The sequence below is a fragment of the Lissotriton vulgaris genome, chromosome 3_1 (genome assembly GCF_964263255.1).
Source record: "Lissotriton vulgaris chromosome 3_1, aLisVul1.2, whole genome shotgun sequence".
NCBI classification, from domain to species: Eukaryota; Metazoa; Chordata; class Amphibia; order Caudata; family Salamandridae; genus Lissotriton; species Lissotriton vulgaris.
The window spans coordinates 185,865,774-186,009,952 of NC_141689.1; the positions used below are offsets into that span (position 1 = coordinate 185,865,774).

General features: G+C 46.3%; 1 protein-coding gene across 1 annotated transcript; it reads left to right on the forward strand.

Annotated features, from left to right (window-relative positions):
- Positions 1-20,628: 20,628 nt before the first annotated feature.
- Positions 20,629-106,938, forward strand: LOC147726186 (sperm microtubule inner protein 6-like). The gene is made up of 3 exons (XM_086962896.1): positions 20,629-20,810; positions 38,036-38,125; positions 106,836-106,938. Exons 1-3 carry the CDS (start codon positions 20,629-20,631, stop codon positions 106,936-106,938), a joined length of 375 nt encoding a protein of 124 aa, XP_086819022.1.
- Positions 106,939-144,179: the final 37,241 nt, after the last annotated feature.

Consider the following 144,179-nt stretch of genomic DNA (forward strand, 5'->3'; position numbering starts at 1 on the left):
TCTTCCTTGTTTCAATCATTTTAGCAGCTTAGAGGGAGTAGATTGACTTCCAACACACACCCTAGGTGATAGGGTCCTAATACAGACTGGTGGAGAAAATAGAGAAGATTCTTTGATCGATATGCCCATTAGAGCGATTGAATCTGAGTGCAGTCCCCTGTCCTCAACTCCGGTAATAGTCACTGACTCTCGGTCCATCCATATTCTCTCTTGGAATATAGCGGGACTAAGGAAAAACCTCGAAATCCCAGAATGGAATGACTTTGTTGATAAGTTCCACATTTGTATGTTTCAGGAAACATGGTGCATGACTCCCCAATATAAAAATGGGTATTCCTCTTACTTTGTGCCAGCGGTGTCTATAGGCAAAGGGCGCCCCTCTGGCGGCCTGCTTATTTGGGTGAAAGTGATTTTGAATTATTCTGTTATGTTACATAATACACTGTCAAGCGATATCCTGCATATTTCTCTGAAAAGTCCCAATGGGAGCTGTGTTCATCTGTTTTGTGTATATGCTAGAGGGACTCCGGGTGGTTCTATTTCCCCAACGATTGAGCTTTTAGATGTTAAATTGTCCGAGCTTCCACCTAAGTCTAGAATCTTGCTGGGGGGAGATTTTAATTGTACATTTGAACCTTTGGATGAGGAGGATGTCATGGGTTCAAATACCGAAGACGTGAGTCAGGCTATTCCACTGTTAACGTTGGTGCCTATCAAAAAGTGGACAGCAAGAGCATTACAGTTGAATGCATTAGCCCTGGACCATAACTTACGGGCATTAAATGGTCGGACAAATTCTGATCGTGAAGGAGCAATGACCTTCAATAGAATTAACTGCCCTTCACGTATTGATTATATCTTCCTAGATGTACCTTCTTGGGCTAGTCTAAAAGATATGGAAGTTAAACAGTCCTCTGACAGTGACCACAACCCACTTTGTATGGAAATTGACTGGGGCATTGGGATTAACAACAAAGGTGGCCCCGAGATGATCACAAAGGATGTTCAACCATCCAATTGCAATCGGAAACTGAGGTGGGAGGTGGTTAAGCTTGAAGAGGGGAAAATCGATAAAATTAGGGAATTGGTCCGAATAGAAACTTCCAACCTTGGCGAAATGGTAAGAAGTAATACTCCCCCTATGGGCCAAAAACTTTTGGACCAATACCAAACTTTCATTGACAAAGTAGGAGCAAATTTTGTTAAAACACCGCAAAGGAAACCCGCAGTGACCAACGGATTGTCTAAAGAGAATCCGTGGTTTACAGCAGAATGCAAAGCCAAGAGGAAAGCTATTGGCACAGCAATAAAATTAAAGGATCCACTGTTAGTTAGATTAGCAAGGAAAGAATACCGTGGTGCCATTGCCTTGGCAAAAAAAAATTGGGAGGAAGAGCACTGGCAGAAGCTTAAAACTGCTGCCAGTGGTAAAAATTCCATTATATTTTGGAAATTGATTAACAAGTTAGACAGGAGGGCTGGTAGCCCAATTGTAAATCATATTACTGATCAGCAATGGTATGCCCATTTTTTAAAACTATACTGTAATCCTGTTATTCAGGCTCCCATCCCGTCTTCGTTGGAGTTTAGTAAAATTGCATCTGGTTCGGAAATGTTGACTAACGGATTACCTTTCTCCGAGTTAGAAGTTAAAGCGGCGATTTTAAAGATGTATCCAGGGAAAGCAGCTGGCCCAGATGGCCTGCCGGGAGATCTTATACTACATGACCCCCCACTCTGGGCTAACTATATAGCTACTTTATTGGCTCTTATCCAGCTAGGCCACCCAATCCCTGCATCATGGAAAGGTGCGGAGGTGATTACAATCTTTAAAAAAGGAGATAGAGAGGACCCGGCTAACTACAGACCCATTAGTCTGATTGACACTATCCAGAAGGTAGTTGGTAGGGTCATCATAAACCGAGTAGAGACCTGGTTAATGGATAATGACATCCTCACGCATTTTCAGGCTGGTTTTAGGCGGAATGTTGGTGCTATGGACCAAGTCTTCCGGTTTTGTGCCGTATACTGGAAGTCAGTATCAATCACCAAGGGTTGCCTGTACTTGGCTTTCATTGATCTAAAAACGGCATTCGATGTTATCCCTCGGGCTAAGTTATGGGAAATTCTTGAAGCTATGGGGTTTCCATGCCCTCTACTCCAATTAGTTATTAAAATGCATGAGAACACCTATGCAAGAATACGTTGGGGAAAGCAGGGCCAACTGACAGAGAGGGTTCCAGTCAGCAGGGGGGTACGGCAGGGATGTGTGATGGCGCCAACACTATTCTCCCTCTTTATAAATGGGGTGGTGGACCATTTGAGGGAGGTTCCGGCAGATGCCCCCATTCTTGCCGGGGAGAAAACCCCGACCCTCCTCTTTGCTGACGACACCCTCTTGATGTCTAAAACCCCCAAAGGTTTACAAACGCTTCTTGATCGTTTCTCTTTATTTTGTGAGGACCGTGGGTTAACTGTCAACACTTTGAAGACTAAACTAATGGTCTTAACCCCCAATAGTAAGTTGAGAAAGGTACATGTTACCCTGTGTGGTTCACCCTTGGAGGTTGTGAGTGAGTTTGACTACCTGGGGGTGAGACTGTCTAACCGTATGACTTGGGACTCCCATATTTCTAAGATGGTACTGAATTTAAAAAGGGTGTCCGGTGCAATAACAAAAAATCAACGACTTTCCATAAGCCGCCCGGTAGCCCCGGCCCTAATAGTCTACGAAGGGAAGGCTTTATCTTCGGCAGTTTATGGCGCCGAACTTTGGGGGGCAGAAAACACTAGGCCACTGGTAATTGCTGAAAATAAGTTTATCAGAGATTTAGTGTCACTTCCGATTTCCTCACCCTTGTTACCCCTATTTTTTGACATGGGTAAAAAGTCAATTGCGGACAAAGTTCGGCTTCGGCCTTTGTTATTTTGGGTCCGCCTTAGAAGAACCGAGGAATTAAGGGGGTACGCTCGAGTGTTGGATGAGCTAATTACTCTCAATGTTTCCAAACAAATAAAATGGCTTAACAACCTCAAAAATCTAGTAGTGTCAGTAGGACTGGGGGAGTTCTGGGCGTCACAGGATCCACCCCCAAAAGAAAGTGTAAAAAAATTGTACTGGGATTGGGTTGAGTCCAAAATTAATAACAGTTCAAACTTGGGAACGCTAACAACGAACTTTCTTGCTCATAAACCACACATGAAGCTAGAACCGTTCCTAGATTTCATCCAAATAACCAGCCATAGAACATTATATTTGAAATTAAGGTATGGCACCCTGCCCCTTAATGGTTTTGTGGGAAAATGGAATTCTAAGGGGGGAACTGAATTAAAATGTCCAGGGTGCCAATGTCCTGAGGAAACCCTTCCCCATTTCCTATTTGCTTGCCCAACGTATAAAGTTGTTAGAACTAAATGGCTGAAACCTGTATGTAGGGAGTTGGGGGTTAAAGATTGTATGTCAGCCTTACGTATTATTACAACCAATACGGTTTCTTTGTACATTGTTTGTGGGGTGGCCAAATATTTGGGGGGTGCGTGGATATTACGCTCTAGATTGGTGAACAATGTGTAAATTTCGGGAAAGGGGAAGTTAATTTCTTAAAATAATTTCTGTTTTTTCCTGTTTTATGAGATGTAATTGCAGTACTATGGATCATTTGTTTTATATGTTTGTACGCTTGTACTTTTATGATGTATGTTCATCGAATAAAGTATTACAATCATATTAGCCTTTAGACCAGCTAGCTCACAGTGCCACCATAACCCCCCTAACCTTACCAATGAGCGAATAGTTTCTGGCAACTATCAAACATGACAACCTTTGATCCTTCAGGGATCGTGGAAACAGTGCAGTACTTTTCGCCTAGTCAATCGTACCTACTTAATCTCAGGGAGATGTACAAAATAAGTATTTATTGAACAAGCATCATATAAAACATGTTTGATGCAACTACCATTAGACATAAACAGATTTATAAGAGGTTAAGCCCCAACAGAGTAAATAAAAGGTAGAATTCTACAATGGTGCTAAAACAGAGATTATATGCAGGCTTATAGATACATGGCGGTAATCAAGCGTACATCTACGATGCAAACCATACCTAAGTGTACCTAGCATGAATGTGGGTGTAAAGGCAAGAATCCCCAAGGAAAAAGCCAAACCCCATTACCTAATGGGATTGAATGAAGGACTCAATCTTGGTCTCGAATTGGACACCCCGCGAGGGATGTCAGACGACTGCGTGTTGTAGCTTCTGCAGGCCAGGACCTCAACGTCTAGGGTCAGCATTGAAGCTTCTCCTCTGCCTGATTAGTGTTGGTATGTGTTAGAAATGGGATTTCTAGTTGGCTAGGGTATGCGCCTAAGCCAGGCAGAAACCCCCACTCTAGTCAAGGCAAGGGGGTTACACACTGAAGATAACCCCTGCTCACCCTCTTGGTAGCTTGGCAGAGCAGAGGCAATGTGTAAAGCGTTTGCTCAATACACTCACACAGCAGCGACACACTAAGTGCACCACAAAGAAGACTCCACACAAGGTTATATAAAAAATAGCCTTTGTATTATCCATAAAAAGCATTAAAACATAATCACATATCTTACACTGTGCCACTGGCACTTGCCATGACTTCAACATTACAGTGAGGAGCTGAAATTACTACGTAATCAGTGTAGACAGGCAGAAAGGAAGTGGCGAAGGCGCTATCTAGAGTCAGATAAGAGACTGCTAAAGATAGCGCAGAATAAATATAGAGGGGCCATCATCAAATCAAAAGCTATTTTTTATGCCACTTCTATACTTCAATCACCGAACAGCACAAAAACTCTCTTTAATATTACAAGGGACCTCTCCAACCCGGACTGCACGAGCAACAGGGTGGTTGCAACACCAAAGCTCTGTGACGAAATCTCTATCTTCTTTGAAGAAAAGATTGCCAAAATCGTGGGGGGACTAGTTCAGGATAAAGCCAGCAGTCAGGACACTCTCCTTTTGACTGTTGAGGAGGAACCATGTTAATGTTAATGTTAATGTTATGGAAATTTGTATAGCGCACGGCTGCCCCAGCCAAGGGGCGTCCCGGCGCTGCGAGTAGACAGAATGCAGAGTGAAGGTAGCACAGATAGATGACAGATTATTGGAAAAGATGGGTTTTGATGGCCTTTCTAAAGGCTAAGAGGTCTTGGGCAGTATCATCTATTGAGAGTTTTCAACCTCTCACAGAAGAGCTTTTTAACAGCCTTGCTCTTAGTGTATCTTCTGGCTCCCCCTTAGACCCCCTTCCTCATAAGATCTGGAAGGAGTATGGGCCAGAGCTATTTCCCTGGATGCGACTGATCTGTTGCCAGTCACTGGAGGAAGGAGTAGTGCCGGAGATATGGAAGCAGGCAACGGTAACTCCCCTACTTAAGAAACCCTCACTGGACCCAACTATCCCAGCTCATTTTAGGCCTATATCCCTCCTGCCCTACCCTATAAAAATCCTGGAAAAGGCTGTTAGTAGATCTTTGTCGAGCTATCTTGAAGATAACCGCCTACTGGATAAGGATCAGTTTGGGTTCCGCCCAGGCCATGGGACAGAGACTGTGTTGGCTACCGTGCTGGACACACAGCGAATGCGAGCCGACAATGGTAATTCATCAATACTAGTGTTGTTGGATATGTCGGCAGCATTCGACACGGTAAGCCACGCAGTCCTGCTAGGCAGACTGGAGAAACTGGGGGTGAAGGGCAAAGCTCTGACATGGCTACAATCATACCTGTCAGTTAGACAGCAGGTAGTGACCATGACTCCGTATGCTTCTCCTAAATCCCTGGTTCACCATGGAGTGCCACAGGGCTCGGCGATCAGCCCTATCCTTTTTAACATATATTTGAGGCCTTTGATCCCCATTATAAAATCTTATGGGATCGACCTGATCAATTACGCTGACGACACCCAATTGGTGTTTTCCCTTGAAGGGAAACATGCAGTGTCTATGGACACATTCAAGGAATGCATGTGTCGGGTTTCTGGTTGGCTCAATGCAAATTCCCCACAATTTAACGAGGGGAAAATGGAGATAGTCTACTGCTCGACTGTGAAATTGAATCAGCAGCCACAGTGTCAGCTTAGGCTCTCCCCGGGGGCTGATTTATGTGTCCCAGGTAAGACAGTGCGTAACCTGGGAGTACTGTTTGATGAAGATCTTCAAATGGTATCGCAAACTAACAAAACTATCAGCGTCTGTTTTGGTCTGCTAAAAGCACTTAGACAGATTCTCCCTCTTCTCTCCGTCGAGGCCGGGCCCCTGGTGGTAAGGAGTATAATATTGAGCAGACTGGATTACTGCAATTCCCTATATTTAGGTGCCCCCTCATATATCTTGCAGGGACTGCACAGAGTCCAGACCTTTGCGGCCAAGCTGGCATTTAATAGACCACGTAGCTCCTCTACCACAGTGGCTATGAGAGACCTCCATTGGCTGCCCGTGAGGGACAGAGTCACATTTAAATCACTGTGTATTGTCTATAGAGCACTGCACAGTACGGGCCCCCTACCAATGCAGGAGAAATTTACATGGTACAAACCCACTAGGCCTCTTGGTTCCTCTAGTCTGAGTCTAGCAACAGCTACCAGATTCAAGAGAGCCAGGATGGGAGGTAGGGCTTTTTGCACAGTAGCGTCCCGGCTGTGGAATGAGCTGCCCCAGAACATCAGGCAAGCCGACTCCCTGATTGGTTTTAGAAGGAGCCTAAAGACCTGGCTATTTGCCAAAATCTGAAATTTCAGTACCCACTATTCAGCCCTGCCATCGGCCGGCTCCATCTGATTAGGTTCTCTCAAAAAGGGCCAGGATACCTGTAGGGTGGCAGTTGCGCTATACAAGAACTACATACAATACAATACTGCCACTTGCCATGACTTTACAGGGATTACATAAATCATTAGGCCAATCGGGCCACTTTCATAACATTATCACAACTTACAGTTAGTGAGGACAACCAGTAACTACTGGTAAGAGTGCACTTGGCACACCACCCTAGGCATAAAATATCATCTGCAGCGCATCATAGTAAACATTAGTATTGTGCACACGTTATAAAATCACCGTTACAGTACATCTCTCCGGGGCAGGCCACAAAGACACCACAACTTCACAGATTAATTAGGGCCTGCACATGCCTGCCCCAAATACCTTCCCTAGAGCCATCTGGCCCTCAACACATGTAGCGCACCGAAGTACCAGCACGCCTACTCCAACTTTGCAGGTGCAGCCAGGACGTGTGTGGCAACTCTGAATCTGGGGCTGGCTCCGTGATGCCACTCCAAAATGACGCCAACACTAACCCTGGGCATAGTGGGGCTTCGCGGAGCTACGTGAAGTGGGGCGAGAAACTACGCCCACCTCCGCACTCCGCGTAGCCCCACTACGCACCGCAGGCCTCCCTCCCGCCCTCCCTAAATACTTTAAATTAGGAGTGTAAAAGAATTAAAAGGCACTTACCTTGCCCGCCGCTGCCCACCGCTGCCCGCCGCGTCCCCGGGGCTCGCTATCTTCATTACTGCCGTCTTGTGTACTAATGCGCATGCGCGGGCGGCCGCGCATGCACATTTTTTCGTGAGAAATGCGCATGCGCGGCCGCCCGCGCATGCGCATTACTACACAAGATGGCAGAATGGAGATAGCGAGCCCCGGGGACGCGGCGGGCAGCGGCGGGCAAGGTAAGTGCCTTTTAATTCTTTTACACTCCTAATTTAAAGTATTTAGGGAGGGCGGGAGGGAGGCGGGTGGCGGCCAGCTACGCTCCGTCTGCGGAGCGTGCGTAGTGCCGGATTCTACGCCTGCTACGCAAAATGCGTAGAAGCCGGCACTAAGCACACTCCGTACACGGAGCGTAGCCGCCCGCCCACCCTTAGCCAGCACCCGGTCAGCGCGGAGCTGCCCACGACCATGTGGCGCAGCTGTAGCGATATCAAAAAGAAAGATGTGGGAATAACGTCAGTGCTACGAAAGCACCTGAGCGAGGTCAAACAATGGCCCCTCGGGCCGGGTAACAACAGTACTGCCTGCTTCCTTGAAACAGAGCTGCTCCACACAGCACGGTTCGGGACAAAGGGCACTCCTGTCCTTACTGCACTCAACCGCTTTCACTGGGGCGGTTTCAAGGGGCCCATGAGGTTCCTTTGTCAGCACCATGCCTCAGGGGGCTGTACTTCAAGCGGAGTCCCCGCCGATCCCACCTTCTCACTGAGGATTCCCTTATGGCGGCCTGGGGAGCCCACAAGGCTCCTGCTCAAACTCACTACCGGTCCTGCCCACAACAGCCTTAGGAAACATGCAGGGCTCTCCTCCACCTTACGGGAGCCCCGCCCACTGTCAGACATCCTCAGCCTGACTTCCGGTGACTCCTCACGCCCGAGAATATGGATCACAGTCTCAGTCAGCCTATGAATCTTTTTGGTCCTCCTCCTGGTGCGATCTCCTCTGCGAAATCAGAAGCCTAACAAAACCCTGCAGCCAGGACAGTGCAACAAGCACTATTGACACCCCAGAGCGCTCTTCGAACGCTGGACAGAGCACTCGCTGGGGACCTACCATAACAAGGGGGCACGAAGTGAACACCACAGTGCTCACTACGTTCTTTCATAACCCCGGTATGGCAAGCTAGAATGTCATGGGGGACCCTAGGGACACACCAGCAAAGTGTACCCCGGGAGGCCAGCATTTGGATTTCTGCAGGCAGAGTGGCAATCTCCCCAGCCCAAAACGGCAGCAGTTGGCTCTTTCTGCAGCCCAGCCCCATGTTGGTTACTCCAGGTCCCACGCAGTCTTCTGTTCCAGTTCCCACGTAAACACATTTCAACCAACATTGGGTCATAGCCCAAAAACTTATACTCCACAAAGTCTTTGCTCTCTCCTGGTACAGGGCGCTGGACCCAGTCCAAACCAGTTTTGGGGACACTTATCCTTACAGTGCACAACACTCCCCATTGTAGGTGTAAGCCCTGTCTCCAGACACATCACACGGGGACGGAGCCATCATTGGGGAAGGCAGGCACAGCCCTATTCAGGTGCAGGTGTTACTCCTCCCACCACTCCAAATGCAGTCCAGGCCTATTCAGCCTAGCGCTGACTCATCCAGACTCTCTGGAGCCACTGCACCTCATGAGCCCCTGTCACTCCAAGACCAGACAGTCAATATACAAGAGGCAGGCATAAAGACACATAGCACACAGAAATGCCTACTTCTAAAAGTGGCATTTCTGAAATAGTGTTAATAAGTCCGCAAACACCAATACGCAGCATTTACCTCCACTATTCCAAACATACCAAACGTGAGCATGCTACCCCTCTCATGTTAGGAAGTACCAGTGAAACACATATCAGGGAATCCCCAATGCATTCCTATGAGAGGGCATTCTCACAGCAGTGAGAAACCAAATAGGCTGTTTGTCACTACCAGGACATGCCACATAGTTAAGGCTACCTTTTACCTATACCACACTATGCTAATAGGGTTAGCTAGAGCCTACCTTAGAGGTGGCTGATATGTAATAAAAGGGGAGTCACAGACGTGGCAACCACTTTATGTGCCACCTCACAGCAACAGCAAACTGTGCATGCAGGCCCTGCAGCGGCAAAGGCCTGAGACAGGTTTTAAAGCTACTTTGGTGTGTGGTGCAAGCAGCACTGCAAGTCCACCAGTAGAATTTAATTTACTGGCCCTGGGTATATGAGATACCACTGTACAAGGGACTGACAGTTAAATAAAATATGCCAAATAGATGTAGATCACTCTTACCAAGTTTACCATAGAGAGCACATGCAGTGTAGCACTGAACAGCAGTGATAAAGTGCCCAGAGTCCTAAAACCACCAACAACAGGTCAGAAAAAACACAGGAGAAAGGCAAAAAGTTCTGGGTTGACCCTGTAAAAAGGGACAAGTCCAACAATATGGTTCTTTTATACCATAAAGATAGCCTCAGGGTTCCTTACACGATCGAAATGTAGTGAGTACGATTATGCAATTGAGCCTAGAACAATACGTGTGATTATGCAAAGCAGTTCTTTCGCCCTAGGAGGAAGTTGACCTTGACTTTTACACAGAGTATGTTCATGCTATTATGCATGTCATGTGCAGGGACTTTTCTAAGAACCCTCATGTATAATAGATGAGAGACATTTGTTCAGCACATAACTGGGTAAAAGGTCAGTGCAGCTACCTAGGCCTAGATTGAGGTACATAATAGGTTAGCTCAGCTCAGTTAACCTAAACTCACGATAAAATATAGATGACAGAAAGAGAATGCAGATGAGCTGCAGAAGTGCAAGTGGAAACAATGAGTGTGGTGTTATTATGATTTAAGGTCGGGTCTGGTGGCTCAGTGGGCTAATGCATCCACTGCAGGGGCCTGTGTTTGACCTCATGGTCACAGGTCCAAATCCCAGCAGGTCCACTCAGCCTTTCATCAATACGAGGTTGATAAAAATGAGATTAATTGAGTTGGGTAACAATAAACATCTGTTATTCAGCGCCAAGATACCTAAGGATGAACGTACGCTTTACGAATACACGTTATGTTTATGTTATTTAGTTGAAGATTGTAGAGCTTGATGTTGACAAGGTAATAAGAACAGCTGGAGTACACTTTCTGACCTCAAAGAAGGACATAGCGGTATTGGCATCAGCTTTTACTGGAGAACAAAAGAAGATTCGTAAGTGACTGGAGGAAAATGGAGGTTGTCCAAATGTGCTAAAGCACAAAGAGTTGGACATTAGTCAACCTGACGTCAGTAGTGGCTAATAATACCCACGTTTTATTAATGAGTATAGCAAAGTCTATTCCAGTAGCCTGTCAGTGGCAAGGCCCATGGAATAATAGTTTCGCCAGCAATCTACTTGCATTTTAACAGGTTCAAGAATCCAGGCAGAAGAGAGTGGAGGATCTGATTAAGTTCAGGTTTTGAGGGAATGGCCCCTGCTCTTCTTATCTAAGGTTCAAGATGGCAGGGCCCACGCTGGGGTCTATAAAAACCTGCTCTGTGAATAATGCCCAGTTATAGTCAATGGATAGCCTGAAAACCTGGCCTGGATCTAGGCTTCTTACATCTGTGTTAAACACCCCTGACTCACTCTGACCCTGTAAATAGGTTCTGATCTGCACAAGAGCAGTAGAACAGCTTGGAAGGAAATATATACATACAGACTTACATGCCCAATGCCTTACCTTGTGCAGAATGTGCAGTAAGCGAGTTTAAGTGCATAAAAACGTGACTTTCAAAATATTTCTGTAACTGAAACTTTGCTTGAAGGCAAACGTAGGATTGTACAAGCAAAAAGAGACATTGGGCGTGTGTCTTGGTGTTGATGGCAGGATTCAAGATTGATACAACTGCTGAACCGTGTACCATTAATAAACACCGCCTTACATGCACCTAAAGCCACAGTCTAGCACGACCTCCAGATATAGCTAGCCTATCATTTGTGATTAATGACTGTTCCCTTGCAGTTAGCTGACCTAGTGCTGGGGAGAAAAGGATGGCTTGGTTCTTCAACTCCTATTGGACTTACAGGCACATGCATCAAAGGATTTTGCGATCGCAAACGGTGCGAATCGCAAAAATCGGCCGTTTGCGATTGCAAAATTTGCTTTTGGAATGCATGATGAGTGAAGGCCCTCACAATTAGAGAATTTGCAAATATTTGCGAATTCTCAAATTGCGATTGCATTTAAGGAATCGCATTTTGCGATTCCTTAAATGCAATGCATGAAACTTTAAAAAATTGCGATTTCGCAATTAGGGGGAGCAAATTACCATGAGGTTGAACCTCATGGTAATTTGCGAAAACTTTGAAAAAAGCACTTTTGTGCATTTTTCAAAGTTTCATATTGTGCACAAAAATGCCCTTAGGCCATGTGTGTGCACAACAAATGTGCACAGCTTGATTTCAGGGGTGCAACAGGGTGTCCTTTGGACACCCCTGCACCCTTGAAATCGCATTCTCAATTTGCGATTCGCTAATTGCTAATCGCAAATTGAGAATGTCTCCCCATTCATTCCTATGGGCCTCTAGGCCCATCGGAATGAATGGGGAGGTATTCCTTAATTGCGACTCGAAATTTGCGAGTCGCAATTAAGAGGTGATTAAAAGGTTGCACCTGCGGTGCACTGCTTTAATTACTGGGGCTGAATATATGAGTATCTACACAGGGGCCGCAGATCCTATTATTCTTACAGGGGCCGCAGATCCTATTATTCTTACAGAGGCTGCAGATCCCAGTATTCTTACAGGGACCGCAGATCCTAGTATTCTTACAGGGGCCGCAGATCCTATTATTCTTACAGAGGCTGCAGATCCCAGTATTCTTACAGGGACCGCAGATCCTAGTATTCTTACAGGGGCCGCAGATCCTATTATTCTTACAGGGTCTGCAGATCCCAGTATTCTTACAGGGACCGCAGATCCCAGTATTCTTACAGGGGCCGGAGATCCTATTATTTGTAAAGAGCCGGCTGATCCTAGAATTCTTACAGGGGCAGCAGATCCTATTATTCTTACAGGGGCTGCAGTCCCAGTATTCCTACAGGGGCCGCTGATCCTATTATTCGTACAGGGGCCGCAGATCCTATTATTCTTACAGGTGCTGCAGATCCAAGTATTCTTACAGGGGCCGCAGATCCTATTGTTCTTACAGGGGTTGCAGATCTCAGTATTCTTACAGGGACCGCAGATCCTATTATTCTTACAGGGGCTGCAGATCCCAGTATTCTTACAGGGACCGCAGATCCCAGTATTCTTACAGGGGCCGGAGATCCTATTATTTGTAAAAAGCCAGCTGATCCTAGAATTCTTACAGGGGCAGCAGATCATACTATTCTTAAAGGGGCTTCAGATCATGCTATTCTTACAGGGGCTTCAGATCTTATTATTTGTAAAAGGGCTGCTGACCCTATATTCATACAGGGACTTCAGGTCCTAGTATTCTTACAGGGGTTGTAGATCAGAGTATCTTTACAGGACTGCATAGTTTAGTGTTCAGGGCTACTTATTAGTATTCTTACAAGGGTTTCAGATCTTACTATTCTTACAGGGGTTGCAGATCTTAGTAGTTTTATAGGTGCAGCATATCCTAATATTCCTACAGCTGCTGCAAATCTTACTATTCTTACAGGAGTTTCAGAATTTAGTGTCCTTAAACAGGGTCTGCAGATCCTTGTATTCTGACAGGGGTTGCAGCCCTTACTATAGTTACAGGGGCTGCAGGACTTAGAATCCTTACTCAGACTGCTGGGGTTGCAGATCGTAGTATTCTTACAGTGGCTACAGATTTCAGTACACTTTCAGGGTCTGCTGGAATTTAGTATTATTACAGTGGCTAACAATCGTAGTATTCTCACAGGGGCTGTAGATCTTTATATCTTTACAGGGGCTGCAGAACTTACTATGCTTACAGGAGCCGCATATCTTAGCATTCTTACAGGGTTTGCAAAATTGACAATGCTTATGGCAACATCAGAGCTCTGTCTTCTGACAGGGACTGCAGATCTTACTATGGTTGAATGAATTAATTTAGCTGAATGAATGAATTTAATTTTGTAAACCGCAACATATGTCTGAAGACGTCTTGGCGCTTCGCATCTGCTGTTCAGACCTCTACACCCACACTAGTCAAGAATTAAAGTGGAAGAATTAGCTCAACTGTTCGGGAATACGTTTCCAGAGCTTGGATGGAGGTGTGGTGCACAAAAAAATACCTCTACTACTCCAGAAGGCCTTGCGAATTCTTGGCACTACCCCCTTTTTAGAGACTGCAGATTGCAAATAACTGTTTGGTAGGTGCCACGAAAGTCTTCTCTCAATATATTCAGGGCCTGACAGATTAAAGGCGTTGTGGGCTATACAAAGCGCCTTAAATGCTACCCTCTTCTTGACAGGGAGCCAAAGTAGTGCCTCCAAGACTTTAGGGACACAGTCGAACCTTCTAATATTTCCGAGGAGGTGAGCTGCTGCTTTCTGCAGCTTTTTTAACATCCCTTGCTGCATGCCCAAAAAAGGGCACTGCAGTAATCCAATCTTGAAAAAAATAGAGTAATGACGACTATTTTCTTAAAATCATAGGGTATAAAAGGCAGAATCTTCTTTAATATTTTTAATACAAACAAACAGGAGCTGGTTAGTCTGGTTCATGAAAGAGAGTTTGGAATCAAACATGATTCCCAAATTACTCACTTACAAAACAGGAGTTGGCAGAGGGCCTAATCTCCGGGGTCACCAAGCATTGTCCTAAAATGAAATGTCATTTCCAAAGAGAAGCACCTCTGTCTTATCAGAATGTAACTTAAAACAGTGGCTTCTCCTCGCCGCTGTGCTGGAGGTGTGGCACTGCGACTGGCGACTTCGTACACATCTGGTGGTCGTGCCCTACCCTAGCTGTCTTCTGGAAGGAGGTCCTTAGTCACATTAAGAAGGTGTTGGGTTTTCCCCTCCCTGAAGAGGTTTGCACGCTCCTGCTGGGCATTCGACCCCCCACACTTAGGGCCCTCACGCGCAGCGACTGGATCCTCACCCTTCACATGTTAGGCGCTGCCAAGCAACTCATTGCTCTGTAGTGGAAGCGGGCTGAGGCACCGCCGATAGCCTCCTGGTTTGTGCGCCTCTGGCAGGTCCTGACTATGGAGCTGCTCACGGCGCGGATACAATCGAGGGGGGTGCGCTTCAAGGCAGTGTGGGAACCCCTTGTGCGCCATCTGTGCTCTATCAGCTATGCCCGCCACATGCCTCCCAGGCTTCGCGCTCTGCAGTTATTCGAGGACGCCCTCATCCCTGCTGACCCAAGCAGACTAGGCTCTTAGTCGCTTCCCCCAGTGCAGGTTTGCGTCTCCTATCCCCGACCGGCGACTACAGTCTCTCCCCCCAGACCCCTCTCCATCTCACTACTGCTCACTCCTCTTCTGACTTTTTCTTCTTTCCTACTTGCCACTCTGGCTTCCGCCCCTCTTTGGGGCAGTTTGGACCCCGTTGGGCCTTTTGAAAATGTGACACCACTGCTTTCTCTCCCATACGCGCCTCCCCCGCACAACGATACATCGCCAGCATAAGGCCACCTCTTGCTATCATTACCCCTAAGCCACGCGGCCGGCCCCCTCCGGGGGTTGTAGGCAGGGCGCTGTGTTAATGCTTCCACCTCCCCTGGTTAAATATGTCTACTGGCTCTTTTCTGCGCGGCCGGCCCCGACACGGGGTTGTAGGCTTATCGCTGTGTTCACAATAAAAACAGATTTGAACCAAAAAAAAAAAAAAAAACAGTGGCTTCTCATCCAGTTTAATATGGCTCTCATACAGTTATTAAATCAACCAGCCACCTCCTCTCTGCTGTTGGTGATAGATGTCATTATTTGGGTATTGTCAGCATATGATATGGTTAACTAACCGAATGTTCTTATATGTTTGGCTAATGGAGCCACGTACAGATTAAATAACGTGTGACTTAACGATGAGCCTTGCTGGGCACAATAAATAATAAGGTGTAAGATTTAGAGATAAAATCTCCTAGGGCAACTGATTGTTCCCTAAAATTAAGGAAGGAGCAGAGGAGAACAAGCACTATTCCCCCAAAACCAATATCTGCCCGCCGATGTTTTAGGACTGGAGGGCTAACAGTGTCTTGGTTGCAGATCGGTCTAAAGGACCACCGTACCCTTCCCACCTGTGTCCATTATATCTCAAATCTTCTCAGTGGCTACCACCAGGGCTGATTCCCTACTGTGGGCTTTTCTAAACCCAAACTGGGCTTCGTCCAGGATTCCATTGTGATCCAAAAATTCCGAGATCAAGATATTTAAATGTCTCTCTACAGTTTTGCTGAGATAGGGAGCTGAGACATTGGGCGATAGCCCTTCTCTTTATTCGGGTTTGAAGAAGTTTTATTTTAAAAACAGCAGAATCAACGCCTCTCTCCATTTTTTTTGGAAAGCCTCCTGCCATAATGATCTTATTCAGCAGTGTGGCGAGAAGGGCGGCAATACAGCCTTCAATCTCATGCAACACTTTCAGGGGTCACGGGTCTGCTTGGAAACCTTATTTAGTGATCCCTCCTAATTCCACTATTCGCTCAGTTGTCAAGAGTGGAAAATAACAAAAACCCAGATTGTTTCCCACCGAGGGAATATTTAGAGGGCTGTAGATCATAGTATTCTTACAGAGACTGCAGAGGCTGCAGACCCATCAAGAACAGCATCCAGAGAAAATCCTCGAAAAAGGTAAGTTGGTACACCCAAGAACTCAGAACAGCGAACCTAGACACCAAACAGTTGGAGAGGAGATGGCGCACAAGCAAGGACACCACCGACAGGGCAGCCTTCAAGCCCTCCCTCAACCTCTACAACTGCCTGCTGAGGACAACAAAAAAGAATGCCCTTGCTGCATGCATTGAAACCAGCCCCAACACCAAGGAACTTTTGAATATTGTTAAGCCTGCCAGCAAAAACAACATCACACACTCACAGGAGCTTTGTGACATCCTCACCCACTTCTTCCACGACAAGATTGCAACCATATACTGAAACTTTGAACCCAAAGTCACACCTATGGGTTTTCCTGACAGATATGCCACCACCATAAATGAACCACACACCGACTACCTGGAACCCAGGACTCCATCTCCACTATGAAATCCATCTACTGGATGGCTCCCACAGGCCCATGCCTTATGACATCTTCAACCTCGGAAACCAAAAGATCAGCCAGGAAATCACTACCGTACCCAACACCTCTAAGTAGTAATTGCAGAGCCTGTGTGTGCAGTTTACTGCCACTTCGATTTGGCATTTAAAACTACTTGCCAAGCCTTAACCTCCCCTATTTTTACACATAAGGCACCACTAAGGTAGGCCCTAGATAGTACGTAGGGCAGGGTACTGTTTAAGGAAAAGTTAGGACGTGTACATTTAAGCTTTTCATGTCCTAGCAGCAACAAACTGCTACATTTGTTTTTCACTACTGTGAGGCCTATTTCTCTCAGAGGCTAGCATTGGGAATTCCTTTTTTTTAAAGCTATAATTCCTGATCAGAAAGGACTAACTGCGTCATGTTTTATATCTTTGGAATCGTAATGATAAATGCTCTTTAATGGTAAAGTTAGATTTAACATTACTGTTTTGTAAATGCCACTCTTAGAAAGTGAACATTTCTCTGCTCTTACTCCAATACATGTCTTGGGTGGCTGATAGCCACACTAAGTGCATTCCCTCTAGTCAGCAACAAACACAGGAAGGGTAGGTGTGACAGAAAACTCATCTGCATTCTGAAATCTCCTCCTGGGCAGGGAGAGGGGGAAGCTGGCATACCTGAATATCCTGTCTCCCACACAAAGGTCTGATTACCTAGCTTGGAGCCTGGGCTGGGAAGAAAGGGTATGTGTGCACTTTAAAGACCCTTCTTTGAAGTCACCCTCCATTCCCTTCAAAGGCATAACTGCAAGACAGCACACTACTGAACCTGTGAAGAACTCTGCCAGGAGTAAAGACTGCTGTGCTACAAGGATTGCCACTATGCTTGACTGCTGCTCTGGAAGAAGTCCTTTTCTGCTTTTCTATGCTGGCCTGTTGCCTACCGATCTCTAACCCTGCTGAGGACAAGGACTGGACCTAGCTCACTAGAACCCAGAGTTACTCCAAGCGCTTGCTGGCTTGTCCCCTGTTCTGAAGTCTCAGGGCCATCAAACACTTCCTTCAAACCTGCAACAGCACCTGGCATTCTGTGAGTCCTATCCTGCCAAGTGGTGTCAATCTGGTCCTGGGCCCTTGAAAGGGGATTTCTGCTGTGCTGATCCATCAAAACGAACACATTGACAATTTTGTGCCGATAGGAACTGATGCCGCTGCTGACAAATTATATAATATATAATTATCCATGATTAAGGACTGCTCGGCTCGATAAAGAAGCATCACCTGCTTTCATTTCGTGGATCAGAACATACGCATCACCTGCATCCACGACAACACCTTGCCTCCTCTGCTCCTCGCATCAAGTCTTCAACATCATTGCTTCCTCCATCCAAGGTCATTTTTCAGCTGGACCTGCTTGAGTAATGCCCTCCATCGCGGTTGGCCTGAACTTTGGATTTACCCCAGTCTAGTGTGACCAGAGGTCTCGGTTGGTCTAGATTCACTCATAAAACTATTGTCCATGTTTCAAATCCGGAGTGGAGTATTTTTGTGGTGTTTTCATTGTGTTACTGTACATGTATGTGCGGCACAAATACTTTATACATTGCCTTTTTAGATAAGCCTAACCGTTCTGTGCCAAGCTACCAGAGGGTGAGCACTGGTTATCTAAAAGTGTATATCTAGCTTACCCTGACTAGAGTGGAGGTTCCTGCCTGTACAGGGTTCAAACTCTGACAACCGGAAACCCCATTTCTAACATGAATTGTAATTTAAAACCCTCCTTACAGGTAATGTCGGATGTTAATGCCATATTTCTGAAAAAAAGCACATTTGGAAATTTGGCATTTCCTTGTCCTAACCATTTGGTACCTGTATCCTGGCTCACATGTCTAGGTGTACTTGGCAGTTAGACTTTGTGGATTCCTCATAGACAGCCACACAATAGTTGGTCTGGGTGTTGGGAGGATGAGCCAACCGGAATTAATGAGGGGATGTTGCTGTCACCTGTCACATTTGCACTTAAAAGACTCTGCCTCAGCTCACACCAACGGGACTTCACACTAGCCTATTTTTCCTGCAGACAGACTGCGCCCAGGACAGGGAGGCAGGACATTCCAGACACCTCTGTAGGGAGAATACTCGAGAAGCTTCTTCCACTCAAAGAGGGCATCAGGTATAAAAAGTAGACCCTCAGACCATTCTTCTGTACACTTAGCACCTGTGGATACTACAGAAGGTCTTCTCAGCTTACCGGCTGCTCTGGAACTGCCTGGAACTGCAACTAGACCTGCTTGAGACCTGTCCTGTTGTCCCACATGGAAGAGTCGACCTCCACCCTTTATCCAAGGGTGAAGTGATTCAAGGGTCAGCTGACTGACCTGCATGCACCTGCTACTGGGACTGCCTGAGTACTGGCCTCTGCTGGAGTGAGTTCCTGATCCCCAAGAGGTGGCTCCCAAGTCCTGGACCCTTGGTGTGGCATTGGTTGAGTTGCTCGTTAAAGAAAAGGAGAACTCCTGAAGATTTAGGATCTTCGGAACTGGGAAGAGGCCTGTTCACGTCAAGATCTTGCTGCGCATGCCGACCGCCCACATGAAGTTCCGGTGAACCCAACCCTTTGCACTACAGTGGCCGCCAGCACCGACTGGCAAAGCGACCAGCAATGTGAGTTCTGCACTTCATGCTACAGCATTAACATCCTGTTGTGACCAATGCGAATCTCAGGCAACTACTGCACATGACGCCTGACAGGATCTTCACCCTACAGCGATGATCATTGTGACACTGGGCTGGGCCTGCTTTTAACTCTACAGGGGCACCAGCTGCGATGCTCACCCCTGTCCTCATGGCTTCCTCCACCAGAAACAGAACTCTTTGCGTTGCACTTTATAGTGTAACTTTTTCAGCGGGCTAACCTGGTCCCTTAATCCGACCCACGCTCCATCCTGGTGGGCCTTAAGTTTTGATTTTAACCCGTAAGTCTAGATAACGGCGACTGGCACTTTTCGATTTTAGGCGCTATACAGACCTTAAATCTTTGAAATTGCTATGTCTCCGGTTTTACTGATTGGATTTTTGTTGTTTTGGTGTCAAATAATTTATTACATGTTACTCTATTTTTCTAAATTGATCTGGTACTTTTCTTGTGTTGTGTTTTCACTTTATTACTGTTAGTGTGCTACATAAAAATGTTACACATTGCCACTAAGTTAAGGCTGAATTGCTTCAGTGCAAAGCTACCAGAGGTTAAGCACAGGCTAATGTAGTGAGTTTTTGTGATTCACCCTCATGAAGATGGTGCTGTTGCTTGAATAGGGTTCCATTCCCCCTCAACCAAAACCACAAATTTTCACAATAACTAAATAAACACCTGACAATAATAATACAGTCGTAATACCACACCTCCCGATTGCAGTCATTTTAGTACCACATTGGGAGCATTAGCCCTGCCAGTAACATAGTAGGAGCATTACTCCTGCCATCGATTGCTACAGAAATAATGTTTTGAGAATATAAATTACCAGACTTTACTGTTTTCCACAAGATGTTTTACAGCAGGACAGAAAGATACCACATGTATTCAGATTTTCCATACCGAAATTTCACATATTTCTCATGTTCTAAACTGTTATAAAACATTTTTCTCATTCATATTTCTCAATGTATTGTCTGGCAAAATGTGCATGGGAAAAATTATATTACAAATTACTACTCTACTCAGCATGCCAAGCGTGGGTAAAAACAACATTTGCATCCTAACCAATGATAATCAGAATGAGGGCCTACGCTGCAGGGATGGTTTCTGGGTAAGTGATGTGGAGGGAAGACATTGCAAACATAGTAGGTTGACCCACCCTCTAGGGTCATCAGCTGTGTAAATGCTTCTCACACTTTGAACCTGAGGCCATATGAAACTAACTTGATTTTTTGTACTATCCTTTCCATCTTCCTTCTCGTTCCAGACAGAGGCACAATGGAGGGAATGCTGAACGACTTAGAGAAACTTCGCTCTGCACTCTTTTCATCCAACTGCAATACAGGTTACTCCAGTGCCTCCTCTGGACGTACCTCCATACTGAATGGGGTGGACCCCCGGCTAGATCCAGCACCAAAAACTGAGAGGAAACTGAAGCTATTCATGAACAAGATTGGCAGGTACTGCAAAGGAATCTAAAGGGCCTGCCTTATTGTAACATATATTTCAAGAGCATTATATCAGAATGACAACAATGCATGTATGAAACTATACAAGCATGGGCCAAAATGTGGTGCTTTGTGTTTAGCGCCTTGGCTGTGTGATGCATGCTCTAAAATCAGTAGCGGCTGCTCCCAGCATAGAGTGGCAGGGCATGGGAATGTGAGGTGGGGGACGGGGGCACAGACGTAAAAAAAAAAGAAAAAAAGACCTTACCTTCTCCTTGCAAATCGGCTCTCTTCTCTTTTCTGCTGAGGCTCCCAGGCTCCCCTTTGGCCAATCATGCATGAGAGAGGCGCTGGGATTGGCCTGAGCAGGCTGGTTTTCCACTTCAAAGGGGACTGGGAGCCAATGCCTGCTATCCTTTCCACCCAGCAATGCACCTCGGGTAGGGGAGATGTCAGTGCACATGACGGTTTTGCAGTCCTGAGACAGCTGGCCAAACCGTCATGCGCACTGAGTGCAGGGTCACCACTCCTCCCATGACTACCGCCCGCAATGGCCCCACCCACAAGATGCGGCAGGAAAGGAGGAATGAAACAATAATAAACACATTTTATTATTGTTTTATTTTTCAAAATTTTAACCCGCTGAGTGTGGAGATGCGCCTCCGCCATAGCGGAGGAGCCACCACTGCCTAATATATCTAAATATATCACAGGATGGTAAATATAACAGAAATGTTGTATGAATAGCTAGAATATATTCCATCTGTTGTGTTTTGTTGAATTATGCTCAGGTCCTAACTTAGGAAAAATTCTCACTGCATGCTCAAGAATGGCTGTTTAATAGTAAAACATGAGCACAAAGATGCAACCATTCAGTACAGACATATTTTTTGCCTTGTTGGGTAATGTTGAGTGTCGTTGCCTTGTTACATTATTAAGGTTTGGAAGCGGGGGGTGATTATGAAGATTCCTAAAGACTTCTCACTGTGTTAACACGCATTGGCAATACCAATAGGTCTCGCCTTTGGCATCTATTCTATTTGCCAGTGCATTGTGGTGAGGCTGTGCAGCATCAGCCAAAAGAGAAAAAAGCATAATAACAGTGTCTACTGACGATCAAGTCATTTTGTATGCGCTAGCATGCTTGATGTGTTAAAAGCATGCATCTCTGTGCAAGCTCGTGCTTAGAAAAGGACTCGGTCACCATTTGTTTTTAATTTGCTGATCCAAGATGGGTCTGTAAAAAAAAGCAAAATGAAATTCCTGGTAGCGCTTAACCAATTTTTAGCAAGTTGAGTGCCCATTGGCTATTGTGGCCATGCTCTCCTAAAATGAATAAAACATCACAGGGGCACAACAGACCACGTTTGCCACAGAGGTGTGTGTGGGTGGCGTAGGAGGAGGAAGTAACAGTAGTGGGTGAGGAGTAATGATCAACTAAAAATAAAACAAGACCTATGGTAGAGGGATCCTTTCTGTAGCCACTGTGTGTGTGGCATGCCATACAGACCCTAAGCAAGGCGTTGTCGCCATATTTAAACAATAAAGAGCGGCGTGCTGCGGTGCAACAACTCTCGGAGGCAGGTGTGACTCTGCTGGGCTCCCATTTAAGGATTCCCGCTCTTGATCAATCGCAGCATGAGCGCACCGAACAAATGCAAGGCACGCCACAAAGGGAGAGGAGGAGGGACGAGGAAGGTTGTGGGAGTAAAGACAACAAGGACAACGTGTAGTGCTCGTGTTTGAACATGATAGCTATCCATAAAGGAAATGAGGGCAGCAGCGGGTAAGCGACAAACGGCGCAAGACCATTAAATGACAAAAGAGTGCGCCATACAAAGGATAAATCAACCTGACAGTAAGGGTATATATAACAGCGGCAGTCCACACTAAAGTGAAAACATTCCTAAAGGTGAGACAAAGAACAGCATTTCATGCATAAAAAGAAACCATTTTTGAAAGGCACACAAAGCAACAAATGGAAAGTGGTAGATGTGGCCTTAGCCCACAGAGGGATTACAGCATGCCTCGCAGAGCAGCGCATGTGCGCTGCCTCTAGGCTCAACCTAAAGTTGACAGGTGGCATGGAGTGTCCCTTGGCCTTCTTCCTCAGGGGCGCACACCTTCTTGTGGGCCCCTCATCAGTGTTAGGAGTCCGCACATCCTTGGAGGCCCTTGATCTCCTTCGGTAGTCTTCACCTCCTTGAGGGCCTCTCACATGTCACTAGGGCCCAGCCCTTGGAAAATTCCTAATTTCTTCACAGTAGCTTGGCTGATTTGCTCTGTGCAAACTCTTACATTAAAATGTCTTCCAATAACAAAACAAACGTTTAAAAAACAAACATTCACAGATTATATGTAACTGACATGTGTAACTAGCACTATATTATCTAACGTGTTAATTGCCCATATTACTACTCTGATGAAGTTTGAAATCGACGGCGGTGCAAATTATACTTATGTCAGTTACGTATAATTGACGAATTTTTAGGTTTTTTATTTTTAAATGGTAGTCCTTTTCAGTGAATGTCTAAGGTTCTTTTTAAAGTAACTTAAAATCCTACTACTTCCCTAACGTATAACTGCTATTTTTTCATTGAATATGCGTGTGCAGAAGTTTTATGTATATATATATATATATATATATATATATATATATATATATATATATATATATATATATATATATATATGTGTGTGTGTGTGTCACATCAGGTTCCCAGAGATACAACCTTCACAGGGAGCGACGCAGTATCGGGAAACAGACTCCGCAGGCAAGACTTGTTTCTTACTGATGTTTATTTAGTGCATCAAATGTCCAAATGACACGTTTCGGCTGCCAGATATGCGGCCTTGATCACATATATATATATATTGGCAAATTCCAACTCCCGCTACTTCCAACCTCCACACGGCAGTGGCGAAGAAGGAGACTCAGACCCTACAGAACTTCTGGCAAGATATTTTTATTTCTTGCAACAACCCACCCACATTGCTTTTCTGTCCACAGGAGCCCTTGCTCACATGCCAATATATATATATATACACACGCATACATATATATTTTTTTTGACTAACAAACCAAAGTTTACAGGGACGTTGTAGTTAGGTTCAGATTTACATGCAAAAAAACATGGACAACCAGCATTTATACATATCTTAAGAAACTATAATTTGTGCCCTAAGGTAACAATAACTCACATAATGCCATGCCCAGTTTTCCCATCAATAATATTATTGCAGATGTTGCAGTGATATTATCAATGATCTCATAGAGGATGTCAGGATTGAGGTCATATGTAGGGTTACTAGCAGCACATTGCAAAGGCACAAGCTATACAGGTCAAGTCAAATCAGCTTTATTCGGTGCAGAGTATACATCCATAAAAGCATTCTAATCATAAGCTATAGTCACCTTAGGGTACAAGTTATAGATCCTTTATAGAAGTATAACTATAGCTGCTGAATTTCTATGGTATTGTGCATGTAAAATCTGAACCCTAACTATGACATCCCTGTAACATTTGTTTATTTAGTGAATTTCTAGGTTTTTTATTTCTATTTCCACTGGTGCAGGCAGAGAAACCCCTGTGTCCTGGGGTGGGCACCCTGGGACATAGCCGGAGTTGGCCCTGGGGGAGGGGGTCCCCAGGGCCATTAATGACTCCACTGGGGGGCCACATGGCCACCTCACAAGGTAAGCACACCAGACCCCAGGAGTTGGGGTTCCTGGGGCCAAAAACGCATGGCCCTCCTCCTTCTCTTATTTATTGGATGGGCCTCAGGGAGTAGCGATCCCCTAGCCAAACCAGCCCAAGAGGGGGGCTGCATGCCCCCCTGCCCTTGTAATTATTGTCTGCCCCTGGGGATATATATATATATATAAATATATAGGTATATATATATGAGCAATAAAGATTAAGTGCCAACATTTCCAGTGGTTTGTCTTTCTCTGTTTGCCTAACTTGAGTGCTATCTCAAAGACCACATGAATTCTCTGCACTTCCGCACTCAAGTTAGGAAAACAGAGAATGACAAACCACTGGATATGTTGGCACTTAATCTTTAGCACGGTGCTATCCCCGCCGAGCTGCACTTTGTAAATCCTATGCTTAAAGACTTTGCTGTACAAATGCCAAAAGACTTTGTCCATTTCTATCTCGGTGTGGATAGCACTGTGCTAATCCTATGCTTAAAAAGTTTGATAGAAAAGCAGACATTTGAGGTGAGCAAATTTAGAGTGTCGCTGGTGTTGAGGGTGCTCTATACAGGAGCTGCCTTCCACCTAAACTTGGGAACTACCCCGAATTCTCTCCTTCATTTTTGCAGAATTTATGTGTCACTCTATGACTGCAAGGGTATTGTTTTGATATATATATATGTTACAACCCACCTTGGTACATTCCGTTCACCCCTTCTCCCTGACCCCTGTTGGGTTCTCCCGTTCTGAAGCTCAGTGTAGAATGTTGAAGTGTTCTCCAGTGAGGAGAGTGGATGACCAATAAAAGAGTAATACTTCCAGCTGTGTCCTGTTTCTTCAGTACATGCTTTCTTCTAACACTGGCGACAGAACTGTGCAGGGGGCAGTAGTGGCCATCTCCCCTTTGTGTGCTCTCTCCACACATAGAATCATACAAGGACCTTGATGAAAGGACCATCTCGAGTCTGGCGTACATGATTTCAGCAAGTGAGAGGATCGCTTTTGGACCTGTCTAAACGTAAGCTGACCTTCATTTAAGCTACGAGCGGTTACTGTGGGAATGCAGTTTAAGCTAAAGGAGAGACTTAAAAGAGCGGATTGGTGTGCCTTTAAAGAAGCCTACCCACCCTGAGTGTGCATCCTGGTGTGGATTTTCCCCTGTAATTCACACGTACCTTGCTGTTGTTGAGGACCGGCGTTGGCAGAGTGTCAGCGTGAAGTCTACCTGTGGTGACCGGTACGGCGTTGTGGGCAGGGGTCCACGCGGAGGCATTCTGCCTTTGACCTGGTCGCTTACTAAGCTTGTACCTCAAGTCCGTGACTATTGAGAGAGGAACTGTTGCCAGAGCGAGCGGTTTTTGGTCAGAGCAGCGCCTCGCAAGCTTATACCGGCATTCCCCGTCAGAGTCCCTGAGGCTGATTTTCGGACGAGGATCGTATCGATGTGAGAGGAGCTTGTGCCTGGGAGAGCAGTGTCTGCGCACGGCGGTGTCTCTGAAGTTTAGCCCGCCCATCTCTGTCAGCGTCTCTGAGGCCGACTTCATCCGGGGCCTGGCGGAGTCTCTGGACGGCGCCTGCGTGTTTTTCCTCAGATCGTGTTCTGGGGAGGCTGTCCGTGTGCCTGGTTTCCGCCGGGGAAAACAGTGCCGGCGCACCAAGTGTAAAGGGCCGGAACCCAGCGTCTGCAACCGGAATCAAGTTACACTGGGAAATTTAAGAGAAGCAGCTTGTCTCTCACTAGAAAAATGTCTTCAAGGATCTCCACATAGTCGGCAGAGAGTGGTGTCACAAAGAAAAGGAACATTAGTAAGAGCTGCACACTGCTTGTGAAGCGTCTGACTGTTGGTGCTCTGCACCGTTTTGCAAAGCGTCTGACTGTTGGGTGCTATAATAGTTGGTGAACTCACCCAAACATTCTATCTTGCCTTTCCTTCGCAGTGGTTTACTGTTCATGTGTGGCCATATTTTGATGAGGGACAGTGAATATTGAGGAAAGAGGAGTGTGCCTGTTTCAGTTGTTTTTGCATGCTGGGGCTATTTCTTTCCTAGGTTACATTTTCCCCCTTGTGGTGCAGACCTTGGTCAAAATTCCTGGTCCACTATGGCAGCAGCAGGCATGAACCAACCCCCGCCCTTTCTAAATGACATAGGGGAACCTGAGATAAGCTGGAAGGAATGGGTGAAGCTTTTTGAGTCCTACCTAATAGCAATTGGGGGACAAAGGTTCAACTCTGTAAGGAAACAACATATCCTACTCCATAATCTGGGTGTTCAAGGGCGTAAAGTATATGAAAACCTACCCGTACCAGAGAGGGATGAGAATGCTGTGGGGGAAGTTGATGTGTTTGTGCAGACCATGGAAAAGTTAGAGAAACATTTTGGGGATAGAATCAACGTGGTCCTGGAGCGTCATAAATTCTTTAAAATATGTCAAGGGAAACAAGAGTCAGTACAGAATTATATCGCAGTTTTGTGGGGACTGACACAGCTATGTGAGTTTGGGGACCTCATGGATTCCCTAATAAGAGATCAATTGGTGAGGTGCACCAATAATCCACGCATCCAGGAGAAACTATTAGCTAAGAATCCAGGGCTAAAAGAAGCTATTGAAATAGCCAAGTCAGTGGAACACACAGCAAGGTGTGTTAAAGAAATGAAACCAGAAGGGGAGTTAGTGGCTACCATAAGTGATACAGAGGAGAGATCAGATGTGTACAAGATGAGGTTTAAAGAAAATACCAGTACCAAGGTAGAGCACAAAGAGAAGGGTCCTAAGTGTTACCGATGTGACAGTAACAACCATTTTGCCACCTATTTCCAATGCCCAGCCAGGTATGTCACTTGTAAGAAATGCAATAGGAGGGGGCATTTTGCCAGAGTGTGCCGTGATGGAGAGTTACACTCAAGAGATAACGAAAGAGGTACAGAGAGGGGTGCCAATAAAGAAGTAAAATGTATTGAACAGAAAATGGAAAAGTTTATTTTGCAGGTAAAGGATGTTGATGACACTGTAAATTCCATTTATCCAAAATGCGATGTACTAGTTAATGATGAACGTATTGAAATGTTTGCAGATTCCTGTTCTCCGTTCACTTTGATTAATAAGGATGACTATGTGTCCATGGGAAAAAATAAGATTAGTGATTTAAAAAATCCTGATGTCTCTCCTTCAGGATACAATAAGGGCAATATACCTTTGCTGGGGATGAAGGATGTGCGGATGCAATTTAAAGATAGGAAAACCTATGGGACAATATATGTAGTCAAGTCTGGTTCAAACCTTTTGGGATGGGTTCACCAAAAGGAGTTGGGAATCATACTGGACCCTAACAGTGCGTAACAAGTCTTGCTTACAGAAAAGTTTCCGGGAAGTGAAAAAATCTGTGAAGAATTCAAACAACTTTTCAAAGAGGAGCTAGGGTGCCTGCACAATTTCCAACATAGAATTAAACTAAAACACAATGCCAAACCTGTGGTGCATGGCCTGCGCACTGTGCCCCTTAGACTAAAAGAGCCTCTAGAAAACGAACTGCGCAAGTTGTGTGACTTGGACATTATTCAACCCATTGGCTGCTCCGAGTGGTTGGCCCCAATTGTTCTCGCAGCCAAATCCAACGGTGAAGGCATCCGCCTCTGTGTAGATTTGCGCAGTTTAAATGACTGCATCTGGGTTGAGAGACACCCTTTGCCAGTCATAAATGAGATGTTAGTCACCATGGGACCTGCAAAATACTTCATTGTAATAGATCTATCCATGGCGTACCACCAGATCGAATTGCATCCGGACTCAAGGCCACTCACAGCGTTTATCATGCCTTTCGGAGCTTTTATGTTTAAAAGGATGCCGTTTGGCCTTGCGTCAGCGGCGGCCATCTTCCAAAGAGTCATGCAGAAGATCCTGGAAGGCGTAGAACACACCATGTGTTTCCAAGATGACATCTTGGTATATGGAAAAGATTCAGAAGAACACGATAAGGTGCTAAGACAAGTCTTTAGAAAACTCATGGATGCAGGTCTAACAGTCAAAAAGGAAAAGTGCAGAATAAAAGTGCAACAAGTCGAATATCTGGGCCATTCCATCACAGAACAAGGGTGCAGACCAAAGGGAAGTTTAATTCATGCAGTGAAGGAGGCTCCAAGTCCACGTAACAAAGAAGAACTCAAATCTTTTTTAGGGCTCATGGAGTATATGTCCAAGTACGTGGACAATTTTGCTACTAAGTGCGAGCCCATGAGAGAGATGTTAAAAAAAGAAAAAGACTTTGTGTGGAGTGAGGAGCAGGAGGCGGTTGCAAATGCTCTAAAGGAGGATCTAATCAACTCCCCAGCCCTGGGTACGTTTGATCCAACTAAAAAAACCATTCTCGCAACAGATGCATCAAACTATGGATTGGGTGCCACCCTAGTCCAGAAAGATGGAGGTGAGGAAAAAGTCATTGCCTATGCGTCCAGTAGCCTTTCTCCACCAGAGAAAAACTACTCTGTAATCGAACGAGAAGCCCTGGCGTGTTTTTGGGCGGTCAGGCATTTCAAATTTTTTCTATGGGGATTGAGGTTCACAATAAGGACGGACCACAAGCCCCTCACGTATATATTTTCGGTAAAAGGTCTGGAAAATTGCAACCCACGCATCAGCAGGTGGATTCTGGGTCTAGAACATTTTAATTTTAAGATCGAACACGTGACGGGCAAATAAAATACTATAGCAGATTTTCTCTCGAGATCACCTTTACCAGAGGAGGAAGAACCTGAGGAGGCTCTGGACAGCCCAATAATGATGGTGGATTTCCCTGCCATTACAGAGAAAGAGTGGGAGGACAGTATGAAGGAAGATAAAGAACTTAAGGTGTTAATGGAGCAAGTCAAGAAAGGATGGCCCAACAAGAAAAGAGACGTTGAAGCAGAACTGGAAGAGTTTTGGGAAGTCCGGAATGAATTGAGTGTTATTGGAGGGAAAGTGTACCGTAATAACAGAGTAATTCCGCCCAGAGAATTAAGGAAGAGAGTTATAGACTTGGCGAACGAAGGTCATCTTGGGCGAAGTGCCACAAAGGCCAGGGTAAGAACAAACTTTTGGTTTCCAAAAATGGACACCATGACGGAGGAAGCTGTGAAAGAGTGTGGGGCATGCGCTAAAAATGACAAGTCAAAAATAATACACAAGTCTCCACTTTCTCCAGTAAGTGTTCCAACCAAGCCATGGAGCAAGTTGGCATTAGACATCATTGGACCTATGAAAAACCTAGGTGTGCAAAAAAGGTTCATGTTGGTTCTGATTGACTATACTTCACACTGGGTAAAACAAAAATTTGTGCACAACATCAACACCAAATCAGTGATCCAATTTCTCAAAGAAGTGTTTTGTGAAGAAGGTATACCCTCCGCATTAGTTACCGACAATGGGGTACAATTCACCTCCGAGGAAATGCAAAGTTTTCTGGAAATTTCAGGAATCAGACATGAAACCACAGCCCTTTATTGCCCCAAAGCCAATGGCATGGTGGAGAGAGCAAATAGGGTCATCAAAGAGAATATCCAGCTGGCTACTGTAAATGGACAAGATGTTGAGAATTGTTTGAGGGAATGTCTGTGGGCTTACCACACTTCGCCAAATAGAATAACTGGGGTCTCTCCTTGTGTGTCTTTACGTGGGAGGGAGCCTAGTACCAAGTTTAACCCCAGTTGGTTAAATGGGGGCGATGTCAGAGATGTAGATTGGAAGGAGGCAGGAGAGAAAGTCAAACAACATCAAACCAAGTACAAACAGTGGTATAATAAGAGACATGGTGTGAAGGTTCAAAAGTGGGAAGTGGGGGACATGGCACAAGCCAGAAAGAACACTAAATTGGGAACTGACATCAGCAAGTTCTACTCCCCCAGCAGAATTGTCAAAGTGTTAAAAAATGTTGTACAGTTTGAAAATGGTCAATGGTGGAGTTTTGACAAAATTGTAAAAGTGCAGTCATAACCTTTTCCTCCCTAGGAACATCTGTCATTCCCCTTGGGAAGCTGACCGTTTTGTTGTGAACCTATACCTGGGATACGTTTTGTGGGTACTCTTTATAAGGAAGGGAGATGTGTTACAACCCACCTTGGTACATTCCGTTCACCCCTTCTCCCTGACCCCTGTTGGGTTCTCCCGTTCTGAAGCTCAGTGTAGAACGTTGAAGTGTTCTCCAGTGAGGAGAGTGGATGACCAATAAAAGAGTAATACTTCCAGCTTTGTCCTGTTTCTTCAGTACATGCTTTCTTCTAACAATATACACATATATATGTGTGTGTGTGTGTGGGTGTGGGGGGGAGGAGAGGAGGAGGAGGAGGGAGAGAGAGAGAGAGAGAGAGAGAGAGAGAGAGAGAGAGAGAGAGAGAGAGAGAGAGAGAGAGAGAGAGAGACAAAGAAAAAAACAATATTATTAGAACAGCATTGTTGAGAACCCATGCCTCGTTTGTAATTGTTGTAAAAAGTGATATATTTTGAAAACTTAATTCCCTAACTGAGATTTGACATACAGGAACACTACTGTTGCTTATTGTTAACATATATTAAAATTTACTCTACTTTCTAGTTTCTAAGTACATTAAAGTAATATTGTTTAGTTATTCCACTTTTTCATTTTAATGTATATTTTGATGTCATTGTACATTAGTTGTCTTCCCTTTCAGGTAAAGGGAGTCTGAAAAGTTGTCCATGTCCTTTGCAATTTGGTAATGTTGCTCATAAATCTTACGGACCAGGGCACTCAGATTAATTTATTTTCACGCTGTGGCACTTGCGAGAGACAGCTTTAGCAGACTTGCAGCGCCTATAGACAATCAGATGGGTCAAAGGTCAGCTCTCCTTAGCAGTTGCCAACTGTAAGCTTCATTCACAAATTAACGACCCAAATTACACCCATCAGTTGTTGTAACTTTTATTGATGACATGTTGTGGAGAAGTGTGGCTCAATGATTAGAGCGGCAGACCCTGATACAGAGGTCTAGCCGGGACCAGGGTTCAATTCCCCGCCTTGGCGTGTCTTGGGCTCAAAATTCCACGGACCTGATAATTCTTGCCTCGGTGCCTATTCCAATCATGGAGTCCCACTCTGCAGCTCTGGGCAATAGCTTGCTTAACCTCCACAACAACATAACAAGAAGATATGCCAAAACTGATATGATAATTTCAAACACTAAATGGCATCCAGAGAAGAAAATCAATTCAAAACTGGGTAATGCTAATTAATAGCTATTTATTCAACTCAATTGAAAAAATGCAACTTATGAGTCATTTCAATCAAAATATTACGGATGCATATAGAAAAAATTGGACACAGCACGATAAAATTACAAACACACCTTCACTAGTCAGACATATCACAGTCATTCAACTCACATACACACATTCATACAAAATACTCCGCACAATCTGGAAGGGCAAGTATACCAGTGTGGGGAGTGAAGGGGACTGCTCTCTATTCAACACCGAATTTACAGAACAAGTTCTAAAAGATAGTACACTCCAATTGATTCATGACAGTAACAGGTATCAAAAATATTTTATAAAGGTTGTGTACTGGAAGTAATTACAAGTGCAGTACAAGTCAACACTTAAATGACAAGGGCAGACCACAGGGCAGAGGCCTACGTGTTTCGAATCCCTGTGAATCAAGAGGGATTCTCCTCAGGGCCAAGAATGTTCTGAAAAACAGAAAAAACAAAACCTATATGTAAACTTTTTAAAGGAAACAAGAATATTAACGAGCACTAAGCCACCAACAATACACCCAGCTTACCCTCATAGGTTGTAGAAAGAAAAGGCATGTGCAGTGTAGAAAAATCCTAAGGGGTTAGGAGAAAGGAAAAATAGGAAAACATCGGGTTGAGTGTGCGTGGAACATAATTGTCTAGGCTAAATCATTCTCAATAAATGAGGATAAATGTACCTATCGATGATGGCACAAAGTCCACAGAAAAAGAACCGGACGATTTCAGGCAAAGGACAGAAAACCTGAAAGCGGAGAATAGCATTCAGTGCTCATACTGTATAGGAGCGCTTGAAAACAATGCAGGTTATACATGGGTTTGCAATAATCTTACCAGAAACTCCCTATATACGCGTCTAACTGGGAAGGCTGGTGAGTTGATTGGAAGGCTAAATAGTTAGCCTTTAGCGACGCTGGAATCAAAGGAGTAGGATGATTAATTACAAGTCAGCTAAGACTTCTCGGTTGTACATTAAGGCAGCGGCATGTTTGGGTGCTTACCGACGGAGTTCCTCGGTGTACCCGGTCAGCATTTGGCAGAGCACTGATCCCTCGGGTATGCGACGTCGGTGTACGCTCCCTGACTGCAGTCAATGAAAGGCAATAGACGGGGTCTTGATCCAAAACTAGAATCAGAAGGATAAGATGTTTAAAGGGCAGCTAGGACTTCTCGGCTGTACATGGAAATATCGGCGATGTTAAATAGCTTACCGAAATGGAACGAAATCTGGCCGTGTAATTAGTCGGCGTTCGAGGAGCACTAGTCCCTTGGGCATGCGCAGTAGGAGTCTGCTGCCAAAGTGAGGAAACCTGCCATTTTTAAACAGTCTAAAGGCAAGGGGAACACGCCCCTAGGAGGAGACGAATTACAAGGTCTGGACCAAAGGCGACTGGGGCGCGAAATGACGTACAAGGCGCCTCAGTCTGCCTCACAATGCGATCCATGTATATATAAAAGACGGGGAATTACAAACATACTGGACCAAAAATCAAAGGCATGAAACTTGATCAACTCCTTGTTTGAATGTAGAAAAATCGAGAGTGCTTGGGGAAATTTTAGAGTTGATAGATTTCAGACAATTCATTAAGACCTGTGACGGCCGTGTCAAACTTAACGATGAGGAGTGCCTCCCTTTTGGATAATTTGGAATCCCAATCTCCTCCGCGTAGATCTCGTTCCACTTTTGAGATGATGGTCCATTTCAAATCTCTGATCTGTCTAGTCCAATGGTTTACCAATGGTGCTGTCTCGACTTTGTTCTTTATTCTAGACTTATGTTGGGAGATTCTCTGGCGGATCTCCTGATTGGTCTTCCCAATATATAGGAGTCCACATGGGGAAAAAATCCCATAGATCACATACTTAGACTTGCAGTTACTGAATGTATCGTGTTTCCACAAGATGCCTTTATGTTGAAACAGTGCGCCTTCTATCGTGGTATCACAACATAGGCACGTACCACATTTGTGGTGTCCAATGATGGGAGTTAAACCCATCAGTTGTCGTAAAGATGGTTGTGTTTCTCTTACAGTTGTCGCTCTCACTACATAGTTAGCGATGCTGTTTTCCTTTTTGAATGCAAAAACGGGAGGCTGATTAACGTGGCTACGTTTCATAGATGACGTTTTTATGGTATGGACAGGAGGAGAAGAAAATCTCAGATTATTCCATGACTGGCTTAATGCAAGAACACCGGACATTAAGTTCAGCATGTCCCTCTCCGAGAAGACAATATCATTCTTGGATGTAGAAGTATTTCCTTCTGAAGGCAAATTAGCTACATCATTATTCATAAAATCAACTGATCGCAATAAGACCCTCCTCTTTTCCAGCAACCACCCGAGGAGCCTAAAAGAAAATTTGCCGTATGGCCAATTTCTACGCGTGCGTAGGAATTGCACATCCAATGAAGATTTTAAATTCCATGACACAAATTTGGTGTCCAAACTATGCGATCGTGGGTACCCAAGAAAACTGGTGCGGAATTCAATGAAACGAGCGAGATGGACCCCAAGAGAAACCCTCCTACAGCGACGGAACAAGCCCCAGTTAAAACGCCAAGTATGTGTGACAACCTATTGTACATATGCCAACAAATTGAAAAAAATTATTGGGCAAAATTGGCATCTGGTGAAAAACTTAGACACAAGTCTGAATCAGCCTCCCCTTTTTGCATTCAAAAAGGAAAACAGCATCGCTAACTATGTAGTGAGAGCGACAACTGTAAGAGAAACACAACCATCGTTACGACAACTGATGGGTTTAACTCCCATCATTGGACACCACAAATGTGGTACGTGCCTATGTTGTGATACCACGATAGAAGGCGCACTGTTTCAACATAAAGGCATCTCGTGGAAACACGATACATTCAGTAACTGCAAGTCTAAGTATGTGATCTATGGGATTTTTTGCCCATGTGAACTCCTATATATTGGGAAGACCAATCAGAAGATCCGCCAGAGAATCTCCCAACATAAGTCTAGAATAAAGAACAAAGTCGAGACAGCACCATTGGTTAACCATTGGACTAGACTTAACCATCAGATCAAAGATTTGAAATGGACCATCATCTCAAAAGTGGAACGAGATCCACGTGGAGGAGATTGGGATTCCAAATTATCCAAAAGGGAGGCACTCCTAATCGTTAAGTTTGACACGGCCGTCACAGGTCTTAATGAATTGTCTGAAATCTATCAACTCTAAAATTTCCCTAAGCACTCTCGATTTTTCTACATTCAAACAAGGAGTTGATCAAGTTTCATACCTTTGATTTTTCCTCCAGTATGTTTGTAATTCCCCCGTCTTTTATATACATGGAACGCATTGTGTGATCTTACACAGACTGAGGCACCTTGTACGTCATTTCGCGCCCCAGTCGCCTTTGGTCCAGACCTTGTAATTCGTCTCCTCCTAGCGGCGTGTTCCCCTTGCCTTTAGACTGTTTAAAAATGGCAGGTTTCCTCACTTTGGCAGCAGACTCCTACTGCGCATGCCCGAGGGACTAGTGCTCCTCGAACGCCGACTGATTACATGGCCAGATTTCGTTCCATTTCGGTAAGCTATTTAACATCGCCGATATTTCCATGTACAGCCGAGAAGTCCTAGCTGCCTTTTAAACATCTTATCCTTCTGATTCTAGTTGTGGATCAAGACCCCGTCTATTGCCTTTCATTGACTGCAGTCAGGGAGCGTACCCCGACTGCGCATACCTGAGAGATCAGTGCTCCGCCAAAACAGAGGGACTCCGTCCGACCTCGGTAAGCACCCAAACATGCCGCTGCCTTAATGTACAACAAGAAGTCTTAGCTGCCGTGTAATTAATCATCCTACTCTTTTGATTCCAGCGCCGCTAAAGGCTAACTGTTTAGCCTTCCAATCAACTCATCAGCCTCCCCAGTTAGACGCGGATATCGGGAGTTTCTGGTAAGAATATTGCAAACCCATGTATAACCTGCATTGTTTTCAAGCGCTCCTATACAGTATGAGCACTGAATGCTATTCTCCGCTTTCAGGTTTTCTGCCCTTTGCCTGAAATCGTCCTGTTCTTTTTCTGTGGACTTTGTGCCATCATCGATAGGTACATTTATCCTCATTTGTTGAGAATGATTTAGCCTAGACAATTATGTTCCACGCACACTGAACCCGATGTTTTCCTGTTATTCCTTTCTCCTAACCCCTTAGGATTTTTCTACACTGCACCAGCCTTTTCTTTCTACAACCTATGAGGGTAAGCTGGGTGTATTGTTGGTGGCTTAGTGCTCGTTAATATTCTTGTTTCCTTTAAAAAGTTTACATATAGGTTTTGTTTTTTCTGTTTTTCAGAGCATTCTTGGCCCTGAGGAGAATCCCTCTTGATTCACAGGGATTCGAAACACGTAGGCCTCTGTCCTGTGGTCTGCCCTTGTCATTTAAGTGTTGACTTGTACTGCACTTGTTATTACTTCCAGTACACATCCTTTATAAAATATTTTTGATAGCTGTTACTGTCATGAATCAATTGGAGTGTACTATCTTTTAGAATTTGTTCTGTAAATTTGGTGTTGAATAGAGAGCAGTCCCCTTCACTCCCCACACTGGTATACTTGCCGTTCCAGATTGTGCGGAGTATTTTGTATGAATGTGTGTATGTGAGTTGAATGACTGTGATATGTCTGACTAGTGAAGGTGTGTTTGTAATTTTATCATGCTGTGTCCAATTTTTTCTATATGCATCTGTAATATTTTGATTGAAATGACTCATAAGTTGCATTTTTTCAATTGAGTTGAATAAATAGCTATTAATTAGCATTAACCAGTTTTGAATTGATTTTCTTCTCTGGATGCCATTTAGTAATTGAAATTATCATATCAGTTTTGGCATATCTTCTTGTTATGTTGCTTCATGTGCTCAGCCTTACTGATTAGAGCCAGCTCATTTTTGTTACTAGTAATCTCCACAACGGCCCCCACAACGCTAAGGATGCCTGGCATCCACCTTGGGGGTGCCCAGGAGCGGACGCCTCACAGGGAAAGCCAGGATGGGTTCCACAGCGGTATTCGTACAAGCGCCTTGAGACCCTTGCGGGTGAATAGTGCGCTATACAAGTATCAATTTACATACAACATATTGCCTGTGCATGGTCTTTTGCCATTTAATTGGTACAGTATGTGCATTACTCCGTATACAAATCAGCGTCCTGTATTTTTTTTATCTTTATGCTCTGCCACTGAGATCATTATATGTCTAGAATTTATCGTTAAAGTTTTTATTTCATAATGAAATCTAATGTCCTTTAAAACACATCTGCTGTCCCATAATTACTGCCAGCACAGCCATAGGCTTAGCTCAGGTACTCCCTACCAATCAAACTGTAGGAACTATTCAATTGCTGGCAGAAATGTTCTTGAGCTTCAATTGGTTGGCAAATGTTTTGTCAGAATTGAGATAACTAAAGCAGTTCTTGTTCCTTATTGGCTATTGGGTCTTAAAGAGACTGCACTGTTGATTTGAATTGGCAAGGGAAATGTGTTACAGTTGTTCACAAGCTGTGGTTTTCTGGAGAATGCAAAATTTCCCAGTACAATGTTAGGCTTCCAAAGTGGGTGACTGTGCCTCTTTTTCAATATCTGGATCCCTGGAGTAGATGGACGAGTCTAGTGGAAGTACAGTTAATGTTACCTGTTACAGTGGCATGAGTTTGACAGGGCAAATGACTTCCACCCTCAACCGCTTCACCTGTGACCTCCCTGGCAGCGTGTCACCCATCATCTAAGTAATGTCAGAAGGCCTGTGTCCTTAAACCACATAAGTGATGGGAACCTATCACCCAGCTTCAGTTACAGGCCTGATATGTAGCTATTTATGGGTTGCTGGCCTGAGCAGTGAAAACATATCCATTCCCATTGAGTTTGCACTGTGTGCCCAACAAATTCCACATCCTCCTTCTGAATCCAGAGGCCTTTGTGGTGTTCATCCTGTTTGATTACTGCAATGGCCGAAATGCTCCATGCATTTTGTGACTGTCCCATGATGTGAATGAGGGACTGTGTGTGCAGGTTAGGCACACTTGTTTAACACAATATGGCTGATCTATGTGTCTTCCCCTGCAACAACTTGGATAATCTAGATATGTATGCATTATTAATGGCTAGTTTTCTAACCATGTCTGAAATGAAAATTAAAACCCATATGCACAGTGTAAAGAAAGAAATTAATTGAGGACACCTTTATCTGTTACAATAACAAAATGCCCAGTGATGATTTTCATACCAATATATTTTAGCATCTAACCAGGTTTTGTATATGTTTTAGGGAAATTTCTCAGTATGACCCCAAGGGTGAACACAGAAATCTTGGACCTCCTTTTCGTGTGCCAAAGTGTAACCCCTTAACCACCGTCCGGTAAGCACATCAGACTTAATAGAACTTAATAAATAGTAGTACAAGTTCTTCCTCATGGTCTGATTTAGAAGCATTGGTGCCGAAAAATCATCCAACGCATGTAAGAAATATGAGTTCTGAACCTTTTGGATAGGTTTGCACTATAGAAATACCATATGCATACATACCTACAAATCAGTGGGTTCTACTTGCTCCACTATATGGTTAAGGAAATAATTTAGCAAGTGGACTCTCTTCCAGATGTAGCATTCCCTCCACAAATGAAAAGAATTTCCACTATATAGTCTAATTATAAAGCAGGCCTCCAGTGTTGAATTATGATAAGAATAGCCTTGAGAGATTAAACTTAGAAGCTAAAAAGGGAGTATTCATTAATAAAAACTTACATGCAACCTTTTGGTGATACAATGATTTTGGGAGAATTTAGGGGGTGAATACGATGGCGGACGGACTTCCGGCCGCCATTGTCACGGGACCTATATGGCGGCAGTCCGCAGGTGAAATTACAATGTGACCGCCACTGTGGCGGTCGCATTGTTAATGTTTACCATTGCAGCAGGGGTCTACAGGCTGCAGCACCCGCCTCAATATTAAAAATGCAAGTTTTGCATTTCCCTGCTCTACGTGGCAGGCACCATGCGGTGCACGTGGAAATGTTGGAGGGTACACAGGCTGGCGGGGATGAATCATCCTAATCTGGTGAACAGTGCCTGCTAAGCACCAACACCATTCTAGGTATGCTGACTGCTCCACCAGGCAATCAGTACGATTGCCTTTGGCGGGACCGTTGCTGCTGGTCTTTGTGACCGCCACGGAACTAGGACGATTCCTCCCACCATCGTAATTTGGCGGGGGGAATTGCTGTCAGATGGCAGAGGGCCCGCGACTGCATGGCTGGCAGTGGCGGGCCTTCTGCCACTGTAATGACCCCCTTATTTACAAAGAAGAAAAGAGAGGGTGTTAGATGATGTGTTGGTGAGACTGAAGTGGAATTGATGGAGTCACATTTTTTGCACTAAAAATGTAATGTTACTTTCTTCATGCTTAGCCTCCAGGGGGCATACTGATCAAGTAGTTGTGTTGCCCTTGCACCACGCAATGGGGTGCACGGGCGATGCAACTACGAAGTGCGATTTATCAAGCCCCGAGAGGCTTGATAAATCTGGAATAAGGCAATGCAGTGCAAAGCATTGTGGTTCATTGCTCTGCCCCAAGGTGGCGTTCCATGGGCTGTTGCGTGGGTGATCTCATACAACACCCATGGCTTTTTGTGCATTCCCAGATTTACTATCACTGGCCAAAGTGGCAAGAAACCTAGGGGTTTTCATTGATACACATCTATCCCTTAAACCCCAGATCTCGGCGGTGGGCAGAAGTGCATGCTGGATTCTGAGGATGCTAAGGAGGTTTCCTAAATTTCTGTCATGAGAAGGCAAGAAAACAGTTGTTCAGGCACTGATCCTATCTAGACATGACTTTGTCAATCTACTGTACATTGGTATCCCAGATTACCTCATGCAGAGACTACAGAAGGTACCAAACATAGCAGTCCGCCTTTTGGTCGACCTCCAAAAACATTCCTCAATCCCCCGGTATTGCAGCCAACTTTACTTGCTCCCTGTTAAGGAAAGAGTTATTTTTAAAGCTACAGTGGCACACACAGCATTCTATAAAAATGGGGCCTAAATATTTACATGATGGGTTGACCCTACACTGTTCTAAAAGACCCTTTTGATCAGTCAGCTGTCTACTGTTCATCCATTGTACCAAACCAAAGGAATGTGGTGTATCTGCCGATCGGTTCTGGAAGCCAAATATCAAATGAATTCCCCTTGCCCCTATTCCAGATAAAACGTTGTTCCACAAACAACTGAAAAAGTATTTATTCCAGGGGTGAAAGTGGTAGGGATCCCTTGGTGGGCTTTTGCCTTGGTGCTGGGGCACGGTCGTAGTAGCTGAGCGCTTTACAAATCCCATCATTCATTCATTCAATCGGCCAAAATGCTACACCTCCCCATGTGAGGTGTAACAAAGAGAAACATCTTTATTATTATTTTTTTAATTAAAAATACATTTATTTCATTCAAAATTTTCCAACATGAAAACAAGATAATAATACCCCAGTCGTTCACAGCATTTACAGTAAATTCTGCACATGTTCACAGCATCATTTTACATGTTATATTGACTGTTAGTTTTACACGTCAATTTCATCCTAGTTGCAGTCGAATTGATTCTTGGACATTTCAAACCTATATGGCGGCATGTAATATATACGCATGATAGCTAAATTCCTACTACACTAATATCCGTATTTGCCAGCATATGCGCCAGAACGGGGCCCCACTAATGTCTTTAGCTTGTCATTGTGTCAGGATTCCCCCATTCATCCTTGTGACCTCATGACCCCGCACCATCCTGTCTGTTTGTAGTGGCCCCTGTATCATCTGATGTGGACAGAACGTAAACTTTTAGGGGATCCCATATATCGCTTGGCCTGGAGGTAGGTGGGAGTAATTCTGCAAACATGAATGATTGCTTCTGCCAAATTATCAGATCTTGCAGCCAGACTTTGAAATTAGGGGCCCAACCCTTACCCCATTTACATGCAACTTTGCGTTTTGCTATCAGAAAACCCACAGCCAAATATTTCTCATGTGCAGTTTCAACTCCATCTGTGTAACCTAGTATGGCGGTAACCGGAGATGGCTGAAGTGATGTGCCCACCATCTATGACAGAGCTTCAAATATATATTGCCAGTATTCACATATATTGGGCACCATGCCAGTTGTAAAAATCCAGCCCCCTCTCTCCTGCACCGCGTGCATTTGTCATTATCATGTACCTGAAATGTATGCAGTTTGACGGGGTGTTGTATAAAAAATGTAAAAACTTATAGTGGATCAGTCTTAGCCTGCTATTGGCTGTGATAGCCTCTATTTGCTGGCAGCAAAATTCCCACTGCTTTTCTGAAACTGTTGTGCCAAAGTCAGCTTCCCATTCTGAGCGTGATAATGATTTATAGGGTTTAGCAGCTTTTTGTGTGGAGTGGTAGATAAGCGAAGTCACATATTGGGGTGGTTCGGTTTACAATATCTCATGTAGTGGTGGGAGAACTTGTGGTTCATGTGGGAATTCTGGTGTGGCAGCCCGGACACTTTGTCTGAGTCTGACAAACATAAAAAATTCCATTGCTGTGGGTATGATGTCACGGAAGAACTGTTCCTTTTCGGGAACCGTCCATCTACATATAGATCTCCCCATGTCATTACTTGGAGTTTTTCTACCAATGTTCTTTCGCAGGTAACCTGTAAGTCCAGCTAGTGCACCAAAGGCAAGCAGGGATAATTTTAAAAAGCATTTTAAAACACTCCCCACCCACGTCTCCTATAAACCCAACATCCAGCTCCTAAACTTTTTTTACAAATTTCTTTATTATGACAAAAATGGAATGATTTTTTTTTAATTCTTAAAACACTGCCCACCCTTATACCCTATACACCCAACATCCCGCTCCTAAAAACATTTTTAAATTTCTTTAATAATACTTACATTTCTTATAAATAAAAAAAAAACTAATTTAAAACACTCCCCACCCTTATCCTCTATAAACTCAACACCCCGCTCCTAAAACATTTTTTCTAGAAAACAAATATTATTATATTGACAAATATATACCATAAAAAAACTACATTTGCAAAATCGATATTATTTTATAACAATATTTTCATAAACGATATTTTTAACAACAATATTTTAGACAACATACTAAATCAATATTATTGACATCGATATTACAAACTCGATGTGAGGGAACAACGATATTTTGAACTCTATGTTATGTCTACTTACCGCTGTCACCATGACAACAGCGTTGTGATTGGTCTGAGCCTAATCAGAAGTTCGTGTGGGGGAAATACACAAGAGTGATTAAAACTGCCCTCACACATAGCAATCTGTGTCATGTTTCATCATAGGGCTTCTAAAACACCTCCGCGCAGACCAACGCTGGACGTGGAGCAATAGGGAGGGCGAAGACAATACAACATAAATTGAGAATAACAGGATCACAAGTGAAAAAATTTGCAGATATAGTGATTTAAAACTGGTCTCAGTGAGTCCCTATTACAATTTTATTGTATTGTATTGTCTTCCCCCTCCCCCTGGCTTTGAATGGCTTACAAAATCTGGCGTAAAGCAACGTGGCACAAATCACCTGTGCGCAAGGGAGGCGCTCCATGGGCACTGCGGTGGGTGTGATTTTTTATGCATTCCCAGATATACCAAGGCTTCTGAACCTAGGAATTCGCCAACATTTTATGCCTCCCCAGTAGCATGGTTCAAGGGTGCCTCAGTTGGTGCTAGGCTGCCAAAATGGTGCCACCGCAGGGGCAAAGGTCAGGAATACGCCGTATTAGATAAATATGGTGCATTCCTTCTGTTTCCCCACAATAGTCATAAATATGGCCCTTTGTATCTAGGCTGTAGTCACGGCAAATAGTGCTTGAGGGGGTTACTTGGAGAAGTGTGGCTCACTGGTTAGAAGCGGCAGACCCTGAAGCAGAGAGCAGGCCCGGGACCAGGGTTCAAGTCCCGACCCGGCAGGGTCTTGGGCACAATGTCCGCGGACTTGATAATTCTCGCCTCGGCGCCTACTCTAATCATGGGTCCCACGCTGCAACTCTGGGCAATAGCTTGCTTAATCTCCACAATGGCCCCAACAACACTGGAATGCCTGGCTTCACCTTGGGGGTGCCCAGGAGGGGCATCTCACAGGGAGAGCCAGGAAGGGTTCCACAGCGTTACACAGCGCCGGGACGCCCCGAGATGGGGCAGCTGTGCGCTTTACAAGTATACTACATTTACATTTACCTTAGATATCTAGCTGGATGTTAAGGTAGAAATAAGTGCACTGTGGTGATATAAGAGCAGGTGAGATTTGATCCTACCTTTTAAAGCAGCATAGGTTTAGCTGCATTGTAGTTTCCTCCTCACCAGGCTGGGCTTTGGTGAGGGGATGCATGCCCCAAACAGGAAGTAGGGGGGTGATGTAGGGATTTCATTGTGGATTGGACCAGGAAGGAGGTTGGTCATGCAGACTCCAAACCCATGTGAGCTTGTTGCTATCTTTTCTATGTGTTGGTTGGCGTGTGTGCTGGTAATTGAGGTGCAAAAACAACAGTTGATGGACAGAATGGAGAACAATGTCATACATTCACAGCAGTACAGAGATCTGGGCCTAAATCCATTGTTTTTTCGCTCACCATGCCATTCCAATTTGAACCCAGCCAAATGCAAATTAGTCTTGACCCTGTGCCCCATAGGAACAGTCCAGTCCAGTCCAAACTGCCAAGCCAGGTCCTCCTTGGACTGGAAACAAGCATCCTAGGACCAGTTTGGGGCTTTCAGCCCTCTTCAGCCAGGATAGCTTGATTCCAGGGGCATGGAGAGCACAGGACTCACCTGTGAGCATACCCGTCCCACTCGGGGTGACAAATGCAAAAACAACAGTTGATGGACAGAATGCAGAACAATGTCATACATTCACCCCAGTACAGAGATCTGGGCCTAAATCCATCGGTTTTTGCTCACCATGCCATTCCAGTTTAAACCCAGCCATATGCAAGTCAGTCTTGGCCCTGTACCCCATGGGAACAGTCCAGTCCGAACTGCCAAGCTAGGTCTTCCCTGGACTGGAAACAAGCATCCTAGGACTGGTTTCGGGCCTTCAGCCCTCATCGGCCAGGATAGCTTGATTCCAGGGGCATGGAGAGCACGGGACTCACGTCTGAGCATACCCGTCCCACTCGGGGTGACAAATGCAAAAACAACAGTTGATGGACAGAATGCAGAACAATGTCATACATTTACCCCAGTACAGAGATCTAGGCCTAAATCTATTGTTTTTTTGCTCACCATGCCATTCCAGATTGAACCCAGCCATATGCAAATCAGTCTTGACCCTGTGCCCCATGGGAACAGTCCAGTCCGAACTGCCAAGCCAGGTCCTCCCAGGACTTTAAACAAGCATCCTAGGACCGGTTTCGGACTTTCAGCCCTCATCAGCCAGGATAGCTTGATTCCAGGGGCATGGAGAGCACAAGACTCATGTCTGAGCATACCCGTCCCACTCGGGGTGACAAACGCAAAAACAACAGTTGATGAACAGAATGCAGAACAATGTCACACATTCACCCCAGTACAGAGATCTGGGCCTAAATCCATGCATAAAAATATGCTCAGACGCCACCCTCTGTTGGGTCTCCGGCTTCAATGACGTAAGCCTCAGCCAGGCATGACTTCTCTGGTTAACCCCATGGCAGTACTCGTGGGCTGCCAGGAGTGAGGAATCCGCTGCTGCGCTGATCAGTTGGTTAGAGACCAGCAGCCCCTCATTCAAGATTTCCATGAAATTCTCCTTCTTCTCCTTGGAACGGAGGTCAGCGAACTGTTGGAGGGACTCTCAGAGTGCTCGATCGTACCTCGCCAACAACGCCGAGGCACTTGCGGCCTTCATAGAGGTGGCGGCGGTCCCGCAGACCTTCCTGCCTGCCGAGTCCATCCAGCAGCTCTCCTTGTCTGGAGGCACTGTAGATGACGGGGTGGTGGCATGTTGTTTTCGTGCCGCCGTCACTATCGCTGAATCTGGTGCAGGATCCACCCTCAGAAATGCCGGGTCCGAGTCAGGGGCCCTGTATTTCTTTTGTAGCCTGAAGGGGACTGATTTGGTAGTCGCCGGAGTGAGGAACAGTTCCATGGCAGGCTTCACCAATCCCGGCACCAATGGTAACAGAGGCCGAGACAATTACTTTTTGTAAAGCATCTCAAAGATGACTGAGGTCGTAGGCGTGGGCACCATCAGCGTGATGCCCAGCTTGTTTGCCCCTCTCAGCAGCACATCCTGAAAGAATATGATATCGTCCACAAGTGACATCCTTGTCCGAGGGGACTTTGACAGGGTCGGCGAGTAGTCCCTGGCACTGTATGAGTCCGTACGGGACCTAGACCTGTCCCTCCTGTGGTGCCGTCTAGATCTTGTCGATGAACGACAGCAACTCCTTGATCTCCCTCTCCGTCCGGAGCGAGATCGAGACCTCCTAGGTCTTGGGCGTTCCGCAGGTCTTTGTGGTGGAAGTTGTGGCGGCCTGACCGGGATCCTCGGAAGAGGCAGCCCTGTAAGCGGAGTCGGGAAGTGCGGCGGCGAGACCGACCTCGGTGGTGCAGGTGGAAGCCCATGAGGCGGTGGAGGCGGAGGCAGCCCATGAGGTGGAGGAGGCGGAGTATGATGAGGAGGAGGAGGTGGCGTCGGAGCCGAGGGGGCGGATCCTTCGGCAACGGAGGCGGTGGTGAAGGCGACATCGGTTTGGGTGGCGAGTATACCACAGAGTACACCGAGCCCGGCGACTCTACCCTCTTCTTCTTCCTCACCTAACCTGACTGGGGGGACCGAGAGGCCGTGCCCCCTGTCGGTGAGCGCCGTCGTGCCCCCGATGATCTGGAGTAGCTTCTGGCGCCAGTACGCGTCCTGGAGGACGATGCCTTCCTCTTAGGCTCCGAACGCCTCATCGGCGTTGAAGAACGCCTTCTCAACCCTTAACGGCACCTCGACGTCGATGATCTATGTCTCGACGTCGAAGTCCTTCTCCTCGACATCGACGATCGCCGTCTTGATGTCGAAGTTCTTCGCCTTTTTCTCGACGTCGATGATCTTTTCGACGCCGTCGACTTCCTCGACGTCGCACGGCGAACAGCGGTGTCGCCTCAACGGCCAGCGCCGGCGCGACCTCTCTTGACGTCGATGGCTCGACGACGACGATGACGATGACACTGTCCTCGACTGAGGTTTCGACGTCAGTCCCCTTGACGTCGAACGTCGACGACGCTTCGACCCAGAGCCCTGGGGAGACGGGGAACAGACCGTGGTCATCCCTCTCGACGCCGACGTCGAGGCTATCGACGTCGACGGAGACTGGTGGTGTTTTCTGGCCTTCTTTTCACTGAGGAGCCCCCCAGAGGCCTCCACACGGGCAGATGAAGTAGTTCCAGCATGCCCAGACCCACCTTGCTGCTTCCTTTGCTCCAGTCCTTGGAGCCTGATCTTCTGCCTGTCCTTCAGGGTCCTGGCGAGAAAGTTTGGCAGATTTCACACTCCTCAGGAACATGAGTAGAAGGAAGACATAGGATACACACCCTGTGTGGATCGGATTTGGCCTTCTTCCTCGAGCACTCCGGGCATTTATCAAATAAGGCAGGCATATTTGATAAATGAGGGCTCAGAATTACTAGAAAAACCCTAGTAATAACAGAAGGCACAAAAACACGTTGAGTGAACACAATCTCACACTTTAAAAGTGCAAAAAATTGAAATAAACCATAAAAAGGGAGAGCTCAACTGAAAGTGGAGGGGACCTGCTGTGCATTCTGGGATACTGAGAGTTCTAGAAAGTTTCCTTAAAGGCGCAGTATCCCTTTCTGAGCCACATAATGGCAGCCTATGGGTCTTGTCTATCCACCCCTTCCTCTCTATCATTCCAGAGGCTTTCTTGGTAAAAGGGGAGGGTTTTTCTGTGTAAGAAACTAGGCAGGCTGTGCTGATGTTAAAATTGGTGGAATATCTAGTTGACGTACTGGACAGTGTAGCCTTGGCTGCATTATCTGTCTTTAAATTCTCTCTTAAGTGTCTATGCAGGACTGCATAAAAAGACAGCTTAAGAGATTATTTTTGATTGCTCCGGGGTCCCCGCACATGGGCGGGACTATTCACTAGATTATGACTATAACAGAGATCCCCTACTACAGAACCGGTCCTAAGATGCTTGATTCCGGTCCAGGGAAGACATGGCTTGGCAGTTTGGGCTGGACATGAGGCACAGTGTCAAGGCTGATTTGCATATGGCCTTGTCTGAACTGGGGTGGTGTGGTGAGCAAAAAAACGATGGATTTAGGCCCAGATCTCTGTACTGGGGTGAATGTATGACATTGTTCTGCATTCTGTCAATCAACTGTTGTTTTTGCATTGGTAATTGAGGTGCAGCATGGTCTGCTGACACCCCTTTTGTAGTTGTTCTTGGACTCAGTATTGTGGTAGTATATTAGTAGAGTGACCTCATATTTTCCTTCAGTATGGAATGTGCTTACTTGTCTTACTCAGTTAGGGTATTTAAATCCCACGTGGTTTCCAAATAGTGTTTTGCCTAGCCCTGTTTTTCCGGATCCAGTGTCTCCCTGCACCCATCCTCCCTTTGTGGTTCCCAAAGGCCCGGTTGTCATTCTGCTATCCCTAATGCAGTGTATTTGGTTTCTCCTTCTCACATCTTCAGTGTTCTTGGCCCCTGTCCTTTCTCTTATTCCTCTGTGATAGGAGAGAAGCGAAGAAAGCAAGCACAACATGGCAACTTTAGAAGTATCACTAGCCGTCTAGAGACTTAAAGCAATCGGTGTGAACAGAGCATGATTTAGAAATTACATTGTATTGTCTAATGAATAATGTTCATAAAAGAGTAAATCAAAACGTGTCCCGGCACTATAGAAATAGTGCCCCAACCCACACAGGTTACTGACGCGTGTTACAATTTAAGAACCTCTCATATGTTTCTCTTAATGCAGTTCAAATAGCTGCTTTCTCTTTGCTCAGCTCTAGTTAGTTGCAAAGAATACATTTTAAAACAGCCCTATACCATTTCTGTTTATATTCTATCCCTTTCATATTTGAGACAATATTAATCAGGATTAACACTCAAATATCCAAATGTTTTATTCAGGTTACATCACAAGATGAAGCCATTATTCTTGACGTTCGTCTAAGAGAAGTTGCTGTTGCTGTGTTTGCTTTTGCCTCGCTACTGGAGTAGCTGATAAGGTGCCAATTCTGTTGCTGGACTTGCCTTAAAGCCTGTAACCAACGTTGTGGCCGCAGAGGAGGGAGAGGCGCAGGCCCCGGGACTGCGAGGACCAGCATCCAACACCTTTAGCTGGGTCCTCTTACCGCGTGAGCCGCGCCCCCTCCCAGTGCCACACCCCCAGCTAAGTGCGGATAACTTCTCGCGGCCCCCGCTTCGTGGAGCCGCTCGTCTAAGAGAAGTTGCTGTTGCTGTGTTTGCTTTTGCCTCGCTACTGGAGTAGCTGATAAGGTGCCAATTCTGTTGCTGGACTTGCCTTAAAGCCTGTAACCAACGTTGTGGCCGCAGAGGAGGGAGAGGCGCCGGACTCGGGACTGCGAGGACCAACATCCAACACCTTTAGCTGGGTCCTCTTCCCGCGTGAGCCGCGTCCCCTCCCAGTGCCACGCCCCCTGCTAAGTGCGGATAACTTCTCGCGGCCCCCGCTTCGCGGGAGCCGCTCGTCTAAGAGAAGTTGCTGTTGCTGTGTTTGCTTTTGCCTCGCTACTGGAGTAGCTGATAAGGTGCCAATTCTGTTGCTGGACTTGCCTTAAAGCCTCTAACCAACGTTGTGGCCGCAGAGGAGGGAGGGGCGCCGGCCCCGGGACTGCGAGGACCAGCATCCAACACCTTTAGCTGGGTCCTCTTCCCGCGTGAGCCGCGCCCCCTCCCAGTGCCACGCCCCCACAATCCAACACACTACTTAATTAAACCCTGTTACGCGCACCGCGGGACGCGCGCGGGGCGAAGCACGGGCAAAGGGCGGGCCGTCTGTTGCCGTCCGGGGACGTACTAGGACGGGACGGGCTACCTTATTTACATTTTCATCTTCTGCGACCCTCTAGATCGTAGTATCCTGAGAAGAAACTCATACTAGAGTGGTAAGTGTAACATTGGATTATTCGAGCCTCTAGACGGGAGACGACCTCTTGAGCAGTTGGCTCAATAAACACAAACGGAGAAGGTAGTATTATTTATACCACTCAAGCTTCCACTAAGAAACTAAATGGGTTACAAAAAGCTAAGATCTCGCACAATATATATGAAGCGAATGGGCACAGAGGAAGCAGTTAGAAATTCTTCTGACAAAGCAGTTAAACAAGGACGAATAACTAGAACTCCTGCAATTAGTAATTATTTTTTAGCCCTATCTCCAAAAAAGCAAGCACCTGTTCAAGTATTGGAAATGCCAACAAATAGTGAGACTACAAAAATTAAGGAGGTAAAAGATTTGTCTGAGCGGGACCATCAAACTATTCAAAATTCTAGTGTTCTGGATCATGATTCAAACCAAAAGATATTACTTTCAACACAGGAATCACAAATTCCAACTCATGAGATCCTACATTTAACATCTTTAACACCTATAAAACGATTAGGTAGCCTTTCTTGTATTGACGATCCCTTTGGAAATGACACAAAGTCGATGGAAATTTTTTTGACCTACAGTCAAATCCAGATAAGTCTTTTACCAGGTCCCAGGAAAAACCATTAGAACATGATCCAGCTCTTGATTCTTCTCTGGACACTTTTTTTCTTAAAAACATCAATTCAATAAATACTGCAACACCAATGTCAAAGGCTCTTTATTCTCTCCAAGAAATATTAGAATCGGTTCTTTCATTTTTAGGTCACATTCTGGAAAACTCTGACCAAACGTTAGATGTGCAAATCGGAATATTGAAATTTCTCGTAGAAGAAAAAAGGAAAAAAGAACTTGCAGATGTTACTAACAAACAACAAATACACGATGGGAAGCAGTTTAACAACAATAATTCTTCAACCTTCATCAAAAGTACTGAGTCCCAAACAAAATGTGACATTACCACCCAAACAACTGAAGTAATAATACTAGACAAACCAAATAAGAAAAATCGGAAAAATTTTAAGGATGCCAAAATTTACTCTTTGAAAAAATTATTTAGAGAAGAGCTCCCGCTCACCGTCAAACAGTATCCCATTTTTTCGGTTTCTAACAAAAAAATAAATTTGCAAAAGACTGGGCTTGACAAGGATGAATCAGGAAACTCAACCAAACCTACTCCTGACGACGACGGAGGAGATAAGTTACTCTAAACAAAAATTAATAAAGAAGAAAAGAGAAAAAGAAGGAGAAGGAAGCCGCTAAGAAGAATCAATAAAAAGAAAACTCGTAAGCTAAAATTCAAAAATATAATCACTCCTCAAAAAAATCAAGAGGGACAAGCTGATAATATAATACCAAATACACCCATAGTAGTGACAAATAGTGACATAAAAAATACACAATCAGTAAAGCTATTGAATTATAAAGCGAACGAATTTATACCAGCAATATTTACTGAAAGAGCTGGACAGACAAATAAGGGTTTAAGCGAAAGAGATAACAAGATACCCTCAGGTGGAGAACAAATCTCGACCAACCATTTGCAATTCGAAGAGCTCTTCCCAATCGATAATATGCCACTAGATCGAGGAAGGATAATTAATCTTCTACAGCAAATACATCCTTTACAATCTCTAACCAGCAAGGAAATAGATCTGGTGACCTTCCCCATAAAAGAAAATTGTAAAATAGTGGAGGTATCATTCTGGTCATCGGTACTCCCAGGGATTATATTAAAAGAAAAAGAAATTCTTCACAAATGTGGCTACGATGTCTTCGAAAGATCTGTTTTAAAGGAAAGCAACAATAAGAAAAGGATCACTGGCCTCTTTGGCCCAAAATTGAATACGCCAAACGAGATTCGCTATAAAAATAATTCTAATCTAGATGTTTCAGGATCAACTCGTACAAGAAAGGATACTTTAAAAATTCATGTGGATAAAGGGGAAAGAAAAGTCTGGAATCAAGACTTAGTAACAATAGAGGACAAAAAATCAATACAATCTTGGGCCTGGGTCTCGGAGATTTTAAACAGTAACAAATCACATTACCATCAACAACCTACTGTTTAACAATGGTTTGAAGATCACTTCGTGGAATATGGCTGGAAAAACAATTAACAAAATGATTGAAGCCATTAAAAATCAACCAGATATACTGGCTTTGCAGGAAACCTGGGCAACAAAATCTTTCTATCAGAAAGGCTACTACGTCTATGACATTCCTGCTAAAGCCATAAACCGGGGCCACGCAAAAGGAGGATTGGCAATTTTGCTGAGCGAGGAATACCAATGGGACCAAGAAGTAGTTGAGTCTAATTCCGAAAATTTTCAGTGCATTAAGGTCTCGCTGAAAACACACAATCTAGACCGAAAAAAGGCTTTTCTACTCATTAATATGTATGCCCCTCCCGGCACTAATCATGATGTCACCTTTGTGGATACCATGGAAGCAATTGCAAAGATAATTGAAGATCGTGCAAACATGTCCTACCTAATTATGGATGACCTGAACGGGAAAATTTCGAATGTTGAGATTAAAAAATGGGCAAATCTCTACGAGGAAGAATCACTGGACTTCTCCATTCCAATATTTCCCAAAGGAAAAGCTTCGGATAAGAGAGGAAAACTGTTATTAACAAGTTTGCCAAACCTCAACGGGACAATTCTAAATGGCAATGTCGAAGGAGACATACCGGCGTCTTTTACAAGGCGAGGAAATGGATCTTTTTCAATTATTGACTATATAATCTGTGACATGGATCTAGTAGAAACAGTTTCACATTTGAGTATTATCTTCTCAGATGAAAGTGACCATGCTCCCTTAAAGCCAGACTCATCCTCGACATCCCACGAACCAGCCACATCTCCGGACATCTAAGAGACCTTCACTGGCTCCCCGTCAACAAAAGAATCACCTTCCGCCTCCTCACCCACGCACACAAAGCCCTACACGACCAAGGCCCGAGCTACCTCAACAGCCGAGTCAACTTCTACGCTCCCAAACGCCACCTCCGATCAGCCAACCACGCCCTCGCCGCCGTCCCCCGCATCCGAAAAGCGACTACAGGAGGAAGGTCCTTCTCCTACCTGGCCGCCAAGACCTGGAACTCCCTCCCTCCCGACCTGCGCCTGACCCAAGACCACCTCTCCTTCAGGAAGAAGCTGAAGACCTGGCTGTTCGAGCAGTAGCGGCACCCCCAGACCCCCCCCCCACCCCCCCCCACCCAGAGCCTTGAGACCCTACGGGTATGTAGTGCGCTTTATAAGTGTCACTGATTGATTGATTTATTAAACTTAAACACTTGTTGGCTGGTTAATCGTTCCCGGACAAACCAAATTAGGTTCCATAAAAGTTCTGTTGAAATTAATAACATTCAGAGGCGAATATTCTGGAACTCAGCAAGTTTGGATAATATCACCGAAATGATCACATATAGTCAACTACTAACTAGCAATTACTCTGGCGATCTAATAATAAACTTCGAATGTATCATTAATAAACTCAAGGACGCTATCTCTGACAGGATAAGACAAGGTCGTAAAAGGAATAACAAGAAGTACAACAAAAACACAATCAGAACAACTTCGAGTACTAAAATACTGAACAAACTTATCCGAGGGCAATACCTAAAATTTTCTCCTTCGATCAAGCAAGAAATAAATAAACTAAAAAATCAAGTGAGAAGAGCGAAGTACAGCCATAAAAGAAAGTTGCTAGACAACAATTGGGTAGATCTCCAAATTGCTGCAAAAAAGTATAATCAACGAGAATATTGGTCCTTAATTGCTAAAATGACAGGAACAAAGAAGAAATTACATGCCATACCAGTCCCGCCGCAGGAATGGGAAATTTATCTGAGCGACCTTTACAAGGCAAATTCCATCAAATCAGACGGGAAAGTTACTGACATCATTATGGAAAATAATACTACTCTGATAGCAAATACTACAGCATTTTCCATAGAAATGCACATCAGACAAGCAAGAACTACCGCTGCGTCTGGTCCGGATCAAATACCCATCAAGGTCCTGCAGAGAGATCCCAAAGAGTGGAGTCAGATGTTACTACCTCTTTTTAACTATATCTTCAAAACCGGGAGAATACCAAAGTCGTGGCAGGGGAGTATCATAATTCCCATCTACAAAAAGGGAAGCAAAACTATGGCTGGCAACTACCGCCAAATAGCGTTAATGGACGCCACAAGGAAAATCTTCGCTGCAGAGGTTCTGGATAGACTAAAAGAATGGGCCTTTTCGCAGGGTTTAATACCTATGTACCAAGCAGGATTCCGACCAAACCATTCTGTTATTGATAATATTTCACTTCTCCAGACTATCTTAGAAAAATACACCGTACGAAATTCACAGACAGTGTATGCGGCGTTCATTGACTATTCTACTGCTTTCGATCGTGTAGATAGACCTACACTGTGGAAAAAACTAAGGAGATTGGGAATTCCGGAATACATGCTGCAGATCATAATTAATCTCCATACAAATACTTGGTCACAGGTGCAAATGGGGAGCGAAAAAGGATTAACCAAATCAATCGGAACGGCCAACGGGCTTAAACAAGGGTGCCTTTTGGCACCGATATTATTTTCACTATACCTTAGTGATCTACCAAATCATCTGCAACAATGCTCCAGTCTGCCTCCTAAGGTTGCCTCGCATAGAGTACACGCCTTGGTCTATGCAGACGACATTGTTATGTTAGATCTAACCCCCTTTGATTTACAAATGCTCCTGGATTCTATAAATGATTATTCAAAAGTCCACTATTTAATTCCAAACTTAACAAAAACCAAAGTGGTAGCATTTACTGGTAGGAAAAAAAGTGCTAAATATTGTTGGAACCTTGGCGGGGTAAAAGTTGAAGAATGTGACGAATATACCTACCTTGGCAGAATTTTTTCAAAGAACCTGCAAAATACAAAACAGATAAATAACTTAACGAGAAAATCTGAAATACATGCCGGGGCTCTTTCTAGACTGTACTCTGCCACAGGAAATAGACACTTCTCTTCATTGTTAAAAGTGTATAGAGCAAAAATTCCTCCTGTTTTATCTTACGCTACTGAGCATATACCAATAAAACAATGGACTTATATGGATTTAAATGAAGGGAAAATTTTGAAAAAAATCTTAAAGGTTTCTAAATCAACACCGGTTCAAGCCCTAAGACTAGAGTTTTCAATAACAAGTTCTTACGCTACAGCTGTCGCCAATGTTATTAGATGGGCTTATAACATCTTGCATGGGAAGGAAGGAACATTGCGCTCCCTATGAAAAATCGAGACCTTTTCAACAGATGTATCACAGCTCAACTTTTATAGGAATATGACAGTGGCACTCGAATTCGCTAACCTCACCAAAGATATTTTGCTCACCTGGTCAAACTCCCAACTGAAACTCTTTCTAAAAAACTTTACACCTAGATTGAGCTTCGACCTTGATTTTGCACATTGCAATAAGTTACCCTCATACAAACTCTTTGCTGAGACACTAGAATAAAAGCAAGTACAGCCATATATAGGGTTTTCCCTTACGCACGGTGCAAGAAGGGCTATAACAATGTTGCGTTTAGGAATTTTACCTGTGTCAACCTTTACCTCTAGATGGTCATTAGATGGATCTCCTATATGTAAATTATGTCAAGGAGGTGATCAGAACGTTGAGCATATTTTATTTGTTTGCCCCTATCCAAATATAGTTACAGCACGGTCAAGATATCTAGATCCGATATACCACAAATGTAGAATTACTACAGTAAAAAATCTGATATTAGTGTGTAAACAACCTCCCAATGAATGGGTTTGTTATAATTTTTACAAATTTCTAAAGTCTTTTCTAACATTATATTAATTTTCATGATTTATCAGTGGATGGGTCTGTTAACATCTTTACAAATCTCTAAAGTCTTTTTTCTAACATTATATTAATTTTCCTCATTTATCTATGTAAAATGTTTTTAAATATTTGTGGTCCTCAGTAGAGTACCAAAACAAATAAAAAAATTGACTTTGACTTTGACTTTGAAGCCAATATTCTTCAGACAAGTTACAAGTCCACCTCACATCAACTGTCCGTCAATATGTTGCATGATTGTGAGCCAGACGTGTAAAGCCATTAAGCGTGTAGAAAGGTATAACTAATACCTATTTGGAAGGGTCATGTTAAGGATGTTCCTTCTAAATAATGATTCATTATGGTAGGTATCAATGTTTTGCGACCGAAATCTAGTAACAAAACATTGAAAAGTTTTCAAGTTGGGGTGGTCACATATTCAAAAATAGAGATTAAAAAAATTCTATTGAAGTGTATGCAGAGATCCATGGGACTACTGCCAACTTTTTACCAACCTTTATAAAAAAATAAGTTCAAATGCAGTCCTGTTAGCTTTAAAGGAAAACAGCCTTCATTTAGAAAAATAAGTTTACTTTATTTAAATGGAATTGCAGATATGGTGGTCTGCTGACCATTCCTGTGATGGTATCCAGTCGTATTGGGTCCCTGTTTGCAACGTACTTCATAAATATTGATGAGGTAGGCAAGATTGCAACCAACTGCAATTCAGAATTTTGTGATGGGACCTATTATTACATAGGTCGGCTTGCAGTATACTTTCCCATTTGCATAAAGTTGGTACACAATTTTCAGCCAATTTTTGCCAATGCAAATTTCATTGATCTGGCCCTATATTACTTTCTCAAGGGTTACTAGTCCCCGTATGCAGTTCATTCACTGATTATGCAGTTTAAGGATTTTTTTTGGTGAACATTATCAATTCCTTTTGACAATAGATATGTCTACCCACTGCATAAAGCTGGAAGTACTTACGAGACCAATAAATCCAGCATTTAACTTAAGAGTTTCAATACGAAGCCCATAAAATAGCTTTTGTGTTGCGACATAACACTCAGTGAATGGTATACCAGAGGGCAGGAGCCCTATCATTGGTTTCATATTGCAGGACTATCTTGAAATCTGGATTCATATTACAATACTTACTAATCCCGATTGACTGCACCGGTGCCTTTCATATGGTGGTAGAGTGACAGAACCTTTAGTGTTAATAATACTCATTAGGAAGAAGCACCATTTATAAAATATGTTTCACAATCTAAAAAATAAATTGCATAGTATAAGGAAATGCCTCTTTTTCTATGATTATCCTCAAGTTTTTCAACTGATGCTGCTGATTTTTCGACTCAGTGTGCATGGAGGACTGCTATCCACACCCCAGTGCCAGAACCCTAAAGGGTCCAATTGGCTGTCAAATTGGACATGGCTAACTTACCTTTAAGTCCCTAGTAACTGGTACCATGGTACCGAGGGCATGTAAGTTAGAGGGGTATCCTAGGGCTGGCAGAACTGATTGTGCCTCGCTGGAGGTCCCAAAGTAAAATGAGTCCTCCAGTCTTCCACTGCAGACTGGTAGAGCAGCCCTGCGCTTCTAGCCCGACTTTGCCATTGAAAGCAATGCAAGGCCACTTCTTACATGTGTGTAAGTCATCCCTCTGACAGGTCTACTGAGCCCTAGAGGCATGGTGCAACATATGACACAGGCAGGACATGCACTTTACATGTCCTGATGGTAAAACACACAAAACGTCTTTTTGTACTGTGGAAAGACTTGGTCGCCCGATTGACAAGAACAGGGTCACATGCTGACCCCCCTCAGCTATGCTAACTCCTTAATCTTGTGACCAAAGTGGGCACTCCAAGGTATCAAACAACTTGTTACAATAAGCTCGATTCGTATCTCAAGACTAAATTAATGTAACTCGTTGCAGTGTGTAGCTTTACCAAAGCTGCCACTTTGTTGCCTTTAAAACTCCTGAGCCTTCTGTGCACACATGGAGCCTGATCTATGAGACAGACTTCTGCCGTCCTGGAGAGAAATGCTAATGACTCTCAGGAAGGAGAACAGTGAAAGATTACAGGCCAGGGAGGTGTCACTTCCATCCTGAAGGAAGCCACTTAGGTGTTAGCTCCAAGAGGGAGGGTTCAAAGGTGAAGCCGCCTTTGAAGGGCAGATGTGTAACACTGGGGAGAGCTGCCCCATAGTTGAGGTAGACAGGCTGGCAACGGGGAGCAGAGAGGGGAGCCAGTTGCTAAACTGGTTTCTGCAGGTATGTGTTGCCTTGATGAAGCCACACTCCGGGGGGCTAGTGAGGTCTGAACACCAATAGAGAAGTTTTGCCTTCATGGGAGTGGGCAGAGTGGTACATCCTGGGGTAGCCTGATGCCACATTCCACAGGAAGTGGTCACTAGGTGGGAGGAAGACTGGTAGTTCATTGCACGCCAACCGCATCCTGCAACAAGGGCACTTTCTGAGGATAAAGGGGCTACCCCTGGCACCCAGACCTCAGATCTCAACTGACATGGAAAAACAACCGATGAAGGACTGCCCTAATGCACCAAGTGACCAGCATAGAGAGGCTGCCCCTTTCAAGACTACACTTACTGGCTAGCGAAGAGTGCCTGTCGTGTCCTACTGAAAGAGGAGTTGTCTCCAGAGTCCTGTCAATCCAAGAGATTCCTGCAAAGGCAAGTTGGTAGCCAAAAGTGTACAAGTTTCTACCACCACTGCCGTACAGCACTGAGGACTAAGGCCTGATGCACCCAAGTTTGTTGAGCCCTGGGGCTGCTGAGACCCTCAGAAGGCAGGTTATTGACTCAGGAAGGCCAATGCCTTTGACCGCGACAGCGGGTGACTGGGGGTTCCAGTTGCTATTGGCTTTCGGCCAGACTGTAAAGGACTTCTTAGGACATCAACCCTGCAACCAGAACTCCCTCACCATCTTTGTGGACTGCAGAATCCATGCAGGAAGGCCCCCGTCGATCACGTCACATTCACAGCATCCTTAGAGCATATTCAGCATTCTTCAACCGTTGCATCAACACCGCTCTATGGGTATCCATTGCAACAAAGATAAAGTGCCTGGAACTGGTGAAGCACTGCTTCTTCTATGAGGGTAAATGTTCTTGAGGACCTTACTATTCGCCCTGAGTAGCTCCCTGCTGGAGTTGGTCACCCCAAGTACTTCTAACCGAACACATTGACACTTACCTAAGTTTTCTTTGGAAAAGTTTTTAAGTGTCAAGTTGTTGACTTTGCCAAATCTATATCACCTGAACCCTCCTGTGGATCCGTTGTGTTCGAGTCCCTACATTTTTATAAGAATTCAGTCTTCTTATATAAACTGGTGTTGAATTTTTTTAATGTGTTGACTTCTTCTTTCATTGTTTTGGTGCTGTTTTTATGCTTTGTACTTGCTCCTCTGTGTAATGCCTGCTACTCAGTGCCACAGCTACCCAAGGTATAGCTGAGGGTTTTACAGACGAAACCTACTGGACCTAAAGGGAGGGTTGGTAAGTGTATTACACGGCTAGGTCGCAAAACCACACCATATTCTCCACCTCATTTCCTCACACATATTACTTGTTTATTGCATTCTTTTTTTTTTTGCTATTATATTTTAAAGTATATTTGTTCTATTTTTCTAACTTGTGGCTGAGGAATGATTTCCAGTTTTACGTCTAGGCCGCCTGATGCTGAAGATCTCCTCCACACAGCAATTGGGCCGCTTAGTAAACTTTAGTGTCGCAAAGTTTTGTGCATGAAAGTGCAACTTGTATATCCAAAGGTATGCCTCTGCGCCCCCTGTGTTTGTGTGATATCATGAACTCATTCTGCACCGCACTTCTGACCAAGCACATGCACTAACAGTTTCTCATTTAGTTAGCACATGCTCTGCAATCAGCACATAGCTATAATCCACACAGGTTCAGGATACCACACTTGATTAGCATGTGAAGATGCAGTTTATTACACAATACATATTGTCGATCTTTCTTCACAGATTAACCCCTTCACTGCGGCGGTAATTCCGCCGCAGTGCTAGGGGGCCGCGCGGCTCACCTGCGCTTGTGACGGAACCGCTCCGTCATGCGCCTTGGTGGCTGTGCTACTGACGGAACGGTTCCATCACGAACGTGCCCGCTCAATAGAACGCGCCGCGCAGGCGCAAAATCAGCGCGGCGAGCGGGCCGTGACGGAACCGTTCCGTCACTAGCACATATGTATAAAGAACTGGCGGAGCGCGGGTTAGCTCCAAAATTGCTAATGCTGCTCTCTGTAATTTCAAAAACGCAGGGATGTGCCGTATTTACAATGATACGGCGCACCCCTGTGTTTCCCCTAGCGGTGGCGCTAAATTAAGCTGCCTATCGCCAATGCAGGCACTCTGGCACCATACTGCCAGGGTCCCTGCATTGGGATGAATAATTGTTTATGTGCAGGAAGGTGTCCCATCCTCCACATAAACAATCCAGAATGGCAATTTATAGCTCCTATGTGTGCTGTATTGCGTAGCACACTTAGAAGTTGCACATTGTCATTTTTGTAATGATTGCACATAATGAATCATTCATGGTGATTTGCTGTTTCCATGTTTGCTGCACAAAGCAGCACCGATAAAAAAAGCAAAAACAAGGAGAATTTCAACATTTCTCCTCGTTTTGCCATGTCCAGGTTTTTTGGTCTTAATTAAGCCGTGCCCCATATTTACATCACCTTTGTAAATATGGGCAGGGTCAAAATCAATGGGTGTTGTGGTGGAACGCCCTCCGCAACACCCATTGCCTGCCCCTTTCACGCCAAGTGTAGCGTAAAAGGGGACCTTATTTACAAGGCTGCGTTAAGCCATGTCAAGTGGGTAACATCACTTTGTAAATAAGGCGATGAACTTAACGCCATCAGAATGTCTTAAAAAGTGAGGTTCTGGTGGTGTTCAGTCCTTGTACATATGCCCCTAAATAACTAGATGTTCACCAAGTAGATGGCACCAGGTGGTGGAAAGCGAGCTTGTTAACAGCTGGAACTGCAAAGAGAGGTGGCATTGCACATCTGACCACCAACAAAGTTGCAACTTTGCAGTATTCACATACATTGCTAATCCCTTTTGCTGCACTTCTGAAGTTATTCCTTCTTCAAGTAGGGGTGAATGATGCATTGAATATATAAAAAGAACTACAGAAGATCCTTATTTGAGCAGGAGGCACAGGAAGGGAGGTGCGTTCTCAAGGAAAAAGGTTTTCAAAGTCAGTGAAAAAAGAAACACAATATAAGTGTGCAATTCACACTTACATTAACTCTACAAGTACGGACTTTACACAGTGTGTATAATGCACGCCCTTATAACGTATTCTGGGCTGTTTGCCCCTCCACCCAAACAGTAAAATGTATTCAGGTTTTGGAAAATCGAAAATAAGCAGGTATGGGACAAGACTACATATATTTCAATATATAATATTTACATGTCAGTCAACATCCACGTGCACGAAAAGTTTGGTTTCCATGCTGATTACTTCTCTTGAAGGTAAACAGTGCAAATTATGTCAGTAATCCATTAGAAACTCCGAAAATGGTAATTTTGTGTATGTTGTTGGCATCGCTCCTTGTGAAGTTAAGTCCTTCACAAAAGTTAGTGCTAGGACAAATGGCTGCACAGTTCAATTTCTGTGCAACATTTTTCGCCGGGTGTACTTTTAGAATTTCAAATTACCCAGCTGCATGCCCCTGTTTCCTGATATACATTTATTTGAAGGTTACATGGATTCTTACATATGGGGAGAACCCATGTGAATGAGACGATTTAAAACATAGTGAAGCAATGTGTAGTTATCCCAGAGTTACTCAGGCAGTTACCAGCCCCATCGGAATTATGAGATCCGTGGAGGGTCTGTTACTCTCAGTGTAAAAAGCAGAGGGAAATGAGAAATTACCAAGGGACTCAGATCTGGAGTTACCAATTCACCCGTTAATTCCTAACTTCCAAGTGAACCCTCAGGGTCGCACTTTATTAATCCTGGATTTTCCCCACCTCCAGAGTTACCAATAACCTGTGGGGAAAAATCTAGCTGTTTGTAATGACAGCCTTAGTGTCGGCTCACATTGTGTGCCCGATTGTGTTGCTCCAATTTAGAGTAGTCCCACGTGCAGGTGCCGGTAAGGGAGCACAGTTGTTGAGAGGTATAGGGTGCACATTACTCCCTGCAGTGAGACTGCAGCCAGTGAGTATGTGTCAGTGCGTGTCCTCACTCTCACTACTGAACGCAAAGGCGGCTGATCTTGTGTCAAAGATCCAGAGGACATTATCTTGAGATAATATGTTAACCTATAAATAACATGCTTAACAAGTACTATATGTGTGCACACTTTATTTTACATTTAGTGAAACTAGTGATTGATATGTTTTTCTATTAACTATAGTTAGGATATGTGCATCTTTAAATGGACATGAGTCGAGATGGGCCTAGGTGTCCGACTCCATATTGAAAGTAAAATGTTGCATTTCTGCTTGCTGTTCAAAACTCCAGTTTTGTTTTAGGCACTACAGTCACTGGGATCGCATCAAAATGATTTTCTATTAGTTTACTGTGTGAAGGTCACGTTTGGTGCAATCAATTGGTTGGACAATGATTGTGAGCACCTTCACGAGAGGGGAGGTAGAGGAGGGGAATACTCCTTAAACGATATTGTGAAGGCTGCAAGGATGGAAGAATTTGGCAGAAGGAGACCAACACCACGTACAGTGGGAACACTGATTTTTGATTGGTTCCTTCCAACTGGAAACGTGTACAATGTATCTGTTTGACTTCATTTTTTTTAACTGTGTGGAGTTTGCTTGGTTAGTTGAAGACTTACCACTGTCCACCTTTACATGCGGTCGTCCTTTTCTCATCCCCTATTGAGACTCAATAATCCTTATTTTTGCTCATAGATTTACTTTCTAGAGCAAGTACATTGCACCTTTACTTTACTGGAAACTTCATTTGGGTTTACTTTCGATGCTATAGGTGCTGGCACCTGCTGCTTCAAATTTTCAGATTTACTCACAACCCCAGCTTAGCATTAGAGAGATTCCCTTTATGGGAACGAAAGTTAACCTTACTTTGCATATGCTGTCTTTAATAATGTGTACTTGCTTTTGCCGATTTGAATTGCCTGGATTATATTTAGACACCCTGTATTCAGGTAAATATTAACTTATGCTTAATTAATTCATTTTAAGATTGTAACTTTACTAATTTGTGAAGAAACCTTTATTGTTGCTACGCTCGCATTTGGAGTCCGGCGTAAGGAGGAGGTGTCGCGTATCGGCGGCTCTCATCTGAAAACTACAGAACGGGATTCCTAGATTGCAGCTATAGGACGTTTTTGGCGGGAATCAATCGAGCAGTCACCAATAGGACTTCGCCTTATGCCACAGGAGTAGTGTGGCTTGGAAATATCGCCACACTTAAGAATCCAATAGAGTGGATCTGTTCAGCCGTGAACAAGTCGCATGTACAAGCAGACTGAGGCGGCGAAACACGTGTTGGCTTGGGAACTATTCACTTATTGAAAACATGAAGATCTATTAAAGAGAACAAGAAAAAGAGGAAAACAGATTGATTTATTCTGTGTTATGTTTAAGCAACGACTGGAACTACCAGTTGTAATTTTTTGTGTGCTTGGGTTTACAGTTCATGATACCCTTCTCTGACATTCGCGTGGGGCAAATTCTGTCATTGTCATATAGCTGAATTTCTGATTTCTGATTTTAATCTCAGTTCAAGATAAAGGTCCATCCCAGTGGATGTAGCAGAGATTTGAGTTTGCACCAGTTAGCCTTTTCTCTTACACTGACCCAATTTCTGTCTCATTTGCAGTACTGGAGCCACTGAGATGTGCTGCACTTCTCATAAAGGAGTACTGATACTCTCTTTGTTAAAGGATTACCTGGCCTGGTGGCAAATGGTAGTACTTTTCCATGTATGGCAAACTGACTGAGAAATTAAGGTTTGGTGCTTTTGCAAGCAAAGCACCCTTACACGTTCAGGGATTTTAGAAAGAAAAGAACAAACCCTGATAAAAAATAATGTAAACAGGCCTGATGAGAAGTACTTGTACTGTCCCTTCAAAACATGTTGGTGCTGCTGAGAAACCCAGTTAATGTCTGTTAAAATGAGAACAGCCAAATTGAGGCGTACCTGTAATATCCGTTCATGGCAGTCATGTTGAGAAGTTTTGTTAGATTTTTCCCTACCTATTGGTGTCTTTCATTCATGTTCAGGAATGGAATGGAAGGTGAGATACAACTGCAATCTAATCCTTCCCTAAATGAGACCAGCAAAAGTAATGTAAATGTTCGATTTTGTCTTTGGCATGTTATACCAAACTGTTTCAGAGGTCATTTGGTCCAGGGTGGACAGCACATTAGCCATTCAGGTCCACTCAGGCAATGGCTTATAAGGTAAACTCAGGCTATGGCCACTGAAGACCACTGGTTATGGCCGCTGAGGTCCATCCAGGCTATTGCTGCTGAGGTCCCCTCAGGCTATGGCCCCTGATGTCCACTCAGGCTATGGCCGCTGAGGTCCACTCCAGCTATGGCTGCTGTGGTCCACTCTAGCTATGGCTGTCCACTCCAGCTATGGCTACTGAGGTCCACTCCATCGATGGCTGCTGAGGTCCATTCTAGCTATGGCTGCTGAGGTCTACTCCAGCTATGGCTGCAGAGGTCCACTCCAGCTATGGTCACTGCGGTCCACTCGGGCTTTGGCTGATGAGGTCCACTCTAGCTATGGCTGCTGAGGTCCACTCCAGCTTTGGCTGCTGAGGTCCACTCCAGCTATGGCTGCTGAGGCCAACTCCAGTTATGGCTGCTGAGGTCCATTCCAGCAATAGCTGCTGAGGTCCACTCCAGCAATGGCCACTGAGGTCCACGCAGGCTATGGCCGCTGAGGTCCACACAGGCTATGGACGCTGAGGTCCACCCAGGCTATAGCTGCTGAGGTCCACTCAGGCTATGGCCGCTGAGGTTCACCCAGTCTATAGCTGCTGAGGTCCACCCAGGCTATGGCCGCTGAGGTCCCCCCAGGCTATAGCCATTGAGGTCCACTCAGGCTATGGCCACTGAGATTCACTCCAGCTATGGCCGCTGAGGTCCACTCAGACTAAGGCCACTGAGGTCCACTCAGGCTACGGCCGCTGAGGTTCACTCCAGCTATCGTATCGTATCGTGGTATATTTGTAGAGCGCAGACCTGTCACCCCAAGGGCATCCTGGCGCTTCGAACGATGAAACCAACAATTTCAGCGACTTAGCCTGTCCTGGGGAAAAGGTAGGTTTTTAACGCCTTCCTAAAGGCTGAGAGATCCTCAAGACTCCTTAGAGATATCGGCAGGGAGTTCCAGAGTTTGGCCGCTAAGGTCCACTCAGGCTATGGCTTATAAGGTAAACTCAGGCTATGGCCACTGAAGACCACTGGTTATGGCCGCTGAGGTCCATCCAGGCTATTGCTGCTGAGGTCCCCTCAGGCTATGGCCCCTGATGTCCACTCAGGCTATGGCCGCTGAGGTCCACTCCAGCTATAGCTGCTGTGGTCCACTCTAGATATGGCTGTCCACTCCAGCTATGGCTACTGAGGTCCACTCCATCGATGGCTGCTGAGGTCCATTCTAGCTATGGCTGCTGAGGTCTACTTCAGCTATGGCTGCAGAGGTCCACTCCAGCTATGGTCGCTGCGGTCCACTCAGGCTTTGGCTGATGAGGTCCACTCTAGCTATGGCTGTTGAGGTCCACTCCAGCTTTGGCTGCTGAGGTCCACTCCAGCTATGGCTGCTGAGGCCAACTCCAGTTATGGCTGCTGAGGTCCACTCCAGCAATGGCTGCTGAGGTCCACTCCAGCAATGGCTGCTGAGGTCCACTCCAGCAATGGCTGCTGAGGTCCACTCCAGCAATGGCCACTGAGGTCCACGCAGGCTATGGCCGCTGAGGTCCACGCAGGCTATGGCCGCTGAGGTCCACACAGGCTATGGACGCTGAGGTCCACCCAGGCTATAGCTGCTGAGGTCCACTCAGGCTATGGCAGCTGAGGTTCACCCAGGCTATAGCTACTGAGGTCCACCCAGGCTATGGCCGCTGAGGTCCCCCCAGGCTATAGCCATTGAGGTCCACTCAGGCTATGGCCACTGAGATTCACTCCAGCTATGGCCGCTGAGGTCCACTCAGACTAAGGCCACTGAGGTCCACTCAGGCTACGACCGCTGAGGTTCACTCCAGCTATGGCCACTAAGGTCCACTCAGGCTATGGCTGCTGAGGTCCACTCCTGCTAAGGCGGCTGAGGTCCACCCAGGCTATAGCTGCTGAGGTCCACTCAGGCTATGGCTGCTGAGGTTCACTCCAGCTATGGCCACTGAGGTCCACTCAGGCTATGGCCACTGAAGTCCACTCAGGCTATGGCCTCTGAGGTTCAATCCTGCTATGAGGCAGAGGACTGCCCTCCATATGAAGTGGGTCCCCAGCAGGTGTGGGGGGATCTTTGTACCTTCAGCTGAGCAGGTGCGCTGCAGCTTCCACAAAGGGAAGATTTGCTGAGCAGTTGCAATGTTTGTGGGGCCACTTGGCAAAGTTCTTTTTTTTCAAGAAACACATTTCCAAGCCAGGAGTTTTTTCTTGAAAACCAACAAAAATGACCATGACACGGAAGGAGTTTTCTCTGAGAGAGTGGAACTAATATGCGTTTTTCCTACATGGAACTGCCAAACCTCGCCTAGCAGTCCTGGCTAGGGATCATGAGTGATATCTCCCATCCCTGAATAGTGTTGACGTCCATGTTTTGTACATGACGGCCCTGTCGCAGGCAGGCTATCAGTGTAATGATTTATGCTGCAGGAGCTAATGAGGTTTCAGCTGAGGAGGTGGACCGTGAGTCAGACCATCACTGATGTTGACTAGTCTGATCCCCCTAATGATAAATTAGGCCTAAAGTGATTTGTCCAGGATCAGTCTGTGTGATCAAATGTGGAAGCCAACATTCCACATGAAATTGTCAATACAAAGACTAAGCCAGCTGCCAGACTAGTATGCACACCTATAGTAAAAGTCCTGCACACTCAAATAGTATAGTAATACATCCGGTTGATGCAGTGTAAAACCAAATGGAACCATTACAACGTACAAGTTCTTTCATTTCTTTATTTGGTCATCACACAAAAGGACACACAGCCAACGGACACGTGTTTCATCAGAGAAACAGTGTTCTCCGACTCTTCAGGGCTCTATGGCTGAATTCCAAGTTAATGACATCCCCAAGCCGGTGATAATTCCAACTCGGTAGGGTATGCTAGTTCACGTTGAGGCAATCACTTCCCAAGACTCAAAATTGCGAGATAAGACAAAAGAAAGTATTGGCCCAGATCGGTCTTGAAATTGCACGTGTTTGTGCTCTCCGATACTTTCGTTCCACCAAGATGCTGGCGTCCGTATTGAAATGAGGAAGCCAACATTCCACGTGAAATTGTCAATACAAAGACTAAGCCAGCTGCCAGACTAGTATAATTGGCACACCTAAACTTATGAAACTATATGTAAGAAGGGCCATTTATCTGCTTTACGCAACACATGTGACAGGAGACCCTATGGTGTTGATCCTGCTCCACGCTGAAAAAGCCTTTGATAGGGTCTCCTGGCTTTGGACCCCCATACAGAGAATGGGGATTGGTTCTGGTTTTATTTGGGACTGTACAGGCACTATATATTAAACCCACCACCGTATTGATAAATGGGGATTTGACAGAGCAATTTCAAATCTCACAGGGGGCTCTGCAGGGGTGTCCTTGCTCTCCTTTGCTCTTCACAATGTATATCGACCCTTTCATTAAGAGGTTAGAAAATAATCAAGATTTTTCGTGCAATTCTTAAGCATGGGCACGACACGAAAATGGTGGTCTATGATGACAACTTCACGTTGGTAACCCGCCGATCTGAAAACTTCTATTGAGGCGATCAAATTAGAGGCCTGAAGTTTTGGGGAAATGTCGGGATATGCCCTAAATAAGGAAAAGACACAAATTATCCTTAATGATAAAATAGAATGGGCTGACCCCAGAGTGGTGAAAAAAAGTAAGGTACATCTGTGTGAATATATTGGCTAATTCCGATGTAATTGTTGATGAAAATCTAGCCACTGAGACTAAGAGTTTATTGTATAGTCTAGATAATTTGCACCTTACTTTAACAGGCAGATGTAACGTTTTCAAAAAGACTGTCTTTCTGGAAAATTTATATTAAGAAGTTTGATAACCTCTTTTCAAAATTTCTTTGGGCCTATTCTCCGCCCAGAAGGTCTATAAAGTTTTTATCACTCCCAAGGGATAGAGGTGGTTGGGCTCTCCCCAGCTTACAATTGGATTAATGGGCGACCACCCTGCAACACTGTCCCGTTATTACAAGATTGCTCTAATGGTCAGAATTTGGATCCTCCCTCGCCTTTTGAACTCTTAATTGGGACCGAACCTGGGGTTGACTATGGCGGCAACTTGAACTGGGGTATTTTAAAAGGGTGAGATTTAAGACCCTTCTTGGAGTTTATAAGGTTACTAACTCTGTTCGCAAACTCTTAGGTAATGGTAGATTGAGTTTTTATACCCCAATGAGAAATAATGGGAATCTACCTGAGATTTTTGGGGACCATTATATGGCAACTTCGATCAAGGCTGGGATAAATAAACTCTGGATCGTCTTCTCCCCTGCCAAAATTATATCCTTTAGAGATTTAAGAAGTAATTTTGGCCTCAGCCACACGGAGTTCTTTTAATATCTACAAATTAGGGTTTTTTTACAGCGCAAGGAGGGAGGGCCATCCGGTTTTGGTAGAAGTGAACTCATGGACAACTGAGCGACAGTAACCCTCCTCGAATAGGGACTATTTATCATATCCTTAATAGCCTGATGACAGATGATCTTGTTGCAAGGATTTTGTCATGATAACCTTGACGGCTCAGCACTCACTGTACAGACTCGGGGCACGATGTATGTCTAGAGATGTCGAAAAACAAACCTTTTCTCATGTATAGACCTTCGTGAAAGCTAACTTTGCAAAAACAGCTAAGAAGTATTGTGTGCAAAAAGCATCAAAAGGTAAAATGGCGTTTATACTTCTAATAAGCCATGCTAACTTAACATGCATGCAAAAAGAGGCCCATTAACCATACTACACCCTCCCTTGTCCGGGGAACACACAGCAATCTGGGCAAACTTTATAGATCTTTCCAATCTTTCCAATTACCGCCCCATATCCCTTCTTCCTTATGGCGCCAAGCTGCTCGAAGCCCATGTAACCAGCTGCATATCCAACTTTATAGAAACATCTGACTACCTGGAGTCAAACCAAGCTGGTTTCCGCCAGGCACACTCCACCGAGGCGGTGATCCTCGCTGTCCAGAATACTCTAAGGACCAACACCGATAATGGAATTCACCAAGCCCTCGTACTCCTTGACTTGTCGGCTGCGTTCGACACGGTGGATCATACCATCTTATTACACCGTGTCGAGCAAGCCGGCCTCAGCGGCGCGGCTCTTGACTGGATTAAGTCCTTTCTGACGGACAGATCCCAGGCAGTAAAGCTGGAAAACTTTATAGCACCCAAACTCTCCACTACTTGCGGTGTCCCACAGGGCTCATCATTATCTCCCCTCCTTTTTAACTTATATCTTAAACCGCTACTGCAATCTCTAAAAAACAGAAAAGTCACCATCTACAATTATGCGGACGACTTGCAGCTGGTATTCCCCCTCAACTCCACGGACTCTACTGAGGAATTCCAAACTACCATGCTACACATTCAGAGCTGGATGGATCAGAACCATCTTAAGCTCAATCCAGGAAAGACCGAGCTGGTACTCCCCGGTAACAGCGCATTAAGTTGGGGCCCCCACTTTTGGCCAGCCTCGATGGGCACCCCACCATCTCCCTCTCAGTCAGTAAAGAGCCTCGGGTCACTCTTAGCTCCGACCTCTCACTGAAAACCCAGATCGAACGGTGATCTCTTCCTGCTTCTTTCAGTTACGAAAGATCAAGAAAATTGCCCATCTGCTGACTCATTCTGCTCTCATCCAGGTGGTAATCGCCTTGGTCCTTTCACGACTAGACTTTTCCAACTCCATTTACTTGGGCCTACCCCTTGCCCTCGCTAAACGCATGCAGATTGTTCAAAATCAAGCGGCCAGATTAATATTTAAGAGCAATCGCAGGAAGTCGGCCAAACCTCTGTTAGCCTCCCTTCATTGGCTCCCTATAGTCCAACGGATCACCTTTAAGGTAGGCTGCATAATTTTCAAAGCTCTCCATGGAAAAAGCCCCAGGTTCGTTAATCAACTTATAAATAAATACGTACCGACCCGCGACCTTCGTTCTGCCCACTTGTCCCTCCTCACGCTGCCAACGTTCAAAAAGAAACGACTTGGTGGATCCCGATTCGCTTACCTTGCCCCAAAAACCTGGAACTCCTTCCCCTTGTCTATTCGGAACTGTACTAAGCTGGCAGAGTTCAGGGGAGCTCTGAAGACCTGGTTATTCAAGCAAGCGCACGGTTAGAGCATTGTTAACATCTGTCTCACTTCAGTTACCATCTGTCTCACTTCAGCGCCATGAAACCCCTGGGTGACCGTGCGCTTGACAAATTCCGAATAACATAACATAACATAACATAACAAATGCGGAGTTCAAGTTCGAATGAGACAAAAAAACAAGTTCAGAAATTGTACCAAACTTGAGAATAGTGAATAGAAATTCAAATACAATAATCAAGTCGGTTGTAATCTTCCTAAGATCTCGGGATCGGGGAGACGACAATAGCCACTCAACAACAACAGGTGTTAGGTTTGCTTACACAGCATCTGTTTAATGGACACAGTATTTTAAGGACAAAGGAAATAAAGAATAAATGCTTCACTGTCTCGCTATGGTGAGCATGCTCCCAACCACCATCTGCTAAATAATAATGTAACAAGGAAGTATAAGGATACCCATCAGCCGTCACCCTGGTCCTTAGCAGGGCTGAATTCCAACCGTCCTCCGCATAAATACCGGTCCCGGTATTTCTTCAACGGAGGACACCGTGCAAAGTAACGGCCGAAAATGCCGTTCGAATACGACTGATGGGGCAGATTCTGTTCTCTGAGTGACAGCGCGTAAGTTGGTGACCTTGCGCTGAGGAATACAGCACTCGGGAATGCCCGGCCGGGCACTCTACCGAAGTGTCCTGTTGTTGTTTGAAGGGAGCGCCCGCTCTACCTTCGGCGTCTGAACGCAGGATTGCGCCACACCGGTCGGGAAGTATAAGCACTAGGGGTAGTGATAGTTGATACACCCTTTTTGGCTTCTCTCCGTTAAGCTTCGATAAATACCCAAGCAGAGACACGACAAACACCTCCCTTGGTGTGCTTCTCTGCCCAATGTCCGTCCTGGGAGTGTAGAAACCAACACTCAACCAAGACTCCTTCGGTGCTACGATACAACAAGCAGCCGCTCGTCTTACCTCCTTCTATGATCCAGGGAACAAGAAATGCACATCCGTTAACTTCAGAAAAGCTATACGGGTCTGGCTTCCACGGACAACAAGGTAACTGCGGGAATCAATGAGGCCGGCAAGAATCAAAGTATCCGACAACGTCCCGTCGTCCTATGCGTCTTAAATACGCGTTTCCGTGTACGCGCTAATCGAGCCAGGCATGCTGGTCTTTATAGTTTCTTGTCGGGTTCTGCGGCTGTCTCCGCTGTCATGCCCCGTTGAGCCACACAGCGTACCGAAATTCCTGACATCGGTGAAAAAAATCACTGGTGGCCATGGTGTGAAAAAAAGACCTCAAACATGTAAGGAAAAATTAGACAATAAAAATAAAAATATTCACAAGTTCTAAACGTGCCTATGAAGCAGAAAATAAATCTGTACTTCAGTCCAACAACGTATAAGCACCATATGTTGCAACTGCCTCCAATAGGAAGTCCATGAACATTTCAGCCATCCAATTAAGTAAAGGGTAAGAACATACATGTTCCTCGATTTCCGGAGCCTCTAGTACCATCAGAGGACAACTCCGGCTTATTTCAAAATAACTGCGATCCAGAAAGTCATTGGCCGCAGTCTAAATATTCCAATTGCCTAGAACCCCATGTGCCGCTGTACAGGCCATAATCCTGGTACTAGAACAATCGATTTTATAAGCAACTAAGGGAATCATTAGTAAATTAAAATCCAGGTCAGGAGACACCGTGTTGCAGAGACACAAATCCAGGGCCCATTCAAATCCACAATCCAGGCAATGGAAAACAGGCTGCACGCAAGTGAAGAAAGAGAACCGGAAAGATAAACCATACTCCACACTTAGAGTAGCCAAAGGCAGCGTTCCATAGAATCCCAGCATCCGGATACGAAGGTGAAGCAGCCGGGCCAAATCGTCGTGGGGCACAAACTGTGCATCCATTTTGTAGCAAATCAAATAACAGCAGAATGCCAGCGCCAGGAGCAAGGGGAAACCGCTAAAGACACTCGAAAAAATCGAATGAAAAAATGCAGGGATCACACTGAATATAGTCTGAAATGAGGTCACAAGGCCAGAGCATACTACTTTAAAGAAATGTGCCAGGCCAATAGTTGACGAGGCATTTAAGATTGTGTGAATCAAAGCACCAAAATGCAGGGGCAGGTCTGTGTTTAATAAGGCATTTACCTCAGTACGAGTATTTGCAACAAGAAGGAGGAATGTCTCACGCGCAGATGTAAGGGGAACTTCCTTCTGGGACAAAAGAGCTCTTATTCGACTCATCTTATGGAACTCTGCTTTCAAGGTCGGAATCGAGGGCAAGATGGAAACATCGAGCCTGCCATGCGGAGGAGGGAACAGCACATTCTTACAGCAAGTCACACGCTGGGAAACTGTATTAATATAAGCGATTCCTGCATGCATCCCACAACACTCTTCAATATTTAATAATAAATAACTACAGTTTGCAAGCAATGTGAATATCGGTGTAATGGCCGGAACTGGAGTACATTTCAGAACACAGGGTAAGTTTGGTGCAAGCACATTACAAGAGCCGTGCAATTGAAGATTTCGGCATGTTAATGAATGATCTGGGGTCGTGGTGCAATCTTCGCCATTTAAAAAAACTTCCTTTCCATCCCTCAAACACCTATATGTGAATGGGACATTCCAGATTTCATGAAGATAAGCTCCACCCAGGGGCTCAAACCACCCTATGGCATAATGTTTCATGCAGGACTCAAATTTAAAAAGGGAAAAAGGGAGAGTTATTAACCCATGGATGAGCCATATTAACCCATGGATGAGCCAAACTGCCAAATTGGGTTCTGCTACTGAAAAGGGTAAAGGTTCTAACTGCAAAGGTGAAAACGTGGCATCCTTCATTGACATAAATTGTTGTTTAACAGTCAAATTGAAAGGCAGAAATAATAAACTCGTGTTCATGTAATCCCATGGAACTCGACCAGACCCATATCTCTGATTAACTCGGATGCTAAGGCCTTTGCTAAAATATTAGCAAACCGACTTGCACCCTTAATGCCTGAATTGGTGAATATGCAACAACATGGTTTTGTTACAGGACGAGACACTACTGCCCACATAAATACGGCTATTACGGCTTTTGATGTAGCGTCAACTAACTCCACCCCACTCGGTATGGTCATGCTAGATGCTGAAAAGGCATTTGACCGAATGGGGTGGGAGTATTTATGGGCCGTACTGGAAGCATTTGGTATGGGGGGTAAATATCTAGGGTGGATTCAGGCACTATATCATCAACCAATGGCACAGCTTAGCTATGCAGGAAAGAATTCTCTCAGTTTTCCAATAGGAAGAGGAACACGGCAGGGGTGCCCCCTTTCTCCCCTGTTATTTGCGCTATCATTAGAGCCATTTTTGAACGCACTTTCAACACAGCATGATATTATTCCATTTCAACATAGGGGGAACAATCTAAAAATTACTGCATATGCGGATGACGTAGCTATATTCACTACTGATATAGCTAAAGCTATACCTGCAATAACAAAAGAAGCGAAAAATTTTGGTAATGTATCCGGGTACAAAGTAAATATAAACAAAACGCAGGTCATCGCTAATTATAACCCTTCAACGACTGTATTGGGCCTATGTGCTAATGCTGTATATTTGGGGGTTAAAATATCAGCAGAGATTACTGAAATAATAGACCTCAACTATGATCCATTACTAAAAGAAGTTGCTAAATCTCTTAAAAAATGGCACAAGATACCGCTCAGCTTGATTGGGTGTATAAATTTAATAAAAATGAAAGTCGCACCTAAATTTCTTTATTTATTCAGATCAATTCCGCTACGTCTCAATAATTCTTTTTTTTTAAACTTGACGGAATCTGCTCTAGTTATATATGGGGTTACAAAAAAGCTAGGAGAGCAATAAATCTCCTAAAACTTCCGACTGAAAAAGGCGGTTTAATGTTTCCAGATTTTAAATTATATTTTTTTGCTTCCTTTTTTGGTCGGATGCGCAGTTTATTGAGAAATGATAACTCCTTATTTTTTCATCAGCTAATGCTTGGGTCTGATTGCAAACAATTTATGGATCGAACTAATGACCCAAATTACTTCAAGCGAGTAAAATTTAAGACTGCTAGGCATATTGTACAAATTTGGAAACAGATAATGACTCTTGATAAGATATCTTATTTTAACTCTGAATTAAGGCTATGGGGGAATCCAGGACTTCCTGGAATTTTTTCAGACGGGGCTGGGACAGTATGGTCTAGTTGCGGTATTAATACCCTTGGAGATCTCTATGGCTCTGATGGACTATTAGGGTTTACTTCGCTTAAAATAATATACAATCTAAGTGATAGGATGTATTTTAAATATGTGCAACTCCAAGACTTTTTTGTTCGTAAGATGAATGTGAAAGAAATAAGACACTCGGACATCTTACAATGTTTGTACTCAGATCGGAATAAATCATTGATTAGTGAAAGCTACAGACTTCTGAATCAGGCAAAGAGAGACGCTTGTGATAAATTAGCATCCAAGTGGACGGCCAGGCTCGGATTAAATATAACTTCTAAGCAAATATCCGCTTCTCTTCTTCAGATTAATCAAGTTGTACAGTCTTCTAGTATTAGATTGCAGTTTTATAGGACTATCTGCCAATTATATGATACCCCTCAGAGAATTTCTAGCTGGGCATCAGATAATTATAAAAATGAACGCACAAACTGTCCTAAATGTAAACTGGAGGCTGCTGATATTGGCCATATGCTCTATTCATGCCCGGCATTATTAGAGTTCTGGAAGGGTGTAGCAGATGTATTAGAAAGGAAACATATTGTGTCTCTGCCTCTCTCAGCTCACTTGATTCTAATAGATCTTCAAGAACTGAATTGTCCAAATAAAGATCTGAATTCTATTTTATTTGCTTGCGCAAGATTAACTATAGCTAGAGCATGGTTTGCGCCAGATCCGCCACACGTTATGGAATGGTGGGCTTTGGTGAATGAAATACACACCATGGAGATTGCTTTAGCTAGACTAAGAGGGCCTAATTCTCTGAGGAAAAAAGAAAGGGTTTGGGACATTATATTTGGATCAGAATAACTTTCCAAAAGTAGATTTGATGGTTGAGACCACATTGCAGTTTTCTGATAAGTTTTATGGTTATTTTTTTCTCCTCTGTAATGCTCAAGTATTCTTTTTTTGAAAATGGTTACTATATAACTATGCCATGATTTGTAAATGTATTTATTTTATGTGCCTCTCGCAATATCAATAAAAATGCTTAAAAAAAAAAAAGGAACTCGGCCATGTTTCAACGTTTGAAGAGACCAGGCAAACTGCATAACAGAACGCAATTGAGTTTGCCCATGATACACTACGGCAACATCTTCTTACACAATATCAACCACAGATGACACAATATTATCTAGAGTGTAAATTCGGGAAGAAAGTGTGTTAATGCTATTATCTACAATGGCAAGCACTTTTTCTAAATTGGCCTGATCAATAGTTCTAAGCCTAGAAGCAGCTTCAATTTGTGAGTTTCCAAACCTCATTGTAAGCAGGATATATCCATCTTTTCGATCTACCTGCTGCAGGACCTTTTACAAAATCATTTAAGTCGACAGTTTCAGTCAGTTTGGATAAATGTAGCTTAACAGACGCTAAGTATGAATGTCTGAGCCAACTCTGGCATAATTTGCCTACAGAATAGGTGGTGACTGAATGTTGAGTCTGAAAGCGGGGATCAACTCTAACCTCTGTATAGCCAGGGGTCAGACCCAGAAGACGGTGCTGGCATGAATCTGCACTTCTTTGACATAGCAACCAGCCTTCGGGATTAATGCTAGAAACATTAAAAGAGGAATTTCTCAACAGAGCTTGTAAGTTACTCAGAGAAGTACTGATCTAATTATTCCAATGGGGAAATTCACCCAAATCTGGAAATGAAGAGGCATTTAATTTTTTAGAAGAAGCAAATCCAAAGCAGGTGGTTTGTGAAATAGTGTCATTCAGAAACAACATATGGTTTGGGATGAGACATGTACGATGCAAAGCCTCAGTGCCTTGCACTTGCCAACTTTTAGAACCCCAAACAAATTTAACATCAATACTATCTCTCCACAGTTCATAGACCCCCAACAACGAACTGTTTTTGTGTGGGTAAGTCTAACCTTGGAAAAGGACTTTTCAGTCAACTTAAAATAAAATGCATTAGGGTTGGATTGATCAAAATCAGTAAAATAGGAAAACGTTTTCGAGCTGCCCTCCACTGGCGCGGGACAGTGCTCCCACTGTGTGTAATTAACCATATTTCTAAATGAATTCGTTTTATGCAAAAAGTGATTGCCAAAATGCTGGTAACAGTACAAATCACCATCATTCGCAGATTCCAAATAAAAGATCGAAAGCATCATAATATTTCAAATCAGTAAATAAAGCCTCTACTGCTTTAACGTCCCAATCATCAGACCGAATATTTTGTTTAACCACATCCCCCATAGAAACACGGAGTACATTGAGAACATTAATAACCTCTGTGGGACCATGTATCTGGAACTTTACAGCATTCCATACAATCCCATCTAAAACGGGCCAAGCAGTTATATTCACAAATGTCTGGTCCCTCTTCATGATGTTCGAAGAGGAGTGGGGAACCAAAGTTCCATCAATAACTTGAATTGAAGTACTTTCCTCAACATAGTGTCCATTGATAAAACAGAAAAAATATACCACAAATCCTGTGGACATGAACAATAAAATTGCAATCAGCACCAGCGAAATGTAAATCCAAGGAGGATTCAAAAAATGTTTTTCAAACCAAGTAGCAAAAATCAAAACTTTTGAAGGGGTCTTACATGTGGAAGAGCCAGTGTCAAATGAAAAACAGGACTGATTAGCCACACGGGTCTCAGGTATAGACAAATAAGTGGGGTAAGTATATTCAGTGTCATTAGGAGGATCACCAGCAGGTTGATTAAATAAAGGATTCGTAACTGGGCTAATTTCAATGGCAACAGCAGGCCCGATGGCAGGATCCGGGGCCAAAACAGAGTGTTGCACCATTGCTGGACACGAAACCGCAGGTGTCCTACTATAGAGAATCGGCCACCCTATGTCGTTTGACATTGTCAATTGAAATGTACCTGTTTCCCTTTCACCCAGGAAGAGGCGGTAAAATGACTGTTCTTGTACTCTGCACAGCAACTGGAGCTCGATAGGAAGGACCAAATTCTTTTTTGTTGTCGATCTTCTCTGGGACCAGTTCTCCACCTTGGGGTAGCCAGCCGACTACCGGAATCTGCAATGCACCATCAGACGTGGAGGGCAAGTGTTCCTTTGCAAGACTGTCTCTGATCTTTTGTAGGTTCTGCAAAACATTAGAATGATCATCTACGTCAATAGATGCGGCTTCTGCCACCAAGTCTAGACCATCAAGGTCCGGAACAAACATCTTGATGCCAAAGAGCATTTCGTATGGGGTCCCCCCACCCAGAGACCTTCTAGGGAGAATATTTAGTGCACATTGTTCGCTATTGAGGTGGGTAAGCCAGTCTCTACCAACACCTAAAACTTTCGCTGTCAAGGATTGCTTTAAGTCATGGTTCATCTGCTCCACAACACTATTACCCTCAGGCCGGTATGGAGACGAAAATTTGACCTGGACCCCCAATGAAGCCATGGTATCCTTGTATGCCTTAGAAGCGAACGCTGGACCTTGGTCCCACACGCAAAAATTCCCAAAAAGACACGCAAAACCCTTACGACAGTTCTAGCATCAGCGCTCCTTTGAGGCCACACCCAGACAAAGCGCGTGCATGAGTCAACTGCTACTAAGATGTACTTATGTCGATCAGTAAGGCGCTACCGGCGGCAATACGGTGACTGTACTTCTAGTTCTGAAACCTTGATCTTTTAAAGCCTGTAAATATTTTAAAGAAAGCTTTTTTACCTTGTTCATTACTTGCTCCTCCCTCCCTGGTCTGAGCCCTGTTCCACCACGGCCTGTGCTGATTGCGTGGAGGGCGTGAACAGACCTGTGCCCGGCCCCCCGAGGGCATTGCACTTCCGGTAGAGGCGGGCTTGCATCCTCATAACTGGCAGGCCACCACTCCCGCGCAGCGGGTGCGCCAAAGGCAAGCCCGTCTGCGCCCATCCGCACCTGTCCGACGTCAGACGCCAGAACCCCTAGCTGTCGGACCGGGCAAATGTCCCCCTACTCCCAGGAGGACCTGTAGGACCTTGGACACACCTCAGCTCTGATCCTGCTTGACCTGAGTCCGGCGTTCAACATGGTCTCCCACAAAATCTTATTCAAATGTCTCGGGGAGATCGGGGTCAGTGGCGAGGCTCTGACGTGGTTCGCCTCATTTCTGTCCGAACGCTCCTTTAACATTCACGCCTCACCCTATTCATCCAGCAAATTCCCTCCTAAATGCAGCGTCCCTCAGGGCTCTGCCCTCAGCCCTACGCTGTTTAACGTGTACGTCCGCCCCCCTGGCCCTGTTAGCAAAGGAATGTAAGATCAAATTGATCTCGTACGCAGACGACACGCAGCTTATCTTTACCTTCTCCAACAACACCATATCGGACCAGGCGAAATTTCAGGAAGATATCATAGCCATCTCAAGCTGGATGACGGAGAACTGCCTCCAACTTAACTCTTCTACAATGGAGGTGCTCCTGATTGGTTGGGACTCACAGAAATGGGGAGACCAGTGGTGGCCCCAGACGATGGGTCCTCCCCCGATTCCAAAGAAGGAAGTTAAGAACCTGGGAGTCCTAATGGACAACTCACTTTCCTTTGAGTGGCATACAAAAAGGTGGCTGGTACCTGTTTCGGCCGCCTACGCACCCTTAAGCCCATTCTGGGCTTCTTTGAGCCACCCACCAGACAAGTAATAGTCCAGTCCTTGGTCCTAGCATATCTGGACTACTGTAACGGTCTATTGTCTGGTACCAACCTGAAGACTACGAATAGACTCCAAAGGGCTCAAAACGCAGCAGCTTGCACTCTTCTTGCCCTTCCTAAACGCTGCCACACTTCACAAATCCTCTGCCGACTTCACTGGCTGCCTGTGAAACAGAGAATTCAGTTTAAAACACTCTGTCTAACCCACAAAATCCTATATGGCCAAGCTCCCCAAATACTACAGGGTCTCTGCTCTTTCTACATCCCCACACGTGCCCTACGCTCTGCGGACCTCCACCTCACTCACACCATTAGGATACGCAAGAGCAGAGCAGGTGGTCAATCCTTCCAATCCCTGGCTCCCGCCCTCTGGAATTCTATCCCCCTCGAGGCACGCGCCACACAAGACCACTGGCTCTTCTGGAAAAAAATGAAAACCTGGTTGTTCGCTTCCATTTAGCACGAGCACCTCTGACTCAGCCTGCTAATCTTGCTCACTCCACTGTCTATTCTATCACACTTTGCTGGTTGTCATGTCTGCAAGCACTGGGACGCCCTGTTGCTGGGGCAGCCATGCGCTATACAAACATAATTAACATAACATAACATACGCAGTATCAGTGGAGAAAGGACCGCAGTGATCTAAATAAACACATGCAAGTGGTTTATTAGATATGTACAACTGAGTTTGGGCGGATGTGCAGCAGAAGAAGGTTTAATTTGCTGACAAATGCCACATTGAAGGACAAAATCATGTCTCTGTTTGTACAAACCCTGGAGAAGAGATACACTAGCTGACACAACGGCATGCGCCGAAGCCATCCCGGCGTGGGCTGCTGTAATCAAAGCCTGTCTGCCGTCCGCGTTGGGAATCAATCTGTCACCAACGTCATTAATTCTCACATAAGGAACTTTATCAGGACTAAAGGTGGGCGTAGTGGGCGTAGTGGGGTTACGCGAAGCTACGCGAAGTGGGCGAGAAACTATGCCCACCTATGCACTTCGCATAGCCCCACTACGCGCCACCTGCCTCCCTCCCGCCCTCCCTAAATGCTTAAGCTAATTGAAGCATTTAGGGAGGGCGGGAGGGAGACGGGTGGCGGGCAACTTCGCTACGCCCACGGAGTGGGTGTAGTGTTGGCTGCTACGCCTACTTCGCACAGGGCGAAGTAGGCAACACTACGCCCACTCCGTGGGCGTAGCGAAGTTGCCCGCCCAGGGTTAATCAGGACTTAAATGATAAGAGTACTTTGAAGGCAAACTCTTAAGATAATGATCTCCCTTCTCAGTTGCCGCAATAGCTACCAAGTTGTCATCATCAATCTTACTTTTGGAATGTGTAACCGCTGCCACCGCAAATGTTGCTACTGCTGTCTTCGCAGCCTCATAGGCAAGACAGTTGCGAACAGTGCGAACCCCAACACGCTGATGACCCAGAGTATGAATTACAAAAATGAATGGGAGTCGTTCTTTGAGCTCAGCCACTCGAACCCAGATCATCTTATGTTTTATTGTGCGTCCCTTGGAGTCAGGATAATCATTTTAAGTCCAAAAGGTAGATTGTCATTGTAAGACTGAACACAGTCGTAAGAGTCACTCACAACAAGAGTAGTCACACTGGGGTCCGTGTACTCCAATGCAAGCATCAGAGCACAAAGTTCTGCCAACTGGGCGGTACAGTCCCCTAATGTCTGTGTATGCACGGCATCGGACTTGAATTCACCATCCAGCATAGTACCAACCATAATTGCACAGGCCGTGGAATATGCGTGCCTTGAACCCATAGCCGCTTGTGCACTTCCATCAGTATAAATGATACCACAAAAATCCTCAAGTGGGCGCATAGGCAGAGGAGCAGGATGAACAAATTCATACTGCAAGAACTCTTGAGTCTGCAAAGAGGAATCATCCGGGGATGTCAAGGATGCTGCCCATTGTATCCACCAAGAGTGCAAAGCTTTGGAATTCAGTACACTGGCCTTCGTAACTACCTCCAAGGCAGGATACAGAATAACAACCACAATGCGCTTTCCCTGCGACAGTGCACGTTCCATAAGAATCGCCATCTGAGCTGCTGTCAAAACTTTATCCACAGTGGAAAATTGCAGCTCAGCCGAAGTGTACTTGTAAGCGATAGGGACTGTGTCTCCCTCATTAAAAGTGAGGTACGTGAAACCCACCGCCTCTGGCACGATTCTTATCACCAGGTTGGTGTGGTTATCACAAGTCGACAAGAGTTTAGATTCAAGAAGGTCAGCCTGCAAAGATTGCAAGATGGCTGAATGCTCTGGAAGCCAGCACGATTTGGAAAAAGAAGGTTGTATCAACGCATAAAGTGGCTTGATATGCTGGGCATATTCCGGAATGTATGTAAGACCGAAATTTAAAAGCCCAGTAAAGATTGTAGCTTTTTCAGTGTTGTGGGAGCCTTGTGGGGGCCTTTTTTACTCCTGTTGTGGACTGGTATGAGAGTAAAACAAAAGAGTGTTCTCACTTCCCACCATTCCTGAGATGGCCCTATGTTGGGCACCATGTTGCAAGGATTTCTGCTCATACACAGAACTGTGCACAGAGACCTAGGACATTAGTGAATTGTGGTGTACCAGAAACTAACCTCAGTACCTAGAAACCCCAACCAGCTAGCAATCAGTGTCTCCTTAGCTCTTCGTCCTATAGCAAAGTAACCAATGATTAGAACACCTAGAACATGCGACTTAGGACCATCTCAGGAATGGTGGGAAGTGAGAACACTCTTTTGTTATACTCTCATACCAGTCCACAACAGGAGTAAAAAAGAGACAACGTGATCTCAAGCGCAGTATTTTAGTCATCATAAACAGACATATGATTAAAAATAATATGGTAAGCATGGTTACAACTCCATAAAATACAAAAAGAGGAATCATATTACAATGATAGTGCAAACAGGTGATAAAGCGCCTAGTTTAAACACCCTCCCTATATAGGAACTATGTACTATAAAGGTCTCTTGAGCTTGTTTTGGGGGACCCCATTACCTGTCCGCTCAGTAAGTGTAAATTGCATCTGGATCTGCTAGTCTCTCTGCATCCCTGGAGTCTTCCAAGTATGTGAAATTATGGCAAGTGTGCTATGATAAAGGCGCCAGAACCTTGCTCGGCTTCCAGCTGCCAAAATGTTGTGTTTAGGATGTGACACGACGATAAACAGGCTCACATGTTATGATAACCTTGACTGCTCAGCACTCACTGTACAGACCGGGGGCACAATAAATGTCTAGAGATGTCGAAAAACAAACCTTTTCTCATGTAAAGACCTTCATCAAAGCTAAATTTGCAAAAACAGCTAAGCAGTGTTGTGTGCAAAAAGCAACAAAGGGTAAAATGGTGTTTAAACTTCTAATAAGCCATGCTAACTTAGCATGCACGCAAAAAGAGACCCATAAACTATACTACAATCTGAGCAAATATTTCGGGGAAAGGGCAATCCAAAAATAGGAATTACTGATAAGGCCTTTCAGCAAGCCCTCTTATACGCACAATCTGATTTACTTTCCGCGAATCTTCAGGCCCAATTTTATAAAACCTGTGTTTTTTTATATTATAAAATTGCTAAATAGGGAGAAGGCAAAGGCACCCGTTGCCACTGTTGCTCTGAATACGGGCCTGACTTAGTGCATATGTTTACCACTTGTGGTGTTCTTTGGCCTCTGCTGGAGGAAATTTGGGGCTATTTTAGAGATACTTCGTCCCTGAATTTAACTTTAACCCCCTCAGTGATATTATTGGGAGTATAGGACACCTTTGGAAGAAAGGAGGAGGGGGGCTTGATTTTTATTGCTATGGCCAATCTTAGGCTTTTTATTGCCTTTGCATAGCCGGATGCTAATCCCCTTCATTTCGGCAATGGCTGGCTCGATTGCTATTGATTCACAATCTGGAAAGAGCGGTTTAAGCTAAGAAAGGAATCCGAGCCAGGAAAGGGGGATTGAATATATGGGATCCCTTGACCAACTGGGTATGTCATATAACCCTGTAAAAAGAGGGAAAACATAGGCACAAAGGGTACCCTTGGGTCAATTTAGAATGAATAAGCTTATTTGCATTTTGCACTTGACACTTTTGAACTCTTCTTGTCTTTCTTTGTTTTCTAGAGGAATGCTGCTACGATTGTAAAAATGTATATCTAAAACTGGTGTGTTTTATGTCTGTATGTAAGGCACCGTGGTTTTAAGCATGTTTTTATGAATTAGTCAAATTTTTAATTGTGTGTTTAGGAGGGTTGAGGTGGGGAGTGTGATAAATTGCTTTGACAAATGCAAAGTGGTTGTATACTTTCATAAAATGACAATAACCATTTAAAAAAAAATCCTATGAAACACAATTTCACACTCACACATTATTCATTATAAGAAAGGCTGACCAGCTTGTTATGTCAATGCATGTTATCTAGCTTCCTTTTCTTCAATCTCAAGGGCACACGTGTGGTCTGAGATAAACCCTTCTGGAGCTTATAGTTCTCTGATGCTCTAAGGAACACAACCATCAAGCATTTGCAATGCAATAGGTCTCGCATTTGAAAGAGTTTAAGCTATTGGCATTGTAATTGACAAAGCCTTTTATGTATGTTTTAAAAACCAACACGTAAATAGAAGGCATTTGCCATTTACAATGCCAGTAGCTGAAACTCACAATTGCAATACCTATTGCATTGCAAATGCTTGTTTGTTTTATCTATTTAGTGCTGGTGACGCCCGGTGCAACAATGTTTGTTGGCGCCCCCAATGACAACCTCCACCTCGGATTCCCACCACCACCACCCTTTAACAGTGCCCCTCAAGCCTCCATAAACACACTCTCTCTGACACATTTAATTAGTTATATAGCGCCACCCATGCCAGTGTAGGGTGTCTGAGGACTTTGCATCAGACATACATTACACAGAGACGCCGATACTCGAACCAGAATCCTCCGCTCCTGAGCCCTGTCCTCTGTGCCAGTGCTTGCATGTATAATATTGATTCTGGACCGATCAGTACACTTATCACCAAAGTATGCTCAATCCATGTTTGTCATTTAGCCATGAAGCAGCTATGCAAGAGCCACCCACCCTGCCCTCTTCTTCTGTTCCCACCTGTCCTGATGCACACCTCCAACTCCATGTTGGTCCCCTTAATGGTAAAACAGTACCTAGGAAGCGTGCGCATTGTATATGCTTTAAGTGGGAGAGATGGAGCAACATTTGAATGTGGGAATCAACATGGTGGGCATAGATCTCTACATAATCTTGCCTTGTAAGCAGTAAACAAACGTAATTCGATTTTCTTTTTTTTAAATCGTGGGTTGTCTGTACTACCGGCCGATGCCTACCGTGAAATTCTAGGAAACCTGGTATGGTGCTGCTGCAAGGGGAGCCCCTTGTCGACAGAGTAACACAGCAGTACAGTCACAGCTCTGTCAGTCTGTACTGTGTGCCGATCTCAAGTACTTGGGCCATAAGTGCTTTATTTCCCCATGGCACTTAGAGCTAGAGGCTGCCCTAATATTGTCAGAAGCCTGCTGTCACGCTCACCTACCCCCTTCAGAAACAGTACATTGCAGCACCCAGCGAGCACTTTAGCATGGAGGCATTGGCAACACCAGGTGGTTTTGCTATTGAATGAAGCACAAATGCTTTATGCCGATTCTGTTCTGCATCGGCAAATACGGAAACACATGTTAATTTGTGGATGTAAAGCAGAAAACAGCAAACAAACAGAGGTACTAACACATTGAAGGCTGGTCCTACACTGTAAGGTTGGTATATTCCCACTGAAGTGCACTGACACAAGTTGTAGTGAACAGGAATGCGTTTATTCTCATTCCATGTACAAGGTACAAAGTAAGGGCGCCGAGCGTCTAACCAGCGACTGCTCCGGTCGCCAACTGCCGATCTCTGCCTTCGCGCCGTTTCTCTTTACTCATTCGCGCATGCGCGCCTATGACGCTCTAGCCCACGGCGCATCACGTAATCCCGTATGCGCCGATAGGCTAGAGCGCACACCACATATCTCCCCCCTTTACACAATACTAAACATAACATTTCCTCCCCATGGTGGTGTCCTCATAGTGTCCAGAGTCTATGTGGGGTGCCCGGGGGCTGGCACAACTCTAGTGTCCATTCATCACAAAGTCATTATAACGAGAGGGCACTACAACTGCCCTTCCGCTGCGGGTGTGTCTTACCGGCATGTTCTCTCTCACCGCCGTCTCTCCTTGGGACATCTCAGTTCTTCTCCCGCCTGTACTCGGTTCCGCACTCACTTGTCTTGCCTCTCCGTCCATCGGCCTGGCACTCCCCACTGCTTCTTCATGGTCATCCCTTATGCTTTCCTCTTGGTCGTCCACACCGTACTCAGGGAGTGGGGAAACCTCCTGGTGGTCCAAACTCCTCTCGATTTCCTCAGTCTTGGGCCAGACTAGGATTTTGTTTACCCTGGCCATTCGATCCTGCGACCATACTCTGCCATCACTGAGGAGGGCAGCCCTGCCCCGCACCTCCTTGACCTGTAGCGGCTGGCTAAATTTGCTTTCGCCCTTCCTCTGTAAAGTAGGGAGCTTGATCCTCACCCACTCCCCTTCTTCTAGCTCTGTGTCCTTGGTGCCACGACGTTTGTTATAGTGTGCTGCGTAGATTTTCTGGGCCTTCTCCAGGTTGTGTTGCACCACGGCCGGGGACCACTTGCTGGTGATGGTCTTCTCCCTCCATGCCACGTTGTCCCTTGTGAAGGGATGCCTACCTCTTAACACTTGAAACGGGCTGTACCCCACCACTGAGGGCGTTATCCTGTATGCCCATATCATGTTCATCATTTCTGCTTCCCAATCCTTGCCTTGCGATATTGCTGCCTGAATGGAGCCCATTAGCACTCTATTGAATCTCTCGACTTGACCATTGCAGGCTGGATGGTATACTGCCGTGTGTCTTACTTCGATTCCGTTCCTCTTCATGTATTTCTCCCACTTATCCGACACAAACTGCGGTCCGTTGTCACTGAGGATGGTTCTGGGTATTCCTTCCCTGAGGAACAGCCCTGTCAGAAACCTCAAGATCGTGTCGGTGTCCATCGACTCTTGTATGTCTGCTTCTGGCCACTTGGAGTACTTGTCTACTACCACACATATGTACTTATTCACTCCTCTGTTGTCCAGAATGGGCCCAAGGATATCTATGGCCACTTCCTCCCATGGGCCGTGTGGGGTGTCGAATTTTCCTAATGCAGGACGGAGTGGGTGTAGCACTTTGTCCGCTCCTTGGCACTGTTCACACTCCCGCACCTGTCTCTCGATGTGGGCATCCATTCCTGGCCACCAATACATCTGCTTGACCAAAGCCTTGGTTTTCACTATGCCCAGATGCCCCTCATGAAGCACCTTCAGGAGTCGGGGTATCAGCGTCACTGGGGGCACAACTCTCTCTCCTCTGTACAAGAAAATTCCCGAGTCGCTCAGGGACAATTCTTCCCTCATCTCATAGAAGCGCCGGACCCCCTCCGTCAGTCTCTTCTTATCCGGCCACCCCAACGTGAGATGTTTCTTTACCTCCATCTTCTCCTCGTCGAGTTCATATGCCGCATGCCACTCCTGCGCACTGATGGACGACTCATGGTCTTCCATGCTGGCCACCATCTCCTCTGTGTCCTGAGACTCTCCCGGAGCTTCCTCCATGGCCGCTGCCCGGCTGAGATAATCTGCTACCTTGTTTTGCGTACCTGGGAGATATTCCACATCGTATGTGAAATCCAGCAATTTCAGGGTCATTTTTGCTATCCTCGGAGTGGCCGTGTCGTGACCTGACGACGTCAATACTTTGATGAGTGGCTTGTGGTCCGTCTGGAGCCTGAATCTCGTGCCCCATATGAACTGGCGAAATTTGCCCAGCGCCCACGTGACCGCCAGCATCTCTTTTTCAATTACGCTGTACCTCTGTTCCGTCGGGGACAGCGCCCGGGATGCAAAACTGATGGTTTCTCTTGTTCCGTCTTCTCTCTCCTGCGCCAAGACAGCCCCCAAGCCCTTGTCGCTGGCGTCCGTTGTCACTATGGACTTATCTGTGGGGGCGAATCCCTGCAAGGGAATGGCATGGCTGATACAGTCCTTAATGGCTTCAAATTCGGCCTGGGCTTCCTCATCCCATTCGAATTTCGTATTGAGCCTGGTCAGTAGTCTCATCCTGTGTGTTCTTGTGGCAAATTGTCTAACAAACCTGCTGTAATACTCGGCCATTCCTAGGAATGACCGCACTTCCTCCTTGGTTGAAGGGGCCTTGGCATCCTTTATCGCCTTCACGTTCTGCTCCTTTGGCGAGATACCTCGTGTTCCTATCTCGTGTCCCAGGTAGGTCACTGTGCGAGAACCGATCCTGCACTTGCTCCACTCCGCCGTCATTCCTTTGCCTTGCAGCACTTTCAGCACCTTATGGAGTTTCACGTCGTGGTCACGTTTGTCCGTGCCCATCACTAGGATGTCGTCTTGGAAGTATTGCACCCCCGCGATGTCCTTGAACAACCTGTGCATCAACTTCTGGAAAACGGCTGCGGCGGATGCCAGGCCGAAGGGCATTCTTTTGAATTGGTAACATCCAAAGGGTGTAATGAACGCTGTGTACTTTCTGCTCGACGGGTGGAGTTCTATCTGGTAGTATGCAGATGTTAGATCTATGGTGGAGAAGTGAGTAATGCCTTTTGTCCTGGCTAGCATCTCCTCAATCCTGGGGAGCGGGAATCTCTCCACTATGAGGTTTTTGTTGAGCTCCCTCAGGTCCACACAGAGCCGGACCTTCCCATTTGGCTTTTTCACTACTACCAAGGGCGATAGCCATTCTGCACTGTCGACTGGCTCGATGATCTCTAGCTCTTCTAGCTTCTGTAGTTCCAGGCGCACTGCCTCGCTTGTGGAGATCGGTATGTTCCGTACTTTGTGCACTACGGGAACTGCTCCCTCCTTCAGGGCCATCTTATGCACGAACTTATCCAGTTTTCCAACCGTGCCCTCAAATACCTTGGGGTATGCTGCTTTCCAGTCCTCCTCCTTCGACAGGGGCCATTCGTCCGTTAGCAGGATCTGTTCTTTCCCTCCGGGGTTGAGAACGATGCCGAGGGCACCTGCGTCTTTCCACCCCAGCACTGATGGGCCCTTTTCTGCTACGTACAGGGTGCATGAGGCTGACCGCCCTCTAAATTCGAACACCAACTCCTTGCATCCTACCAGCGGGATGGAATCTTCTGTGTACGAGATGGGTCGGATGTCCGGTGGCTCCAGGTCGGGGCCTAAAATTGGCTCGAAATCCTCTTCCCATATCGATCTTTGTATTATGGTCCATGGGGATCCCGAATCTACAGCCACGTATACCTTGACACCTCCTATGTGCATGTGGGTGCGGGGTTTGTCTCTGCGTTTTCCGGATACGTCCAGCACCTGATCCTCGATGCAGAGCACTAGGTCATCCTCTTCCTGCTCGTCCTCTTCACTGACGTTGGCCGTGCCCGATTCGATGCACTTGACTGTGGATTTCGATCCTTTCTTCCGGCAGACCTTTTCAAAGTGCCCCGTCAACCCGCAAAACGAGCACCTGGCTCGAAACGCGGGGCAGCGCCTGTCCTGGGCAGCGTGCGCTGCACTGCCGCATCTGTAGCACGCAAATTTCGCTCCTGGGCTGGAACGAGGCATCTGCTTCCCCGGCCCTCTTGTGTCCTTCTTCGGGTCCCCGTGCGTGCTTTTGGGTTTACTGGATTGCGGCGCTTCGTCTATTTTGTTAACCATCTGTCTGGGCCCGCTTTCTCTTTTCGCTGCGTCCGCGCCTCTCTTCGACATTTCCGCCTTCTTGACCATCGCCACTACTTCTTTCAAGGTGGTTTCATTCATTGCCCATAGCTTATCTTGGACTGCTCTGCTGGTGGTGTGCATCACTATTTGGTCTTTTATGTATTCATCCTGTAAATTTCCATATCTACACGTGATGGCCAACCTGCGGAGGGCTGCTACGTAGTCGTCGATGGATTCTCCCGCCTCTTGTTTCCTCTGTTGGAAGTTATAGCGGTCTATCGAGACGCAGACTGCTGGGCGGTAATGGCTGTCCAGGTCGTCCAGTGCGTTTTCAAAAACGTCGGCCTCCTCCACGCCCCTCTCTTTGGGCACCAAGTTCTTGAACACTCTGACCCCCTCTGGGCCTAAGTTGTGGAGCAGAAGCCTCTTCTTCCTTTCCGGCTTGTATTCCCCTTCATTCTCGTCTTCTAAGGCTTCGATGTAATTTAGGAAGTATTCCTTCCAGTCTTCCCATTTGAGTTGGGGTTCCCCTGGCCTGGTTAGGAATGGAACTGGCGCCATTAGGGCTGATGCCTGATTCGCCATTCTGGCCTCACCTCTGGGTCCTTCCTCCTGGGTTCTATTAGTGGGTATACCGGGCTCTCCTGCGCTGCCTGCCGTGTCTCCTTGACCCCTTGGGCTACCTGGAGTGTTGTCCCTCGAAGCGTGCGCTGCCTGCGCAGTCCTCCCCCCTTCCTCTGGCTCAGGGGTGTCTCCCTTGGTTGCCAGGTTGCTGCCTGGGGGCTTTATTTGCGTCTTGGGCCCCACTGACCTGGCTTTCTGGGGTTGGTGGCTTTCCTCTGGTCGTGCTGTTGCGCTGCTGCCACGCCCTTGCTCTCCTTGTCGGTCCTGTGCCTTATCTGGCTCGTGGGAGTGGGGGTTAATACCCTTGCTGTCGTCTGTGCCCGGTGGTGTCCAGGTCCCAGCCTCGTCGCCACTGTAAGGTTGGTATATTCCCACTGAAGTGCACTGACACAAGTTGTAGTGAACAGGAATGCGTTTATTCTCATTCCATGTACAAGGTACAAAGTAAGGGCGCCGAGCGTCTAACCAGCGACTGCTCCGGTCGCCAACTGCCGATCTCTGCCTTCGCGCCGTTTCTCTTTACTCATTCGCGCATGCGCGCCTATGACGCTCTAGCCCACGGCGCATCACGTAATCCCGTATGCGCCGATAGGCTAGAGCGCACACCACATACACACTCTTAAATATGATGATCCTTTCCATTTTATTGTATGTACTAGGCAAAAGAATTGCAGTCCCTGGAAGGTGAAACTAGAGCCTAGAGGGGACCATAGCTAACACAACCATAGGGCACCAAGTCGCAAAGGGTGGGCGGTCAGAAGCCCGCAAAATCCCCCAAACGGCATTAGAGTTGGGGTTCAAAGTGCCCAATCAGGTGGCAAGGGGCATGAGGCTAAAGAGGGTGGTAAACAGAGGCTAAGCAATGGTATCGGGATCGTCGTTGGATAGATTGTTGTTGTAGAGCGAGTCATCACTGCTACCCTCATCGCGTTGCTGTGATTGCAGTCCCACTGCCATCCGAAAAGGACTCGAGCACCACTTAAGAAGCGATAGGCGGTGAGGAAACTGGGTTTGAACCCGGTTGAACAGCAACCAACATTAGCCTGGTGGCAGTGGTATAGGCATGGAGGCAGGCACGAACATGGAGGCAGTGGTGAAGAGGACATGCCAAAAGCCATCCCACTTCCGGGAGGAAGAAGGAAACTCTCCCTGCTGGCATGGCCCCTTCAGCGTCTCAGGGCCGTTTGGACAGAAAAAGAACAGCGCGGACGCAACAAGACAAATCAGCGCCGCTGAGCAAAGACTAAAGTAAAACAAACATTTTAACCAGAGTGCATTGTCCCTGAAGTGGACGCAGTGAAAATATAAATAAAAAAGGGAGCGCTAGGTCCCTAGCAGGCGCCACGCTAATTAAAGTAATAAAAAAAAAAAAAAAAATATATATATATATATATATATATATATATATATATATATATATCCACAGAACCCTCTCCAACAAGCAAAGAAGCAGGGGCCACAGCGGGGAATCAGGTAGAAGCATTTATTTCAGTTTTGCTGTTTTCCAAGTTATTGGAACTGCCCAGGGCCTGCCACTCCACACAGAGGAATCCAGAGCAGCTGCAGCGCGGTCCGTGACTTCACGGAGGATCGTAAGGCACTGGCTTCTTGACCCCTGCTCGGCTGAATTTCGTGTTGGAGAGGAAAGAACGGCTGGGGACTGGAGGAAGCATTGTTTGCGAGTACAGCAACTGGGCATTTGATTTTAACTTCACCAGACATTTCCCTGCACATCGTCAATTCCATTGGGACACTCCCTGCGCAGCACTTACCCGAATAATGGATTGTGGGACTTGTGGTTCCTACGAATCACAGGTGGTGAGCAGCAACTTCAGGTGGGGGTGTGACGACTCGCAGCCAATGAGACTGTGGCAGGCTGTTATTTAAATGGGTGAATGAATCACCAGTAAAGTGAATGGCGTCTGAGGAAGGCAGAAGGTCTGCCGAAATGCATTATGCCAGCAAAACTGAAATAAATGCTTCTACCTGATTCCCCGCTGTGGCCCCTGCTTCTTTGCTTGTAGGAGAGGGTTCTGTGGATATATATATATATATATATATATATATATATATATATATATATATATATATATATCACACACACAGTTTGCCCCATGTAGAAAAGCCTCTTGCAGGTAGGTAAATTTGCGTTTATTTGGTGTAAGCTACAGGGCGCTGGATGGGAGAAATCACCAAAGTTCCAAGCTGCCTGACGCGTTTCATGCGCAACCGCATTTCATCAGAGGCATCGATTAGTCACTGCATTCAGCTTTCATATTCATAAATTGCAACCACCTGCTCCTATGGGCGTAGGCTCACCCCGAGCATGCTGGTCTAAGTAGTTTAAATTGTCTTTCTCCATTGAGTCGCTTGCAGTAGTGAAACAATATCCATCTTTAAAAAAACCACTGTGGGCTGGGAAAACATCACCTTGACAGCGTCCTGCACATTATAACTTCACCTCACGTCCTTCCTGCCCCTTCAAGTGCTGCATTGTCACACGCTGCACGGGTCCACAGAATCATGGCATGGCTCTTCTCCGACCGGGACCGGCCGGTTTACATCACACACACAGTTTGCCCCATGTAGAAAAGCCTCTTGCAGGTAGGTAAATTTGCGTTTATTTGGTGTAAGCTACAGGGCGCTGGATGGGAGAAATCACCAAAGTTCCAAGCTGCCTGACGCGTTTCATGCGCAACCGCATTTCATCAGAGGCATCGATTAGTCACTGCATTCAGCTTTCATATTCATAAATTGCAACCACCTGCTCCTATGGGCGTAGGCTCACCCCGAGCATGCTGGTCTAAGTAGTTTAAATTGTCTTTCTCCATTGAGTCGCTTGCAGTAGTGAAACAATATCCATCTTTAAAAAAACCACTGTGGGCTGGGAAAACATCACCTTGACAGCGTCCTGCACATTATAACTTCACCTCACGTCCTTCCTGCCCCTTCAAGTGCTGCATTGTCACACGCTGCACGGGTCCACAGAATCATGGCATGGCTCTTCTCCGACCGGGACCGGCCGGTTTACATCACACACACAGTTTGCCCCATGTAGAAAAGCCTCTTGCAGGTAGGTAAATTTGCGTTTATTTGGTGTAAGCTACAGGGCGCTGGATGGGAGAAATCACCAAAGTTCCAAGCTGCCTGACGCGTTTCATGCGCAACCGCATTTCATCAGAGGCATCGATTAGTCACTGCATTCAGCTTTCATATTCATAAATTGCAACCACCTGCTCCTATGGGCGTAGGCTCACCCCGAGCATGCTGGTCTAAGTAGTTTAAATTGTCTTTCTCCATTGAGTCGCTTGCAGTAGTGAAACAATATCCATCTTTAAAAAAACCACTGTGGGCTGGGAAAACATCACCTTGACAGCGTCCTGCACATTATAACTTCACCTCACGTCCTTCCTGCCCCTTCAAGTGCTGCATTGTCACACGCTGCACGGGTCCACAGAATCATGGCATGGCTCTTCTCCGACCGGGACCGGCCGGTTTACATCACACACACAGTTTGCCCCATGTAGAAAAGCCTCTTGCAGGTAGGTAAATTTGCGTTTATTTGGTGTAAGCTACAGGGCGCTGGATGGGAGAAATCACCAAAGTTCCAAGCTGCCTGACGCGTTTCATGCGCAACCGCATTTCATCAGAGGCATCGATTAGTCACTGCATTCAGCTTTCATATTCATAAATTGCAACCACCTGCTCCTATGGGCGTAGGCTCACCCCGAGCATGCTGGTCTAAGTAGTTTAAATTGTCTTTCTCCATTGAGTCGCTTGCAGTAGTGAAACAATATCCATCTTTAAAAAAACCACTGTGGGCTGGGAAAACATCACCTTGACAGCGTCCTGCACATTATAACTTCACCTCACGTCCTTCCTGCCCCTTCAAGTGCTGCATTGTCACACGCTGCACGGGTCCACAGAATCATGGCATGGCTCTTCTCCGACCGGGACCGGCCGGTTTACATCACACACACAGTTTGCCCCATGTAGAAAAGCCTCTTGCAGGTAGGTAAATTTGCGTTTATTTGGTGTAAGCTACAGGGCGCTGGATGGGAGAAATCACCAAAGTTCCAAGCTGCCTGACGCGTTTCATGCGCAACCGCATTTCATCAGAGGCATCGATTAGTCACTGCATTCAGCTTTCATATTCATAAATTGCAACCACCTGCTCCTATGGGCGTAGGCTCACCCCGAGCATGCTGGTCTAAGTAGTTTAAATTGTCTTTCTCCATTGAGTCGCTTGCAGTAGTGAAACAATATCCATCTTTAAAAAAACCACTGTGGGCTGGGAAAACATCACCTTGACAGCGTCCTGCACATTATAACTTCACCTCACGTCCTTCCTGCCCCTTCAAGTGCTGCATTGTCACACGCTGCACGGGTCCACAGAATCATGGCATGGCTCTTCTCCGACCGGGACCGGCCGGTTTACATCACACACACAGTTTGCCCCATGTAGAAAAGCCTCTTGCAGGTAGGTAAATTTGCGTTTATTTGGTGTAAGCTACAGGGCGCTGGATGGGAGAAATCACCAAAGTTCCAAGCTGCCTGACGCGTTTCATGCGCAACCGCATTTCATCAGAGGCATCGATTAGTCACTGCATTCAGCTTTCATATTCATAAATTGCAACCACCTGCTCCTATGGGCGTAGGCTCACCCCGAGCATGCTGGTCTAAGTAGTTTAAATTGTCTTTCTCCATTGAGTCGCTTGCAGTAGTGAAACAATATCCATCTTTAAAAAAACCACTGTGGGCTGGGAAAACATCACCTTGACAGCGTCCTGCACATTATAACTTCACCTCACGTCCTTCCTGCCCCTTCAAGTGCTGCATTGTCACACGCTGCACGGGTCCACAGAATCATGGCATGGCTCTTCTCCGACCGGGACCGGCCGGTTTACATCACACACACAGTTTGCCCCATGTAGAAAAGCCTCTTGCAGGTAGGTAAATTTGCGTTTATTTGGTGTAAGCTACAGGGCGCTGGATGGGAGAAATCACCAAAGTTCCAAGCTGCCTGACGCGTTTCATGCGCAACCGCATTTCATCAGAGGCATCGATTAGTCACTGCATTCAGCTTTCATATTCATAAATTGCAACCACCTGCTCCTATGGGCGTAGGCTCACCCCGAGCATGCTGGTCTAAGTAGTTTAAATTGTCTTTCTCCATTGAGTCGCTTGCAGTAGTGAAACAATATCCATCTTTAAAAAAACCACTGTGGGCTGGGAAAACATCACCTTGACAGCGTCCTGCACATTATAACTTCACCTCACGTCCTTCCTGCCCCTTCAAGTGCTGCATTGTCACACGCTGCACGGGTCCACAGAATCATGGCATGGCTCTTCTCCGACCGGGACCGGCCGGTTTACATCACACACACAGTTTGCCCCATGTAGAAAAGCCTCTTGCAGGTAGGTAAATTTGCGTTTATTTGGTGTAAGCTACAGGGCGCTGGATGGGAGAAATCACCAAAGTTCCAAGCTGCCTGACGCGTTTCATGCGCAACCGCATTTCATCAGAGGCATCGATTAGTCACTGCATTCAGCTTTCATATTCATAAATTGCAACCACCTGCTCCTATGGGCGTAGGCTCACCCCGAGCATGCTGGTCTAAGTAGTTTAAATTGTCTTTCTCCATTGAGTCGCTTGCAGTAGTGAAACAATATCCATCTTTAAAAAAACCACTGTGGGCTGGGAAAACATCACCTTGACAGCGTCCTGCACATTATAACTTCACCTCACGTCCTTCCTGCCCCTTCAAGTGCTGCATTGTCACACGCTGCACGGGTCCACAGAATCATGGCATGGCTCTTCTCCGACCGGGACCGGCCGGTTTACATCACACACACAGTTTGCCCCATGTAGAAAAGCCTCTTGCAGGTAGGTAAATTTGCGTTTATTTGGTGTAAGCTACAGGGCGCTGGATGGGAGAAATCACCAAAGTTCCAAGCTGCCTGACGCGTTTCATGCGCAACCGCATTTCATCAGAGGCATCGATTAGTCACTGCATTCAGCTTTCATATTCATAAATTGCAACCACCTGCTCCTATGGGCGTACAAAGGGCAACAGGCGCAGAGATCTCTGCGCCTGTTGCCCTTTGAAAAGAAAGAAATAAAAAGGATTGCTGTTTAAATCCAAGTTGGCTGTGCGACCCGTTGTTTTCCCTGTTGGGAAGAAGTTCTGGTGAGATATATATATATATATATATATATCTGTGAAAAACTACTCCGTGTAGAGAAGAAGCAGGAAGCCACATCGGGGATTCTCTCAGAAGCTTTTATTGGTACCACAGGCATGATGCATTTCGGCGTATCGTGTTGCCTTCCTCAGATGCCGTAAGTATCCCAGCTCTGCTCCACCCACACCTATGCATACAGTGATGTGCTCCCATTGGTTGAGCTGGTCACCCCCACGTTTGGATGCTGACACGCCTTCTGTAGTTGCTGGATTTCACTACAGGTCCCAGAGTTCACCTGGATGGGAGCGTGAAATCGCGGGGGAAGCTGTAAGTATGTCCAATTCAATTTGGCATTAGGAAACCAGGGAGGGTGTGGTGAAATCAGTGATTGTCCGTGGAATGAATTGCGGTCCCCAGGCTTCCTCGAGTCCCCGTTGAGCGTTCCAGCCTCTATGTAGATGTCAGGCGGGCTGTGGGCTGAGATGCAATGATTCCCAGTCCCTCTTACAGTGTCGAGCTGCTCCTGGCAGCAGCCCTGTCCTTGATCCACACTTCGAGGCGAGCCAGAGCTACCAAAACTTGGTGTGAACGAGATTAGCTGCAGCAGCTGTCCCAGCTATGCTCCGGCCTCTCAAATGGAACTGGGCCTCCAAAACACGCAACTGGGAAGCGTGTAAATGTCTGTGAAAAACTACTCCGTGTAGAGAAGAAGCAGGAAGCCACATCGGGGATTCTCTCAGAAGCTTTTATTGGTATATATATATATATATATATATATATATATATATATATATATATATATATATATATATATATATATATATATATATATATATACACAATATAGAGTGTATAGCGCTGCAGCATCACGCTTCATGGCCGGAGTGACAAAGAAAGTGCCTACCAACTAATTGAAGGAGACAGTCTAACGCTGCAAGCAAAAAATCCAGTCCAGATGGGCTGTCCCAAAAGAAGAAAAGAATTTTCTTATCTGCGCACTCCCTTATTTAGTACATTTATACTCAAATTCATACAATGTTAGGGTAATGTTAGTGTGCTTCTTGGTTGAAAGGTAGCCAACCTGAAAGTAACAAAAGAACCTCTGGTGGAAAACTCCACTAGTTTACCAAGCGCACTACTGGGTATTAAAGTATAACCATAGTAACAATTGAAACCTTGTTGATTTAATTAATCAAAAATGGAGAAAACAAGATTGCTTCTTCAAAAACTATATATTTTTATGATCATTTGTATATAAATCTCATGTTCCGACAAGTCAGTCAGACATTTTGACAATTGCTAAGCATTTTTTACAGAAAAAACTAAATAGCAACAAAGTAAAGTTGACACAATAATTGTTCTGCTGAGCAATACTCTGATACATTAGAAATCACAGTTGAGAAGTAGGCCCAATGCATTTCGGGATGATTCCCTTCTTCAGGGGCACTGCAAAAATAAAACAATGTGTAAGTGTTTTGAAATTACAATCTGTGTATTTCAACTTAAAATACATTCAACTACTGTTTTGATGCGGGGGCAGTTCATGAGGTCCAACTTATGATTCACATCTTGACAGCTATACAACAATTGCATTGTGGACGTCCTATCCAGGTCTAAAAATCACGAATGCAAATAATGCTGATTGGGTTGAAAATTTGCTGATTGGGTTAAGACACTCTTATCCAAAGATTTTTAGAATAAATGATACTGACAGCACATTGTGTTGTATTCAAGTGTAGGGAGGCACAAGGTTCAGCATCGTGCTAAAAAAAGATGTTGCAATACTTTAAACGGTAACTCTTGTACTCACATTTCAACTGTTTAAAATCTCATTGTTATGGGAAGGTACTTCAGCCTCTTGAAAGCCTCTAATTCGATTCTTAGAGCTAAGGGCGTAAACAAAAACATATGTGTCTGTGAACCACTTCTGATCAATCGACCTCACTGACCAAACCGACCAATATATTCAAGCAACCTCTACTTACTTAGTATGATTACGAGCGCTGGCCAATAACTAACTGGTCTCTACGTGGGTGGTGTGTGCTCAATGGGATCAGACCTATGTGCGTTTGGTGTCTTCTTCACTTGGACGGGGAATCACTGCAGCAACATGATTCTCAATGCTATCTTTAACTGTGGTACAATAAATGAAACAGTGTGACAAATCCTCACCCTGAATAGTTTAAAAACGTCAAGAACTGCTAGATAAATAAAGACACAGTGGTTCTGACTGAGATTTATGATCTTGTTCTTAACACATGGTTAACTCAATGAACTACCCTGCCCGTTTTAGACCACTAACGAAATCATGTTCCATAAACCAAAACTCTAAGGGTAGCCACATTGTTTCAAAACACCTGGTAACTGCTTGCCCGCAAACCCTTTTGATGTTGTTTCTCCTTAACAGCGTAGTAATGCTAAGTATGTCATTAAATGCTTAACTCAAAGCATAAAACCATACGTTTCAACACTGCATAGTTTTGCTAGTTACATTATTATGCTAAACTCTTAACGTGATAACACTCACCTATGGAGAATACATCCTCACCAAAAATGGGCGCACCTTTCACCTCGAGTCTAAAAAAACAAGCGTATCTATTTTAAACACTTTTCAAGTCTCAACTAGCCGCTAACGTAGCTACTACAGCTTGCATCAACTCACCTCTCACTGCGGAGATTCTGGCCGTTCGTGTAGCTCACTCCACCACGGAAGATTGTGAAAAGTGTGGGAGACTTATTTATACCCGTTATCGACTAACATCCAAATGGGACTACATTGTATCCTCCTCTATCCCGCGCCCGCGTGACCATTATGGACAGAGTAGTAGGACCAAAAAACACGCGTCGGCCATCTTGAAGAAGTAAAAATCGAGAGCGACCTAACTGTTGCTACCAAGTGGACAGAGTAGTAGGACCACAAAACACGCGTCGGCCATCTTAGAGAAGTTAAAATCGAGAGCGACCTCACTGTTGCTACCGCTATGCGTAATCACTAATGTGCATCTCCGTGGACTTTTGTAAATAGAGTCACTATACAAGACAATTCCAAATTGTTGAAAAACGGAGTGTATTAAACCTGGTCACCGTTGTATGTATTATGTAATTTCTGTCAACCAACACTCTGCTGAATGTGAGTAGTGAACGGAGTGTAATACATGTGTCATAATTTCTGACCATTACTGAAAAAAGTATCTGTAAGAATTGATAAATACAATTGGACCTGGATAAGAATCCACAATCAATATACAATGTGAGCAACTTGTTGATAAGTGTTTCACTTGACCCAAAAACATATATAATGACATGATAGTGTTGGACATTATTCAACAGTCATGTATTAAAAAATTGTTATTCAAGCGATATATGAATTATTACTGTGCGTAGACCAAATCAAACACTGCTAGTACCTCATAATAAATAAACATTGTTTACAGTGGTGTATATCTGACAAGAGCAATCAAGTTGTAATACCATCATGAAAACAGATATTCATTTGAGCCAGGTATAAGATGTTCTTCCCCAAAATTGATATGTTTAACAGACAACATCCTATGAAGATCACACAACTATAAAAAACATTGCAGTTCAATCCTGTCATTAAGTCCGCTAGGGACCAAAGTCTGGAGAAACTTAGTCCACCAGGCCTCTCTCTGTGCTAAGTGTCTTGCATGATTGTGGTCTTGTTTTGCTGAAACAATTTCAAGAATGGTGAACCTAAGCTGTGCATTGGTGTGTTGATGTTCTAACCAATGTGTTGCAAAGTAGGACTTAGTAGACTTGGTTCTGAATGTGCTTTTATGTTCGGAAATGCGTATTTTGATTTTTCTTGAAGTTTTCCCAACGTAAAGCAAACCACAAGGGCATCTGATGGTGTAGATAACATTCGAACTATTGCAGTCTCCGTTGTATTTTAATGAAATGCTTTTCCCCGATTGTGGGTGGTAGATGGTATTCCCTGTTATTACATTATTGCAATGAACACAATTGTAACATTTACGCATTCCATTGAACAAAGGTTGATTTTCTGAAGCTGTTGCTTTCAGTATTTCTTTAAGATTCTTACTTCTTGTGTACGCGAACAAAGGTTCTTCATCGAATAGTCCCTTAAAATCAGGCTCTTGTCTTAACAATTCCCATCTGGATTTTATGATGTGTTTAATTGCTGGTGATTTCGATGAATATTTGGACACAAACACATGTCTGCTTGTCGTTTCTTTTAGTTTGCTGCTGAGTAACTCTTCACGGGGTTTAGTTTCAGTTTTACTCAGAGCTGTTGCCAAAACTTCTGTAGGGTAACCTCTTTGCTTGAATCTCTCTAACTGTTGTTGCAAAGCTTCTTGTAAATCAGCTTGATTGGAAGTTATCCGCTTCACTCTGAGCAATTGCGAGTACGGCAAATTGTTTTTCAATGAAGGCGGATGAAAGCTTGAGTACAACAATAAGTTGTTTCTATCAGTCGGTTTTGTGTACACTGATGTTTCCAATTTGTTCTCTCTTTGAGTTATCTGAACGTCCAAATAGTGAATATGTTGTCGGCTAATCTCATGCGTGAATTTAATCCTTTCGTGCTTATTGTTAAGTTCACCAATCAGCTGTTCTAGTAGAGCCTGTGAGCTTTTCCAGACTAGGAAAATATCATCTATGAATCTGATATAAAAAGCTAAGTTCATGGCCCAGTCATCCTGCTTGAAAATGTGTCTATCCTCAAATTGTGCCATAAAGGTATTTGCGTACGCTGGTGCGCCTGAAAAACCCATTGATGTTCCACTAACTTGAAGATAAAATTTATCTTGCCACTTCAGATAGCTATGTTGGAGACAAAATATCAGTAACTCCAAGATGAAAATCTTGTTGACTTCCAAATCCGGTAACTGTAGCAGAGCCCACTCGCTAGCTTCCACGCCTTCTTTAAGAGGAATCGATGTGTATAGTGATGTTACATCTATAGTTGACATAAGCCAGTCCGGATTGTACTTGCTCTGTACTTCTTGGAACAAGTTCAAAAAGTGAGTAGTGTCCTTAACGTAGCTGCGCCAATTTTGAACAAATTTCTGCAAGAAGTAATCAATTAGTTATCCCGATGGTGTGAAGATGGAATCGCAACCTGAAACTATTGGTTGAAAAGGTGGGTTGTTGAGACACTTGTGTACTTTCGGTAGCATGTAAAGTTTTGGTCTTCTCGGGTACTGTACTGTCAAAAACTTTCGCATTGGTGTTGTTATCCATCCCAATTCTTCTGCTTTATCCAAAATAGAACTTAGTGTCAACATGAAAGAATCAGTTGGATCTTTCTCCAATAGTAAATAAGTTGTTAAGTCTTCCAGATGTTCGTTCACTTTCTGCTCATAGAAACTCATGTCCATTACAACAAGAGCGCCACCCTTATCTGCCATTTGGAGCATAATTTGATCATCTGAACTCAATCTCCGGAGTATGTCCAACTCATCTTTTCTAAGATTTGCTCGCATCTTTGGGTGTAGATTGAGTTTGTTAAGATCATGGCGTATCAAAGATTCAAAAGTGTCCAAAAGTCTATGTGTCACTGGGGCCATGAACGTGCTTTTAGGTCTAAATTGTCTCATTTCCGTATCATCGATGTCTTGTTCCAGAGGTTGTACATCTGTTGTTGGTACTACATTAGTGAAGAAATGTTTTAATATCAAGTTGCGGAGAAACCGAAACACTGATACTTCAAGTTCTAGTTTGTTTGTATTATAGATTGGTATAAAAGATGTTCCTTTATTAAGTACCATTTCTTGAGCTCTAGTCAGTTGTCTGGAGGAAATGTTGATCACAAGGGTTTCCCCTTGCTTATCAGGCTCCGGGCTTCCGCTTCGCGATCCTTGGCTTCTTTCTCCTTCTCCTTTGTTTCTTTTTCTTTCTCCTTTTCTTTGACTCCTCCTTGTTTTTTTTGGAGGTCTGGAGGTCTCCCTCCTCCCTGAGCCTTGTCTAAAAAAGGAGTAGATGTTGTTGTCGCACTTGCTCCTTCTCCTGTCCCTGATGTTGTCGGTTCTTGTCTCAATGCCAGTGGCTGTCTTGCTGGATCCATATCATTTTCTGAAACTATAGATTCCTGTGAGGATGAGGCAGGTTTTTGGAAAGGGCGCCTTTTTGCGTACACCTCTGCCCAGGTGTAAACCTCATTTAATTTATAATCTATAGTGTCTCTCCTAAATTTTCGCAATTTTCTTTCCTGGATTTCTTTGCCATAAGTATCAAGTTTAGAATTCAGATCCTCCAGTGTGAGTCTCCAGAAATCTGCCTCACATCGGTTAGACATGTCTGATTTAATGATGTTAATCTCTTCTTCCAGTTCCTTGATGGTTTTGGAGAGTTCTTCTATTAATAACAGGATTAAGTCCAATGAACATTTATTTAACACTGCTTGCCACTTTTCCATGAATCTCTTATTATATTGGAATCTATATAACAATGGTTTGATGGGCAGTCGTAATCCTCGCGGTATTCTTTGTACCTTGTGGTACTGGATCAGCGTCGAAGCGTGCAATCGTTGGCTCAAGGCTCTTTTAGCTATGAATTCCAACTGCTTGAGTTGTTGGGGTATAGAGCTGCCTTGCGCATCAAATGAAGGTGTCTCTTCAATAAGTGAATAAATACTTTGAAATTGGGTGTCTGTGTAAGTTCTTGTGTCTGCTCTATTCTCAGTTAAATTAGATATACTCTCAAAAGACATTTTCAAGGGATGTTTAAAAAAGAAATTGTCGGGGTGCTGCAATTAAGTATAAGTGGCAACAAAGTTAAGAAAAGAATTTTCTTATCTGCGCACTCCCTTATTTAGTACATTTATACTCAAATTCATACAATGTTAGGGTAATGTTAGTGTGCTTCTTGGTTGAAAGGTAGCCAACCTGAAAGTAACAAAAGAACCTCTGGTGGAAAACTCCACTAGTTTACCAAGCGCACTACTGGGTATTAAAGTATAACCATAGTAACAATTGAAACCTTGTTGATTTAATTAATCAAAAATGGAGAAAACAAGATTGCTTCTTCAAAAACTATATATTTTTATGATCATTTGTATATAAATCTCATGTTCCGACAAGTCAGTCAGACATTTTGACAATTGCTAAGCATTTTTTACAGAAAAAACTAAATAGCAACAAAGTAAAGTTGACACAATAATTGTTCTGCTGAGCAATACTCTGATACATTAGAAATCACAGTTGAGAAGTAGGCCCAATGCATTTCGGGATGATTCCCTTCTTCAGGGGCACTGCAAAAATAAAACAATGTGTAAGTGTTTTGAAATTACAATCTGTGTATTTCAACTTAAAATACATTCAACTACTGTTTTGATGCGGGGCAGTTCATGAGGTCCAACTTATGATTCACATCTTGACAGCTATACAACAATTGCATTGTGGACGTCCTATCCAGGTCTAAAAATCACGAATGCAAATAATGCTGATTGGGTTGAAAATTTGCTGATTGGGTTAAGACACTCTTATCCAAAGATTTTTAGAATAAATGATACTGACAGCACATTGTGTTGTATTCAAGTGTAGGGAGGCACAAGGTTCAGCATCGTGCTAAAAAAAGATGTTGCAATACTTTAAACGGTAACTCTTGTACTCGCATTTCAACTGTTTAAAATCTCATTGTTATGGGAAGGTACTTCAGCCTCTTGAAAGCCTCTAATTCGATTCTTAGAGCTAAGGGCGTAAACAAAAACATATGTGTCTGTGAACCACTTCTGATCAATCGACCTCACTGACCAAACCGACCAATATATTCAAGCAACCTCTACTTACTTAGTATGATTACGAGCGCTGGCCAATAACTAACTGGTCTCTACGTGGGTGGTGTGTGCTCAATGGGATCAGACCTATGTGCGTTTGGCGTCTTCTTCACTTGGACGGGGAATCACTGCAGCAACATGATTCTCAATGCTATCTTTAACTGTGGTACAATAAATGAAACAGTGTGACAAATCCTCACCCTGAATAGTTTAAAAACGTCAAGAACTGCTAGATAAATAAAGACACAGTGGTTCTGACTGAGATTTATGATCTTGTTCTTAACACATGGTTAACTCAATAAACTACCCTGCCCGTTTTAGACCACTAACGAAATCATGTTCCATAAACCAAAACTCTAAGGGTAACTCAATAAACTACCCTGCCCGTTTTAGACCACTAACGAAATCATGTTCCATAAACCAAAACTCTAAGGGTAGCCACATTGTTTCAAAACACCTGGTAACTGCTTGCCCGCAAACCCTTTTGATGTTGTTTCTCCTTAACAGCGTAGTAATGCTGAGTATGTCATTAAATGCTTAACTCAAAGCATAAAACCATACGTTTCAACACTGCATAGTTTTGCTAGTTACATTATTATGCTAAACTCTTAACGTGATAACACTCACCTATGGAGAATACATCCTCACCAAAAATGGGCGCACCTTTCACCTCGAGTCTAAAAAAACAAGCGTATCTATTTTAAACACTTTTCAAGTCTCAACTAGCCGCTAACGTAGCTACTACAGCTTGCATCAACTCACCTCTCACTGCGGAGATTCTGGCCGTTCGTGTAGCTCACTCCACCACGGAAGATTGTGAAAAGTGTGGGAGACTTATTTATACCCGTTATCGACTAACATCCAAATGGGACTACATTGTATCCTCCTCTATCCCGCGCCCGCGTGACCATTATGGACAGAGTAGTAGGACCAAAAAACACGCGTCGGCCATCTTGAAGAAGTAAAAATCGAGAGCGACCTAACTGTTGCTACCAAGTGGACAGAGTAGTAGGACCACAAAACACGCGTCGGCCATCTTAGAGAAGTTAAAATCGAGAGCGACCTCACTGTTGCTACCGCTATGCGTAATCACTAATGTGCATCTCCGTGGACTTTTGTAAATAGAGTCACTATACAAGACAATTCCAAATTGTTGAAAAACGGAGTGTATTAAACCTGGTCACCGTTGTATGTATTATGTAATTTCTGTCAACCAACACTCTGCTGAATGTGAGTAGTGAACGGAGTGTAATACATGTGTCATAATTTCTGACCATTACTGAAAAAAGTATCTGTAAGAATTGATAAATACAATTGGACCTGGATAAGAATCCACAATCAATATACAATGTGAGCAACTTGTTGATAAGTGTTTCACTTGACCCAAAAACATATATAATGACATGATAGCGTTGGACATTATTCAACAGTCATGTATTAAAAAATTGTTATTCAAGCGATATATGAAATATTACTGTGCGTAGACCAAATCAAACACTGCTAGTACCTCATAATAAATAAACATTGTTTACAGTGGTGTATATCTGACAAGAGCAATCAAGTTGTAATACCATCATGAAAACAGATATTCATTTGAGCCAGGTATAAGATGTTCTTCGCCAAAATTGATAAGTTTAACAGACAACATCCTATGAAGATCACACAACTATAAAAAACATTGCAGTTCAATCCTGTCATTAAGTCCGCTAGGGACCAAAGTCTGGAGAAACTTAGTCCACCAGGCCTCTCTCTGTGCTAAGTGTCTTGCATGATTGTGGTCTTGTTTTGCTGAAACAATTTCAAGAATGGTGAACCTAAGCTGTGCATTGGTGTGTTGATGTTCTAACCAATGTGTTGCAAAGTAGGACTTAGTAGACTTGGTTATGAATGTGCTTTTATGTTCGGAAATGCGTATTTTGATTTTTCTTGAAGTTTTCCCAACGTAAAGCAAACCACAAGGGCATCTGATGGGGTAGATAACATTCGAACTATTGCAGTCTCCGTTGTATTTTAATGAAATGCTTTTCCCCGATTGTGGGTGGTAGATGGTATTCCCTGTTATTACATTATTGCAATGAACACAATTGTAACATTTACGCATTCCATTGAACAAAGGTTGATTTTCTGAAGCTGTTGCTTTCAGTATTTCTTTAAGATTCTTACTTCTTGTGTACGCGAACAAAGGTTCTTCATCGAATAGTCCCTTAAAATCAGGCTCTTGTCTTAACAATTCCCATCTGGATTTTATGATGTGTTTAATTGCTGGTGATTTCGATGAATATTTGGACACAAACACATGTCTGCTTGTCGTTTCTTTTAGTTTGCTGCTGAGTAACTCTTCACGGGGTTTAGTTTCAGTTTTACTCAGAGCTGTTGCCAAAACTTCTGTAGGGTAACCTCTTTGCTTGAATCTCTCTAACTGTTGTTGCAAAGCTTCTTGTAAATCAGCTTGATTGGAAGTTATCCGCTTCACTCTGAGCAATTGCGAGTACGGCAAATTGTTTTTCAATGAAGGCGGATGAAAGCTTGAGTACAACAATAAGTTGTTTCTATCAGTCGGTTTTGTGTACACTGATGTTTCCAATTTGTTCTCTCTTTGAGTTATCTGAACGTCCAAATAGTGAATATGTTGTCGGCTAATCTCATGCGTGAATTTAATCCTTTCGTGCTTATTGTTAAGTTCACCAATCAGCTGTTCTAGTAGAGCCTGTGAGCTTTTCCAGACTAGGAAAATATCATCTATGAATCTGATATAAAAAGCTAAGTTCATGGCCCAGTCATCCTGCTTGAAAATGTGTCTATCCTCAAATTGTGCCATAAAGGTATTTGCGTACGCTGGTGCGCCTGAAAAACCCATTGATGTTCCACTAACTTGAAGATAAAATGTATCTTGCCACTTCAGATAGCTATGTTGGAGACAAAATATCAGTAACTCCAAGATGAAAATCTTGTTGACTTCCAAATCCGGTAACTGTAGCAGAGCCCACTCGCTAGCTTCCACGCCTTCTTTAAGAGGAATCGATGTGTATAGTGATGTTACATCTATAGTGCACATAAGCCAGTCCGGATTGTACTTGCTCTGTACTTCTTGGAACAAGTTCAAAAAGTGAGTAGTGTCCTTAACGTAGCTGCGCCAATTTTGAACAAATTTCTGCAAGAAGTAATCAATTAGTTGTCCCGATGGTGTGAAGATGGAATCGCAACCTGAAACTCCCAAAAGAAGACAGGGTGGTAACAAAGAAGCCTCGTTTTCAATCGGAGACCAGCGTTTAGCATAAACAATGATGCCAGCCAATGAGAATGATGGGCGGGGCTTCAACTCCAATTCTCAAATCTGCTCGATTACAAAAAGACTTGAAGAGCAAGCAGCGCATGCGCGCTGCAACGCAGGTTTGCAATACCTAAAAAGCTGAATGTAGAGCTGAAATGCAGACAGCCAGAAATATTTGTCTGAAAAATGAACTGCTGAGTAACCCTATCTTGGAGAACAAACATGCCTTTGACAATTGACACCACCCTGTCTCTTCATAGATACACCCTCGAGTGCAGAGCAGGCCTTTCTATGCTGAATTCATTCTAAAGTGAATTCAGTATTTTTAAATGTACTGTTTTCACGAGAACATGCCTGGTGCCCCGGTTTTAGGGAGCCCAAATATTATTTATGTGATGGTTGAATTCCTCTACCCCAGCTCTCCCAACCTCCACAAGAGCTATATTCAATAGCAGATCCTATGACAAACAAGTAAGATGTTAAAAGCATTCTTGTAAATCTCCAAATATGTCCATTTGTCATCTGTGAGCATGAACCGGCTTGATGAAGTCTATTCAGTTGAGGCTCAGGTACTTGTGCAAGTTGTTGGCAGCCAAACCATTGTTGGATCGATGCCACAAATCAAATCTTAAGAAAGCTGTAAATGTATATATCAAACTCAAGGAGCCAGAATCCAACGTATTATGCTATTGAAGGCTAACACAAAACAAATGTATTTGTATGTATACTTAGCATGCACGCAAAAAGAGACCCATAAACTATACTACAAAGTAAATGAATTTGAAACAGACCCATCAGAAGGGGAGGGAAGAGGGGTCATCATTTTCATATTTCATTATTGCACTTTTTCAGGGTACCGTGTTCATTTATTTATAGATTTTGAGGCAAGTTTGTTCTTGTTATTTAATTTGTAAAACGGTCTTTGGGGGCCCTGATAGAGAATGTTGACCCAGGCCCCACAAAACTATCTGACCTGTCTGATTTAAAGTACAAAATGTACAAAATGGTAAACGAACGAATTAAACTTTTTTTTTCTTTTTTTGCAGAAGTTGGGACACAGGGACCTTTAAGGAAGTTAAGCCCCCTGAAAGAAACTACTACATCATAGATCCTGAGTTTGTATCAGAGTCTGTGCATCATCTCTGTTAGAAAGTTTAATTAAAGGCAGTTGTGAGCATCACCCATGTGTGAGGTGTTTTTTTCAGTGGCAGCTGCATCAGAAGAGGATTGGTGAGTCGGGAGGGATGGAAAAAAATGGACCTGTCAACGCTGTCGCTGCCTCACCTCCGTCCTCAGTCTCATATTGGCTGCACCGGAATCACAAGGTTCCCAGACTCTCCCAGCCAATCACGATGCTGCATGGGCAGTGTCGTGATTGGTTTGAGCGGCCTGTTAAACTGCTCAGGCAATGCCTGTGAGCCTGGGCATGTTCTCCACGCAGCTGTGCAACACAGACAGGTGGAGAACATACTAAGTGCACATGACAGTTTGGCCGGCCAAAGAGGGCCGACCAAACCGTCTTGGGCACTTAGGTTGTGCAAAAATCTCCTCCTTCCTCTGGTGACGGCGAGCCCAGCCCGCCCCGCCCTAACCTAGCTTTGAGTCGCACAGAAAAATAAAACGATAATAAGTTCTTGTCTTTTTATTTTTATTTTTTCGCCCTGCTCAGCGAGCAGTGGGGCAATGCTCCTCCGCCGTAGCAGAGGAGTTGCCACTGTTTTTTTCTGAGATCTAAGTGCTCTGCCAAATGCTCCACTTAAAATTTTTTTTTATCAGAATTGCCTTTTTAAGTTGAAGCCTTCCAGACTGCAGGGTTGTCTGGTTTGCTTACGGCTTCTTATGGGCATTCTGAAAGCTTTTTTTAGGCTGTTCAGCTTGGGTTCGTCCCTCCCGTGACTCTACTTTGTTTACAGTATCCTTTCTGTGGATAGGCCTGTAAATCTTGTCACATTTGTTCTGCATTCAAAGACAGAGGTCAAATGTCAGGATCTGTCTTCCTGGACGATTGGTGTTTACTTTTCTTACTCTGAGTTCAAACTGAGGGAATTTGTGGCAATGTGCGAGGAGAGGATATTTTTTCTAGCACACAACAAATATGAACTGTGCTGATATTTTCCGAATATGTCAGAATTAGGACAGTATGAATGAAGTACATTTTTTTGTAATTCTGAAGTTTGGTGGGAGCAAATATTTGAAAAAGATAAAAACACATCAACACACTAGGTGATGACATTTCCACACATTATCGTTTATGCGCAGTAAAACTGTATGTCTGGTAAATGTAATGTGTTGTTTGTAATGGCAGTGTTCTATCACACCATGCATACTACGCCATTCCATTTTACAGCTCCAGTCTACAACAATCTGCACCACTATATGCTCTTCCACACTACATCACATCACACCACTCCACTTTACGCCACTCCACTCCATTTTACCCCACTCCACTCCATGGTACACCACTCTACACCCCTCCATCTAAGACACTCTACAACATGCCACACCACTCTACTCTACACCCCTCCACTCCACAACACTGACCCCTCTCCACTCCAATCGTTACCCTACCTACCGCACTCCAATCTACCTCACTCCACCACAATCTACTCCACTCCATTCTAATCCAATCTACGCCATTCTACCCCACTCAAATCTGCCCAGCCCCACTCTAATCTACCCCACTCCAATCTAGCCCCCATTCTACCTCAGTCCACTTTACCCCATTCTGCCTCACTCCACTCTAACTCCAATCTTGCCCACTTCACTCCAATCGGCCCATTTCCACTCCACAATGATCCAATCTACCCCACTTTACTCCAATATACCCCTATCTACCACACTACAATCTACCCCACTCCACCCCAATCTACCCCACCCCACTCCAATCTACCCCACTCCACTCTACTTCAATCTACTCCACTTCAATCTACCCCACTTCATTCCTCCCCAATTTACTCCACTCAATCCAACCCAATCCTCCCCACTCCACTCCAATCTAACCCACTCCACTCAGCATCAATCTACTGCACCCCACTCAAATCTACCCAGTCCAGTATACCCCACTCCACTCCAATCTACCCCAATCCACCTCAATCCGATCTATTCTACAACAGCCCACTTCAACCCATTCCACCCTACTTCATTCTACCCTACTCCACCCACCCCAATCTACACCATTTCAAACTACCTCACTTCACTTCATCCTTATCTACCCAATCCAACTCGGATCTACTCCACTCCACTTCAATCTACCCCCTTTCTAGTACACTCCACTCTACCCTAATCTACCCAGATCCACTCTAACTCTAATCTAGCCCACTCCACTCCAATCTACCACATTCTACTCCACTGCGATCCAATCTACCCCAGTCCACTCTACTACAATCTAGCCCAATCTACCACACTCCAATCAACCCTACTCCACCCCAATCTATACCACTTTACCCCAGTCTACCCTACTTTATCCCAATCTACCCCACTCCAATCTACTCCACTCCACTCCAATCTATCCCCATCACTCCTCTCCAATCTACCTCCGTCCACTCAATGTAACACAATCAACCCCACTCCACTCAGCACCAGTATACCCCACTTCACTCAAATCTACCCCATCCCGCTCCAATTTACCCTAATCTACTACACTACAATCTACCCCAATCCAAGTGACGCCCGTTATTGCAGCAGCGTTACCGAGACGAGAGGGAGCCAGGACTCAGTGCCCCAGGGTGCCTCGCGCCCCTCCATCAGTGCCAGCCTCAGCACCTGCGCCAGGAGGTGCCACTATAAATTCCAGAGCGGGCTCCCACAGCGCGGACGCCCGTTATTCCAGCAGCCTTACCGGGATGAGAGGGGGCCAGGACTCAGTGCCCCAGGGTGCCTCGTGCCTCTCCACCAGCGCCAGCATCAGAACCTGCGCCAGGAGGCACCACTATAAAAACCAGAGCGGGCTCCCGCAGCGCGGGAGGCCTGTTATTCCAGCAGCCTTACCCAGACGAGAGGGGGCCAGGACTCAGTGCCCCGGGGTGCCTCGCGCCTCTCTACCAGCACCAGCATCATCACCTGTGTCAGGAAGCGCCACTATAAATTCCAGAGCGGGCTCCCGCACTGCTGGACGTGCCCGGGCAGCGCCTTGGCAAAGCCGGGGCCAAGGGCGGGCCGGTCCTTGCCCGTCATAGCCAGGAAGAGGCAGGGCAGGGCCACCCCTCTTACTCCCAAGGGCCCATTTCTCAGCGTCCTTCAAGAATCGGTAGAAAGGTACTGTGAACCATCCTCCACAACAGCCCCTGTGTTTGCTGTGAACAGTGCCCCCCATGTAGTTAGTTGGAACCGTTTTTTTTTTCTCTCAGTATACTCAACAGGACTTATCCTATATATTAATTTGTATTCTTGGATGACTGTACCCTATTGGACCTGTTTAACAGTTAATACTGGGCCAATATCCAATGTACCTTCTAAATGGTAATCTGCCTACATGCCTAACATAGCTGACTAAAAACCACGCAAGTCACATTTTGTCCTCTGGGCCGAGTTTCTGATAGCTTTCTGCGCCTTGCACACCAAGGACCATGCTCACTTGCCGGTTTGCTGCTAAATTTTTAATCCTGTCGCACTTTTGTCCTCGGGGGCCAGATCCTCTTAATATTAAGCGCCTTGCATTCTATGTTCTGTGTTTTTTATGCCCTATTGCTGCTACACTTACTCCCATGTTATACTTTTGTCCCTAGGGGCCAGTTTCTGTTAACATCTAGCGCCTGGCACTTTATGGTTTGTGTTTTCCATGCCCTCTTGCTGCTATACATATTCCCGTCTTGCACTTTTGACCATAGGGTTTAGATCCTGTTAGCTTCTAACACCTTGCACTTTACGGACTGTAGTTTTATGCCCTATTGCTGCTAAACCTACCCCCACGTTGTATTTTGTCTTCGGGGTTCCGACCCCATTTTTGCCTTTTGCATTTCGTACCTTGAGGACTGTGTTCATTTTCCCCTCTTGCTGTTATTCCAACATTTACGTTGCACTTCTGTCCTCTGAGGCCAAGGTTTTGCTTGGCTCTCGATCAGCTCCTAACTAGCAGTTTGGTGATTAGTCGACCAATCTGACCCTCGTGTCTATGACGGCTTTGGTTATGGGGGAAGTATGGTTGTGTATAAAAAAAAAAAACCTTCGGTGCTACTACCGGCCCCACTCCCCCAAACCTCAATTGACAGGATGCTTCAGAGAGCCATTGGGGTAGTATCAACAGAAATTGAGCTTACCGAGAGGTGACTATCTCTAACCCCAGAACTTTTATCCCCAGCCCACAGGGTCACTTATCTTAGCAGAATCTACCCTGGGCTCCACTCATAGTCTTTCAAAATCCCCACCCGGACAACACCTGATCTTGTCACCACCCATACATCCATCCCCAGTAAAACCGACAACTCGCAAAAGCAGAACAAATACCACACTGCCCAAAGTTACGAGGCGAAACCTGGTAATGGGGCAGGATCAAATTAAACTTCTAGCGCAGAAACTTGCCCCAGTAAGTGTGAACCAGTAAGATCACGAGGAGCGGTAGAGCCATCCTTAACCCCTTGCAGAAATCCTGATTGTCCTCCATGGGTGAGGAATTTGATAGTGGAACTTTAGATAAAGATGAGGGCCATTGTTAAGGAAGAGCTAGCGCTTCATCTCGGTAGCAATATTAGTAGCCAGATCAATCAATCAATCAATGCATTTATATAGCGCACTACTCACCCGGAGGGTCTCAAGGCGCTTGGGGAGGGGGGGTTCGCTACTGCTCGAACAGCCAGGTCTTGAGCTGCTTCCTGAAGGCGAGGTGGTCTCGGGTCAGGCGGAGATGGGTCGGGAGGGAGTTCCAAGTCTTGGCGGCCAGGTAGGAGAAGGACCATCCTCCTGTGGTGGCTCTTCGGATGCGGGGGACGGCGGTGAGGGCGTGGCTGGTCGATCAAAGCTGGCGTGTGGGAGTGTAGAAGTTGAAGCGGCTGTTGAGGTATCTTGGGCCTTGCTTGTGTAGGGCTTTGTGTGCGTGGGTGAGGAGACGGAAGGTGATTCTCTTGTTGACCGGGAGCCAGTGCAGGTCTCTCAGGTGTCCGGAGATGTGGCTGTGTCGGGGGATGTCGAGTATGAGTCTTGCTGAGGCATTCTGGATCCGCTGAAGTCTCTTCTGAAGTTTGGCAGTGGTTCCGGCGTAGAGGGAGTTGCCGTAGTCCAGTCGGCTGGTGACGAGGGCCTGGGTGACCGTCTTCCTGGTCTCGGTGGGGATCCACCGGAAGATCTTACGTAGCATGCGCAGGATGTTGAAGCACGACAATGAGACGGCGTTGACTTGTCTGGTCATGGAGAGGGAGGAGTCCAGGATGAAGCCCAGGTTGCGTGCGTGGTCTGTTGGTTTGGGTGCGCTGCCCAGGGCGGGGGGCCACCAGGAGTCGTCCCAGGCAGAGGGCGAGGAGCCCAGGATGAGGACTTCCGTCTTGTCTGAGTTCAGTTTCAGGCGGCTGTTCATCATCCACTCGGCTACGTCTGTCATCCCGTCGTGTAGGTTGGCTCTGGCGGTGGCGGGGTCGTTGGTGAGGGAGAGGATCAGCTGGGTGTTGTCGGCGTAAGAGATGATGTTGAGGTTGTGTTGGCGTGCGAAGGCCGCAAGGGGGCTCATGTAGACATTGAAGAGGGTGGGGCTGAGCGAGGAGCCTTGAGGAATGCCGCAGATGACTTCGGTGGCTTCTGATCTGACCGGGGGGAGGCGGACTCTCTGTGTCCTTCCGGCGAGGAAGGAGATGATCCATTCTAGTGCCTTCTCTTGGATTCCGACGTTGCTGAGGCGCTGCACTAGGGTGCGATGGCAGACAGTGTCGAATGCCGCAGAAAGGTCCAGGAGGATGAGGGCCGCATTTTCCCTGTTGTCGAGCAGGGCTCGGATGTCATCGGTGGCTGCGATGAGGGCGGTCTCGGTGCTGTGGTTGGCCCGGAAGCCAGACTGCGAGAGGTCGAGGGATCCGTTCATCTCGAGGAAGGCTGCCAGCTGCTTGTTGATGGTCTTCTCGATGACTTTGGCTGGAAACGGGAGGAGCGAGATGGGGCGGTAGATTTTGAGTTTGGTGGGGTCCGCTGATGGTTTCTTCAGTAGAGCGCTGAGTTCGGCGTGCTTCCAGCTCTCCGGGAAGGTAACGGTGTCAAAGGAGGTGTTGATGATGTCCCGCAGGTGGGGTGCGATGACAGCGTCGGCCTTGTTGAAGACGTGGTGAGGGCAGGGGTTAATTGGAGATCCGGAGTGGATGGAGTTCATCGTGTGTCGGGTTTCTTCGGTGTTGATCGGGGTCCAGGTGCGGAGGGTGGTGGTGGGGGGGGGGCAGGTGCGGTCGTAGGGTGCGTTGGCTGTGTGACAAAGCTGTTGTGTATGTCTGCGATCTTGTTGTGGAAGTAGGAGGCGAGGGAGTTGCAGAGGTCTTGCGATGGGGTGATGTCGTTGTTTTTGGCGTTGGGGTTGGAGAGCTCTTTGACGATGTTGAAGAGTTCCTTGTTGTTGTGTGCGTTGTTGTCCAGTCGTTCCTTGAATGCGGTTTTCTTGGTGGTGTGGATCAGTTGGTGGTGTTTTCGAGTGGCGAGCTTGAAGGTGGTCATGTTGTCTGGTGTTGGGTCTCTGCGCCAGGCTCTCTCGAGAGCCCGGCAGTTCTTCTTGGAGCTCTTGAGTTCGTCGGTGAACCATGGTGCTTTCTTGCTGCCGGGTCTGCTAGGCGGGGTCCTCAGAGGGGCGAGGTCGTCTGCGCAGTTGGTGATCCACTTCGTGAGGTTGTTGGCGGCCTGGCTGGGGTTCGCTGAGCTGGCGGGGGGGTCCTGGCTCAGGGATGCGGCGAGCTGGTCGGCTGTGATCTTGTTCCAGCTGCTGCGTGCAACCTGTTGCTGGTGGTGGTGGATCGTGTTCTTTCTGAAGCTGAAGTGGACGCAGCTGTGGTCCGTCCAGTGGAGTCCGGTGGCGTGGCTGAAGGCGATGTCCTTGCTGGATGAGAAGACGGGGTCGAGTGTGTGTCCGGCGTAGTGGGTGGGGTCACCAGCTGCTTGAGACCGAGGTTGGCGAGGTTGTCCAGCAGGGTGGTGGTGTTGCGGTCGTTGTTGTTCTCCAGGTGGAAGTTGAGGTCCCCGAGGAGGATGTAGTCAGCGGAGGGGAGGGCGTGCGGGCTGATGAAGTCGGCGATGTCCTCGCTGAATTGTGTGCGTGGTCCCGGAGGTCTGTAGATGAGGGTGCCTCTGAGGGTGGTTTTGGGGTCGGTGTGGATCTGGAAGTGCAGGTGTTCGGCGGTAGCGAGGGTGTCGTCGGTGTTGGTCGTGATAGGGATGGTGTTCCTGTGGATGATGGCGATGTCTCCTCCGGTCTGATTGCCGCGGTCCCTCCGGGTGATCTTGTATCCGTCCGGGATGGCGATGTCGGGTGCTGAGGAGGCGTTCATCCATGTTTCCATGAGGAAGGCGACGTCTGGTGACGTTGTGTCGAGCAGGTTCCAGAGCTCTACGGCGTGTCTGTGGACGGAGGGGGTGTTGAGCAGGATGCACTTTAGGTGGTTGCTGCTGGTGCTCGGCTTGGTGGGTGCGGGTGACGTGCAGGTCCGGATGCAGGAGAACTTGCAGGAGTGGCAGCTGAAGGGTCCGTGGGTACGTCTCAGGGTGGCTCGGTAGCATCCAGGGATCCGGCCGGCGTTGAGTGCCTGCCATGCGTGCACCTGGCAACTCTCTTGCCAACATTGTGCCGACCGTAGAGGAAAAGAAAGATGGTAGTACCCAGACGGATAAAATACAGCATCATTCGCCACCTATTACTGTAGTTTGCCCAGCCACTAAGAGTACCGCTGAGTTGGGGACATCTAGAGCTGCCCCATGGTCAACAAGCATTCCCATGGCAACGAACCTGGTTTACACAAGGCTCAAAGTAGGAGGCCTGCTCTTAGTCCTAGGGCAGAGGTCTTCAAACTTTTTGATGCCGAGACCCCCTTGTAAAACCTTTTTAGGCGTAAGGACCCCCTTCCGACAAAAGTTTCTATAAACTGGTACTCCTCTTCATCAACTTTTGACAACCAGAAATGCGCCTGTTAGACCTCATCACATCCCTCCATCATTCATCCACCCACACTTTCACACATCCATCCATCCACCCTTTCATCCTTCCATCCATACATCCATCCTACATCCATCCACCCTTTCATCCTTCCATCCATACATCCATCCTTTACCCATCCACCCTTCCTTCCATCCACCCATCATTCATCCACCCACCTTTTCACACATACATCCATCATTCATCCATGCAACCTTTTATCCATTCATACATACATCCACCCTTTCATCTTCCCATCCATACATCCATCCTTCATCCATCCACTCTTTCATCCTCCCATCCATCATCCATCCACCCTTTCATCCATACATCCATCCACCCACCCTTTCATCCATCCATCTACCCATCATTCATCTCCCCACCTTTTCACACATCCATCCATACATCCTTCATCCTTCCATCCATACATCTATCCTTCACCAATCTATCCTTCATCCATCTACCCTTTCATCCTTCCATCCATCCACCCTTTCAACCATCCATTCACCCATCATTCATCCACCCATCTTTTTACACATCCATCCATCAATCATTCATCCCTTCACCATTTTATCCATCCATCCTTCATTCGTCCACCCTTTCATTCTTCCATCCATACATCTATCCTTCACCAATCTATCCTTCATCCATCCACCCTTTCATCCTTCCATCCATACATCCATCATTCATCCATCCACCCTTTCATTCATCCATTCACTCATCATTCATCCACCCACCTTTTCACACATCCATCCATCCACACATCCATCATTCATCCATCCACCCTTTCATCCATCCATTCATCCATCCATTCACCCATCCTTTACCCATCCACCCTTCCTTCCATCCACCCATCATTCATCCACCCACCTTTTCACACATCCATCCATCATTCATCCATGCAACCTTTTATCCATTCATACATCCATACACCCTTCCATCCTCCGATCCATACATCCATCCTTCATCCATCCACCCTTTCATCCTCCCATCCATACATCCATCCTTCATCCATCCACCCTTTCATCCATACATCCATCCACCCACCCTTTCATCCATCCACCCATCCCCACCTTTTCACACATCCATCCATGCATCATTCATCCATGCAACCTTTTATCCATCCATCCACCCTTTCATCCTCCCATCCATACATCCATCCATCCTTCATCCATCCACCCTTTTATCCTCCCATCCATGCATACGTCCATCCACCCTTTCATCCTCCCACCCATCCATCCATCCTTCATCCATCCACCCTTTCATCCTTCCATCCATACATCCATCATTCATCCATCCACCCTTTCATTCATCCATTCACTCATCATTCATCTACCCACCTTTTCACACATCCATCCATCCACACATCCATCATTCATCCATCCACCCTTTCATCCATCCATTCATCCATCCATTCACCCATCCACCCTTCCTTCCATCCACCCATCATTCATCCACCCACCTTTTCACACATCCATCCATCATTCATCCATGCAACCTTTTATCCATTCATACATCCATACACCCTTCCATACTCCGATCCATACATCCATCCTTCATCCATCCACCCTTTCATCCTCCCATCCATACATCCATCCTTCATCCATCCACCCTTTCATCCTCCCATCCATACATCCATCCTTCATCCATCCACCCTTTCATCCATACATCCATCCACCCACCCTTTCATCCATCCACCCATCCCCACCTTTTCACACATCCATCCATGCATCATTCATCCATGCAACCTTTTATCCATCCATACATCCATCCACCCTTTCATCCTCCCATCCATACATACATCCATACTTCATCCATCCACCCTTTCATCCTCCCATCCATGCATTCATCCATCCACCCTTTCATCCTCCCACCCATCCATCCATCCTTCATCCATCCACCCTTTCATCCTTCCATCCATACATCCATCATTCATCCATCCACCCTTTCATCCATCCATTCACCCATCATTCATCCACCCATCTTTTTACACATCCATCCATCCATCATTCATCCATCCACCCTTTCATCCATCCATCCATCCTTCATCCGTCCACCCTTTCATTTTTCCATCCATACATCTATCCTTCACCAATCTATCCTTCATCCATCCACCCTTTCATCCTTCCATCTATACATCCATCATTCATCCATCCACCCTTTCATTCATCCATCCACTCATCATTCATCCACCCACATTTTGACACATCCATCCATCCTTAAGCCTTTCATCCATCCATCCAGCCATCATTCATCCACCCACCTTTTCTGTGCCTCTCTAATGGGGGGGGGGGGGGGAATCAGTATCTCTCTGCGTCGTCGTCCTTCTTCTTTCCCGCTCATGGGAGGGCATCTCTGTGCCTCCCTGCTGGGGGAGGAGACGTGTCATGGGACCCACAGCTCCAGGTGCGCAACATCCATTGAACTCAAATGGCTAAACTACAGCCACTCCCCCAGCCCCCCTTGCCCCCAGCTCCCCCCAGCTCGTGTATGTGAGCCCGGCTGAAACAGCTTCAGGGACACACACACAGTCACACCCAAGTACTTGACAGGTCTTTAAAAGACCTTTTACTTGTTAATGAGGTGTTGATGTTTTTCACACCTCGGTGTGAATTAGGCCTCCGCCGTGAGCATCCTCAATCAGCACGATGCCAGGAACTGCACTCTGCAGAATCTGCGACCCCCTTCCCAGGACTCCACGACCCCCCTGGGGGTCGCGCCCCACAGATTGAAGACCGCTGTCCTAGGGTATCCTGCATGGAGAGAGTGAGTATCCATTCGGACCAGTCAACAGACAGGGAGAGCCCACCCCAAAAGATCACGTGCACTCAGGCCCAAGTCCACTTCCAATTATCGATCTACCTCCAGCCTCACTTCCCTATGTTATAGTGTTAACTGGGGTACCTGAATCTAAAACTGGTCAGGTAGAAACACATCTGGAACTGAGAAACAAGTGCCTTTTTTGGCTCACCAGGCATAAACAATTTCCCTATGAAAGGGCATGTGAGATATTAATGGTGCGGAGGGTGGGATGGGTCGGGAAGAACCCTAAAACAAGTAATGGAGATTGTATAGTTGTGAACTTTAGTAACCCCCTGACAGTTCAAAACCTGGCCGATAAAATCCCCAGTCCCCTTGCTCCACCCACAGTGATCCAACTCCACACTTTGGCCTCGTTTTACTCCTGTAACCACCCACCACTATGGACCCCTCATCCAAGAGCCCCAACATACTGGCTTCAAACCCCTGTTAACTTTAGTCAACCACTTAGAACACAGTTTAACGTACCAGAAGCAAACAGGTTTAGGGCCTTTGAGGAGGTAGATTGACTTTCAAACCCACCAGATTTTTCAACCACCCAGCGACTAGGGGGGCTAACAGAGACCCCAAACTAAAAAGTACCGGGCTGCTCCCCCCTAATGTCACTCGAGTGACCCCAGCCGCCTTTCGCAAACCTCCTCACAAACCCCTTTTGGGTTCTCAAGGCTAGGCAGGTGTTAACCTAGAGGTACCAAATCACCAGTTTTTCCAGGGCAAGTGAGAGGACTCGACCGTTGACCCTGTCACCAGGTAGGTCGCACCCTCAGCCGTCACACGGTCCCCCTGTGCCGCCGCTGTCCCGCTGTGTAGCCTGCTTCATTGCAGTCCTCTGATTCAGATTGTTCTTGCCTTCTTGATCATTTTCTGTGCCCCTGTTCTGACTTCTTTCTTTTACTTTTTTCTGTTCTCCTCACTCATTCTCATCGCCCCAGTGCCCCCTGCCCCCCACCGGCTCCCCCCTCGCGCTTCCCGCCGCTGCCTCCCTGCGGCCCAGCCCCCCTGGTGCCCCATTCGCCGCCCTGCTCTCGCCTCCCAGCTGCTCCTCCCTCCCATAGCCCTTCTTATGGAGGCCGCGCGGTGGTAAAGGGAGTGACCTTTGACCCTGTCTCGAGGTAGGTTGCCCCCTCAGCCGCCACACGGTCCCCCTGTGCTGCCGCTGTCCCACTGTGTAGCCTGCTTTGTTGCAGTCCTCTGCCTCGGACCGTTCTTGCCTTCTTTGTCATTTTCTGTGCCCCTGTTCTGACTTCATTCTTTTACTTTTTTCTGTTCTCCTCACTCTTTCTCATCCCCCCAGTGCCCGTGCCGCCTGCCCGCCACCCGCTCTCCCCTCACGCTTCCCGCTGCTGCCCGCCCCCCTGGTGCACCATTCGCCGCCCCCGCCTCTCAGCTGCTCCTCCCTCTCATAGCCCTTCTTATGGAGGCTGCGCATGGTAAAGGGAGCAACCTTTGACCCTGTCACCAGGTAGGTCGCCCCCTCAGCCGCCACATGGTCCCCCTGTGCCGCCGCTGTCCCGCTGTTTAGCCTGCTTCGTTGCAGCCCTCTGCCTAGGACTGTTCTTGCCTTCTTGATCATTTTCTGTGCCCCTGTTCTGACTTCTTTCTTTTACTTTTTTCTGTTCTCCTCACTCATTCTCATCGCCCCAGTGCCCCCTGCCCCCCACCGGCTCCCCCCTCGCGCTTCCCGCCGCTGCCTCCCTGCGGCCCAGCCCCCCTGGTGCCCCATTCGCCGCCCTGCTCTCGCCTCCCAGCTGCTCCTCCCTCCCATAGCCCTTCTTATGGAGGCCGCGCGGTGGTAAAGGGAGCGACCTTTGACCCTGTCTCGAGGTAGGTTGCCCCCTCAGCCGCCACACGGTCCCCCTGTGCTGCCGCTGTCCCACTGTGTAGCCTGCTTTGTTGCAGTCCTCTGCCTCGGACTGTTCTTGCCTTCTTTGTCATTTTCTGTGCCCCTGTTCTGACTTCATTCTTTTACTTTTTTCTGTTCTCCTCACTCTTTCTCATCTCCCCAGTGCCCGTGCCGCCTGCCCGCCACCCGCTCCCCCCTCACGCTTCCCGCTGCTGCCCGCCCCCCTGGTGCACCATTCGCCGCCCCGCTCCTGCCTCTCAGCTGCTCCTCCCTCTCATAGCCCTTCTTATGGAGGCTGCGCATGGTAAAGGGAGCAACCTTTGACCCTGTCACCAGGTAGGTCGCCCCCTCAGCCGCCACATGGTCCCCCTGTGCCGCCGCTGTCCCGCTGTTTAGCCTGCTTCGTTGCAGCCCTCTGCCTAGGACTGTTCTTGCCTTCTTTGTCAATTTCTGTGCCCCTGTTCTGACTTCATTCTTTTACTTTTTTCTGTTCTCCTCACTCTTTCTCATCTCTCCAGTGCCCGTGCCCCCTGCCCCTCCGCCCCCCACCCGCTCCCCCGCCTGCGCTTCCCGCCACTACCTCCCTGCGGCCCGCCCCCTTGGTGCCCCATTCACCGCCAAAGTCAAGCCCGTCTGTGCCCGTCCGTGCCTGGACCGTGCCCAGAGCCAGAACCCCTGGCCCCTGCCGAAACCAATAAACCCGACTGAGATACAACACCACCACCCTCCACGCACTCAATACCGGCCAACCAGCCGCCTGCTACCAAGCCACTCCGAAGCGGACCCTTCTCCTGCCAAACCTGCAAATTCACCTGCGTCCGAACCTACTTCCCACCACCCAGACCAGGCAACAACAACAACCAACTCAAGTGCATCCTGCTCAACACCCGCTCCTTGACAAGCACGCCGTCGAACTCTGGGACCTCCTCGATACAACAGCACCAGACGTTGCCTTCCTCGCGGAAACCTGTATGAACACCTCTTCAGCCCCCGACATCACCATAGCCATCCCGGACGGCTACAAGATCACCTGAAAGGACCGTGTCAACCAAACCGGAGGAGGAATCGCCATCATCTACAGGAACACCATCGACATCACAACCTACTCCGAAGATGCCCTCACCAACGCCGAACACCTACACTTCCAGATCCACACCGACCCCAAGACCACCCTCAGAGTAACCCTCATCTACAGACCCCCGGGCCCACGCACACAATTCAGTGAAGCCATCGCCGACTTCATCAGCCCACATGCCCTCGCCTCATCAGACTACATCCTCCTAGGGGACCTGAACTTCCACCTGGAGAATAACAATGACAACACTACCACCCTGCTCGACAACCTCAGACTCAAGCAACTGGTGATCACCCCCACCCACCACGCCGGCCACACGGTCGACACCATCTTCTCTGCCAGCAGCCACATTGCCTTCAGCCACTCCACCGGACTACACTGGACCGACCACAGCTGCATCCACTTCACCTTTAAGAAGACCACATCCCACCACCGCCCGCAACAGATCCCCCGTAGATGCTGGAGCAAAGTCACTGCAGACCAGCTAACCACATAACTGAGCCAGAACCCACCTATCACCACCACTGACACCAACAACGCAGCCCGCAACATCCCACAGTGGATTGTCAACTGCGCCGAAGCCCTTGCACCAGTAAAGAAACCTCCAGGCATTCCCGGCAACAGGAAAACAACATGGTTCACCGACGACCTCAAAGAATCGAAGAAATCCTGCTGAACCCTCGTGAAAACCTGGCGCTGCGAACAGATGACAAAAAAACATGACAGCCCTCAAGAACGCCACCCGCAAACACCACCAGCTGATCCGCACTACCAAAAACACTTCGATTCAAAGAACGGCTGGACAACAACACACACAACAGCAAGGAACTCTTCAGCATCGTAAAAGAGCTCTCCAATCCCAACGCCAACAGCAATGACATCACACCGTCGCAAGACCTCTGCAACTCCCTCGCCACGTTCTTTCACCGCAAGATCGCCGATATCCACAACAGCTTCGGCACCCAGACTCCGCCCCCAGCCACCGAACCAACGCCCCCTACAACCACCCTCAGCGCTTGGACTCTCATCAGCACCAAAGACACCGCCCACTCTAAGAACACCATCCACTCCGGCTCACCCTCCGACCCATGCCCTCACCAAATCTTCAACAAAGCCGACACCATCATCGCTCCCCACCTACGAAACGTCATAAACAACTCCCTCGCGTCTGGCACCTTCCCAGAGAGCTGGAAGCACGCAGAGATCAACGCCCTACTGAAGAAACCCACAGCGGACCTAAAGACCTCAAAAGCTTCCACCCCATCTCTCTTCTTCCCTTCCTGCCGAAAGTGATCGAGAAGATCGTCAATAAACAACTGACCACATTCGAGGCCAACAGATTCCTCGACCCATCCCAGTCCGGATTTTGAGCTTACCACAGCACCGAGACCGCCCTCTTCGCAGCCACCGCTGACATCAGGACCCTACTCGACAACGGGGAAACCGCCCTCATCCTCCTAGACCTCTCAGCCGCCTTTGATACAGTCTGCCATCGCACCCTAATAACCCGCCTCCATAACGCCGGAATTCAAGGTAAAACCCTGAACTGGATCACCTTGTTCCTCTCCGACAGAACCCAGAGAGTTCACCTCCCTCCCTTACGCTCCGCGGCCACCAAGATCATCTGCGGCATACCCCAAAGCTCATCGCTCAGCCCAATCCTCTTCAATATCTACATGAGCCCCCCCGCCACCATCGCACGCAAACACAACCTCAACATCAACTCATACACCGACGACACCCAGCTGATACTCTCCCTCACCAAAGACCCATCCGCCGCCAATCTCAACCTCCAGGAAGGAATGAAAAACGTCGCTGAATGGATGAAACTCAGCCATCTGAAACTGAACTCAGACAAGATGGAGGTCCTCATCCTCGGACTATCCCATCCACCTGGGATGACTCCTGGTGGCCCACAGAACTGGGCACCGCACCAACACCCACTGACCACACACACAACCTGGGATTCAACCTGGACTCCTCTCTCACGATGACCAAGCGAGCCAACGCCATCTCATCTTCATGCTTCAACACCCTGCGTATGCTCCTTAAGATCTTCTGGTGGATCCCTACCGGAACTAGAAATACAGTCACCCAGGCCACAGTCACACTTCAGAAAAGACTCCAACGCATACAGAACGCATCCGCACGACTCATCCTCGACATCCCCCGCCACAGCCACATATCAGCCCACCTGATAGACCTGCACTGGCTGCCCGTCAACAAAAGGATCACGTTCAGGCTCCTCACCCACGCACACAAAGTGCACCACGACCTAGGTCCCGAATACCTCAACAACCGCCTCACGTTCTACACTCCAACACGCAAACTCTGCTCCGCCAGCCTCGGCCTCACCACCGTCCCACGGATCTGCAGAATCACCGCCGGAGGAAGGTCATTCTCCTACCTGGCGGCCAAGACGTCGAACTCCCCCTCCGCCCACTTACGGGGAGCCTTGAGACCCTCACGGGTGAGTAGCGCGCTCCAAAAGTATATTGATCGATTGCTTGATTGACTCGACCCCCTGCCTGGGTCAAACACTACACAAATTATAACTCCCACTGATATTAGTGAAAGTGATGCCACTTCGAATCCTGGTCTACAATTGAGGGTGTTGTCATAGAACACTGCTGGTATTAAAAATAAACGTCAAAATCCCGATTTGCTACAGTTTGTCCAGAATCACGATATATGCATGTTCCAGGAGACTTGGGCAAGAGAAGACACTGTTATGAGGGGGTTTGCAACTTTTAATGTGCCTGCAACTATGGGAGGCAGAGGTAGACCTTCGGGTGGATTAGACACATGGGTAGCCACACATTGACACTGCACCTTTGAACAGCTGAACACCTCATCGGATGATATCCTGTGTACCCTACTTACTTTCAATGCTGGGAACCAAAATTGCATTCATTATTATTTACTCTTGCCCAGTCTCCTTACCCAGGAATCCCAGGCCATAGATATGCTCACTACATTCCTTGAGCTTGTTCCCCCAAATACCAGGCTGGTGGTAGGTGGTGATTTTAATTGTCAGTTTGAACCCCTAGCTCTCCCCTCCTTTACTCACTGCAGAGGATTCCCTTTGGTTGATCCCTGAACTGCTGATCTCTCCGGTGAGAGCATGGACCCCCTGGTTTTACAGATTAACGCAGTCACACTCACCTATGCTTTGAGAGCATGCAATGGTCGCACCAAGTAAGACCAACCCGGAAAATCCACCTTCAACAGACCGGGGCAAACATCTTTATTGGACTATAACTTGGTAGAAACTAGTATATGGCATTGGGTTGTCGACCTTGCCATTTGGCCTAGGCACGACAGCGACCACAACGCTCTGGTACTTGACCTCAAGCTCCCGGAACCTTACAGCCCTCCAACTTTTGACAACCCAACCAGTACCAACTTAACTTTAGATAACAGCAGGAGATGAATCAGGTGGGAAACTCTGAAGCAGTCATCAGACAAGATGGCCGTCTTGTATTCCCTAACAATTTCACCTGTAATGGCACCATCACTCAACTATTGGCAATCCATACAGACATGACCAACAGTCTGACTAACATCTTTAACCCCCTGACACATTTTGAAGCCAAGAGGGCCCCCAAAACCACTTGGTTCAATAAATCTTGCCGAATGGCAAAGGGTGCCCTCATTGATGCTATGAAATTAAAAGACAAATCTTTAATGAGAACCAGGAGGGCACTATACGGTAACATTTTAAAGTCAGCTAAATTGGAGTGGGAGATCGAAAGATGGAGTGCCATAAAGCAGGCCCTCACCAATAAAAATATGAGGGGTTTTTGGACCTGGGTTCACACAGGTAGCACCTTAGAGAGCTCACCTATTGAGCTGAATTTTGCAGCCGACGCCTGGAAACTTTATTTCCAATCGTATTGTATTCCATCCAGGATACTGTAGAGCCTGCAGGGGAATCCTTGCAAGCCATTGCGGGGAACTCCCCTGAAGACAATTGAGAATTTACCCTGTCCGAAGTGCTTAGTGCAATTGAGAAACTTCCCCGGGGAAAGGCCCCAGGACTTGATAAAATTCCCGGGGATCTATTCCGGGATCAGCCTAATATATGGGGCCCTTACTTATATGTAATATTTAATGCCATTTTAAATGGCATGGGAATACCGGACACCTGGTTAGGTGCAGAAATGTTTCCGGTATATAAGAAGGGATCCCCCCTCCTGCCCACTAACTATAGGCCAATCAGCTTGATTGACATAGCACAGAAACTGTTTGCCAGGATCGTCTTGGAGCGTCTTCAGTCCTGAGTGGATAAGTGTGAGATCCTGAGCCCAAACTAGGCCGGTTTCTGTAAAAAATATGTCTACCATTGACCAAATCTTTAGGCTCCAATTACTATACTGGAAGACGGTGACGATAGAGGGTGGGAGCCTCTATTTGATCTTTGTTGACCTTAAGTCAGCTTTTTATTTGGTCCCCCGTGACAAATTGTGGGTGGTCTAAAGCAACTGGGCATTCCGCCATACTTACTCACTATTATTAAGAGACTTCACACTGGAAATTTTGCCCAGGTGAGATTCGTTAAACATGGAGAACTGACATCACGTTTCCCAGTGACCAGGGGTGTGAGGCAGGGATGTGTGTGTTGGCCCCCACCCTGTTTTGTCTTTTTATTAATGCTCTAGTGGACCAAAAGAATATGGTGGACAACACTGATGACCCCAAGCTTGCCCATGGCAAGGTGCCAGCAATGATGTTTGCGGACGACACCTTGTTATTATCCAAATCACCTATGGGCATCCAAAGGACGCTCGACAGCTTCGCTCTATTATGTAAGCAAAGGGGACTAGAGATCAATACACTAAAAACCAAGTATATGGTGTTTAACTCTTGTAAAACATCTCGCCCTAATCCCATGTTAAATGGCATCCATCCAGAGAGGATAACTGATTTCGATTACTTGGGTGTGATGTTAACGGAGACCTTTGGATGGGGCCCTCAGCATGAAAAGGCAGGCTTAAGGATAGCTCAGATGGCAGTGGGACTAACAAATATTTACAGGAACACTAAATCTAGACAACCTGGCCCAATGATTGATATATAAAAAGTCCAAATCAGGAGTGCTGTAATGTACGGGGCAGAACTTTGGGGCCATCTCCCTGTAGGTAGAATGGCCAAAACTGAGAACACGTTTTTGAAGCAGCTTTTGGGCCTACTGCAAAGCACCCACCTTATCCCTCTATGCATGGACTTCGGGTTAAGACCGATAGATGAGGAGCTTGGACTGCGACCCCTGACCTACTGGCGAAGGCTATGGGCGACTCCTGAATTAATAGCCTACTAGTCGGAACTGAAAGCAATTATGGGGCTACCAGGGGTGGGCAGGCTACCCTGGTTTAAACATATAAAAGATCTGTGTTGTAGACTAGGATGCCCGAACCTATGGACCAAACCCGAGGTGGCGGCCCCCATAATGTCACAGCTGGGATTGGTCAAAAGGTAGAGGCAGCTGAGACTGACTGAAGTACAAGGCAGTACAAACGTGGGCCGATTAACTTCAGACTTCTTTTAGTTTAAAGAGCAGTATTTATTTGAGCTTTTCCTTGATGAGTTACAACTGTTTTTTGCAAGGAAACTTTATGTTCAATTTAGACTGGGCTGCTTGCCGGTCCATGCATTCACAAAGAACTGGTCAAAAGCCTCCCCTGTTAGCTGCCCTGCCTGTAACAGCCAAGAAGAGACTCCTTTCCATGTATTTTTCTTCTGCCCAGAATACGACATACTCAGGAGGAACTGGCTACTGCGAATTTACAGGAACTTGGGGTTCAGGGAGTCACAGGAGGATTTTAGAGTCTTGAGAACCGGCACTTACCCTCTGATAGTCTTTGCTGTGTCACGGTTTTTATTAACTCTATGTAGCACAGGCGTCGTAAGTTTTTAACTTCTCCCTGTAAATGACAATTGTTATTGCCCATTTCCAATTGTTTTGATTTTATCATGAATCGCAATCAAATATTTAATACCTTTTTAACTTTGTTTTTTTTTTAAATGACTCCCTGACTGGCACGAGCTGTGACCAATCTACTATTAGGGTTTAAGTCTGTAAAGATCATTGATGTATTATCTGTATGAAATTAGTATTGCTTGCATTTTATGTACTCCTTTTATGGTCTACTTGATCGAAATAAAGCTTGGAAATGGTATTGGACTACACTACAATCTACCCCAAACCAAGCGACCCCACTCTACTCTACTCCAAACCAACCCACTCTACCACAATCTACTCCAGTCCAATCTAGTCCACTCCATTGCAATCTAGCCCACTCCACTCCAATCTCTCCTCCACTACAATTCATCCCATTCCACTCCACTCTAATCCACTCCAATAAACCTTAGTCTACCCCCATTCCAATCAACCACAATCTAACACACTGTATTCCAGTCTACACCACTCCACTCTAATCTACCCCACTCCAATCAACCCAATCTACTCCACTCCATTCCACTCCACTTCACTCTACCCCGATCTACCACATTCCACTCTTCTCCAATTTACCCCGGAACATGTTACTCCAATCTACAACACTCCACTCCAATCTACCACAATCTAATCATATCTACCCCACTCCAATCTAACCCACTCCACTCCACCCCAATCCAACCCACCCCAATCTACCCTACTCCAAAATACCCCACCACAAATGTACCCTACTCCATGCAATCTACACCACCCTAACCCAGTATACCCTACTCTACCCCAGTATACATCCACTCCAATCTACCCCACCCCATCTCAATCTTCTCCACCTCACTTCACTTTACCAGACTCTAATCTACTCCAATCTACATCACTGTACCCCAATCCACCCCACTGCAAGATACCCCAATCCAATCTATCCCACCCAATCTCCCCATTCCATTCCAGTCTACCACACTCCACTCTACCCAGATCTGCCACACTCCAGTCTACTCCACTTCACCCCATTCCAACTCACTCCAATCTACAATACTCCACTCAAGTCTACCCCACTTCAATCTATCACACTATACTCAAATCTGCTACTCTCCAATCTGACCCACTCCACCCCAATCCAACTAACTACACTCTTCCCCAATCCACCCCAGTCCACTCCAATCTCCACTCCACTCTACTCCAATCTATCCACATTCTCTCTAATCTACCCCACGAAAATCTACAGCGATCTACACCACTCCACTCCACCGACTCCAATCCACTTAATCTACCCTAATCCACTCTACCATAATCTACCACACTCCACTCTGTGCCACTCTACCTCACTCCACTTCACTCCTGTATATCCCACAGTACAGCAATATACCCCACTCCAATCTACCCATACCCATCCCAATCTTCCCATTCCATCCCCACTCCACATTACCCCACTCTACCCCTCTCCAACTAACCCACTCCAATCTACCCCACTTCATTCCAATCTACCCTCCTCTAATCCGCCCGATCCACCCCACTCCACTCCACTCCACCCTAATCCACCCCACTCCACTCCAATTTACTCCATTCCACTCCAATATACTCCACTCTAATCTACCCCACTCCACTCTTCCCCAATCTACCCCGCTCCCTGGGGTGGTTGGTGACCCAAAAACACTGCTGGGTCAACATAAATAAAATTAAACAGAATGCAAATAAACAATTAGATTTTTAAATGAAAATAAATAAAGTTGTACTTCTCTTTTTAGCCTGAAGCAGGTCCTCTATGTCCCCGGCCTGCTTCCAACTCCTACAGCACTAGCTCTACAGTTCATTATCCAATCCAGACACTGCTCTATTGCTGCATGAGAGAAGTGTCTGGATTGGCTGACGCAGCTGCTGAAGTAAGTAAGTAAATTTTGTTTGCACAATTAATTAAAATCATTGCAAGATACACACTCAGGAATAACCTTTAGGGATTAAAAGATTAAAAAGAAAAGGCAATATAAAAATCAATCAGAAACAAAGAGGTTGCAAATTAAATTAAGAAGAGCGCAGGAATGTCACTGGGGGGGAAAAGGAACTCAAGCTTTGACAAAGGGCAGATTGGGAGAATTGATTTCTGTAATAAACTTAACAAAACGTGCCGCCAACTGCGGTGAGTCTCCCCTCATGCATGCGTCTAGTGCTTCCTGGCAAGTCCTGATATTAAGAAGGAGCCAGATTAGGCGCAGCCAGAAGTTTCTTTGGGCTCGGAGTTTTTGGCAAATGCACAGGATATGGATAAGATTTTCCTCGTCCTGTTTGCAGAAGCGGCATTGGGAGGATGCCTCTTTCCTGTATCCTTGGCCAAACTTGTATGCCATCAGCGGGATTAAACCAAAACGGAGTCTCATTAATTGGAGTTTTATGTGGACTTTCACAGAAGATGCAAGGTAGGACGGAAGGGTTTTCGGGGTGTATAATTTAGAGGCCCAGGAACCGTGGAAAAGCTGGATGACCCGTTGCTCATCAAGGTCATTTGATAGAATTTTTGCTTGCTTGGATAAGAGTTTTGTTTTCGCCTCGATGGGCAGCGGGGATAGCCATATGTCTTTTGCTTTGAGGGATTCGAGGCATGACATCAAATATTTATTCCACAATGTTTTTGGGTTGCTGAAGACTAACCATAAGCAGCGCTTTAAGGTATGAGGGCTGGCTTGTTTAGTTTTTAAACAATAGCTGATGAAGCGTGCACTCATGATCCATCGCTGGGAGGATAGCAAGAATTCTTTTTTGATTTGGGCATGGGCGGTTGAATTAGGCAGTCGGAAAACCCTACGATAGCAAGATGATTGCGCTCTGTCCAGCCAAATGTTCATTTTATCCTTGAAGATTATTGCGCCAAAGGAGATTGTAGGGAGTAGTTTTGCAGTGATCAGTTTTATTAATGGTACTAAATCCTGGGAGTGCAAAGTGCGTTTCGTTCTTATGAAGGCCCCTTCTAGGCTACGAGCAACAGCCTGCATTTCGGTTATGTGCGCAGAGGATCTCCCTTTGTGATCAATCCACACGCCCAAGTACTTGTAAGCAGTGACAGTTTCCAGTCTCTTCCCTTCAATAAACCATGTGTTCTTTTTGGTTTTTCAAGGGGATATTATCATTGCTGTGGTGACATTTATTTCAAGCATGTTCATGTTGCAGTACTGAGCGAGGGAATCAAACAGTCTTTGGAGGCCCACCTGGGTTTGATCTAGCAGAATGGTGTCATCCGCATATTGCAGAGTTTGAATCTTTCTTGATTCTATTCCCGGAGGGAAATCACGGGTACCTGATAGCCATTCGGGGAGGTCTGCGAGATACAGGTTGAAAAGCATTGGTGCAAGGTTGCTCCCTTGTTTTAAACCTCTGGTGGTATAGATTTTGTTAGAGGTGGACCATCTTGATGTGACTCTCACTGTAACCCAGGTGTCAATGTGTAAGGCAATTAGTGCTTTCAGTAGCGAATCCGGAATGCCCCATCGTTCGAGTTTTTCCCATAGTTTTGGCCGGCTTACGCTGTCAAAAGCTTTACGAAAGTCGATGAATCCAAGGTGTAACGATTTACCTTTCGCAGCTAGGGTGGTTTCCATCAGGTGAGCAATACAAATCAAATTGTCTGGTGAAGGGGACTAGGTTGTTGGTTTCCGCCCACTTAGTGAGTGCAGTGAAAAGAGTGCTGGCGTATGCCTTCCCGTCCACATCTAGGAGGGCTATCATCCGATAGTTATCGGGATTAGAGCGCGAGCCTTTCTTATGGAAGGGGACGAGAAGTGATCCTTGCCAAGACGCCGGGATGGGACCGCCCAGTGTTGTGGCTTCAAAAAGAGGTGTCAGTATCTGAGCCCATTTTCCAGCAGAGGCTTTAAATACTTGAGTCGGAATTCCGTTGGGGCCAGGGGCGCCGCCCGAGCGCATATTCTTTATTATTCCTGTTATGTCGTCTGTTGATATATTAGCGGTGGGGATGGTTCCGTCCTGGTTAACTAGTTGATCAAGGATGGCCGTACTATTGGTGAACTGGCCATACGGTGCTGTATAGAGCAGTTTGACATAGGTCTCCCAGTCCGCGGGGGTAATGTTAGTTGCGGTAGGATGTTTAGTAGCTTTGCTGGTCTTGTTAACCCAGTTCCAAAATTTCCTTTGGTCTTTAGTTTTTATAATCTCGAAAGCTGTTGCCCAGTGCTGCTCTTCTTCCAGTTTCTTTAGGGAAAAACGGGCCTTCCTATAGGCTTTTTGCGCGGCCATGATGGCCTCCTTCAAAAATGTATGTTCACTCTCATTATTGACGTTTGTTCGTTGTAGCGTGTTTAATTTACTCTTTACAGTGATTATGTGTTGTTTTTGCACTGGCAGAGTTGTCGTAGTTGGAATGTCCTTCGAAAGGTTGTTTATAGGTTTTGAGGTGAAGTGATCTCTAAAATTGGTAGGTATAGTTTCCCAAATGGGAGCCGTCACGTGACTAATACCAGCCAGGAGCCATCTGGTCAAAAGCTTGTCCACCTTCTTTTCAATTACATCCCGGTTACTTTCTGACCATCGGAGTTTCCTTACATTCGGTAGGCTTGATGCTGTCCCTATCGGATTTGTGTTCGGGCGATGTAGTGGCCCAAGAGCAATACTGCATGTTAAAATGGCAAGATCGCTATCGGGAGATGGTGTTACCAAGAATTGGCAAACTAGATGGAAGGCCGTAAGCGATATCCATATGTAGTCTAGAGTGGCCATTCGGGAAGGGGATACATGGGAATATGCGGCCGGTTGATCTGTAGCAATCCTTCCATTGAGGATGCGCAGACCTAGATGATTCAGTTTTGTTGCCAGTTTCATTCCGTTCACATCCTTTCGGTGGTACTAGGATTTTATCTCCAGGATTGCCCACATTACATTATATGATGTTATTTGAGAGGATTGGGTGAGATCGGTTTCCATTAAGTTTGCATTTAAGTCGCCCATTATTAACCACAGATCATTTGGGTATAAAACTTCAAGATTATTCATTAGTGGTAGTATATTACTCAAAGTAGACTCTCGTCTCGTTTTTGTTGGATGTAAATAGACGCATCCAAGGATAATTTTTTGCTTTGAGTTCCCCTTTACTTGACTCTCGATCTCAATGCTGATGAAGATAAAATCGCTGACTCCGCTATGGAGGGTTTCTAGCTTCGCAATCAAGAGTTCTTCACGGCGATCAGCACCCCCCGGATGCATGACCGCCTACTTTAGATGGAGTAGCAGTAGATTCTATTACGGTAAAGTCTTCCCAGATGGTGTTTTCCAAGGCCCAAGTCTCTTGGATAGCGATGATGTCATGGGTCTTCTGCAGGCCTGAAGTTAATCGTTCTGTTTTCTCCTTTGTTAGACCCTGGATGTTCCAAGAGCATATTTTAAATGATGAACCGTCTCGTGAGTAGATTTGTTATCATGCGTGGGTGTCGACACACTATCCTAACGCCTGGGCAAGCCAAGACCAGTCTTCGGATTTGTGCGGTTTTAGTATGCATTTGCGTGGTCCTCATGCTGTAGAGGCAATTACTTGATGTGGATTCTCGATCCATGAAGCTGTTTTTGGCTCCTGTCGGAGGCCCTGCAGCATCGGGGATGGCTGTGTTAAATGCTTTTCTTGTTTTAAGTCAGGTCTGATTTAGGCGGTCATTATGGCGTCAGGGGAGTTTTTTAAAAAGGACGGGTAGTTGGTGAAGGTATAGGGGCTAGCCTGAATGCCCCATTCATTCAATTGTTTTATGTTCTTCATCAACGTTGCCCCCCGTTCTGGATTGAAGAAGGTTACCAATGTAGACTCGTTTCTTTGTCCTTAAACGGGGTCTTTGAAGGCCACTGTCTCAATGTCGGTTGAATTCACGCTTTCTGAGCCCGGCAGGTGTAGACATAACTTTGAGATATTACCTCTATTTAAGATGTCCCATTGTCCTTGCGATTCGTACTCTGGGTATAGCAGTCTTTTTCTGTGCTGTTGTTGTCCGGGCGAGGCTCTTGATGCAGTAGAGCCTGGTTGGTGCTGGGTACAACAGAGTCATTGCCCAGGAACTCCGAGTTGTCTTGTGTACTCGGTTTTGTAATTAGTGGGCATGCCCTTCTTAATGGATCACTTCCCATTAGAGGTTCTTGGGGGGAGGGCATCTTATTGCCAGTACTAGCCGCATCCATAGTTGCTTTGTAATGATTCTCTTCCTCTTCTAATGGTAGCAATGAAGTTTCATCAGTGGCTGTTCTTGCTTTTAGACCTAGCTCTTGAGTAGCAGAATTATGTATTTCAACAACTGTGAGAAGGGGGCTTTTGTCAGGAAGTTTGATGGGGTTGTCATATTGCTTCGGGTGATTGCCGGGAGACTTGTGATCTGCTAATGGCAGCTCATAAGTTAATGCGGTTTCCGGATTTTCAGTTTTATCTCTTTGAGGTGCTGCTGGTTTTTCGGCCTGGTTAGTCAGGTCAGTGGGTGACTCGCCCGTGTTTGTTCCAAGCTATTGTGTTAGCGCGTTGCCCTTTTTTTTTTTGCTTTGTTTCGTTTCTTCAGTTTCTTCTTGTTCTTTCTGGACAGGAAGATTTCTGCCTTTGGATCTTGATTGATCTTAGATATAGGAATATGGTGGCTTGGTGAGGTAGGTGGACATACTTCAGTATTGGGTTGCGTAGTTGTTTTTGCAACGTTCAGTGTTTGTAAGGGGGGATTGATGACAGAGTCCGGAAGTACTAGGGAAGGCTGTTCAAGATGGTTATTTAGTGCGACTTTGAGCGGAAGCTGTTCCAATTTTAGACTGATGTTATTGTTATTAAAGCGGTTTGAATTGTTAGAGGTTGGTTCTAATGATCTGTGGGTTTTCAAAATTCGGAGTTGGATGGGGGGAGTGCTAAGACTCTGTGATCTGGATTGGGTTTTTAGCCTCAGGTCTTCTATTAGAGTTTATCAGCGTGCATGTGAGCAACACTGTTCATGGCACTCAGGGCTCTATTGGTGACTGCCAGAAGTGTTTCGATTTTGAGCATTCCTGGGTTGGATTGGGAGGCCTCTTGCCCAGGAATCATTGCGAGGAGATTTTTTCCAGTGGGATAATTATGGTCTGGGGTGAGTTGATAAATGTGTTATTTTGTTCCTTTGGATAGTTTTTGTTTGGACTTAAGGTAAAACTACAGTCTTTGGTGCCAGCATTGTGGCTACTGCTGGTTACTATGATGGCATTTTTAATGGACTTGCTTTGATCGCCGCCTCGAGCAGATCATTGTCTCAGGAAAAAGCGAAGTCTGGTACCCCGCTGAGAAACGGAGTAGATGTTTGGGATGGGAGATCGAAGCTGTGTGTTTGAGGAGAGGCTTTCAAAGGGCCCTTCAATGGATTTGGCACGTCTTCACGCGCTAGTCCATGTTTCAATGGCGAAGGCCTTAAAGCTTTGGTTGAAGGGTTGGTCGATGAAACCCAGATTATAGAGTTGTCATTGCCACGTGCCGTGCTTTCGTCTTTGTATTTACAATTTCCATTTTCCGACTTGGGAGTTAGACGTTCTTTCTCAGACTCAGAGACGCTGGCTAGGCTCTTGGTGGGTGGCGGAGCAAAAAGAGCTGGGACTGCCAAAGAGCGTAGATTTTCAGGTGATTTGGTGGTGCTTAACTGTAGTGATTGGAACTCGAGGGGGAACAGGGGTGGTGTCGAATCAGGGGGGAAGGTGTCTTGATGGTGGTTTTTCCAGCTCAAGGGCAGTAGGAATGGTTGAGGTCTTGCATTGAATGATTATTTCGGGATAGAGCGAAATCAGGTTGGGGGAAGCTGGTGAGGTTGTTGGTTGTTGGGGAAATTTAGCATTTGTGTCGCGTTGGAGATGAGGGGCGGATTGATTTAGTTTGCTGATCTGAAAAAAAGTGCTCTCTGATATCGGCGGAGCTATTGTTTTTGATTTTTGAAGGGCATTGGAGACTAGCAGGTTGCGTATGATTAATAAGCACTTTATCGCCCATTAAGAGTCCCAGTGAGGGCTTTGGGAGGCTCTTGTCCGCCTCTTCTGTTCTCTCAAGGTGCAGTTGGCTGGGAGAAGGTTGAGGGCCCCTGCCTGCCTCTTGAGGATATAGCAGCTTAGACTTTTGGCGCTTTGCGTACTTATGGGGACGGTGGGTATTATGTAGTTGAAAACTGCTCCTAGTGCGCATCGTAGCAAAGTAAAGAAGGGACCGGTGTCGCTTCTTGTTGTTGGAGGTATTAGAAGTGTTAAGAGGTTGAAATATTGTTGCTGCCCGCAGTTTGGGGGATTTCTGGTGATTTCTGGTGATTTCTAATACTCTAGTGCTCGGGCGCTTTGAAAAGGAGCTTTTGTGGGGGACCTGGGCCCTTCTAATGGAGGGGACGCTGGTAAACCGCAGAAGCGCAGTAAAAAGCGAGCGGAGCGCACAGGAGCGGGCCTCGGGCAGAGTCGGACCTAGTCTGCCCTGCCTGGCTCACCGCCCCCCGGCTCTTACTTGGCAGCTGCCTCTAACGACAGCCGCACTTGCGGTCCCGGGACCCAGGACTCACCTCACTTTATGGCTTTGTGGTTTGGCTTGGAGCACAGAGCCTCTAGTGCAGCTCCGGGACACCAGGGAGGCTCCAGGAAATCTCTCGGCAGCTTGTCCAAGAAAGAGCTCCACCTCAGGGGAGGGGACACTGAACAAAAGTGCTGGCAACTCCTTTTGTCTGTCGATTCTGACTGAACACAAAACCACAGATAAAACAAACAGGACCCTCGCGTAGGAGGCGATGCTGCCGGCTCCTGCCGTGCGCCTCTTGGAAAAGGAAGAGATAAAACTACCACACTCGTAGTCCGGGTCAGGCACTGTACTTGCGACTCCTGCTATGCTGAGGAATTCACTTGCGGCCTCTGCTGTTGCAGCTGCTGAAGGCCTGTACCTGTACCTGCTCTCCAACCTGGCTGTCTATGACAGCCGGTTTGAATAGATTGAATTGTGCAAATCTGTTTGGCCGTTATAATGTAGCCGGCCAAACCTACATGCACAGTTAATACTGAAGGGGCTGGTGTGTCATTTCTGCTACTCAGCAGCAATTACGCTCTGGCACTACCGAGACTGTCAGTTTGTGATTACATAAACGATTTTAATCAAAGTCTTTCAAATTATAAAAATACATAAACCAAATGCCAAAGAAGTCTTCGTGAACTTGCAACGGTGCCCCATCAAAGTCCTACTACTTTTGGGCCATTACATTCCAGCAAGGCAACAAGCATTTGCATTGCCATAGGTCTCGCATTTCCAAAAGTTAGACCTATTAGTGTTGTAAATGCTAATGGTTCTTATTTATGATTTTTTGTTTCCCGGGGTGGGGCGACTGGGCTTCTGAGACTGTGTGTGTACACTGTGTGCCCAGTGAGTGCATGGGGTATGGCAGTGTGCTATATAAAGACTTTAGCTCATTGACGAAGACTAATTTGACAAAATAAACATAGGTAAGTAAAGCAAGGCATGTGAGTATGTGGTGGGGGTTAGGGGCGAGAACGGTGTGCAGTTTGTCCCAAATCGAAATACAATAAAAGCTCAATCGAATGAGTGTAATTCATTTTAAAATCAAGTTGTAAGAAGAAAAATATTTGGCTTTTTATTTATACAAACAACACTCTGCAAACAAAGCAAGGAACGTCGCTGTACAGTAGACTTGTCAGTGTCCACTATACCAGCACTGAAATCGTCGGTAAAAAAAAACAACGGTGGCCCTATGAGAGGGGTAGAGTCTGGGGCAATCCATTGACTGACACTGCGTGTTAGAGATCTTATCTGTAAGCACCTCCTGGTACAAGATTTATTTAACCTGTGTTGAATGTGAAAAACAGACTGTACATAGATGTAAAGCTGGATGTCTCTCCATTTGAGTTTGCTATGGTCAAATACAGCTACGAAAAGACAGCCAACTCCTCTGCCCTAGCACAAAGAACCTGCAAGTTGTTTTCAGAAATATTACTAACGCATTTGAGGCGAAGAAGTGGCAAAAAAACAAACAAGACGTACCTCACAACATGACGTAAGTAAAAGTTCTCGAAATAAAAGAAAATATGTAAGGGAAATGCACCCAAGTCAGTAATCCTGCTCCGTGACAAAAAACAACTTTTGTCTACACCACAGGGCCGGCTCTAGGCATGTGCAAGCTGTGCACCTGCACAGGGCCACCAAACCCCAGGGGCCACCACGCCAATATATATCCTTAATATATTAATCCTCTGAGGATGGATACATATTTGCGTGGTGGCCCCTGGCAGGGATTTGGCGGCCTCCGGCTCTGTTCCACTTCTAAACTCCCTGACCACCTCCCCTCTTTACTAGCCTGCGCGCTCCCCCCACCCGGACCCCCTCTTCCAGGCCCCCTACCTACGCTCCCTGCCCAGGGCCACCATGAGCCTAGAGCCGGCCCTGTACACCATCTTCTCTTCTTAACTAACGAAGTATAAGCACATAATTTACTCATCGAGGGGCATATTAGCAAGCTGAAGTATCGCCGCTTTTTCGGCGCATTGTGCCGAGAAAGCAGCGATACTTCCAGCGCCCTATTAACAAGGGCATGCTAACTAACGCCTGCCTCAAGCCCACTTTGCATGTCAGCGAGAAACATCACTAATGACATGCAAAGTGGGTGTTCCCACCTCTAACCACATTTTTCTCAAGAAGAAGAAATCACTTTCAACTGCTTTCAGGCAGTAACAAGTTTGGAAGTAGAGCATTCACAGAGGCATACCATTCCAGGCAGCACTTACCCTTGTGAAATCGCCCACACCTCGCCGCACCCGCTCTGCGGGTGCCGCAGCGCACAGGAGTGCGTGGGACTTGGACCTTCAGGCAGCAAGGCGGTTGGGCGTGAGGCTCGGCGGGGCTGCGAGTGTGCAGGGGACTCCAACTACCAGGAGCCCCTGCTAGACCGGGAACCACCATCCGGTCCGCTCTCCCTGCTGGCCCGCCCCCCGCCCACCTGAGGGCTGTAAAGGCGCCCTGCATCTTCCATCGGCGGGATTCCTGTTTCCACAGCATTCACGGAGGCATACCATTCCAGGCGGCACTTACCCTTGTGAAATCGCCCACACCTCGCCGCACCCGCTCCGCGGGTGCCTCAGCGCACAGGAGTGCGTGGGACTTGGACCTTCAGGCAGCAAGGCGGTTTGGGCGTGAGGCTCGGCGGGGCTGCGAGTGTGCAGGGGACTCCAACTACCAGGAGCCCCTGCTAGACCGGGAACCACCATCCGGTCCGCTCTCCCTGCTGGCCCGCCCCCCGCCCACCTGAGGGCTGTAAAGGCGCCCTGCATCTTCCATCGGCGGGATTCCTGTTTCCACACCATTCACGGAGGCATACCATTCCAGGCGGCACTTACCCTTGTGACATCGCCCACACCTCGCCGCACCCGCTCCGCGGGTGCCGCAGCGCACAGGAGTGCGTGGGACTTGGACCTTCAGGCAGCAAGGCGGTTTGGGCGTGAGGCTCGGCGGGGCTGCGAGTGTGCAGGGGACTCCAACTACCAGGAGCCCCTGCTAGACCGGGAACCACCATCCGGTCCGCTCTCCCTGCTGGCCCGCCCCCCGCCTAACACGCCCCTCTATATTACATCCTCAGACTCCCGCAGCGCGGGACGCAGCTCGGGGCGAAGACCGGGCAAAGAGCGGGCCGTTTGAGGCCGTTAGAGGCAGGTAGAGACTGGACTGGGCCGGACCATTTGATCTTACCGCTCTCTCCCATTGCCAACATCTCGCTGATTGCCCTGCATACCCACCATGGCAACCCGCGAGTTTAGAGACAGAGCGGCCAAATCTAAATTGAAAAATGGCACCTTAGACAATTTTATCACTAGGACCCACACTGCAATTGACAATGAAATAACTAAAATGCAGCATAGGGTCTCTATCGAACTAGAAGCCGCCAGAAGACTGTCTGAAGAGCTAACTGCTGCCAAAAAATCCTCCTTAGGCCCTATTGCGTGGGCTAAAACACCTGAGCGCCCACATGGCACTGCTCCCACCCTGATTGTCACACACGTGACATCCATCAGCCGCAAACGGCTAGTATACCTTCATTCAGGGCCGGCCCTAGGCATGTGCAAACTGTGCACCTGCACAGGGCCGCCAAACCCCAGGGGCCGCCACGACGAGGATCAGATCAGAAGGATCACTGGAGTGGCGGCCCCCTGGCAGGATTTGGCAGCCTCCCGGCTTCTATATTTTTTAGGATATCTGCGCTTCCCCTGTCTCTCTCTCCATCTCTCAGCATGTGTTGTTGTTTTGGGGGGGGGGCAGTCTCCAGTAGTTGAAGGGGGCCCCTCAGCTGAGCCCTCCGGTAGAGAGCTGTGTCTCTCTCTCTAAAGCAGCTGCTGCAGTCTGCTCCTAGGAGCTCCTCGCGCTGCTGACGTTTGACTGAAGAGAAACAAAGTATCAACTTCCATTGTTTCTCTTCAGTCAAAGCCACGAGCCAGGCCCGGAAAGAGGAGGGGGTGGGGGCCCTAGGATGGTGCATTCTCCTCAGGGCACTATTCCTTTGAGAAGGGAGGAGGCCAGGGCTGGGAGGGGTGAGGGCTGGGGGAGGGGGGTTTGTCAGGGTTTGGGGGCCTACATGGGCTGGGGACCTCTTAATGTGATTGTGGCACCCTTAAAAAAACTGCTTCCCTGCCTCCCCCTACAAGTTATCTAAAGACACAATTACAATGCTGAAGCTGGCTCTGTTTCCACATCAGCATTTTAAAAGCATGCTTACCTTTTCTGGATGATTTCAGCCGGCTCGACTACGCATGTCTAACTTGCGAAAGTGAAAGCGATTTGCACACCCCTCTTGAGTGGGCCTCGGTGAATGTGGAGAGCTGGCATGTGGCGAAGATGCAGTGTTCTGCTGTGTGCCTAGTGCACAGGTTGGCCCATGGTGAATTATAATTATTAGAAAGAGCGCTCCAGATGCAGAAGCGCTTCCTCAGCCACCAAGTTTGGGACAAGGAACGAGACAGTGAGTAAGTGTATTTTTATTGTTGAAAGGTGAAACAGAGGTCTCGGTGGAATGGGATAACGGGCCTACAAGTAAGGGAAGATTATCTGATCTCTGTTCAGACAGCCTGTAGGTCCTTTCTCCAACATACGTGCCTGTGTAATATAGTTTGTAATCACTGTGACATTTTTAGGAACTTTTATACATAATAGAAACTGTGTTTTCCGACAAGTCATGGTTCTTTTAAACAAAATACAATTTTAATTGCTTGCTTTATCGTAGTCAGTTTCACGCTCACCCTGACATCTGTTTAAGTCCTCCGAGTCATTTGTTATTCTCTCGGTGTACCAAGTCAACCTTCCCTCTGAGTTCGGTAAGCTGAGTTACAGTGACAATCGTTATGTACAGCACATAGAGGTGTCAAAATGGCATTTGTACAAACATTAATTTTATTGTGAGAGAAAAGCATCCTCATTAAAACATGAATGCATGTGAGGGTGATGTGCTCTCTGCCCACCCTTGTTTGGCCGATATATTGTTGGTAGTTCTTAGTATTTAGTGTTTATCCTTGGATTGGGATGGTGGCACTTTCCTTGTATAGCCAGAGTACATATGGATACTGGATGAAAACTGCAAACTGATAGTAGAGCACCTGCCATGCATTTACTAAAAATAAAAAGCTTGTCTATTAGGTCAAAATTATTTTGTTTGAAGAAAGTGATCAGCTTACGTTTTGAAGTCCAGGCGGAGGGGGAGAAGGGTGCAAGGCAGAGGGGAGAAGGGTGCAAGGCAGAGGGGAGAATGGCGGAAGGCAGAGAGGAGAAGGGCACAAGGCAGAGAGGAGAAGGGCGCAAGGCAGAGAGGAGAAGGGTGCACGGCAGAGAGGAGAAGGGTGCAAGGCAGAGGGGAGAAAGGTAGAAGGCAGAGAGGAGAAGGGTGCAAGGTAGAGAAGGGTGCAAAGTAGAGAAGGGAGCAAGGCGGAGGGGAGAAGGGTGCAAGGCAGAGGGGAGAAGGGTGCAAGGCAGAGAGTAAAGGGTGCACGGTAGAGAAGGATGCCAGGCAGAGGGGAGAAGGTTGCAAGGCAGAGGGTAGAAGGTTGCAAGGCAGAGAGGAGAAGGGTGCAAGGCAGAGAGGAGAAGGGTGCAAGGCAGAGGGGAGTAGGATGCAAGGCAGGGAGGAGAAGGGTGCAAGGCGGAGGGGAGAAGGGTGCAAGGCAGAGAGGAGAAGGGTGCAAGGCAGAGAGGAGAAGGGTGCAAGGCAGAGGGGAGAAGGTGCAAGGCAGAGGGGAGAAGGGTGCAAGGCAGAGAGGAGAAGGATGCAAGGCAGAGGGGAGAAGGGTGCAAAGAAGAGGGGAGAATGGTGCAATGGGGAGGGGGAGAAGGGTGCAAGGCGGAGGGGAGAAGGGTGCAAGGTGGAGGGGAGAAGGGTGCAAGGCAGAGGGGAGAAGGGTGCAAGGCAGAGAGGAGAAGCGTGCAAGGCAGAGGGGAGAAGGGTGCAAGGCAGAGAGGAGAAGGGCGCAAGGCAGAGAGGAGAAGGGCGCAAGGCAGAGAGGAGAAGGGCGCAAGGCAGAGAGGAGAAGGGCGCAAGGCAGAGAGGAGGAGGGTGCAAGGCAGAGGGGAGAAAGGTGCAAGGCAGAGGGGAGAAGGGCGCAAGGCAGAGAGGAGAAGGGCGCAAGGCAGAGAGGAGGAGGGTGCAAGGTGAAGGGGAGAAGGGTGCAAGGCAGAGGGGAGAAGGGTGCAAGGCAGAGAGGAGAAGGGTGCAAGGTGGAGAGGAGAAGGGTGCAAGGAAGAGGGGAGAATGGTGCAACGGGGAGGGGGAGAAGGGTGCAAGGCGGAGGGGAGAAGGGTGCAAGGTGGAGAGGAGAAGGGTGCCACGGGGAGGGGAGAAGGGTGCAAGGCAGAGAGGAGAAGGGTGCAAGGCAGAGAGGAGAAGGGTGCACGGTAGAGAAGGCTGCAAGGCAGAGAGGAGAAGGGTTCAAGGCAGAGGGGAGAAGGGTGCAAGGCAGAGGGGAGAAGGGTGCAAGGCAGAGAGGAGAAGGGTGCAAGGCAGAGGGGAGAAGGGTGCAAGGCAGAGGGGAGAAGGGTGCAAGGCAGAGGGGAGAAGGGTGCAAGTCAGAGGGGAGAAGGGTGCAAGGCAGAGAGGAGAAGGGTGCAAGGCAGAGGGGAGAAGGGTGCAAGGCAGAGAGGAGAAGGGTTCAAGGCAGAGGGGAGAATGGTGCAAGGCAGAGGGGAGAAGGGTGCAAGGCAGAGAGGAGAAGGGTGCAAGGCAGAGGGGAGAAGGGTGCAAGGCAGAGGGGAGAAGGGTGCAAGTCAGAGGGGAGAAGGGTGCAAGGCAGATGGGAGAAGGATGCAAGGCAGAGGGGAGAAGGGTGCAAGGCAGAGAGGAGAAGGGTGCAAGGCAGAGGGGAGAAGGGTGCAAGGCAGAGGGGAGAATGGTGCAAGGTAGAAAAGGGTGCAAGGCGGAGGTGGAGAAGGGTGCAAGGGGGAGGGGGAGAAGGGTGCAAGGGGGAGGGCGAGAAGGGTGCTGCAAGGCAGAGGGGAGAAGGGTGCGAGGCAGAGGGGAGAAGGGTGCAAGGCAGAGAGGAGAAGGGTGCAAGGCAGAGGGGAGAAGGGTGCAAGGCAGAGGGGAGAATGGTGCAAGGTAGAAAAGGGTGCAAGGCGGAGGTGGAGAAGGGTGCAAGGGGGAGGGGGAGAAGGGTGCAAGGGGGAGGGCGAGAAGGGTGTTGCAAGGCAGAGGGGAGAAGGGTGCAAGGGGGATGGAGATGAAGTTAAAAATGTGCCCCCCACCCCTCCCCGGAAACATTTCTGCGGATGCCCATGGAACGCACACTACTTTGTGAGAGAGAGTGGGAGAGAGAGAGAGAGCGGAGAGAGAGTGTGGAGAGAGAGAGTAGAGAGCGAGAGTAGAGAGCGAGAGTAGAGAGAGAGAGTGGAGAGAGAGTGAGGGTGGAGAGAGAGGGTAGAGAGAGAGAGTGGAGAGAGAGTGGAGAAAGAGTGGAGTGAGGCAGTGGAGAGAGAGTATAGAGAGAGTGGAGAGAGAGAGTAGCGAGAGAGTAGAGAGAGAGAGTCAGTGGAGAGAGAGTGGAGAGAGAGTAGAGAGAGTGGAGAGAAAGACAGTGGAGAGAGAGTAGAGAGAGAGTGGAGAGAGAGAGTGGAGAGAGAGAGTGGAGAGAGAGTAGAGAGAGAGAGTGGAGGGAGAGAGGGTGGAGAGAGGGAGTGGAGAGAGAGCGTGGAGAGAGAGTAGAGAGAGAGAGTGGAGAGAGAGTAGAGAGAGAGAGAGTGGAGAGAGAGTGAAGCTAGACAGTGGAGAGAGAGAGAGTGGAGAGAGCCTGGAGACAGTGGAGAGAGTGAGCAAGAGAGTGGAGAGTGAGAGAGTGGAGGGAGACAGTGGAGAGAGAGTGGAGAGAGAGTGGAGAGAAAGACAGTGGAGAGAGAGTAGAGAGAGAGTGGAGAGAGAGTAGAGAGAGAGAGAGTGGAGGGAGAGAGAGTGGAGGGAGAGAGAGTGGAGAGAGAGTAGAGAGAGAGAGTGGAGAAAGAGTAGAGAGAGAGAGAGGAGAGAACGTGGAGCTAGACAGTGGATAGAGAGTGGAGAGAGAGAGAGAAAGTGGTGAGAGAGACAGTGAAGAGAGAGAGAGTGGAGAGAGAGAGAGAGAGAGAGAGAGAGAGAGAGAGAGAGAGAGTGGAGGGGGTGGAGCTAGACAGTGGAGAGAGAGAGAGAAAGTGGAGAGAGAGAGACAGTGGAGAGAGAGAGTGGAGAGAGAGAGTGGAGAGAGAGAGAGAGAGTGGAGAGAGAGAGAGAGGAGAGAGAGAGAGTGGAGAGAGAGAGGAGAGAGAGAGAGGAGATAGAGAGTGGAGAGAGAGTGGAGAGACAGTGGAGAGAGAGTGGAGAGAGAGTGGAGGGAGACAGTGGAGGAGACAGTGGAGAGAGAGATAGAAGAGAGAGAGAGTGGAGAGTGGAGAGAGAGAGAAGAGAGAGAGGAGAGAGAGTGCATAGAGAGTGGAGAGAGAGTGGAGAGAGAGTGGAGAGAGAGTGGAGGGGAGTGGAGGGAGAGAGTGGAGGGAGACAGTGGAGGAGACAGTGCAGAGAGAGAGTGTGGAGAGAGTGGAGAGAGAGTGGAGAGGGAGTGGAGAGAGAGTAGAAAGAGGGTGGAGAGAGTAGATAGAGGGTGGAAAGAGAGTGAGACAGAGTGAGAGAGAGAGTGAGAGAGTGGAGTGAGAGAGTGGAGAGAGAGAGGGAGAGAGAGAGCGGAGAGAAAGAGAGAGTGGAGAGAAAGTAGAGAGAGAGTGTGAAGGGAGAGAGGGTGGAGAGAGTGGAGAGAGAGAGAGTGGGGAGAGAGTGGGGGGAGAGTGGAGAGAGAGTAGAGAGAGTGGAGGGAGACAGTGGAGGGAGATAGTGGAGAGAGAGTGGAGAGAGAGTAGAGAGAGAGAAAGTGGAGAGAGAGACAGTGGAGAGAGAGTGGAGAGACAGTGGAGATGGAGTGGACAGAGTTGAGAGAGAGAATGGAGAGAGAGAGTTGAGAGAGAGAGTAGAGAGCGAGAGTAGAGAGAGAGCGTGGAGAGAGAGTGAGGGTGGAGAGAGAGGGTGGAGAGAGAGAGTGGAGAAAGAGTGGAGTGAGGCAGTGGAGAGAGAGTATAGAGAGAGTGGAGAGAGAGAGTAGCGAGAGAGTAGAGAGAGAGAGTCAG

What these genes read in the sequence shown, in the direction of transcription:
- LOC147726186 (XM_086962896.1), top strand. Translation starts at nt 20,629, where the DNA reads ATGGAGGGAATGCTGAACGACTTAGAGAAACTTCGCTCTGCACTCTTT. An exon ending in TTCATGAACAAGATTGGCAG is followed by an intron (nt 20,811 to 38,035) that starts GTACTGCAAAGG and finishes TATATGTTTTAG; the next exon opens with GGAAATTTCTCAGTATGACC. An exon ending in AACCCCTTAACCACCGTCCG is followed by an intron (nt 38,126 to 106,835) that starts GTAAGCACATCA and finishes CTTTTTTTGCAG; the next exon opens with AAGTTGGGACACAGGGACCT.